This window comes from Channa argus, chromosome 6 (genome assembly GCF_033026475.1).
Source record: "Channa argus isolate prfri chromosome 6, Channa argus male v1.0, whole genome shotgun sequence".
Taxonomy (NCBI): Eukaryota; Metazoa; Chordata; class Actinopteri; order Anabantiformes; family Channidae; genus Channa; species Channa argus.
This window is the reverse complement of record NC_090202.1, coordinates 14361874-14506052: the sequence shown is the minus strand read 5'-3', so window position 1 is coordinate 14506052 and position 144179 is coordinate 14361874. Positions and strand designations below refer to the sequence as shown.

Genomic DNA, 144179 nt, shown 5'->3' with positions numbered 1-144179 from the left:
TGTTATTTGAATGGTAATTCATCTGATTGGTTGTATTTGTCACACTAACAAGGAGTTTGCCTTCTCAGCCAAAGGTTAATTCTACTGTACGTATGTAAAGGCATGAAGGATGTAAACAATGTTTATTCCTTTGTGCAGTTCATGAGGCCAAGCCACTGAAAATCCCTCCCTCTGTCTGATGAGCTCTTAACAGGATTAGTCCTTGAAACGGGGACCAGTAGAGCAGGACCTTGTCAAGGTGCCAAACACAACAAATGCTTTTAGAGATGCTGATATCATATATCATGATATCATGATAGTCTGTGATCAGAAAACTGGGAACACTAACAGGCAAGGCTCTCTGGTCTCTCATAATCAATCTGAAAATAAATTGTTTTCCTATTTTATATTTATATTTTATGTTTGTTTTGCATTTTTGCACAGTAGGAAATATTTATCAATAATATTTTCTAAGACAGAAAAGTCAACAGCAACAGACTGCAGTAGCATATACAGTGAATGAAAGAAGAGTAAACACACACAGACACACACACACAGCTAGGGGCTACCCACTATAATATCATTTGCTCAGCCTAGTGGCAACTGGATTTTCTGGGCATCACAGAAGGCCAGCTGCTGCCTTAATTTACTAGGTTTTACCAAAATAAATCAGTTCTTGTTCAATTTTACCTTGAGCCCCAATATATCAATATTTATTATGGTGTGCACAAAAATTTACTGCAGCTGAATGAGAGAGCAACTGGTATTGCTAATGTTAATTACAGGATCAATCAAGAAGAAGGTACTTTACAACTACAAACTGATCAAAAGTCATATTTTAAATAGTTACTCATTCTGTGTCTACTGCTTAGAGTATAGTTCTCATCATAAAAGTTGTAGATACATTGGCATATTTACACACACACACACACACACACCTACACACACACACACACACACAGCTGTGCGATATAATATTTATTGTGTGAAAATATTAAAAAATACACAAAACACATACAGAGGGGATTGAGGGTGGCACAATACAGAATAATTCAGAATAGCCCTATATAACAGTACTATTGCACTGACGTAGTACCTTGAAAATATTTTGAACTTTACAGTACTTATTGGACTAGAAATTTGCATGTGACATTGTACACTGTGCTGCATTCTGCTTGCAGTCTTCATTCAAGTTATAAAACATCCTCTTTGATTGACGGACAGACTTGTCAACCTATAACATTATTTTGTGTAAATGCAGAACTGGACTGTGGTATAGGCGGTGTGGGTGGAAACCCAGGGTGCAAAATGCCAGTGGGTGGATCGCAAGAACTTTATTCCCCCCCCTCTTCTATTTTTTTTTAATAAGCATGGTTTGGGCCTAGTACTGTCATTATAATAAAAAAGCATTTGTTGCCATTACTCCTGTAAGTGTGCATCAGTAGATGTAAATATTCCAACTCGTTCTCCTTCCCAAGTCATCAGGTTTGTGTATTGACACTAAAATTACCCCTTCGCATCAAAAGAAACCGAGGCATCTCAATATTTGAAGCCTAATGCACCGATGTAAGATTTTAAGCCAAAAGTTCGTAATCAGAGGTGGTCAGGGTGGTTGAATGTCACAACAAAGCACATGATTTTTCTACAGTAGACAGAGGTTCAAGTTCTGCGTGACAAATTGGGTGCTTATTATGTATGAATTTTTTTTGTAAGGAAATATGTATGTAACATTGATTGTTTATTATATTTTTTAGCTTTTAAACTGTGATTTTTCCACAGCCCTAACAGAGCATGTCATGACAAGTGTTCTAACATGCAGAATTTTCCCATGCGGTCAGACAGTGGCACATCCACTCTGCATCCAATGTGTTTCCAATATTGACAAGAAGGGTACCTGTAGCGTTCATATGAGACGCCAAAGCACGTAATAAAAGTCAATATTTGACACTGTGGGACGCGTCATTATCTGACGCCGTGGGATGAGAACTGTTATTCAATGCTCTCTTCAGTGCACTGCTTTCTCCTGACATCCACATGGCAGTCACTTTTGTTTTGAAGATTTTGGTTTCTAGGCACTGTCTCACTTTTTGAGAGACAAGAATGTAGCTTCTCCTCCTGAACTTACTATATCTTTGGCAGTCAGAAAGCAGAATGATGGACATGTTTGTCTTTAACTTGTGTGAGCAAGGGACAAGCTCCAATTACACATTCACAGAGCATCCTTAACATCCTTAATAAATCTACTATAGATTAATAAATCCCTTTAAATAATTTCGAGGATCTCCTAGATGTTTTCAGCATGAAAGGAATGGAAGATTGGACCTAGTGTTATAAGATACTTTCAATAAAGCTATATACTGTAAAGACAAAATTAATAAAAGGAGTTAATCTGTTGTTCTGTTTTTAAAATCCTATTATTGAATAATGCTGCAATGGACCAGCCCCAAAACATTCCTGGTCATTCCCTTGTACCATAGCATGAAGTATGGCAAATTGGCCTGACATGAAATTAAGGAACACAGGCAGTTTTTGTTTTAAAATATTTATTTATAACATGCCTAATTTCCTGCCTCTTGGCTCTGTGTTTTTTTTTTGTTTGTTTGTTTATAAATGCTGCTGTTTGCATATTCCACTTTTCCATATTTGTCAAAACTAAAATGTGAATTTTCCCACTGGGGGATCAATTCACATTGATCTTCTCTTATCTTAATTGACCTTGTTAAAATATGCTGCTTTAATACACAGCAGTACCATTTTGCAGTGACTGCAGTGACCCACAGGTGGTTCAAGGCTTTACTATTAAAGAGGTTGTAATTACAGACATTTAAAGTGCAACATTTTATTCATTTACATTTTAAGTTTGTACAAATACAACAATTACAGAAAACATACACCGATCAAGCTTAATAGTATGACCACCTGTGCAATTTATGCAACTCAATACAGTGGCTGTCCCATGAAAGGTTCTTATTTCTCAGTTTTTAGATTTAAATCACATCTATGTGAGTATCATACAAATCATTTTAAATGAATACATTTTCAAAAGTGTGGCCAAAACATAACTAATAATACACTTGTATATGGATTGACTTTGGATGGAACCAAATTATGTTTACTAACAGCGAATACTCAAGACGACCGATCATTCTTTCAAAATATGGCCTCTTCAAAAACTGTGTAGAGATTTGATCAGACAGCAGTGTTTCTCAAATATTAAAATTTAACTGATAATGTGTCAACACAAAGGACAGCTTCTGTTATTTCTATTATATTTCAACCTTTATCTAAGCAGACAGGTCTATCAGGATCTTTATTGATAAAGAATTGACCCATTCCGACTTTATGTCCTTTCTTTTCTCTGCAATAAACATGACTTCTGTCAGTCTGTAAAAAGAAAACTTCTGAAAAGAGCCACACTCAACCACAATACTCCTCAACACCATCATCCAATTCACCTGCTGCAGTCTTTGCCTGCAGTCTTAGAAGTACTATCAGAAATCTGTCTTCTTCTGCCTGAGGCTTAACACACACATACACACACACACACACAGACATAAAGGAAGAAAAGCTAGGAGAGTGACAAAAGGAAGGAGGAGACCAAGTTGACGGGGGCAGAAAGAAAGGCAACAGAATACTGAGGGAGGAGGTGAAGAGCGTCACCAGCACAACAGGGCAGCTAGACACGCACAAAAAACAGGATTATGCACAGTGCACATTCGCAAAGTTAGCAGAAGAAGCAAACATGAGAATTAGACAAACGTCTCAACAAGCAATGCTTGGACTGATTGGTTCAGATCCCGATGTGCGTGTGTTTTTTTTTAGAAATGTATTGCCCATTTGCCGGTCCAGTTAATTAGCAGCAACTGCCTCCATTTCTAATTCACATTCAGCATCAGCATGTAGGAGATGAAAGCGGTCCGCTACAGGTGAAGCTAATTGGACAGATAAATGGGATGGTGACTAGTGAATAGCTGCTGTGTGGGTAAATGAGAAGAACATTACCTTCAGGCTCAATTGTTTGAGGAATGAATCAGGACAGATGCAATTGCCAGGTTTAAAGCTGACAGCATAATAGAGGCTGGCTGGCATATTGATTTATAAAGGGAAACTATAGGAGAGAGTATGATCGCATTTTTGTTTTGTTTTGTTTCTCTGAGCAGCCAGTGGAAGTCACTATGTAACAACAAGGACATGAATACACATTTAGGGCTGAGCATCACTGAAAAATGTTCCATAGTAGTACAGAATATGCTGGCTTTAATACCAGTTCCTAACAATACTTTTGTCAACACTAATTTTATATTATAATTTATATGTATAATTTTATATTTAAGTAGTTTTATAACATACAAAATAAACCTACATTATTTACCACAACCTAAAGTTGTCTGCTAACATAATATTGATGCCCAGCTCTAAATACATAAGCTTGATTCAACACCCAGCCGAGCCCAAAACTGGGTCGTTGGGGTGGTGGGCAACTCTCTTTTTCCCTTCTGTTGCCACCCATGCACCAGTGGTTTTGTTCTCTCATGCACAATTGACACCAGATTTTATGGGCACCCAGGCAAAATATCTGATATACTGTTTCCTGGTTAATTTTCTATTACGTCCAAAGAATGATCAAAAACAGAATGGCAAAAGCAGTCTTGGTCATAGAAAAACTTGATTATTTGTCAAATTTGACAACACTGACAAAATCTTCAAAGGATGTGGCCACACTGAGAAGATAGCATTAAAAAAGAAATATTGAAAAATATCAATAGTGCATGAAAGAAATGGTGGAAAAAGAGAAAGGTCAAGGCCATAATTGAGGCAATTCAACATAGAACAGTTTTAGGATTAGGTGTTATGTGCCATCATCCACTGAGCCGCTGGCTCTCTGAGTGGCCGTTGATAAGACTGTCTGGAGTCAGGCCAGCCAGCTAACAGCTTTTGTTCATTTACTGCTGCGTTATGCTTCAAAGGCTGCTCATACATCCAGTAATCACAGCATGGACATGCTGGTATGTGCCATGTTAGTATGCAAGGTTGCTACTGGTAAGTGTATACCACTAAAATGGTAATCGAATTTTAAAAAACAGCTAAAACGAAACATCACAATGTTAAAAACACAGCTCAGGTGAATGTGCTAACACACACACAAAACTGGTCATTCTTCAGGACTCTGAAATGTATTAGCAATATTCTTTTTAATAGCTACAGTCATAACGACTGTTGACAATTTAACTTAAAATTATAACATGTTCTCTCCCTCTTAGAAGAACTGAAAGGCTACACTAACAGGGTTGTACAGTAACAGAATGTGTCCTGCAGGTGGTGCATGCTATTGGATGAAGCTCTAACAACCACCACAATAATCCTCCATTCCAGTTTGATTACACTACAGTGTACAATTATTTTCCACTGCAGTCATTACAAAAATTAAACAACAAAAAAAAAGGAGCATCTAAAAAAAACAAGCCAAAAGGAAAAAAAGGGGCCAGAGTGTTGCTATGGGGAGAGAACAAAAGAAGAAGAGAAAATAAAAGGAAACAGAAAAATAAGATCACATATAAGGGCATTAAAGTTGATAGACATTATTTAGTCTCTAAAACAAAAACCCAATTTAGAAGTTTAGTAACAGTGTGCTAGTAGTAGTCTAGCCATATGGTATTGAGATTATGCTTTGTAGTAAACATTTGGCATTTAGATTCTTACAGAAAGCTAAAAACCATATGGCACAGCCATCAGTGGTGCCATTAATGGTTTTAGTCACTGCAGACAAACATGACCCAAACACTGTCGAAGTCTACTTTATCACATCCATTACGTGCTTGCAAGGATGCTTGGAGCGACTGTGTGCTCCCTGCGCTCCATCAGTGTGCGGTCCCTATGGGTAATCCTCCCAAGCAGTGGACGTGATGAAGCAGTCTGGTTTCAGCTTCAGCCTGTCGTATGGATCCAAATGTTGTGGTATGTTGAGACCTTTATTGTAATAATGCCTGCTCCTCAAATTCTGCCATGTTCATAAACTGCTAAACTGACCTGAGCTCCACACTGTCAGGATCAAACAATTTGATCACACTCTTGACTGTGTCTTGTGATACAACATATCCTTTCTGTCCTGTTTACAATTTAGTTTGAATACCATAGGTTTTGATGTTTTATATTTGTTAGTTCAGCTAAATTAAATACCTCACAAACACCCTTGAAAGACTGTGACACCAAGAGCAAAAATCCATTTAAACACGCTGTATGATGCATGATTTGTATGCAAAGTTAGCCTACTCACATCGTTTAACTATAAAAATTATAAGTTCTAGAGGCCTACCTAATAATATATAATTATATTAATATATAATATATTATTCATAAAAATCAACACTGTGTAGGATAGAGACAGGGTTATGAGCAGGTAGCTATGATAATTTACCTTAGACTGAGGGCAGTACCAGTCTCTCCTGCAAAATGCTTGTTGCATCTGGAAAAACGTCATATGAATGTCTGCCATATGTATCATACGCTGTGAGTAGGCTTTCATGCCATTTCATTTACAGCTGATGTGTACCGCTTGGATGCAATAGAGACACAAAATATTTTTGGTTACAGAGACACTCACTCATAGCAGAGGACAACAAAAAAAGAAGAGTCCGTGTATGTATGTCAACTGAGATACGCTGGTGTTTGAACTTGGCAATGACCTTAGTGAGTTCATGCATGTCTAGCTGATTCCTCCACGGTGCAGTGATGTGTCACACCCCTGAGAAATGTGATACATGGTAATGGGATGGTTGTGAAGGTCATGTTAGACTTTTCTATTAACCAGAAAAAACATGGACAGTATGAGAGTTTGTGTTCTGTATGCAACTACGGCACTCAAACATGAAACTATCTGGATTGTTTTTGTTTTTTCTTTTTTGGATGGCAGTTCAGTGTTTTGTACCCAGTTTGAATTGCCCTGGGACCTTGTACCGCTCCTCTTAACCTTGCTGTTTGCATTTCTATGTGGGGCTGAAGTTCCAGAGGCTTACACACACACACACACAAACCAGCATACACACGCACACACACACACACACACACACACACACACACACACACACACACACACACACACACACACACACACACACACACACACACACAAAGGCTTACTGTGTCAACCCAATAAGTTTTATAACATAGGCTCAGAGAAACCACTGGTGTGCACAGCAGGTGGATAGGACTGGTGCTGCTATTTGGTCCTTTTAGTTCCTTTTTATATTAAAACTTGGGGTGGTCTTGTTAAAAGTGACTCACCAAGACAAGTTGTGGCCTTCTACACTTGAACGGGGTAAAGTGTGTAATCTGTCGTTTGATGAAGGCCAAACAAAATGTACCACAACAGCCAAGAAATGTAGCAACATCTAAGTTTCTTTACAAATTGGGATAGAATTCATAAAAGAACATGATCCTAGCATCAACACAGGACCATTTATTAATATTCAGCTGCTTAGGCAAGCTGGTCAAGAGACCAAAAGCAATCTGTTTATAATAACACTGAAACTCTTTGCAGTGCCTGCAGGAATTCATCATATATCCAGCACCAAAGGTCTTGACACCAGCCACAATCAGAAGAAGTTAGTTTAGTGCATCAGTGCTGCCATCCTGAACAAAACAAAGCATCAGTAATTGCTTGAATACTAGTTAATACTAATACTATTTCCAACATACTGTACATAGTCTGTTGTCCAAAATTAATTTTGAGCTAATAGTCCAAAGGGAACGTGGAGGAAGAAACAGTAAAGCATAAAGGGCATCATAACACAGATGACAAACAAGGAAAAGTGTAACAGTTTCTTAACAAAATTGAAAGAAAGGGTACAGTAGGTATAAGCACACAAACTGCCAGACGTTTTTCATATTAATCAATTTTTACCTATTACATTTATGAAACCTCAGGCCTTCTAGAGCCAGCTGCTGAGGGCATGCTTATAACATTTTATAAATGTTTTATATTTCCAAACTATCAACTCAAACATTCTGTGTATTCAACAACATCAACAACAACAAAAAATCTATTTTGACCGTAAGAAGTGGATAGCAGAGAATTAATCAATGATCCTACAAAAGCTCTCAGTTCAAGCTGTGGAAATGAGCCAGGGAAATTTTCCCCACTTTCAAACCAAAACAAGGCCAGGGCTCTTTGGGCTCCGCAAAAAATAGTGCATAACATGGTAAATGCTAAATAGTCTGCACTTATATAGCACTTTTCTACCTATTGGTACTCAAAGCACTTTACACGGCTTTTCATTCACCCATTCGCACTCACAGTCACACACACTCACACTCACACACCGATGGGAGAGCTTCTATGCAGCCTGCCAACACTCACCGGGAGCAACTATGTTTGGGTTAAGTGTCTTGCTCAAGGACACTTCAACATGTGACCGGAGGAGCCAGGGGTTGAACCAATAACTGTAAGGTTGGTGGACAACTGCTCTACCTCCTGCCCCACAGTTGCCCAACATAACTCCACTATTCAATTTTATTTGTTCACAATGGATTACAGATTACAAAACGCTTAGCGTGAAAAAATGTATGGACACAAACTTCAATGTTTCAGTGTTTCACAGAAAGGGTTTCGATTATAACACCAATTTCTCTCTCGCTGTGTCATGCACACACACAACTGCCTAAGGTACCTCTTTCAGAAAAAAAAAAAAAACTTTAAATACTTATAGGTTTTAGGTCAGGGACAAGATGGATTTTAGCATTTTTCTATGGTGTAGTAATATGATATTACAGTAAAAATCTGTAGTATGTTCAGAGTCTGCACTGTATAGTCAGCAGTAATAGGATCAAAGGAATAATCTTCATTTTACACTAAGAAACAGCTGTTTGTTGGTATAAATAAATAAAAGACATAAATATGCATGCATTCCTTTACTTTTTAGACCAACATTAAGAAAACATTTCACTTAACAGTCTGAACTAAAATGAAAGACAAGCCAGGTGTTTGCTAACCTATAGTATTGATGGTTGTCCTTTAGAGGAATATAACTTTTTTAAAAAGCCTTAAACTCACAATGAACATTTACAGTTTAGGCAACTGATTCATGTTCATGCAAAATACAGAAGCAAAACCATGTGCAAATCGTGCAAGTTATGTAGACAACCTCTTCTAAGTGAGTAAACTCTGATAAGCAGAGAGCAGATTTTTTTAATTTCTAATGTTTTATAGCATTATAACATTAGATTACCACTTCAATTGTTGATCAGTGTTTTCGTATGGGAGTGCATGTAATAGGTTTTCTTGTTTGAACCCCTTACTTAACGCAGCTTTTCCGTAAGCCACAGGGAACTCGTGTATTATTTAAATGCAGAATATGTAGAGAGATCCAATTTACTGTCTAGGCTCTGACCCTTCCAGAAAACACTGAGTTCAGCACACCAGAGTTTGGGGAATAGCGATAATTAACTTCCCACCTTAAAATCACATTAGATGCAGAGCATACAGAGCAGATTGTATGCGGATTTCAAGATGTCAGGCCTCCTGCCATCATGTGGCCATTTCTAAATAAACCTTCAACTTCTGTGAAGGAATATTTTACACGGTTTACTACACTGAGAGGGGGGAAATATCCAAATGTGTAGCATTCGGTTAATACTTCCCTGTCTAAGCATCTAAAAAAAACCCAGAGCACTTGATTTTCAGCACACAACCTCTTTTGATGAGATGTTAAGAGGCAGATGGCCATGAGTACAGGGGTCATTTTAAGGCTGGCGGTGACATTCTGGTGTAATTTGCAAAGCATCAGCCCCGGCCCAGATAATACACACACACACATGTGCACACACAAACACACAAAATGAAAAATTGTAATTTGACTACGTGTCCTATTAGTGTCAAAAGCCATATTGAGATTCAATTAAAGTCATTTGGACTTGTCATAGCAGAATCGGGTGTAATTATAAGAGTTCAACTTAATGAAAGTCCAGGTGATGTGCATGCTAGCTAACTGGAGTAAGTCAGTAGACTATGCCATCGTTAATATTATTAATCCCACATGTGGTTTTTCTTACATGACATGTCAAAATGTCCGCTGTGAAAAGGGCCAATTATGTGAATGGGCTGAGTACAAGATAATGGTCATGTCTAAAGGCCAATAACGTTCACTCCTACCAATACAATAAAAAAGGGAACAATGCAATGAGAATATCAATAAAGCCATTAATAATCAAACTATTGTTATAATTCAAAATAAGAGATAATGTTAGCGAACTATTTGAAATCATCATAATGGCAGAAACAAGCCTTAGCCACATTGCAATTAGGTAAACAGCAGCAGGACATACAGACTGACTACAGGGAGAACGATTTGCAGCCACATTGATCATGCTACAGGCCAGAGCTAACATATGTACAACATGCATGTCAGAAAGTTGCAGATAATGTTACTCACTTTAAGCTCAGCAGTGGTCTTCAGCATCTCATGGTGAGATTCCTCTGAGGACAGTAAATGCTTTGGGGAAAAGTATCCAAACAAAATAACTGTCAGAAAAAAACTGGGCAGGGCCCAGAAAGTTTAAATACCCCGCCTCACTGCAAAGGGAGGGTGTTAATAAAAGGTACAGCAACTTGAAGATGTCATGTGACTGAGGCATTACGGCTACTGACACTAAGACTATAACTTCTTGAAATAATAATACATTCAATAATTTTTAAAAATGCATTGTCATTGTGCTTCCAAAAGAGTAAAAAAATAAAATAAAAAACTGAAATAAGCAACACACTACAATATTTAAAACTGTATTACTGTAGTGTTATAGACATAAATCAAACAGATTCAGGGTTAAGGGCATCAAAGTAATAATCATAAACCTCTCCATCTACTTAAACGTTAAGCCAAGCCTCTGTTATACCTAAAGCTAATGTAGCCTTGCATGACTTCCTCACATCACAGTTATGTGTGCATCCTCACAACAGAGTTTGGTGCTTTCTCTGGCTCCTCATCAACAATGTCAATTTACATAAATTTCTCATGCATGTGAAGTTTGACAAAATGCAAAAAGACTGGGTACCCAGGAGGAGTAATCAGTTATGATTGGTCGCAGTGAGGGAGAGTCAACAGGACAGCGAGGCATAGTGATAGAGCGAGCTTGTTAAGAGATGAGTGATCTGCCCTGAAGGAGTGCTGGACATCATTAACCCTTCAGCTGAGGTCACTCCTGTCCTGCTTTTTCCTTCTCTCAGTTTTCGGTCCTTCTTCTTCTGGCGCTCTCCATGCTCTGCCTCAAAACATGTGGATGACTGACCTGTCAGAAGGCTAACTGCACCACTCAGCTGGAAAATGAATAGCTTTTCATTTGGTGTTTTCACTACAGTCAGTCAGACACTCTGGCTTTTACCACATCAGCAGCAGGCAGAACCCTGCAGACAGTCCACAGATGGGTTGTATGGTTGATTTTACATGTACAAAATGTCAGTCCAGACCCAGAAACACACACTTTGAAGGGTGAGGGACAGTGTTATGTATCATTACAGTTTTTGTATTTTTCTGTCAAAAGGTAGTCAGAACATTATATTGCATAATGATTAAAGGCTGAGCTTGCACTAAAGGGCGTTTAAATGCATACAGAGTTGATGTAAATATGGATAAACGTGAATTCAAAAGCAACATAAATTTACACAAAAATGCAGTCTTTTGGTTGACAAATGTTCAAGAGAAGGATTGTGTTATAATATATATACCAGGACTTTATGAATCTAATGCACAAAAACACATAGACATGAAAAACTTGAATTATTGCTTCACTGTTATATGTCCCAGCCAAGTTGTGCATGTGCATTTCTGTCCAACCTCATACTATATACTCAATTAAGGCTTTAAGAGAATTTTATTGAAAGATAATAAGTGTAGTTTTTAACTTTTAAACACTTTTAATGTTTGTTAAGCCTGTGAGACAAAGATATAGAAGTAGATATACACGGTACCAGTTATAGGGACAATAATATTAAAACTGGTGGCACTGTAACTTGTATGTGGTTGTGCTTGATGTGGTGACAGTTGGCATCAACATTTATACTTTTTGTGTGAGTAAGAGAACTGGATAGAGACAGAAAAAGAGAGAAAGGCTGTGAGTAAATACTGGAGGTTGGGTTTTTTCAACATGTTGTCATACCACAGTATCAGATATTGGCGCTTCCTAAGGTGTCAAATTGTGCTGCTTTGTACAGCCTTTGGCGTATCATACTGGCGCGTTACTATTGGATACTCCAGGAGAACCACTATTTAATACTATTTAGCTATTTAATTTTATATGCACAAAAGAAACTACATTATACTTGGGGAAAACATCTTCAGAGTTACATTACATTAACAAACAACAATGTTTAGGGTTAGGCAAAACTTCAGGGTAAGGTTAAGTTAGAAAAGAAATTAGATAAAAACAAAATGCCATAAACAGTGACAATGGCACACAGTACTTCCTTACTATAATGACCATGTGTGCCACGTTGTGAAACGATAACTTTTAAAGTGAACAACATCTCTCATTGGAGTCTAGTCGAGCCCCAGGCTCCCTTCCTATGAGACTTTTTCTCATATTATTTTACTTCATCAATTTTGGTGTCAAATATTGAAGGGTTTCAAATGAACTACACTCAAAGCTGCAAGCGTCAATCACCGACACAAATGGGCACCTTCAGCATCAGCATGTTACACAGAAGGTCTTGACAAAGCCGCGCTTTTTAACAGAATGAGAAACGATTGTTTTTTCTCTCCAGACATGCTTGTTATCCCTTTAGCTATTTCATTTCTTACTCTTTTCAGGATCTCATTGGGCATAAAACATAAGCCCTGCTTCCGGTACAGTAGCCTTAGTACCAGGTCTGAGCAAAGAAACATTAATAAACAGCCGGGTGTTTTCTCTACCACTGTTTCTAAGTAATGTGAGGACAGCAAAAGCCTGAAGACACTGAATTAAATATTTACCTGTTCATTTACATTTATAGCTGCACATTTAAGTCAAGTTATCTGTGGATTAATTAATTACCATTTAGTAAAAAAGAAAACATCAGCACAAACTAACAATTTCTTACACAAACATCCTTCTTTTCTTTTTTTTTAGCAATTTCTTGATTTGATTTCCCTTTATGAAATATAATTATAGATTTCCAAACAATTATATTATTTGAGGCTAAAGCACAGTATGAATTGTTCCTTCTAAGGTTACGAGGGATCCTACAGCAATGAAACAGAAGTTTAGCCTTTAAAATTATTTATTTCTTTATTTTCTTTAACTGTTGTAAAACAGAGGTTTTTTAGAGTAGGCCATAAAAACATGCCTCGGTCAGGCATTAAAGATGACAAAAAGCAGTTTTAGATGCTTAAAAAATTATTTTAAATTTATCAGAAAAAATACTCAGGAAAGAATGAGCATTAATAGAGATTTATACAAACAACTCATCAAGTGGATGTTTTGTCACTGCTTTTTTTCCAGTGCTTCCTCCTGGTCATGTTCAGCATCTTCATGCTGTATTTGGATGGCATATGCAATCTTCCAGTGTCTTCCATGCACCCATTATCTTTAAAAGGTATCTGTGATCCTTGTTGCCATCCTCTGTCCACAAAGGACTATCAGACAGTTTCTCAGGCAGCCAAACTGATGCTTCTCTTGCTTCTCTTGACACACGCCAGCCACCTGCTTTGGTCTTTGAATTCTGCGGCCTTGTTGTTTGCTCCCATGAGTCCTCTAATGAACCCAGAGGTTAAACAAGGAAATGTCACAGTACTGATGGGGAGTAGTGATGTAATCAAAATGAAAGGTCATAGGAGAGCAGAGAGTCAAGGAATTCAATATTTTTAAACAATAGTGGCGCTGAATAGTGGAGTCTGTCAACTAAAGTAAAACTAAAGAGAGAATCACACAGGTAGAGGTTTTGTGTCTATATACATTTTAACTTGAGCAATCACACATACTTTTACCACATTTATTTCGAAAGTCATGCCTTAAATTAATATACATTATCTAGACAGAAATCAGTCTAATTTGTATGTAGCTGACGCACATCTGAGAATTGTGCATTTGAATGACGTGAGAATAAACGTATAAAATTAAAATTTTGTGTCAGATATAAAGTAAAAAAAATATTCTAAATAATTGTAAATATATTATAATAGAAATTCAGTTTGACAGCTTGGGAAATTCATTAACTGTCAACAATATTGATCGATCAATACCACTGTACTCGACTGTCTGAAACTGGCCAACCAGCACCTCTACACATCTCTAATTAACACATAGTTGCTAGATTCAACATATTTATTGTCATGTGTTCAAGATGAACATAGAACACAGAAATAAAATAATAGAATAAAAAAGTAAAATTACAATTACAGTAAAAAAGACCAACAAGGCCGCAGAGTTCAAAGGCCAAAGCAGGTGGCTGGCGTGTGTTGAAACGGTCACAGCATTATTTTAAGGAATTCACTTCGAAGGAATTTGAAGCTTCAATTTGGCCGCCTGAAAAACTGTCTCATAGTCCATTGTGGACAAAGGGTGACAACAAGGAGTAAAAGATAAATGACAACTATATATATATATATATATATATATTCACAAAGGAGATGGCCTGTGGATAAAAGCTGTTGGTTAGTGTTTCACACTTCTGTGTCTCCTGACTGAGGGCAGAAGTGTGAAGAGGCCGTGCTGTGGGTGTGTGGAGTCTCTGTGCAGCATTCCAAATTTTCTCAGTCTTCATAGGAAGTGCAGCCGCTGTTGTGACTTGTTAATGATGTACTATGTGTTGTGACACCAGGTGAGATCCACGCTGATGTACATTTAAAGGTTTTGACTCTCTCCACCTGCCTCTCTGTAAAGTGGGGCGTGCATTTCAGTCCTTCTCCTCGGATCAATAATCATTTTGTTGGTCTTGTCCAGATTGAAGGAGAGATTGTTGTCACCGCACCAGGTCACCAGGGCTGCCACCTCTCTTCTGTATGCTGCCAGCAGCATATTTTGTCAGCATATTTAATGATGATGGTGTTGTTCAAGGAGGCCACACAGTCATATGTGAAGAGTGTGTACAGCAATGTGTGCAGTACAAAGCCCTGGGGGGTCCCTGTGCTTACAGTTCTGATGACACATCCAAGTTTGTGCAATTAAAGCAGTCTTGAAGCACTGATTCTGTATTTTCATTCCACATTTTGATAGTTTAAACACTGGGGGAGCTCGCTTGAGGAGTTGTCTGTATGCTGGGTGAAGGAACACGAAAATGTGATCCGACAGTCTGAGGTGCAGCTTCGGCACTGCCTTGTAGTCGCCCTATACATTGCTGGAGTCTTACAAGACTCCATGATGACAACGGGATGCAACAAATTTGAAACATATGTCAATTAGCGAGCTTCAATGATGCAGGTAGACATATTTTGTTACCTTTAAGCTGAGGCATGCTCTTTCCCCTAGTTTTCACTCTTTTTTATTCCAAGTTACACTAAGCTGGATGTAGTCTGAATTTTCTTAAATGTGAAATTGTTCTATTAATTTACCAGAATTATTGTATTTTAGAACTTATATTTCAAGCATTTATATTTCATTATTCTCATATTTGATGGAAAAATTAATTAGATCCTTTAAAAATGTATTAAGAGACTTTGACTGAATTACAAAAGGTGATTTGGTGGCTTATATCCTAACAGCTTTGCAGGTGATTGCAGGTTTAATGAGGGATCCTTGTCATATCATGCCACTTACTCTCAAAAACACCTTGCAAAAATATGCTTGTGCAAATTAAAGATTTTGTGAAGAATCTGTTTGTTTTTTAACTTGACAGCCTTTCTAGAAACAAAAAGACTAAAATTTGGGCTTCAGCATAAACAAAACTTCTGCTGCCAAAATTCCTAATGGGACTTGTGAATCTAGTGCTCTGCATCAGCTTCCCTTGAAGCAGTTGAAATGTCTCATTACCACTGAAGGTATGGAAGATTACAATGTGTGATGGGAGATTTGTCTTTCCCTGTACATCAAAATGATTCACAAAGACCTTCTGCAATATTATGAGAAAAGTCAATTTAGTTCTAGTGCTACCTCTATATTTTCCTGTCACTGACAACTACCCTGAAGCGCTTTCCATGCCCTATTTATTCAAATGTTAAGTGAGCTTTGACACATGGAGACAAGTCCAAGCATGATGTCTCATCAAATATTCAAATGTAAAGTCAAGGGGAAAATCTTCTCAAGGACTACTGCACTTTAAGTCCAACAATTGAATTTGTTTAAAATAATCAAAGACACCTTTCAAAGCCTGTCCAGCCCTGCATCACTGAGAGCTATGCTGAGATGTGACAAAAATAGCATCTTGACAAGCCAATGACCAAGAGGAGGATGTTCCAGGAACTACATAGACACAGATGTCCTTGAATAAAGCATGAAGACAGCTGACAGGATGCCTGTTTATAGACAACAGAAAGTCCTTTCTTGTGACGGTTAATAAAAGTATTTTTACTAATTTGTTAATTAAAAAAGACCTCTCTACAAAAATTAGAGGATTACAAGCAACTAAATACCAAGGTCAGTTTCACCTTTTAATAATTTTCTTGGTGACCTGGGTGTACTCTGCCTCTTGCACTGTGACAGCTGGGATTGACTCAAGCACTTTAACCCTTAATAAGATAAAAAAATATGCATAGATGGATGGACATGCCAGGACTTGCTAAGAATAGGAGAGTAAACCAAATAAAGTGGCTGGGAGACACTCCGGCAGTTAAGAAAAAGAAAAAGAAAGATGCTTTGTTAAAGAAATAATTAATGGAATAAGGGCAAAATCCCCTGATGATGGCACAAATCAAATCTCATGGTTGATGAAACTCAGAGTCTACTCGTTACATAAAATTTTTAGGTTCAATTTTATAAAACATTTAAACTTTAAAATAATGAAAATTGTAATTACAGACTCAACTTCTAAAAGCACATCACACACTCCCAAGATCCTCCAGGGAAACTACAGGCAAAGCTAATGAAACACCTAAATCAATGTGTTGGCAAGAAAACAAATTAATGAAATTAATCAGCTATCACAAAGTTGTGTTTGCTTCACACAGTAAAATAAGCTCTTATTTTTGCAAAATACTGCATAGTTATTAAAATCCATTAAAATTACAGACCTACTAGAAGATATATGATTCACAGTTTATAGGATAGAAAATATCATTTATGTGATAATTTCTTTATTAGTAAGTGAAGAAATAACATAAATGTAAATGTTAAAAAGGAGGATGTTCACAGCTCATCTGCGTGCAGCCTGACCACTCATCTCCTCTCATAATGAATTTATACTTCATCACAAAACACATAACAGGGTATTTCATTTACTGAGCATGGAGAGCCATTGTTTGTTTGAAAGAAGAATTGCTGATCATGCTGATATTGTAAGCTGCAGCTTCCTGAGGCACATGAATGGCAGTTATGTAAGCCTCAGTTAAATGCCCAGTATTTTCTGAAACTTATCAAACACTACAGCTCTTCAGTTTTAGTCTGTATTATTAACTGTGAATGTCCACAATATGCAGAGCTTTGACTTGATCACTGCAAAGAATTCCTGCCATCTTAAGACATGGCGCAGGAAGGACTAGACATATTATTTGAGGGTGCGCTGGTTAAGTAATGTGTTAATTAAAACCAGATAACAATTTCTTCATTTCAGAAGGTATTGGCTTAGGTAACCATAACAGAGAAGAAACTGGTTTATAAAACCCCTTCCTCAGGGAAAAACTAAGGTTGAGACTCATACCAGACAGTGAAAATGTAGACAGGTGTCTAATGACTAAAACAAGGAAGAATATCTTGTGATGTACTGGTGCCAACACATCAGTACTGGTGAAGTTGAACGCAAAGGTTAAAAATATTTGACTTTATTTCATTTACTCAAGTACTGTAGATACACTTTTCATGTTACTGTACATAATATTTAATTTTGAATTAATTTATATAACTTTTCGCTTTGTTACACAGAGAACATTAGACAGCTACAGGTAAAAGTTCTTTTGTACATACTGTAGGTACCTACTTTAGTTAATATTGTTCTCGTACAGCCATAAACGATGTAGCTTAAATTCTGACTTTTTGGGGTAAAATTAGCCATGGGTCAGGATCTCAAGCAGGATTGTGACCTGTTTGTTGATTGATAGCACACTGAACACTTGCGACATTTAACATCCTGCTATTGTAAGCGTCAGCTGAAGTCAGGTTTTTTCAACCGCAAACAAATGAAATAAATATAAAAACACTCAAACAGTATCAGTGTGATGTGAGACATAAAACAGATCTCATAAGACCTGTTATCAAGAGTTTGATTTGCCAGCAGTTGGAAATGGTTACAAAGTAATTTCAAAGGCTTTCGATATTGTCAATAAGTAACAGCTAAACACCTGAAGGATTAATTGGAGATGTTCAGTCAACCATATGTAAAAGTCTAGTTTCCGTAACAGGACATTACTTTAGCACACCTAAAGTTTGCTAAAGACCACTTTGATTCCCACAGGACTGCTTGGAAAGTGTCAGACAGATAAAATGAAAATAGAATTTTATGGAAGAACACACAGCACTACACCTGGTGTAAAAAGAGGACTGCATGTCAACATGAAAACATCATTCAAACAATGAAGTATAGTGGAATGAACATTTTGATTCTGATTGTGATCTGCTTATCTGCTTCTGGACCAGGACCACTTGCACTTTGTGGAGGGGAAAATAAATTCCTAAGTTTATCAAAGTATTCTACAGGTTAATATCAAGGTGACTGTCTGCAAGCTGAAGCTCAGAGGAAGCCAAGTGATGCAGCAGGATAATGACCCTTAACATCAAAGTAAATCTGCTACGGAATAGTTTTGGTGATTCAAAATCGACCTTTTGGAGTGTTCTAGTCCAAACAAATGTGCGTATCACACGCTTTGATGTGGTAGCACCCACCAGTATGAGCCAAAAAAAAATAAAAAAGACTTTGAGTCTAACTGCATTGATGGTTGTAAATCCAGACCTGAGCAGGTTGTTCCTGTCATCTACAAATAGTGACCTGTGGACTTTTCTGTCCCCCATAAGAGACAGGCTGATTATCGTACATGAGGCTTGCAGATACACCATGTTTAAAACTGTTATGTGCGACAGCGCTCTGATGCTCAGCGAACATCCTGTACCTGATTACAGAGGAGTCAGTGCACATTTAGTTCTCTGGTTCACTGTTAACTCACCCTGAACAGATGGCTGTAAAATGAATGGCTGTAGCACACTGATCTTTGTGTTTTAACCTGTGATATAGACAAGATTATGTCTATTTATCTGTTGTGGTTATTAGGATTTTTCCTTTAATATTTTTTGGAATGGTTTTACTTTACTTACTACTATTAATGTGTGTACATCAGTGGCGTGGTACTGTAATATTTCACAGTATGCATGCCACATCAAAATGTTTTTGTACATATTAAACAGAATTTTAGTGCACTACTTCTAGATTAGATTGTCTTTAATGCCTTTTCCCATACAAAGTGTTTTTATTGGCTGAATCGCAAAACTGTTCATATTTGATTTCTATCTTCTAGTGGAGTGGACACATTTCAGCATGTTCTCATTTTGGTCAAGATAAAAATAATGATTATTTATTTGGCATGCAAAAACTAAAATAAATGTTGAATTCCTAAAACATAAACATGTATAAATAAAATCTCCAACACTCATAGTAAGAAAAACTATTGGCAGCTGATACAGTACCAGAGTGGCAGTCATGTGTAAATCCCTCTTTTCTCCAGAGAATAATCACACAGTGATTCAGGTATATTACAGAATCCTTCCGGAATAACTGAGTTTACTTCTTTCTGATTTTGGCCAATTGGAAATTCATTTTGCCTTATATTTTGTGGGGTTGTTTTAAAAGCATGTGCATACGGATGTAGCATAAAGCTTCATTATTAAATGCCATTATAAAAGCAGAAAACTCACTTGATGTTTGGAATAATTTTATGTTTGGAATAATTTCTTTCAGTTCTGACATGGAAGATTAAGATATTTCAAAAACAGAAATATTTCCTTACTTATCTAGATTATTGTCTTCTCTCTGACTAATTGTCGTTAACTAAAAGCAGATTGTGTCCTCACATTAGCTTTACAAGTGTGCACGTGATTTGAAGTCATCATGCATCATACAGAAAACCTATTAAGCCTCAACCTTATCTCACGGTCAATGTGGTCAGCTCTGCACCAAAGTGCACAGTGTGTACTGTATGCATTAAATACTGTCTACTGATCCTATCTCTGATGATAAGAATAAAATCCATATCTCATCTTGGATTAAGGTTATGAATCCTTTACACACATAAAGTCAGGAGAACTGATAACGTGGACCTGTGACGTTCAGAGAGGTTTTGAAGTGCCTTCTCAACCACCTGCAGAGTTCAGGAGGCAGCGGTAATTCTTCGGGGTGGAAAACTGTTTCTTGTGTTTAGGAGCTAATGCAGCCACAATCACTGCAAAGACACATGCTGGGTGTTGTTTTAAAATAAATTTAATGCCTGTTCAAATAGGACACTGACAACAAACTGAATCAAATTCACATTTTTGCATGTAAGAGATAGTGGGTGTTGTCCCAATCAGTTCTGGCTCAATGCTGAATTCTGGATCAAAAACGGAATCATATGTTGTGTCCTGAGCCACCACCATGATATGTGTTCAGTGCTCAGACATGTGAGAAGGGAAGCATAGATCCAGAAATCATGACATTTTCAATATTAATAATAAAAAAACAGACTGAAGCTTGTCAGGTATCCTCTTACCACCTCTAACATTTAGATGAACTCCAAGGCCTGCTGTTCAAACAGGTTGTGTTTGTTTTACCTCCGTAATTTAAAATAGGTTTCATGAATATTATATTAAATAATTCAAATTTCATCATAAGAGGTCTAATTTTAATAAATGCAGCTGTAATGAATTGAGCCATCAATACAACTAAAAAGTGTGAAAAATGTATTGAGCACATGTACAGTTCCATTTCTGCTTCCTCACTGAAAAAAAAATCCATTCGGACCAGTATCTCTCCCACTAACTGCTAACCTATGATGACACCAGGTGGACACAGTAAGCAACAGACTTGTTTTTTGTAGTTGCAAAATAAAGTGCGTTTTTTTCTTTGTCATCAATCTGTCTGTGTCTGTGATCTCATTCACAGAAATGTAATTAGTTTGGTCAATTGTTTATTTTCTTTTGGCACAGCCAGTGGGACAATGTGACACACTTGGACTGTCCAAGTCTTCCCTCCACATCTGGGAGCAAGATGCCCGGCCATATGAGCCAAGGCACATACATTCCTTTCCTCTTTCTTCTCTCCACCATTGTCAGTTTTTGCTCACTCCTATTTTTCTTATCCTGTCGTCTTTTGGCAGTGAACCGTCTATCTACATACATACCAAACATAGTCCTGTGGAAAAAGCATAAGACAAAGTACCTGCTCCTCATCTTTACATGGGTAGGATAAATTACATAAAATCTTAAATAAGTGAAACAGATCAGTCCAGTATAGTAAAATACTGCATATACCCAAAACAAAAATGCAGGCCTTGGGAAATAATCTGGCTCAGCCAGATACAACCCTTATCGTCATCTCAGTTTATCTTAACCCCAGCTTTTGCCACATTCACACTAAAGTGACTGCAACTAGAGAAGAGATAGTCTGATATATATACAATACATAAGGTTTTACACTGCATTTTATGTGTGCATGAACAGCATACATTATCTTTGGAGGTCCTGGAAGGCATATTTTTGGTACATTTGGTGAGAGCCTTGTGACTTACATTCCCCTGCTTCTATTATTTTTGCTAAGGTAAGTCTGGAAGCTATGCTGGATGTGACTTCATATCAGTCTCTCATTTAAAATTCAGTATTAAAGCAGCTATGTTTAAGCCTAAACAAGCACATGATTTTTTTTTTCATGTCACAATATTAGTCTGAAATTATAAATATTACTGCAAACATGAAGGTGTTAATAGGTAAAGTAGCGCTTCAAAAGTTAGATTTATGAAAACACGCCATGGGAATCCTGCTTTGAATACTTTAAATAACATCAAAACACGACAGTTATTTTAGTGCCTGTTTAGCCTGCTGTCTCATCTTTTGTTCCCAACAAACCAGCTCCTCCTGGATCCCAGTCCAGACATTTCCTGTCCCTCGGGCGTTGGCAGCAACATCATCCCTGTATGCGGCTCTACTGTAGGTGCATTACAACTGTGGTCTACACTGAATCCTCAGGGCTCAGGATAACATTCGAGACAAGAGAGCTTGGACCAAAGAAAGTCTTTGGTCCTGATGGTCGGGTGCAGACCCACCCCCTCTTCATTCCAGTCCACATTTCATTATGACAGGAATCTTAAATCAAATGAAAGCTTTAGGGACCCGTCCAACAGAAGGGATGAAAGCAGATCTGGACATGGTCAGAGGAAATGCTCTGTATGAATGAAAGAAAGAGTCTGTCCTCTTAATCATTCATCTGGACGATTCATTAACCTCAGTACTTTTTTAGTTTTAAACTGTTTTCTTCCATACATGGTAAGGCTTTATTTTACAGGTCTGTTACTCTTTTCCAATAGTTTCTTCAGAAGTTTCCTCGGAAAGAATTGCATAACTTACTATTTATAGGCATATCTGTGACAAACAAAAAATAATACTTTTACTAAAAAAAATAATAATGAGTGAAACTCTTTTTTGGGTTCAGATAAATTGCAATTTTTGACACAGATAGGACAATACTTCTTTCGAGGTAATTGTGAGGGAATGAGAGATCCACATAACAAACCACAGTTCCTTTTTCTTAACTGTATGTCAGATCATTTACTTATTTCACTTAAGTTCAGACACTTTTAGTTTGGAGTATAAATCCACAAAATTGAATGTAATGCCTGCTGTGAATTAGCTGTGATTATATACAGTATACATGTAAATAACAATAACTGCTAATATAAAACATGTGCTTTGTCCCATAAACCATTTTTGAATCTGTGAAACAGTAAATATTGTTTCACCACGTTGAACCACAGTTATTTGCAATTTTTGCTAAGTAAAGTTTGCTTTATCAGTCACGCCAGAGGCAGAAAGAATGTGTACAGTTCCTGGTCCATTTCACTCATATGATACACACAGATGTTTACAGTACTCCACCACACTCTTTCCAAGAGGCCCAGGCCCCCTACTTGGGGACTGGCAGCTGAGAGACAAGGGGAGTAAAACTTGAGATAGCGAGCATGTAAGAAGGGTCTGATCAGAAGCCAGTTTTGGCACTGCTCCCTACCCCAACCAGACCTCAAGCGTGTGGGTCCTTGGCGGGTGAATAGACAGGCAGTTCTGGGACTTCAAGGAGGAAGAGCAGCCAGCTGGAATGGTAACAGAATAGTATTGTCAGCTGTCTGACCGATGCCTTAGTGGAGCAGAGATGCAGGCCGCTAAGGTGGCCTGTTTCTGGACGCCCAAAGGGCCCCTGTGTGCAGATGCACTCCTGGAAGTGGGTCACATAGACACAAGAGCACAGTGGAGAGCAATCAGAGACTGTACACTCAGCAGAGATCCAAGACAAAGAGGCATCTAACACTGGGGCCTGTGTACAGTGAGCTGGAAAAGATGGAAGCTTTGTTGATTTAATATTATGGAGCTTCCAGTGAAGAAACATTCATCTGTTATGTGTTCAGATTATTTCATGGGTGTGAGAATAGGAATAGGAAAGCGATGCATTTGTTTAACAAAAATTGCTTAATAAAGTCTGTGTATAGTATAGAAAAAGCATCGGAATGTAATGATTCATAAGTTGTAATAGCAAGACATGATGTAATAGCAAGACACAGTTTCCCTGCCAGCCACAAAGTAATGATTATCTTGTCGCGTTGAACTACTTACGACAACATGAAAAGGCCTCTTTGAAATTACTGTTCAAACCCGAAGTTGTTGCATCTTTTGCCAGAGGGAGGCAGTGTTCTCATGCAATGCACATTAACATTCTTCACAGCATCCATTTTGCCTCCAATTCTCTGCAGCTCTTAAGCTGCAAAATGATCGCCAGCCATAGCAGCAGAGAGCAGCTAGTTATCTTGTTATTGATGTGGGAACTTTAAAGGGAAAGGAGGTTGCCACATTCTGTCAGATGAGAGGATGGAGCACAACAACACAATAAAAAAAAAAAGATCTGAGGAATGTGAGAGTAAAAACCTCCTTCAAAAGCTGTGGTTGTTACATTTAAACCTGATACATGCTTGGAAATACCATAAAGTTATGTTTAAGGGAGTTTCAGGGCATTCTGACCACACAAAGTGCAATGATTTTTCTGGTAGTGTGGAAAACTCAAACCTAGTCACAATTCAGCCTGACGTTTCAAATATTTCAACGCCACCTAAACTTGGCATTTATGGTCCCATTAAAACAGAATGAATTGTTTCTGTGCTACATTGTGGCTTTAATTCACAACCACGCATTTCTTCAAGCACACACAACAAAGTAAACCTGCATTTATATCTCAAATAGTTTCCGAAAAAAAAATCACATTCCAGTGTGTGCCAACGTGCGTATGGCGAGCGTGGTTATGCTTTACATGTGTCCTGGCACCATATCAGAACGTCATCTGGTTACGCATTCTGTTTATTCTGAAACTGAACATGCTTTGAATTTATCCTACCACATTCAGCCACAGTAAGGGACCTAGTAAGTTCACATGAAGCGGAGTTTAAAGAATAAAAGCTCTTTTAGCCAGGATCTGATGACAGTGGGGAATTTATAGAGGAGATGTGAATTTGAGACAAAACAGACCACATCATCACATGCCTGATCTTGGTAAATACTTTATATGCAATTGTTTCTTGATCTTTGCAAACACTGTATAGAAAACACTTAACATTTTTTGAACATTTAAAGCGCATCTGAACCTTCAGACAGACATGACACAGTAATCTTAAGCTTCAAAAACATTTTCCCCTCTCTGGCTTGTCCATGCACACCCCTCACCACACTCTACATCACATACAATCCTTTCCAAAGACACACACAGACACACAGCCTCTGCTATCAGGCTCTCCACTTATTATTCACAGTAGGCTTCATAACACTGTTTCTGTATCATATGATGGTTCTTAACATTTTTTTGTTATTTAAAATAGCTATCAACATTTATGCTGTAATATCTTGAAAGTGATACATTTGTATTTACATAAGCTTATTGAGCAAGATTCAAATACAATGTGTGTGTACATACATATGTATAGTCAGATGTAGGTATGTATATGTGAGTGTGTGGTGATCAGAGCCATGTGATCTCTCTGTTTGAGTCACTGACTAAAGACCATTTCCCCCGATAGTGTCCAGTCTGTTCAGTACAGCTACACTAGGAAAGGAAAACAGTGGAGTGGAGCTCTGATGAGCTTCTGCCCCACAGTGGGGCCTCAGTAACTTGGAAAGGCGGCACAGGGCAGTAGACCAAACTAGTCACTGACTCACTCCTTTACAGCTTTTTGTGATAGCATGAGGAGATCATGGGAGACTGAAGTGACTGGAGATGCTGTAAGGTGCTCACTGCATGTTGGACTCATCATACATTCAGCAGAGGCCAGGAAGTGTCAGTTGTTATGTTAGATGGCTGTGAATGAGGAGTCCAACAACCTAATTTACTGGCACATTCAGACTCCTACTCAAGGTTTCATTTTATAAGAGATTAAAGTAGAGAACCGTGGCAAATGGTCACAGTACCATGTCTGATTTCAAAATGCCTCCTTAAGTGTCAAAAACGGATGCTTCCGAGGAGACGAGAAGTCTTCACTTGCAGCTAATTATGTAACCCCAATCTTCCTCCTTCCTCACCTTTTGTCTTTCACACACAGAGATGCAAGCACTCACATGTACATTCATATACACAAAATACAGAAGTAAGCAATTACATCTACACATAGAGAAAAAAAAGTCAGGCACACACACATGGCTATGCATACACACTGAGATCCGGGTAAGAGATGAAACTAATGTAAGAGAAAAGTGAGGCACATAATCTGAGAGGCAAAATCCGGCCTGAATTTTGGTATTCTCAAAACACTAGTCAGACTTGAATGATTTAGGTGTTGAAGACAGGCCCCTTCGTTTTCAGCTTAGTGAGAACTAATAAAATAACATCTATTTAGCACCTATATTCTCCAGGTGCTTTTAACATACTCTTGGTATTTAAGTACCTATTTAACTGAGACAGAGTTGGAAGCTCTGGCTCTATCGTCCACATCCATTGCTATGCTGGCAAATACTTTGGGAGTTGGACTAAGGTACCTCAGTGATGATATGAGTAGTGCTTAAAGGCTTAGCTTTACCTTCACATCTTCATTTGCCATTACCAAGATCAAAGACAATATAACAGATCCTCATAATCAGATCCACATAATTAAAAATGTAAAGAATTTACGCCAAAAGTTTATAAATTCTGGGTTGGGACCTGAAATAGGTCATAGGCCTGCTTCTTTTGGGTCCCTGCATGGCAAGAGTAGCAATAGGTTTTCATGAGCTGTGAGCTGAAGTGAGAGGAAGAGGGAGTATACTTTGTTTTGTCCATGATGAAAAAGCTTAAGAACCACAAGTAGTATCTCTGCGAAGTGCAGGAGTGACAGTGGTTAAAAATTAAAATGGGAATGTTGAGTCAATCTCTTGGGCATTTACAGGGGTGCCTGAAAGGCTCCTGTGGCTCTTTGGGGGCCATTTATTCAAAGTGGCAGCACTTTGCTATACCTGCATGTAAATGTAGGTCTTTTGTAACTCCTTTTCCCATCTACCCTCATTTATAGTATTTAGAAGCTATGTCATTATCCTGGGCATGTTGGTTTATGCGGTCAGTTAATTTAATTCCAAATTGATTACAGAAAAAGATAGTCAGAGAGAATGCGAGAGAGCAGGTAATCTGTCCATCCTTCTAGTCACCCCTTGTTCTGCTAGGATGGTGATCAGGAGTTTAGAGGAGTTTAAGTTCAACCGTCATCTGGAGTCGAGTCTTCAGGGGTGGAGGAGTCCTCTGCAAAGTCGTCTGACGAGCCACTCTTGTGGATGCGTCCATCGCTGCGCATGCTGTGGAAAGTCTTGCGAAAAGCCTCCATCATTGAGTGTGCCAGCTTCTTGGCCTCCAGCTTGCTTTCACACTCCACGGCGTGGCAGTCCATCTGGTAGGACAGGTCGTCATTGATCTCCCGGTAGATCCAGGCAAATACATTGGGTCTGATGCTGTGGTCGGCTGTGCAGTAGGCGATCCGTGCCACCTGGTAGGTGTCCATGGTTACTGAGGCCTCGCCGTGCTCATCCAGATGGTGAAGGCGCACTTGAAAGGGCCGAATCTCTAGCAAAGAATTGCCTGTAGAGCAGGTCCCCTGCTGCTGGGCTAGGGCACGACGCTCCACTAGACCAACTACTGCTGACTCTGTGCAGCCAGAGAGGAACTGGGTCCCAGAGATAGTCACCTTACCCAAGTAGGTCACCTGCAAGAAAGGAGACACACACCTAGTTTAACTATATAGACCTCTGTGCTTAAAACCTCAGTTTTTCACTATATACTGTTTACAGAATGCAAATGGATAAAAATGGAGACCAAAATATCAAAGTACATTTAAATGTGAAAAGCCTGTTTAAAAACACAGAGTCACTAGAAAAACAAAATCCCGCTGTTTCCTGTAAAGTTGGGCTTCATTGCTTCCTGAATTGCTGTTATCAGTATAATTTAAAAAAACTTCCCAAAGTTATAGGGGAAAAAGAAAAACAAGGAATAAAAGTAAAAACAAGCAAAACATTAGAAATGAAATCAAAAGAAACTGGGACGATACATACTCTAGTGGAAAGATCAAACATATTAAATAATGGAAGCAGGTTTCTTATAAGAGAACATTTAAAATATGTTACAGAAGCAGCCTGGACAGCGTTAATGAGTAAAGTCTCCAAAAATACCTGGGTATTAATTGCAAATGCACGGTCATCTTTTGTCACCATCGGGGAATTATCGGCAGAGCACAAGAATATAAGGAGTCAGCAAATTCAAGCCAAAAATCAAAGATATTTTGGCTCAAACTTACTTAATGTCTCAAAAGTCAGCATTTAAGTTTTAAACTCAATGTAGATCCTGACATGTCCTCAATATAAGTTGGCTCGGACTGGAGTAATATGTATATATAAATCTTTTAGGTGCCAGTTACAATTAAAGTATTGTACATCAACTGGAATTGGTGGACAGGAACTATGTACGAGTATCTTACAATATTAAATTTCATATTGCAGTAGCTAAAAGAATAACTGTAAATCATCTGCGTAAAAATGAAGCGGAAACATCATGGTTTTGTATCACCTGAATATAAGCAAATTTATCACTGGGCAGACAATTGACTGACGGGGAACACTGCTATTAAATGGATATGGCCTAAAGGACATTCAGGTTAAATATTGGTTTGAACCTGACAGAAATATTTTGGTGTACATAGAAAAAGGATTTCACCCATCAACCCTGAACTGTTCTACAGCAAGGTGAGGCCTGTATGGCCCAGTCTAACAACAGCATACAGATCCCTTGTTAATAGAGGCCAAACTAATCTGAAAATATGTTTTTCTGGGAAGTAGAGCAAGTGTCAACTTGAGATAAGAGAAATCAACAACACTGACTGTGAAAAACGAGTAAATTAATTTAATTCCGGATCACCTCAGGCAGTTTTCAATATTAATGACATTACTGTAGAAAAATTGGGAGAAAATGAGGTCAAATTAATTCCGTATTAAGCATATATTTTCAGGTTAATTTACCTCGACAACTGGGGTGATTTAAGTGGCTTTATGTAGAGAGAGATGTGTTTTAAGGGCTAACTGTTGCAACTTTTTGTAGTAACTATGCTAACATGCTTAAGGCTGTTTGTATGTTAATACCCAAAAATTTAAAAAACTAGCTGTGGTGCAACACATAATACCATAGTAATGGCAGTGCATTCCAGGAGAACAATAGCCTGAAGAGATAAGGAGGGACAGGCAGAAAGAGTGAGATAGACTTAAGAAGAGAACAAGTTTTCTATGGGTCATAGCCAATTGGAGAGCGGTCCAGGAATAATGGCTGACTTGTGCACTTTCTCTACATGGTATTCTTTATGGCTTTATAAAAATACACAGAGGAGGAGTCTGCTGTGAGTCAAACACTCCGACTTTTCACTCCTGTCTATGTTTATACTTGGGTAGGGGAATACTTTGTGCTCTCAAGAGTTCATTACAGCTGGCTTACATGCAGCACACACTTGATAAATAACATTAGTGCAATGTTGGAGCATTTAGCAAAGATGTGGCCTGCATTTATATCAGTGCAAATCAGGCCAATCTGTGATGTCAGCGTCAATAACAGAAATCTGAGTAAACTATTATATTTTATGCTTAATTATTTAAAAAAAAAAAAAAACTCCACTCAGAATGGGATCTAAAAAAAAGCATATAGATGAGTCAGCCAATCAATTAACCTCTGAGTCCACCAGTTAGTTGGATACACAGTAGGGGAGGGAGGGGAGTTGCGGCATTGACCACAAACGTAGACAAATAAAACAAACCTCAGTATTACCTAAATGCCCTGCTTTGTCAAACTTGTTTGTAAAATCATGCATTCCCTGTAAATCCTAAGCTGCTGGTGTCCACAACAGCTCTTTCCATCTAGCAATATAAAATATTTCATGTAAAATGGAGATTCCCTAGCTTATGTCAAAATGTCCAAGAATTATTTGTGGTGAACCCGAACCAAATACACATAAACACTAGTGTCCTACTACTCTGGCAAACTGGCCCCCGGAATACACCCAATTGCAGAACAACACAACATGGACACAGTTTTCCTATAGGCAACCGAGATTCAGACATTGGAAGCAGCTGCCTCCTCGTGCCTGGTTCTCATTAGTGGTGACTGTGGGGTGGGACATACGCCTATTCACCAAATCTATCATTCAGCTCTGTACCACAGGTCTGCAGAAGCAGCCTGCAGGCAGGGCGGTTTGCTATAGTTAACCACACTGACACCCTCTTACAGCCAAAAGGCGGTCAGTCACTCAGCCAGCCAACAAATCCAAAGAGTGTGCCAAGATACATCAAGCATCCTTACTGTATGTCAAGCAACAACACACTCATTATAAACTTCTATTCTCTCATGCTCCTATTTTGATATTGAGTTACTTGTTTAAACAGCGATCATTTTCACTGATTGCTTGCTTCCTCACAGAATAAAAGGCTGACTGCTTTGCCAAGTTTAATCCTTTAAAGCGGTTCTGATTAAGCCAGTGTTTTATTCAATCTATATATTTCTGCTCTACTGCCTGTTCCATTATTGTTGTTTTATAAAATGAGGAAATGTTGTAGTTAATGTGCCTGGTTAAATAATGTTCACAATTTAGGTTGAAGAGCCCAGAGGGCTTGGAGAAGGGTTGTAGCAGCCTGACAGTCAGACTGAATCCCGAAAATGAAGTACTTATTCTGGTCCTGCCATCACTTTTTCCAAGGTAAAGATACAGTCCTGTTCTAACTTCTCATTAGTAGCTGACAGACTTGCTGACAGTTAGGTTAGGTTAGGTTAGGTTACAGAGAGGTATAAAGCTGTATTTGGATGTCTGGAAGGAGAAAATGAGAAAGAGACTAACCTAGTAGACAGATGGAGAGAAAACAAAGGGACAGAAGACAGAAGGGTAGAACAGGTGACTAGGGACAAACAATCACGCTTTATTAGCAACTTCGGAGTCCAAAAACAAACCATTTGTTCTTAGATAAAGCACACTGGATTATCAGACCAGCAACAGCTCTTGAAAGAATGAGATAAACTACATAGTATAAGACAGGCGTGTCTGTGTCTGTGTGTGCATGTGTGCGTGTGTGTGTGTGTGTGTGTGTGTGTGTGTGTGTGTGTGTGTGTGTGTGTGTGTGTGTGTGTGTGATGTGGATAAAAGGATTAGTAAGGAGTGTGTGAGGTGAGAAGGTTACCGGACTTGCTCAGTCTCACTTACATGTGTAAGTGTTTGTTTCTTCAAAGTTCAAACCCAAGATGCATCTCAAGGAAATCGTTACATTGCTCGAGAAATAGAATGAAAAGATTACAGCTAATAAAGTCATGTCCATAATAAAGAAATACCCATTAAATCCCTTAGAGTTTCTTTTGATTTGTGAAGAATTAATCATGTGTTTGAACTGTGCTGACATTTTTTCCCTCAGGGCTGAGACAACACTGAATCCATTTACACCTCGTAGTAAAACATGCTCTGAAGGTCAATTTAGCATCTGTAGAAGAAAGGTGAATGTGTGTCTATTTACTGTATGAACACACTGATGCACAAAATGTCAAAGCGTATGTGCAGCTTACTAGGTTTGGCTGCTGGTTAAATATAAACAGGTTCTACCCTTCTGTAATCTGGATAAAAACTTAGTTTTTTATTATATTGTGTCGAACACATTTTAAACCAACCACAGACTCATGATTAATCCGTCATTTTTGCAGCAATGTGCTGCAAAGTATTTAGCAGCCAAACTTGGTCTTAAACATTTTAAGGATGCCTTGGGATAGAAACATCATCTCCCCAGGAAAAACTAGCTCTGTGAAAATAATGGACACAAACTAGGTGACTGTGCTCCCTGGAGTCAACACGGCAGGAGACACACAACTATAAACTATACACAGCAACTATAAATCTACTGTAGTTGCAATAAAGTTCATCCTCAACAGCATTCATTCAGTTACTGTAGACCACATATAAATACAGTCCTTATCACCCACTACAAAAAAAGTGGGTCTTGGGTGTGAATTGGGTAAGAAAAGACAATTTTTACCATGTTATTGAGTAAATGGATCATACAGCATGAGAGGAATGCTGCAGTATTAACAGAAAGCCTTTTTCCAGTCAGCCGCACTAAAGAGGAATGGATTAACAGTGTTTCACAATAGAAAAAGGGGCACATGAAGACAAATTAAATAAACTGGAGGGCACACGCAGCACTGCTTGTGCGTCTTTGTTACTGACACAGCTCAAAATTAGTCCGATTTTCTACCTACATCTCCTTTTTATTTTAAATATATCAAATCTTTGAAAATTTTTAAAATACACTGAAATTCTACAGAATACACATGGAAGTGGCAAAAAGTAAAAAAGGCACACAAAAACCCAAACCCCTAGCAACTATAAGAACGCGGTTCTGAAACTGAGAAGTTGATTTAATACTTCCTTCAAATGAAGGAAGTATAAAAATTAAAAATAAAAATCAGATGTGAAACCATCAGAATTCAAAAATGCACTGTTACAGTGTCAAACTGTATACTGTCATACGGGCTGCATCGTGTTTTGATCTGTGGGCAAACATTAAGGAAAATGATATAGGCAGAAAGAAGCCAAGGAGAAAGACGTATAATAACATTAAAATTGAAAGCAAACATTTTTATCTACCATCTGAGACCAGCTGAATGCCTGAATTAAATACAAGGCCTTGAAGCAACAACACGAGGTGGTTCTGTGCACAATCTGTGTGTCTGGAAGAAAGCAAATTGCTGAAATGGATCTAAGACAAGTTAGTGGGTGATTTAACAGATACAGAATGTGTGTGTGTATCTTGAGTGTGTGAGTGTTTCCAAATGTACAAATCATGGGGTAACAATTGGGACTATCAGGACCCACACTGACTCAGTCGTAAAATCTCCAGACAGGAGAAGAGACATGATTCAGTTTTGACACAGCAGAAATGAGCCATTTCAGGATCTCTAAGCCAAACTATTTATGCCTGCATGAGAACTCTGTCGCTGTTTGTGCAGTGCATAGGGCAACTACTTTCCCTGTAGCTTTCTGCAGATCAAAAGCTAGATCAAATTAACACACCAGTCTGTCCATCCGAGACCAGAGCACATCTGCTGTCCTCTGCTCTGGCAGCCTGTTCACCAGTCCTCCCAGTGCTGGCAAGTCAGGCAAGCGCCCTAAATTGTTCCAGAGTTTTACAGAGTTCTCCCCTTTGTTTCAACTTTCCACATGTTTCTCTTCTTTCTCTGAAACTTTGTCTGTTAATTAGCTGTTCCACTCTTCTCTTTCTATCTTCACTTCTATACTGTTAAAGTGAAAATTCTGATTATACTGTATGTGAGGCAACACACACAGAAATAAGCATCTGTTACAGGAAGGCCTTGGGGGCTGCATATGAATTATGCTACAGAGGATAAAGGGATCCGGGATTGACAGAAAAACAGACGACAGGAAGGAGGAGGAGGAAAAAAAGAAATATACATGGATGTCAAATTGAATTTAAACAATGCAATTGTTTACTGCTACAGACGAGAACGTAAATGAGAAGATCTTCGTAGGAGAGCGGCAAAACAAAGAAAAGGAGTGAGAGTGAGAGGGAGGGAGCATGGGTAAATATTTGCATGTGTGGGGAGACATGTGGACACCATTACTGACTCTTGCTTTGAGGAGCTTATTGTCCTTTTTTATTCTCTTGCTGTGTCCTACCTGTATATTGGGCGACTCTCGTGGACTGCAATGATCTGCAAGACACAGCTGATTTACTGTAATAAATAACCGGCTTATCTGCTCGTACTGCAAAACATTAAGGGTTTGGAGAGAAACACTTGTTCACGTTCTTGCTGAGTATTAGATGAAAAGATTAATAGCACTGTCAAGTTTGTGAGTCAATACAGCCAGCAACCAGTTGGTTTAGCACAAAAACAGCAGGAAATTGCTAGTCTGGCTCTGACCAAAGGTGAAGAAAAACCCGAAACCAAACAGCACAGCCTAAGTTCACCAATGAAAAACATCCATACAAACACATATAAAATATACAAAACAAAAAGTATTGCAGTTTTGCAAGTGGTGAGTTTATGTGTCTATTTCTTGGCTATAAAAATAAAAGGAAACATTTCTTATTACTTTCACACTTTGACTTGTCTAAGAGAAAGTGTGAGCTTTAAGAGTGCTAAAGTAGTTAGAGGAGCTACAATAGCAGTTTGCTGGTTGTAGCTTCTTGTTCACCATGCACATATGTGAGTGGCATGAATTTTCGTAATCTCTCATAAAGGCGGAAAAGCCTGATTCTGTTTGTGTTTACAACATTTTAAAAGACTGAACGTTATTGGAAACATACAGTGTAGCATAGAGTATATACCAGCACAGTCAAGACTGCTTTAAATACATGTCATTACCAATGTTTTCTGCGTGTCGTGATGAATGAGGAGAACAGGTTTTAACATTTAACTTTTTTTTTTGATGAGTCACTGGACACAAACCCAACAATTCTTGAAACTGTAAAATGGGAAAATGACAAATAAGAAACAGACTGACATGCAGCGAGGGAGAAAAAAACATTCCGTTATGGTGGTGAGAATACTCAGAAAACCTGATACAAAGTAAGTGAATGCAAGAAAGACAGGAGAAATGAGGGATACACAGAGGGAGACAGGAAAAACATCCGCAACCCAGCGAGTTGGTGGGAAGAGACATAGAAACATCCTGGTCCATGCACGCACAACACATACCGTCTGTGTGTCTGTCTGTAACAGTGAGTTTGTATTTGTGTGTGAACACACGCATCTGTGTTTGTGTGTGTGTGTATGCAGGGCAGCTGCTGTTGGATCCACAGCTGGTTCAGCTATCAGTGCTGAAAGGAAGAGAGACGATGAGAAGAAAGTAAGAGGAGGTTTGAGAAAGCAGGGAGGAGGAAAAGTAAGAGACACACAGGGGTTGATGATACCTGTCTCTACGGAGAGACTTTAAAAACGAGGCGAAAGAAGAAGACAAAAAGAGACGGGACTGAGAGTAGACGGCAGCTGTTGAGAGAAGCAGTTTGGTCCTTTTGGTACAAACAGTAAGCAACACCGCTTGAACTTGTTTCAGCATTGGGCTCTCTCCCAGACACTAGTCCAAGGACAAACAGGTGGTGCAGACAAAACACATATCACTCAATCTGTGCCTGTTTATTTTTTTGCCCCCCATGTGGCCACATTTTGTTCCATCCAAATTCATTTTGTGTTCTTTTCCAAATGGCATGAGATGAGATGTCAGCGTGAAAATACAATGTTTTTTCTCTCTTTTTCAAAAGCTGACTGTTTGGAAACATATCAGTTTGAATCTGGCAGTGAAGATCGTGATGCTTGGTTGCCAAATCTAATGAAAACACCAGACATATTCAGTAGTGGTTAGCGCTGCTGCCTCACAGCTAGAGGGTCATGGGTTCACCTCCCTGCCCAATTGCGGCCTTTGTGTGTGGATTTTGCATGTTTGTGTGCTTGTGTGGGTTACCTCTGGGTACTCTGATTTACTCCCAAAGTGCACAGACACGCATGTTAGGTCAACTGGTCTCTAAATTGGTGTGAATGTGAGTGCCCATGGTGTCCTGTCTGTGTGTGTCTCTCTGTGTTGGCCCTGAGACAGACTGGTGACTTGTCCATGGTGTACCCAGCCTCTCGCCCTTTGACAGCTGTGATTGGCTCCAGGCACCCCACAACCCCAAACAGGATAAGCGGTTACAGATAATGGATGGTTGGATAATCAGTACCCAAGAGAAGGCTTGAAACATTCAAAAAGTCAACCTTTTAAGTTATGAAATATGAGTTAACACTACGTTAAGGTCAATAGGAGCGACAATAGGAGAAGTTCATATTCAATGTAGAGCTCTTTTGACATACTGTATTAAGATTATTCAGGTATGGTATGGTTTGATATTTGAATGTAAGGTCATATACAAAAAAGTCACAGCACAATTAAACACAACAGTGCCACTGTCAGAGACAGGGGTTCTCCCACAGTCGGCCTGTCTGGATCCTCCGACATAACTGGGAACCCACTGCTTAGAAATGTAGCATTCCTGAGGAGGTTGTTAACATTCCTCTAAACTTACTGAATCAGCACAGTACAGCTGGCTCCGCTTGCCATGGCATGCAAAGATGGATGGGAGTGCTGTGGGTATTTGCTTGTTTGTTCCGGGGGGTGGGGGTGGGGTTAGAAGGATCTGTATGTGTGTGTGTGTGTGTGTGTGTGTGTGTGTGTGTGTGTGTGTGTGTGTGTGTGTGTGCGTGTGTGTGTGTGTGTGTGTGTTTGTGAGTGAGAGAGAGAGAGAGAGAGAGAGTAAAAAAAAAGTCTGAGTGTTTCGATGTAAGTCAAGTCAGAAGCTCTTCAGTGTATATGAAAGACACTTTCACATTCCCACCCTGCTATAGGGTAAGATCACATTTTTACATTGAACATATTCACTTTTCATTCTAGTGACACAAGTGTCAGTTACTTTTTTGACTCCTGGAGGCAAAATATGATCCCACCCACACATATTTGCAATGCAAATGCAAAGGGCTAATAATCTTTATTTTTCTTTAAGTGTACTATTCATGCCAGGCACATACCAATACTCTAACTGGTACACAAGAGCAGCTTAAAACTAGAAGCTAAAATAACATATATTTGACAAATAAATCGTTCAGGTCTTTGTAATTGGTGATAGTGATGGAGACAAAGAAGGAGATGATCCAAGCAAACTCGAGCTTTTGGTCTGTACTGTCTTTTATCTGAGAGGAGCCAAACAGCCTGGGTCAATCAGCTGATCTGACAGAAGCCCTGCACGGCAGCCCAGTCTGGCTCGTCCACTGATGAGCAGCAGTGCCAACTGAGACAACACACTAAGTAACCCGAACCAGAATCCAGACAGTTTTCCAACACCTCTTCATTCTAGCCATACAAACACACACATGCATTTTAATAATTACTTCAATTATGCCCACAGTCCAAAAAATAGTCAGCATAAAGTGTTCCTTTTTCTGTTTGGCCCTTATGAAGATTAGGTGTGGAAATTCCACATATGCATCTGCAGTAACTACAGACACAGAGGAGTACATTACTATGTCCCAACTTTACCCTTTCTAACATGAAAAGTAAGGATCCCTACAATCGGATTGTCTATCTGTCCATCTTCAAATTCCTCACTAACAAAACTATAGATATATTACTGTAACTAGACTGACAAAAAATGCTGTAACTAAACTTTAACACAGCAACACCAAGAAACCAAAGCTGTATCTAGACGCAGAGCATCATTCTCATACCAAAGTAATACAATGCCTACCTTTGCACATGCACATACCTGGTGCTCTCTAGTAGAACAACATGCGCTTCATTAGCTGTAAGCACTGCCGTTTTTAAGTAGTGAAGACATGACCCAGGAATGTCTATGCAACTTAAGAGATATGCAACAAAGTTATATAGTATAGTTAATAACAACCAAGAAATGTTTATCTTTAACACACACTCACACACACACACACACACACACACAGGAAAAAAATGCTGATACAAAGGCTACACTCGATAAGATCACAGACATACTGTACTCACATCCTGCAGGGTACTGGCAGGATATTTCATCTCATCCTGGAGGCTCCTAATCATCTAAATGCTGTCACTGTGATTTCTGTTCTCTGTTCATGGCAGGAGAAGTGGAACATCAGAAAACCAGTTACAGAGCAGAAAGCCTCTCTGTCTGACAGATTAGATAAAGACATGGTACAACTACCTTGTCCTGTGCGGCAGAATCGCATACCATCACTGGTTTGCTTCCACTCAACCTGACCCTGAGCTCTTAACTAGCACTATAACTGACAATACACCACATAGGCCAATAGGTCATCTCCTGTCAATGCTAATTAACCTAACAAGTTTGTGTTTCTGTGTTAACTTTCAACGTTTTTTCTTGGTATTATGAAACACTGTAAAAGCTGCTAATGCACAAACAGAAAATTTCAATTTGTATAAATGCAGAAGACTTAGTTTGACTAGCCAGGGATCTGCAGCATCTTATCAACTTCAAAGGGACGACTCAAGAGAAACAAGAGCAAAGAGTATATGGTTAGTGCAATTCCTATATAAACAAAAAAATCAGGTTTATTACACGCATTTGTAAAGTGGGAAACGAATTAAATTGAAAGACAACAACATTTGAGCACTCTCTAAAGTAATTCCACCATGACTGCATGATTTCAGAGGTGGCGTGCCTGTAAAGTGCTCTGAATGCATTTTCTCAATGGATGTGAAGTGGACCGTATTGACAGCAGCAGGCCAGGCAGGGCAATGAGAGGTGGCCTTTCATCCTTGCTAGCTGTTGGCTTTGGCAGGGAAGACAGCAGCCCTCAGCCAGCTATCCTGCCTGTCTGTAGACTAGGAGCACCCGTGGGGCTGGGAGAAAATGAAGTGAAGGAAGAAGGGGATGAGAAATACTGTAAGAGAGATGGAATATAAAACAGTCAGTGAGGATAATAATGCAATATCATATTGTAATGTAACATATAAAGGCCAAGCATGGAAAGAAGCATTACAGGACTGCAAAAAGAACCATCGTTGCCCGTTTGCTCCTTCAAAAACAAAATAATGTGAAAGCAGAGGTGTTGAGGCAGGTGGGCAGACAGATATGCAGACAGGCAGGTAGTGACTCAGACAGGAAGTTACACAAGCCAACAGATGCAAGCAGCAAGGCAGACATACTTGCAAATAAGGAGGTCGCAGACAGATGGGGGGAAAACGATTTATTTATTTTTTTTATGTGACTGAATAGCTGTAGTGGTATCCATGGCAACATGACTTTAGTGTTCTAAGTGGAAAGAGCAACGAGTGGCTGCTGGGATTCAGACTAGACAGAGAGGGATCCATAATCCAGTTGTGACCAACAGGTACCTACAGTAGGTGATACACCAATATTTATCTTCTAAGTCGAAGTTGACTGTCATTTTGAGTGTCAGTGCACACATGGTACTTAAAGTCACAAAGTCACTCAAATCTGTTGATGACCAAAACAAATCGCCTAACAGTTTTTCGAAGTCTAAAAAGTACTGTACACCACACTCACATCTCCAGTCTCACTTGTGTCCCATAATTCAGGTATTTTTATGTTTGACTGGGTCTTTAAGATCCTGCAACATTTATTATAGAGAAGTACTGTAAAGAGGAAGTGTGTTGGCTTTATTTCCATTAAGGACATTTAGTGTAGATGCTTACTCTTTAATTCTGGGAACTTTCAGAGACAAAATTAGACTGTTATGGAACAACTGTGGTAAGACACTGTTTCCTATTACATGAAATATACATGAAATACTTTCCATCAGTGTTGCATTTCATAGAAAAAGCTGATGAGAAAATTAACAAGTAAAATGTTATCTTGATGGTCTGACTGAACTGCACTACTTTGCTGCTTTCTAGGTTGATAAAATCTGGCACAATAAAATCAATCAATTAATTTAAGAAACAGAAGAAGGCAACAAGGTCACTTTTATGTAGACATAAAAAAAAACATCATCGTAATTGTTTTTGTCCCGTGTATGTGTGTGTGTGTGTGTGTGTGTGTGTGTGTGTGTGTGTGTGTGTGTGTGTGTGTGTGTACGCGTGTGTGCCCACACTTAAACACAAATCTCTCTGTGTGTGTCTGCAAGATCATCTTTCTGACTTTCCCTTCATGTTCACATTTGAACCTCAGGAGTTTTGAGGAAGTGCTCATGATTTAGCTTTTCAAGACAGTACATCGATAAACACAGCATTAACGTTTATACCTGATAATGTGTCTGTGTGAGTTTCTGTTAGCACGTCTGAACGATGATCTAGACACAAAATTGGTTTATTTGAGTTTGGTACAATTGCAAAAGTTGCACTCAACAGTTTTTTTCTGACACTGCTAATGGAGCAGCATGACTGACCAACATTTAAAAAAGGTACAAAAAGAAATCCTCAGAGCCACAAAACTAATTGAAGTTGCCACGAGTGCCCACAGTCATCTCAGTTTATTTGTTATGCTTACAGCACTGTGGCACCAGACAGGCAAATACACAAAGACTTGGTTGGAAGTGTTATGTGTAATAACAGAGCGTAGCTGCTATTTTAATCTGTAGCCCTGTTTGTTTTCTATTTTGAGGACAGAGAAAAGAGAATAGGCTGCAAGTCCAGCAGCTCATTGGATCTGACACAGAGAGAAAACAAACACACACAGACTTGGTGGCCACATACGAACATTTGAGACTCCAGAAAGATTGTAAAGGGTATTAAGGATCTGATTTGGACACAAAAACTTAAGAAAGTTTATTGGGCTTAGTCAGGCTGGAAATGAATGTAACTTGTGTGTGAAAAGAAAAGGAAAAGCAGTTGGATTATGGCTCTGCTAACACTATTATACGTAGGTTTACTAGAACAGAACTAGATTCATGGGATTATCAGAGTCGTGTGATCCTACCTTGTATCCGACATGGGTCCTGCTCTTTGTGAGCGGTGTGGTGGAGCAGAGCTCAATGGCCTCGGGCTCATGAAAAATCACTGTGGGCAATGGCTCCTTCTTCAGCGTCAGCACATTTAGCTTGGTCTTCAGCATGGTCTGAAAGTGCTGATGAAGAAAGAAAGAAAAAAAAAACTTACCCTCAGTATCAGATCGCTGTAAATCGAAAGTTTAACAATAGTAGTTTTTTTTTTCTAACACAGGTAGAAGCTGATAAAATGGAAAAAACCTGCATCACTGGCAATTAGTTTTTGGTCATTTATAAGTGTGAGAAACACAACAAAATATGTTCCTGCTCTCAACTACAGAAATATCTACATACACATCATGTTATGAAACATTAGGCCAGAGAATGTGTTCTGTTAAATTATCATGTACCCAAATAATGCAATACATTTAAAGTACATCAAGCTTGTGTTATGTTTTAAATGTTTGTTTCATACATATCCAAAAGATTAGTGTACACACGCAACTTTTAGGAAATTTAAGGTATTCCAGGTTTGTCCTGTCACAAGCACACACACATAAAAAAATGGTGGTGAGAACTGGAGATGAATCCAGGAAGAGAGGCCGTGTTTATTCTGTTCAGCTAGAATGTGAGAAGTAGATGAAGGGAGCTGTGAGCTGCCTGCTCTCGTACCACAGTCCAGCCAGTGTTTCATGAACCCGAGAAGAACCACATGGCCGGTCTGGCCATGTGCGCAAGCACCCTGTGGAATTTCTGGGCTTCCTCAAAATAGCCAAGACAAAACTGAGCAGCTAATGAAATTATCACTTCCACAACTGAGGCAGAAAAAACAGCTCTATGGTATGTCTGCTGGGCTAAGTGTGTGTAGCTTGACTTCATTTAAAATAAAGGATCTGAAAGGTCTGCCACATTTTCTGATATTTTAAATCTAATATTTTAAAATCATTTTTTGCATGTCTTGTGTGTTTCTTTGCATCTTCTCTAGATGACTGTTCTTGAGTGGATGACACAGTTTTTGTTTAATAGGTCGATGGAATACATTTGACTAGCTGTGCTTTTCTCAGGAAGAAACAAATAAACTTTACATGCATGCTTATATTCTCATTTGCATTAGTAATATAATTTTCATAATTTAACTTTATTCACTGTCTGCAATGCTTGACCAAGACCACATAAAAACAACACCAAATAAAATAATGCGAAGTTCCTCCTTAAGTACAGATTACTTTTGCAAATGTTCCCCATTCATTTTTTCCTTCACTCTTTGGCATTTCATTAGGTTTTCCTTGCTGGACCTGCACAATGTCAATTTTTTGTGCAACATTTTCAAGCGATGAAAACAGTCAATCCTGCCAATACAGGCTACCATCAATCTTCATTGTTCAGTTGCTTTGCTTAAGCCAAAAAGAACATCCATGTTCAACTTCAAAAAACAGATTTGGTGTCAGTGTTTAAAGCCCACATTAATGCATTAAATAATGGTACTTACATATATTACTCATATTGTTTAGTCCCCCTCATGCTGCCCAAACTGCTCTGAACCGATACCAAAATATCAGCAGCATTTTTTTTAAAGTCCTGTAAGGTATTGGGGTGGGGCGTCAGGGGTGCTCCATAGATTAGACTCCCATGACTCATTTTAGTACCCTCTCCTTCTCAGGTAAACCACATGAGACACGATCGGCCAATTCCACATAATGTCAAAGAAAATGCATCATTCATTCATCAGAAGAGGTCACCTTCTTCCATTGCTCCCTGGTCCAGTTCGGATGCACCATGTAGGCACTTATAGCAATGGACAAGAGTCAACATCAGCACTCTGACCGGTAGGAGTAGCCCTTCTGTGGGATGGGACCACATGGACTCTACCCTTCACTCCCCATGTGCATCTATGTGCTGTGGTTGGTTATTGACTTTAACTGTCAGGGGTTTTTATGTTGTTGATCAATGTGCTCTGCCTTATTCTTACTTTTCTTGGCAAATTCTTGACAAGTGGCTGTAAAACATTAGTATTTATACTGCATTATGTTAGTACAGCCCTGGTTTTCTAACTGATTTATTCTCTTTGTCCTCACCTATGAATTAAACAAATTAGATTTTGGGGTCTTATTTGCAAGCACTGTCTTCATAACATTTACCCTTAACTAATGGGTCTAATTCTGTGATGATGTCTCATAGTACAACACCCAAGCTGTTGAAGGACAAAGAGGACCACTGGGAGCCCAGGCACACTGACCAAAGTGGACCTTCTCATTATGAAAAGAATAATAAAGAGGGGGGGGGCTGTCAGGGATGAGAAGGATAAGAAAGAAATAGAGGCAGATGAAGGAGAAAATTAGAAAAAAAAAGGAAGATAGAGTTGTAAAAGTAAAGCCACATGTGTGTAAACGCTCGCTGACCTCCGCGTCAGCACTTTACAGCTTCCTGACAGCGGCTCACATTCCTGTGGTTGGCCCCGGTACAGAGCGAGACAGGGGAGAGGGGCCTGTGGCGAGCTCCCCGACTCCTCCATACCCCCACCAGGAGGAAAAGGCCTGAGCGGAGGGACATTTTTGGAATAACATTGGAATTCTACTGATAATATTTTCACTGCATTTTAATGATTTTTTTTATTTCTCAAGACCCAAACGTCTCCTCATAAAGATACTGTTGTTACTGATTCTATTTTGGATTCAGGTAAGTTTTCTGTCTCCACCATCAGAACAATGTGGGTCAGGTTGATTGCGAGCTGGTTATAAGACAAGAGTCTGTCTCCACTTCCGATCTAAACAATGGCTGCTGTTTCAGTAGACCTCAAATCTCCAAATAACGGTTCTTTTCAAGGATTATACAAAATGTCAATGACATTGATCAATGACATTGATCCTGAACAATCACTCAGGGGTCTGAGCTTCATACATACCTGTTTTTAATAAAATCTTCTCTTAACACCCAACACCTCGTTTGACATCAGGTCCTCGGCATCATTCCCTGCATTCTCAGGGTTCCATTTGGAATTTTTACTAACATCTTTAGACCAACTTAACAATTTGATTGTGGCCCACTTCTCACGTGTCATTGTAAAGGTAATGAGTCTATCCATCATGTTATTTTATTAGATCTGGTCTTTATTTAAAATGTATTACTTCCACAGTTGACATATTTAGACTTGCTGTATATCCAATGTAACTGTTATTGCTCAGCTGAGACATTTACCGTCAAAACACCAAAGTTCTACATGTGTCACTCTAACACTGAAAGCACCAACACTGACTCACTGTTGCCTGCACACGTCAAATTTGTGTATTTACAGGACAAAGAAGTTACAATAATTATAAACCATGTTACAATATACACTGCAAAACATTTACCGTGCCAATCAATTAATTCGATTTTATGGATACCAAAGACCCATAACACATCACATTTAACTTTCTCCAAGTCAGTTTATGATGAAAATCAAGTGTTATCAAGCGCACGCAAGACTCTCCCCAATAAATAATTGTGCATTAACAAATATGCAAGTCTGGAAGAATAAATGAACAACTATTTCTACAAGAAATCAAACAGACAGACTTTGGAGAGTGTCTTGTGGAATCTGCCTCCTGCAGTGATGAGCTTAACAGGTCACAGATGGAAAGTTAAACATTTGGACCCCTGGGGGACTAGTCATACAGGTCTCATGGTAAGACACCATGAGACCTGTGAAACAAGTTAAAAACAAGCCTCTGCCACACCCTCTGATATATAAAATAGGGGTTATACGGATGTGATCATGACAAAGCCGGCAAAAACAGCTGGAAGTAAGAAGCCAGCAGGAGCAAATAGGATATGTGCGCCGTGTCTAAAAAGCATGATAATCTGAAGAAGTGCACGCCTTGGATACACAAATAGCTACTGGTTTGTCCCAAAAACTCAAAATGTGGTTAGTGATATGACATAAAATATGGTTAGGAGCTTAACACAAACCTCAAGACCAAAAACAGTTTGTCAACAACATTAGTCTTACTCATGTGCACACACCACCCCAGACACACACATGCAGGATGCCCTAAGATGAAAGAGTGTGTAGAGCTCAGTAACAGATGCTGTAGGTCTGCTGGGTGCTGTCAAAGAGCACGACAGCAGGACATTAGTGTTATCAGGTCATCTGCTCCTCATCTTGTCTTTTCATTTTCATCAGAAACCAGAATTTGTGTGTAGAGTCAGACATGTTTTACTGTACAGGAGCAAATTAATTTTAACACTATACAAGAACAAAACAGCATCCAGTGTATAAATATTCTCTCAACAGGATGAGAATTAGATTTCCTTTCTTCAGCTTGAGTTGCAAATTCACTGGATTCATGAATTTTCTTCTCAGAATGGGGCCAGATTAACCAACACGTTGAGTCTTTCCAAACAAAGACTTTACTTTTAAGCTTAACAAACCTTGCGTTAGCTGGTACTGGCAGGCAGCTTTTTCTTGCCCTTGATGTTTTTTTTACTTTACACTCCTTTACACATGCACATACACACACGCACACACTGTTCTTTCTGTAATGATATTGGAGTATGGTGTGGTTGACAGGTACCATACTACAGAAATCTACTCGGCATGTGGTGGCAGTATCTTCTCAAAGCCAAAAGTAGGATGACCTCCTCCAGTTCCCTGCATGGTAACGACTGGGTAATGTAACGTTCTTATCTGTCCCTCTATGTGTTTACAGCCTCCCCCACTGATCTTTGGACAGTTTACAAGAGGAAATACATCTGAATAGGCTCAGCTTTGAGGAGTGTGGGAGGTCACTACACAGAGGTAAACCTGTTTTTCATAACTGTGATTGGAACGCCAGGGCGTGTGGGAGAAAGAAGCTCAATAATTGGATGTTGTTATTGGTAGGTTAGTTCTGTAGACAGGAAGTGGGTACTAAAGTACCCAGACCTCAAAAGCAGTGGGTGACAATCTGTGGTTTGCAGTGTAAAAAAAAAAAAAAATCAACAACTTTTCACCTAAACAATGAACCCACTGCAATATCTTAAATTGTCGTAGCTACACATTGAGCAATGGGAAGGATCAAACTTTCTGTCAAATGCAAATCCATGAAAGTCTTGAAAAATTGTAACTTCCACAATCAGGTGATTACGCCCATTCAGCAAACATGAGGAGTCAAACTAGTGCCGAACGCCATTTGTTTACAAGAAGGACCATGCACTGGCTTAAAATAGACTGCCAGAGGAACCATGGGAATTTTGTGCCAGTCTACTCGAGGATTCCTTTTGCCACCGAGGCCTCAGTCTCAACAACATAGCTGTGGCTACAAAACAACCTCAGACAGACAAAGAGACAGACAGATGGACAAACAAAGACATGGCCACAGCAACAAGATGCACAGACAGTGGTTTTTCTGACCACATTTGACATCAGTCAGCTAATCTACCCGTTTGGTCTACTACTTCATCATATACTCAGTCCTGTTTGTCAGTGTCACTGATAAAATGTCAAAAAGGGGAAACAATGGCTAAAGAGAAGGAACCGCTGACAGGAGGAAAACGTGTTAGCCCTGATGATACTTTTGTAGGCTTAACCTACTTGCTAATTTACCTTTCAAGTGTCTCACTGCATGTGTGCATTTGTGCCCAGACCAATGCATATTGTGCAATCTGTTGTTGAACTAACGTAGCCTCTGCCTGGAGAGAAAGGGGCTCGAAACTCATTGAGGGATGTGGTCAGCAAGAAGTAGGAGGGATGGGGAAATGGACATAGAGAAGGAGAAAAACAGACGCAAATATTTGTTTAAAAACATTTCTGACTTTTGATGTAAAAGCAGCTTTTTGTTGCTTATGAAACGACCCATATCTTCTCACCCCCACCACCTCCAACTATCTCTGTTTTTCTCCTCCTCTTCCTGCCTGAGCGTGAGACAAAACTGCAGCAAGACATCAGGTGTTGCTATGGCAACAGAGGACAGCACAAGTGAGAATCATATGGACGTATGCCATAGTATATTAAAACAACAACACAGATGATAATAAACACTAGCAATCTCAATCAGCAACCTCATGGACTCAGCTCCAGAAAACTCAACAATTACAGACTCAAAAGAGGTAAAGCATAACAAAGGACTGTTGTTGCCATGGTTACAGAGCAAGCAATGGCCAGGTATTGCAATTGTTCTATAATCACTTTTTTTTTAAACATAGGTTGTTCTCATTATACAGTTATAGTAGGGTTACTATATGCTACAACTTCATTTGACAAGTAAAGTGTTAAATCAGTATTCTGTCCATTTGAGGAATATCTTTGCTATGTGTTTTTATATACAAAAGCTCTAGAATCTAAATCTCAAATTTTCCACAATATAACAAAAGAAAATCCTATCTGTTGATTCACTGCCAACTGATCAACTGCCACATGGCACTGTAAAATATATCAGTTTACTGCTGATGTGTGATGTTGAGGGTTTTTGGTAAGATGCAGGAAAAGGGACACACTAAGTGACAATAAAATTGAACCATGCACAATCTCACAGTCCAGGCAAAACACCTGTGCTCACTTCTGCCAGTCACTTTGAATATTAAACATGTAAAAGTTGTGGGCTGAAGATAGTAGTAAGAATGTCAATGTCCACTGAAGATCTAAGTCTAAGCAGTGGTTCTCAATCCTAGTACTTAATGACCCGTGCTCTCCCTGTTTTCCAGTTAAGCGTAAACTACCCACTGCTGTAGCTCAGTTGGTCGAGCAGTCATCCACAAACCACAGGGTCAGTGGTCCGACTCCCAAGCCTCCTGGCTACAAGTCAAAGTATCCCTGGGCAAGACACTGAACCCCCAAGTTGTCCCTAGTGTTTGTCGCTTTGGATACAAATGTCTGCTAAATGACTAATTGTAATTGTATCTAGAAGAGAAGTGGGAAGACACCAATTCATTTTGATGTCACCAACTTCACCAACATCTAAAATGGTATATACCAGGTTCTGATTACCTGAACTAATCCTGCTGATCAGCAGTGGGTAGTGAAGGGTTATTTAGAAAACAAGCAGAGCAGGGGTCTTTGAGGACCAGGATTGAGAACCACTAATCTAGCGAATGTATTGGACAGGCACACTTCATTTGGAGCAGGCAGACTATTGCTACTCAGCACATAAATGGCTTGTTTTATATAATGTATCAGCTGATGCGATAGAAAAAGAACAAACTTAAATTATTTCAACCTTGCACAACATGTGGCTATTTTCCTTTGAGTGTGGCAAGTGCGTGACTGGAACGACTTACTCATACATACTACCTAAATGTGCTTAGAAGCAACACTCTCCGGAACGTGTCACGCACAGTGCTGACTTTATGGCACTTGTTGAGCCCGACACTCCAAGTTTATCCAAAATCTCAATGCAGAGTTCGACAACACGAACTCAGTAACAGGTCGTCACATATAAGTCATGGAATGTTACCCGTGGTTCTGGAACGCGGTTGCTAGGCGACGCGTAAAGTATCATCGGGGGTCGTTACCAGTTCCAGCTTGCTTCTTTTAATGGACTCAAGTGTCGCGAGGTCATGCAGATGTGTGTTTACCGGAGTTCATTTGCAGCTGCCTCTAACAAACAACACATCGGTTTTAATAATAATTCGTGATTCCATCTCCTTGACGCCTGGGCAAAAAAAGGGGATTGTGCAAGTCCACTTGGCAGACAGTCCAGAGGCCGACATCTGGAGAACATTACGTCTGCAGGCTCGGTGCACGGCTTGCCCCTGGATATCAAACTACGTGTCATTAACGGTGTTTTTTCCATTTCTTAACAGGTCACAGGCGGCAGGTTGCTGACCAGCGCCTGCGTTCTATCGATTTCACAAAGGCACCAAATGGAAAACAGAGATAAAGCATCCAGATGTAGCAAGATTAGAGAGAAACAGGGTGACAGGAGCAGCAGAAGGCCTGCAGTTGCACATACAGTAGTTTAGTGTGAAGGTAGTTACGTGCGGCATGAATCAGGCCTGTGGTCCACTTGCCATTTTACACACTACAGGAATAAGCTTCTCATTAGGCATTTTAGAAACAAATAAATCTCCAGTGGTGGATTAGCACAGGAATGCAGCTGGGGTACTAAGTGTTGCACGGTACTCCGGCTTGCGTAACGTGAATGAGTGCATTCGAACGCAGCACCAAAAGGGAGTCACAGGGACACAGGTTTTAGCAGAAAATGACTGTTTAAATTGATGGAACTGATTCCTAAGGTTTAAAGCATTAAAGCCAATGACTGTGCTCAAAAACATCTCCAAAAGCTTAGGAACCACTGAAAATCATTACAGGCTGGATCCATGCACAACACGGCTCCAAGGGTTTATTTGCCGCTGCCCTGTCGACAATAAGCGTTTCACACATGTACCCGTATCCTACCTGCAGTCGCTCCGACGCGGGTTGCCACATATTAGCAGAATCGAAGTCTCTCCGTCTTCACAGCGTGTTCTCCTTCCGTAGCCCGCTTCACATCTGTTCGCTTCCACGCCGTGCCTCGCTGTCCCCCTTCTATCTGGACTGGTCGGCAGTGAAAGATGTGTTGCTCCGCCTGGCTGTAGTTAGCAGAATGGCCAGGAGGTGGAGGTACCTGTGGGCTCCTGATGCCGCGTTCATGTGCTTTAAGGAAATCGTGCATTTAAATTGTTCTTCATATTTAATGCCTGGACAGGCTGGGGATATCGTTACGTATTATTTAAGCTGTGTTTTTGAAATAAGACCCAGATGCAATTTAATTTTATATGTTGAAGCTCTTTTATACTTTTTGAATAAAAAAAAACTCATCTTATAATACACTAATATTTCAATATAAATTGCTTGGCTACAGTAAAGTTAGCTGTTACAACAGAAACGTGTCCTAAATACAGAACCCAGTTTTTATATTTATTTATGTAAAATCTGTATAATGAACTAGATGCTGAAAGACATCCAACAGCAGCCTTTGAGGATTCAGCCCCTCAGAAGCTAGTCATCAAACCAGAGAAAGAACGCAGTTCAAGTGGAACTTATATAAAAAACTAATATAAACTGCTTGACATTATCTGTGGCTCATGGCAATAAAACTGTGGTTAGTTTCTATTTTCATAATTCCCAAATTTCACAAAGGTGGCAAAAGACAGAGACTAATGTGATTTGTTGCAGTCATGCCCACACATTTTGATCTTCTCAAGCTTCTCAAAAAAATGTGTGACTGTTCTGTAGTGACATTGGTTTTGTATGACTTTGTTAATTTCAATGTAAGATCTGGTATCTGTTTAACTGACAGTATTTTGGTGGGGGGGCCTGTCAAGCCAAACAGCCAATCCCCTGATCCTTCAGGCCTTACAGAGGACAAAGATCAAGCACACACTCTCAAGGCAAACCATAAGCTAAATATGTATGTGAACTATTTGGAGATGTTTACATGGGGAACATCTGGATAAAGCCTGAGGTCAGTGAGGGTGTTAACATTACCAACACTTCATAAAAAGCCTTTTCCACTGCTGATGGGATCAGTCTGGTGGGTGCAACCCTAAAATGCTGTAGAAGAGAAGACGCTAAGGAGAATATGCATTTTTTTGTTGTTTTTTTGTTTATACATTTTTTAAATCAGGAAATAGTTTTCAAAACAAATGCAATAATTTCAACCCAAAATGTCTTCTTATGCATCTACTGTTGAAGTACCGCTCAGCAGTGACTTATAGTTTTGATTATAGATGCTGTGGGTGTACAAATAGGTCTCTACATTTATTAGGCAAGTTATTATAAAACTGTTATTTAAATTTAAATTTAAAGTCTGCATTCTTTTGTTACACAAAAAATGGGTTTTGTACAAACAAACACCTTCATATACAGTGAAAAATGCTTTGATATTGGCAATATATGAAAACTATCAAACACTCTGCACCAAACATGAGGAGCGTGTAGCAAAAAAAGAGAGAAAAGTGACTGGAGCTCTAGAGTGTTGGTTGACCTTTACTAAGGCCTATAACAAGAACATCTTGTTTGCAACCCTGTTGATTAATCAACTGATTGATAGTAGTTCTACACTGGAGAAGAAAACTGTTTTAGCATCCATTTACAAAATGTAGTTGCTGTGACCGTTTAAGACACCATATGAGAACTGTGGGTCATGTTCACTTAAATCTTTATTGTTTTTATCATTCAACATAGATAATAGGTAATCATGTGGCTGCTGTATTTAAAATGAAGAAAACTAATCAGAGGATTAGCTGACCTTATAGGTAAAACATTGCTTGACCTTGAGAGAAACAACACAGCTGCACAGACAGAGTTTTCCATTGGCAGGACACAGAAGCATATATATACTGAAGTAGATGTCATCCTTTCCAGTCTTCTTTTCCTCTTCATCTCCCTCACTCCCACTCTAAAGCCAACAAGATCCCACTTCAGCATAGAAAACTCTCATCCCGAAACCATTAAACACTGTCAAGAGTAGTGGTGGGTTTGTACACTGAGATAAACAGGTACACCAAGTTAACCAAACTGTTGTTTCTGTGCACTGAGAAATGTAGTTACCTATTATCCTAAATATCAATGATATACATACAGTAGGATGGTAGGGTCACAGTACTCCAGTAAACCCACTTTCTTTACTATTCACACGGCACTGAGAAACTTGTATGTAAAGAACAGGACAATATGTATTTTTAAAGGTAAACTTCTGTGACTAGTATTTTGTACATGTATGTATTCGTCTACTAACCATAAATTACTGAAAGAAAATATTTGGCACAATCTTGACAGAGAGAAATACAACTGCAAAAAACAAACAAACAAAAAAAACAGAAACAACAAACAACCAAATACAAATGATTTTAAAATAATGCTAAGAAAACATCAAATCTAACCATGCACAAAGTAAGGCAGCCTACCGCAGTTTTTCTTTAAAGATATAGAAAAAGATACAGTGTATGCACCATAAGGAGTGTATCTATTTCTCAACACCTGTAAGGACTGTTTTCAGCACTGTCTGCTGAGCTTATACTTTAAAATTTGGGCTGGCCCCAACTACAGACAGACAGTCTGGTGCAGACTAAAGACATCACTCTATTGTACAGCAGAAGTTACAGGTAGTGTCACTCATCGCTCAACTTATGTAATGAAACGTATGGTCTTATGCTACAATAAAGCCTTATTGTGGACTTTGACAGGAAAATAGATGTATCAAACTCAGATCTCTTCTTTTCAAACTACAGAGTTTGTATTATACCTTTTTCTTAACTTTACATTCAATTTTATTTTGTTATTTTTTTCTAAGAAACCATTTAAGAACTACTTTTACTTTCAGTAGGTGTGTGTGTACGTGTGTGTGTAGGCTTACGCGCATGTGTAAATGTGCTGTCGTACATGTGCAGCTTGTGATGTGCTGGGTGTTTTACAGATCTTTTGTCTTGATAAGGGTAACCAACGGCTTATCATCAGGACTGTAGTCTTCATAGGCAATAGGAGTGGCATCATACATGGCAGGCCTGGACTTCTTGCCAAATCTAATAAGGAAGCATAAACATCAACGCTGCATTAATATTTATCACCAAATTATATAAACTTTTATTAAAGGGACACCGATTCATGAATCTTCTAAAGGTTAAAAGGACTCACAAAAGACAGGAGAAAACAATAAAAAGGCTAAAAATGTAGACAGCAGAGCCTGAGATACCCTGGCTTTTAAACTAAAACTTCTTGAGCAAATACTTCCCATAATGCTACTCAGTCTTTTAAATCTTTTCATTAGACCATCGTGGCTTGTCAAGTGCCGTTCTCTTTGAAACTCAGCATCCAAAGTTTGTCATTCAGGCTGTTAGATTGAAGCAGCTGACAAAAATAATCTCTGTTCAAGGTCAGTTTATTGGCTTCTTATGGTGCTTCTGACTACATCGTTGAGCTACAGTAACTGTACGCTGAGTTTAAGTGTTTTTGTCTAGCAAACTAGTGAAGTGAACTTTAAAATAACTGGAGATTTTACCATGTAAAACTGTGTGACAAGGGATACAAAACTGAACTGTAACCAGTAACCAGTTTCTGATCTAAATTTAACCACTGACCTAGCATGGCGGATGGACGCAATGGCATTGCTGAACTCGCTGTCAATGCTGCGGCAGTTATAAAACTCCTGGTAGGCATGACGTGATGAGCCCTGGTACTCGATCCGGCTGATGCGGCAGATGCCAACGATAAGGATGATGAGCATGAGGACGAAGGCCACACAAAGTGCTCCGATGATGATGTAGAGGGAGTGGCGGGGCATGTTGGTCAGTGTGTCGTCAGGGTGTGCTGGCTTCCACTGCAGGTCTGACACACACACACACACACACACACACACACACACACACAGGCATACCATTTTTCCAATGTCTCGGTTTAGATTAATAGCTCAACACAGTTTCTCTAACAATTTGACTTACGGATCTCACAGCTGGGGCCCACCCAACCAGGTGGACAGTGACATGTGAAGCCATTTGATTGGTCAATGCAGGTGCCTCCATGGTGACAAGGGTTGCTCTCACAATCATTTATGTCGACCTCACACTTCTCCCCTGAGCAGATGGGTACGGTAAAATTCAATGACAGCGACAGAAAGAATGCAAAGATCTGAAGCTGAGGCTGGGCTTTCAGTAATTCGCCTCCTTATTTTATTGTTATCAAACAGAGGAACATGTTGGGGATTCACATCAAAATGCAGAATTGTAACATTTTGCTGTTATTTCACTGAGCAAATATAATAATTAGAAGCAGTATGGCATGAGCCGCCCTAGATTCTTTAAATCCTCCATAATAAATCTGAGTATAGTTGTTATTTTAAGGCTCTTTACTAAATACATGATTAATAAATAAATAAATAATACCAAGAATAGGGTTTTATTAGGCATCTAGTTTACTGGTTTTCAGGCTGACTACAGGACCCCAGCTCACCTAGGTATCCAGGTGGGCAGGTACAGGACACATTGAGTCCTGCACTCTCACAGTGGCCTCCATTCTGACAGCGCATCTTCAGACATGGATCCTTGTAGATTTCACAGTGTCTTCCTGCACACACAAAAACAGGGTGTCGGCATTGTTTAGAACTGAGAATATATAATCTAACTGAAGCAGAGCTTATATGCAGATGCATGTAATACTAAAATAATCACACACCCGTTCAGATACGCATGCATACCTTCAAACTGTGGTGTGCAGACACACTCATATGCATTGATGAGATCTCTACAGGTGGCGTAGTTCTGGCACGGTGCAGACAGACACTCATTGTACTCCTCCTCACAGTACAAGCCATGGTAGCCTAATGGGGAAACAAATTCATACAGTATATGTCCAATGCATAAAACATGTCTCTGCATTTCTAGTGCATTTAGAATATGATTCAACTTTCATTTATTAAGCAAAGGTTGTGCTGAATGTGCCTGCCTTTTTAGCTGTGATCAGCACTTAGAATTATTCATTGTGATGTTCAAGGGGACCCAAGAAATATAAATTAGTTTGTTGTCAAGCAGTGCGAACTAAAGCTACAATGACCGTTTACTTTAGATAGAGAAATGCAGATTTGCCATGACAGAAATCTATGAATGAATGAAGTTTAAGCTACCTTTCTGTTTTCATGTTTCTGTGTGTTTTGTGTTTAACAACAATCTGAAGATGGTAATAACTGAACAGTGGTTTGTGGCTTTAAAATGTTGCTTCTCATTCACCCATTCACACACACATTCACACTCACACATCGATGGTGGTGGCTGCCATGCAAGGTGCTCACCTGAGCCATCGGGAGCGACTAGGGGTTAGGTGTCTTGCCCAAGGACACTTCAACACGTAGCCAGGAGAGACCAGTAATGGAACCACCTTACCAGCTGAGTTACAGCCACCCTTAGGGGCAATGTTATCACAGTAAACACCCTCATTGTTCATTGTGCTTTCTCATAGGGTCTGTAAAAGACTGAGGTTTTCTTGATATTTTATTTGTTTAACGTTCATTTTATTTTATCAAACTTTTATATGTTACCTCTAGCTGTGCAAGGTTTATTTTTGGATTAATGTAATTCATTTTTCCTTTGTACTGTATAGGAGCCACTATATCAGGGAGCGTTGGCTTGCTTTTCTGTAGGCAGCCTGAGACTGCTCGCTGCTCCCCCTCAAAGGGATGGGTTAAATGCAGAGGTCAAATTTAATTCCAACTTATATCTGCAACATGTATATATGTCAATCTCAATGACAACAATAAACCTTCTAATCTATAAAATAAGTCAGACAAATATGCACAATGACTAGGCTTAAATGATGTGCAGTGCACTGTGTTTTCCATAGGATGGCAGCTGTGTACTGAGGAGCCTCTATGCAACATCAGAAAACATGGCCACTGCAATCATATTAAGAAAATGCCAAGTAAAAGGAGTTTAAGGGACACTATTTAACAGAGAATATGACGAACGCAACTGACTGAAACTATTAAGTCTGTACTGCTACAAAGTTTGTGCCGGTATGTAGACACAGCTTCAGCAATACAGGTTAATACTGGAAGATAAAGTGAGTAAGAGGGAGAAGGGAGAGAAAAGTTGGTCAAAAGTAAATGTATGGTTGTCTGATCAGTTTTAATGCCCTCCTACAACAAAACTGCTCCCGATTAAATGAACGATAATACCTCCAACAAATACATGTATTGTCTAAGCACTGATCTAAAAATCGATCTGCCTTCACATACTTTACCTGCTCACACTCTCTCCTGAGCCACTTGATCTCAGTGGCATGATGCACTGAGGAACCAAAATCACCAGAGGACCAATGTCTCGTGAGCCTTTACATGACTAGTGAAGTGTTTTATTATCTCTGCTCTCAGGTTGAGCGACTAAAATTTCTTAATGGTGCCCCTGCACTGACTCAAGTTTCAACAAATCCTCCCTGGGCCTAACATGCGTTTTGGGATAAAGGGAGGAGGAATTAATGAGGAGCCCAGTTAGATCCTCTAGGGTCCTTTCTTTGAAATGCCAGAGAAATGTCAAGTGCCTTTCCAAGACTGCGTCTGTGTTCTTTGGGCTGGCAGCCTCTCATGTGAGCTGGATTACACAAAACTGGAGGATGGATCCTTCTACATACAGTATCAGCTCCCCAGCAGCTTTCATTCACACAGCTCTTACCCACATCCACAGACTTATACAAGGCAGGCAAGCACAGAGACTACAGTGTTTATCAACCCCCCCCACACACACACACACTAATGAAAAAAGGTCAAAAAAGGTCCAATCTGTGTGTGTATTCACCATAATATCTGGTGACTACAAATTACCAATTTAACCAATCCCATTAGCCATCTGAGCAGAGACATTTGATTGGACGACAGCATCCCCTCAACCAGCAGAGCAATAGGCTTAGGCAAACAACTGGGATCCACAGACAGACGCATACACACAAGACAATTGCTTTACCATGGCAACCAGATGACAGAGCATGCGAGGTAAATGAGATGAGGTAAAAGGCAGGAATAAAAACAAAGAAGGACAAAAGGACAAGCAGAGGGAAAAAATATGAAAGAGATGCAAATTACAAAAATAGTAAGGTCACGGCTGCGCTGAAGAAAATTGAAGATTTCCAAATAATTGTAAAGAAAATGACATCTGTTCTGGACACACCAAGAGGGAATAAACATGAAGAAGAAGTAGGAAGAGCTTATAAACTGAAGCAGTAAGTTATATTAGTGCAATTATTTAGAAAATAGTGAGGAAAAAAATTAAATGCTGAAAATTGTTCTAAATCTCAAATCAATACACAAAGATTAGTTGTGTATTAATATCATATCATTTACTAGATACAAAAATTATGAAGTTACACGTGTAGCATTGTTTCAGTATTTGAATATTTGGTTAAAGTTACACTGCAAAAGAAAAAACATGTAGAAGCTGCTGATACAAGAGAACGATTGTGAACATCAAATAAGAGATCAAGACAATGGTTGACTGATATATTCAACTGACAGAGAGCTGGAGGGGCGGAGGGTCCAATTAGGTTTAAGGCCCACTGGGAAAGTCATCTATTTCTCCATCCCAGCAAGGTAATTGCAAGACAATGGATAATGATAAATCATTATTCTGCTGAAATGATTTCATCACTGAGGCATTAGCACCAGTGCCACAATCATCCCATCTAAAAATAACTCACGAATCCGGCACGTGATATTGACTGCTACTCTGCAAAGCTACAGGTCAGTGAGGTTTGGAATGCTATTAGGGGAAAAGTGAAGAGTCAGAAACTGTCGAATGGACTTAGAATGATTGCAGAATGAACGTATCAGGCACAGGACTCACTTTTTATGTGATATTTTTAAATATTCTATTTAAATTACGGCTGCATACTGATCATTTAACCAAGTGTACTGTATAAACTTTGTACTTGGAAGACACCAAAGAGAAACAGTGACATGTACTTTCAAGACAAACACACACACGCTGTATTCTGGAATTGGACATTGGAACTAAAAATGTTTCTCTTAGAAAATATGAAAAGTTGCAAAGTTGTTTGGAAAGTTGCACTTAAGTTGCGAAGGTTTGTACGTTTTTTTACTGTAACACATTGTCTTTGTATTATTAACATTTTGTTCAACTGTAAACTAAATGGACATCAGAGGTCAGCAGCACCCTCTGCCTTTAAGTCACAGCTCACCTGGGACACACAGACACCTGTAGCTGTTCCCCACACTTCGGCAGACACCATGGGCGCAGGGGTTCAGGGCACAGAAATCCACCAGCTGAGCACAAGTAGGACCAGTAAAGCCAGCTGTGCAGCTGCAACCAAACCCCAGGGGGCTGGGACCCTGAGCGTAGCATGTACCATTATTGTGACAGGGACTGGAGGCACATGGGTCTACTTTCTGCTCACATGTAGCACCCTGGTAGCCTGTGGAAGAGATGATGCAGAGAGTGGTAAATGAGAACATGAGAAGAGAAGATGCCTACAAGAAAGTAAAAGATGAAAGCAGAAGCTCTGCAAAGATGAAAATACTGTGTTAAGTCCTCTTATCTACTACTGGGTAAGCACAAAATTGAGGTGGAAGTGACGGAGGATCACCAATTTTGCAGGCAAACGTTAGATGAAACTGAACTAAAATGTAGGCAACAAGGCCAAAGGGGCACAGCGGGGGTTGTGTTTATTAAAATCTTGTAGTGCAGTATGAAATGTGACTTCTAGTACAGCGTAAAATTGTGACCACTTTTCGGCCAACTAGGAGTTTCGTTGCACATAGCCACCTCAGTCTGATATTTCTTGAGTTTTAAAAGTGAATGAGCCTCTTCAACAAAATGTCAAAGTCTTGTGGCTGCAGAGGTTTGCATAAAAAGATGTTGAGAGATGAACACCAATGATCAAAGATAATAAGTACTTTGATTCTGTTGTCATTTAACCCCCAAAATCTCCACCTAGAGTATTTTTGATGCTCTTGCTTTTGTCCCTTCAACTTTGCTTAAAGAGACAAAGACAAACAGAAGATGGATTCTTGTTGTTGGCAGGAATGTCTAACTATTGTGTTACAGTAGTTTATCTGGCGAATGGTGGATCTGTTTCTGTCATGCTTCATTTTTAACAATGTCTGACCATGTTTGTTTGCCGACCCATGCGATGTGTGTCCTTTTGATGGTGACTGCTTGTGTGTTGAAGCCACTGCTTTCTTCTTCACATCCTCTGATAAGCCTGTGAGTATTTGCGACTTTCACCTATTCTCCTACTCTAAAAATAACCTCTTTTCTTCAACGCTTCTCCTCCTCTGTCTTCACCTCCGAGGAGAACTGCCACTGTGCAGCAGAGCGGAGAAAGACTGGGCTGCGTACATGATCATACTTTGCCGTGAGAAAGTGTGTGTGTGTGGATCTTTCTGATTTACAGTATCAGCATAGTAAAAACCCTATCCTGACTACAGCGGAGTACATACTCCATTGAGCTAATGAAGAGGTCTCTCCTGAACATCCATTGATCTGCAAGACTGTACTGAGGAGACGTTTTCACCGAGCAGCAGGGAGACAGGAGTAATCTGCAGTAGTCAGGGGAAAATCACACCTACTACTATAAAACTCCTTTATAAAACTGCCTTTTTTACTGTGTCCACTGCTTTGTTTCCTTCTTCCTCTGCGTCCTTCCAGGGTCCCTCATTGCTTCTCCCTGTTTTCTTTTTCTCCTATTATCTTGTAAAACACATATGCTTCTATAAATTACATTTTATGATTTGGATTTGTCATGTCATGGTTTAATCCCTTCCATTCTTTTGTATTTACCATCTTTGCTGTGAATGAGAACAGTTTTCACAGCACATTCACATCTTGACCTTATTTCTTCTCTATTTTCTGTTTATGTGTATACATGTAAATATGCACAAACACACACATATTGTGCAATAAGACCTGGCTGACATAGAAGAGGATGTTTGTTCGTGCTCCTGGCATTAAAAGTTGCCAACTTCAACAAGAGTTAACAGTTTAAATTTAGCTTGATCACTCACTCCCCCACCCTGCTAGTTCTGACTGGAGGCAGTCACACTTTGTCTTGTGTCAGTGTGTGTTTGTGTGTGCGTGTGTGCATGTGTGAAAGACAGAGAGACAGAGACAGAAAGAGAAGCGAGAAATATCTGTGTGAGTAAAACAAACTTTATATCAGTCTGATCAGTCTGTTAATGAATCGGGGGAGACATTTACTTGAACATGAAAATGAATTGTTATTATGACAGTTTGGACTCTGTCATCAATTTAATTTAATTTAAATACCACAAAGGGTATGAGAGTAAAAACTATAAGATGATCAGCAAATTACTAAATCTGTTTAACATAGAGATGACGACGACCTTAAAATTTAATTTAAACATTTTGTTAATCATTCCTATAAACACCAGCAGAACATTATAAGTTGTGGTTAAGATACATTATGTATAAAGTTGGGCTTTCATATTTTTTTGAAAACTAAATGTTTTATTAACAAATAGGGGTGATGAAGAGTAGTCATCACATGTGCAAAAAAAATGCATGAAGCAAAAGCTAACATTTTGGCTAATATCACACTATTAAATGGGAGATTATCAAGCACTTATCAGCTGATAGCTATAGTTCGGTAAGTAGCCTTCTGCCATCATAGTTATGTGATATGAAATGAAACACAATTATGGGCTGTTAGAGCTGTTAGTGGCCTGTTGGAGAATCAGTTCATTTCAGATTTGGTTCAACTTGACTTTTTGCAATGTTGAAAACATAGTCCAAAATAGAGAAAGTATGAATGGACTGTAATGAATTAAAGTCTCAAACTTTATAGCTTTCATTATCATTAGGGCTACTGCTTAAAGATATTTCAACTAAAACATTAGTCAATATGTTGTTTTTTTGCTGGCAACAGGAAAACAAACAGAAATGATGAATGTTACCTTCTTTTGACAGCTCCCTAAAAATGTAGCGAATAAAATCTTTTGCTGGCCAAGAGATCGCAGCTTTGATGTTTCTGATAGTATTAGCTGCAGGTGTCGTATCATCCATCATTGTTGTATTGCTTGTTGCCTTGCAGATCTTTAGGAGGTGCACAATGTGCACCTGTACATGCAAATGTGGTCAGTTGGCTGTGGTTTCTATTTTTCTACCTTTGGAGGACATTGTTGTGCAAATTAAGTTTTAATTATCATCTACAAGTGTTTTGAATATGACTACTCCTCTCTGTTCCTGAAAAAGATGAGCAAAAAAGAGGAAAAACAACCTCTGACTTCTGAACCAAGCAGGCAAGGACACTCATATGATCATCATCACTGTGATGATTTACGATGACATTTAAACCTGTACCTGTATTTAACCATAAACAGTTATTTTTTGATATTCTTTAAACAGACAAGCTCAACCTAACCTGTTATGTAAAGGGGGCTACTTGTTTATGCAGTGTGCTCTCTCCTGCAGGAGTGTGTAAGTGTTCAGCATTCTGACTCACTTATTGATTGATCACCTGTTAAACAGCCTGGCCTATTCTGAGACATCTCTATTGATTTTCCATTTTGAGTTTGAGGTGAATTTGAGTTTGTTTAGTTTTCTGCCAAAACATGAAATACATCAACTTGTAAGCATTCACTTTATTAACCCAAAGCATTCACAGTATGAGGGGTATTTGGATTATTTCCTCTGGTTTGTTATTTGTTCTTAGTCAGGCTTTTAAATACGATCCAAACAGCTCCAAAGCAGTTTTACAGACTGATTTACATTGCTGCTACCTGCAAATAAACACAAATAATATAAACGCAGAAGTTTCTAATAAGAAGTTTAAACAAAGTCCACACACACAAATGAATAGGTGCTGGCAAAGGTCTCGCCAAGCTTTTACTGCTCTTTCTTGCCTTTTATGAAAATAAATTCACAAGCAGTGGATTATGAATTCCCTTTTCTTTGTTGGAGATCTTGTTTTTTGCTGCTGATTAACAACACAAACAGTGTGACTGAAGCCATGTCGGCAATGAACTGGCCTCTGGGAGCTTTACCTAAAGACATTTTATAGCCAACTGCTGTTTCATTATTTATCTTCTATTGTTACTCAACATTTTCCCTGTGTGCGTGTGTGTGTGTGTGTGTATGTACACGTACACACTGTTGTCAGTACATTGTGTAAATGAATCAGAAACCAATATGCTTGCTGTTTCAGCAGAAGTTTTGCGGTCACAGATGTCTCTAGAGAGGCTGCTGCAGGTTACTGAGGCTACAAAGACTAATTGGAAACGAGGAGAAAGGTTTAAATTAAGCATCTCAGTGGCACAGATACTGTTAAACATGCACCAACGAGAGTGTATTATTACCGAATCAGACAGCTGAAAAATGCAGGCACAATGTTCCTCTCTTTTTCTTCTTTCATTTCCAGGCAGAGATGCTGGTTTATTCCAGATAGATTATGTTTTCATTTATATTTTTGTATAATGTTGAATGGATATTTGAATAGAAATTTATAAAACTAACATTATTTTGCCCCAACGACTATTATGCACATAAACCACATTGTTTTGACTCATTCTGACTGTAAAAGCAAATGAAAAAAGCAAAGGAGAAAAACACAGATTGGTTGTAGTGTGCAATGATTAGCTTCCTACCTTCAGGACAGTAGCACCTGGGCCCAGCCAGGCTGCTGAAGCACGTAGCTCCATTCTTACAGGGCTGAGAGAGGCAGTGGTCAACCAGCAACTGGCAGCGCTCACCTTCATAACCTAATAATAATACACTTTTTAGACTACATAATCATTTTATTTATTTAGTTAAACACTGCTAAACGTAGTCCCAAACATGACAGGCATTATTTTGTGTTGTGTTACAGCCACGTGGTCTCCTTTCAAATATAATTAAATTAATAATAATATAATAATAATTTAATTTTGGCAAATTCTAAAAAAACTGCTTCCTAAATTATGTATTAAAAGCCCGAGGAAAATTAACAAATAAAAAGTAATCATAACTGTCTTCCTTTTCCTTATTTATTTATTTTTTTCTTTAATTTTTTTTTTTCCTTTTGGCTTATCCCGTGAGTTCAGGGTCGCCACAGCAGATCATTGTTGATTTGGCACAGTTTTTTTTAACCCTCCCCAATTTCTACCAAGCTTGGGCCGACACTGCGCAGCTGGGGAGGGGAATGTTCTTTTTCTTAATTGTTTTGAAAATATTAATTAATATGGTTTACTAATCTAATGTATCAGTATTGGGAGTTAAATGCCTTTTTCATCGTAATCAGTGTTGTCTATAATATATAGTCTTTTTAAAGCCCAGTAAGAAAATCATTTTTAATAATAGTTATTGGTAATCCTAATAAAGAAATACACAAATACATATTTGAATAATTCAAAACACACTTATTTGAGCCACCCAGTTAATCTTAATTTGACTGTGCTGTGTACAGAGGGCTTGTTAGCACAATTTCCAGAAAGCAACAGGCAATCACTGGTCACCGCTGACATTTACCTTCCCTAACAGAGCCCCTCACTTCAAGCCCTGGTCTTCTAACAAATCTGACAAGATCAAAGGTTCAGTAAAAGCTTGGTTCTTTTGTTCTTGTTTAGAGATTTTCTCATGCAGAGCACAGCTCCAATCAAACCACAGTCTGGGACTCTTTTACACTGAAGTCTTATACACATTAGGTAACACACAGTCCTTCGATAAACACATGTATGGGCCTGACTCCATGTAAAATTGCATACACTTAACCACACAAACCTGGTGTGCAGCTGCATGTAAAGTTGCGACCCTCATCGCCCTGTCTAATGTCAGTGCAGGAGCCATTGTTGCGACATGGTCTGCGGTGGCAGGCGTCAAATTCCTCACAGAATATTCCAGTGTAGCCATCCTCACACTCGCAGAAGAAAGTGCTCTGCAAAGCACACACATAGACACACACACACCCACACACACACACAGACAAAGACACAAAATTCATGCAAAATCAATGAGCCTTAAAGGTGAGACAAATGAAAGATAAAGCTGGAAGCAAGAAAAACTCCTGAAACAGAAATAATGAGCCTGCAGATTGTAAAATAATTCAACAGGCAGCAGTGACACGGTTTGATTTTCTCAAATACCGAGGGGAATGATAATGAGAAACTGAGCTGAAGGAGAAAAACTATGTAAAGGTTTCGTAGATACCTTTGTATCTAAAGTCACTACAGCTGCATCGCTTTTACTTTAATGTGTGGATGAAGAGGAGACCAACATCATCACCTTCATTTCAAGCAGACCAGATGCACCCACACTTTCAGCTCCCAACAAATTAAGTACAAAATAGTACACGATCATGTTGTAGTGCTGTAATTTGTGGCATGCTCTGTATTGCTCAGGCAGTTCTTTTGTTCTTTGATTTGAGGTCAAACCCTCAGTGTTTCTTTGTGCTAAACATTTGGGAATAATGATCAAAAGTCAAAAACTTGCATCACTGACTGCAGTGGTGGAGCTGCTGTGATAATGATTAAATATGACAATATGAAAACTTGCAGAATCTTACTTATTTTGTAACTGCACTGTTATGGTAATGAGTTCTGACATCACATGGCATCAAAACGAAACATGTCTGAAAAAAGAATCACTGCATAATTCTGGATTCTTAGGTTTCCATCAGTACCAATTTTCTATTTGAGGGCTCTTTTTCCATTTAAGCACAAAATAACGCTGATTTTGCCCTGAACCCCGCAGATTCATTTATACTACAAAGGCTGTTTTGACAAGACATCCCTTACTTCTCACCTCAGAGGGCTGTGTGATACATTTTCCTTTCCCAGAGCATTGAGGGTCACTGAAGCTGCTGCCGGGCTCCACACAGCTGCTGGCCTTCACCGTTAGGTTGAGACGCAGGGTGACCTCCGGGGCTGTGGGGGTCCCCACACGCAACACACCTACCACAGAAGAGTTGAGAAGCTTAGGGTTAAAGGGAAGTTTTGTATAGACCTTGATGGTCCCCATAGGATGAATCATACTGACATTTGCTCTTTTTTGACTTTTTACCATGAGGAGGTGCTATAAACTTTGGGTAAATTATATTTCGTGCAGAATTTCAATAACATTCGTGAACACTAACATATGACAATATATTTGCTTAACATCATGTTACAATTCAATTACTAACATGTTATTATTGCAATATAATAAAATGTAGTGTAAGCATACAATACATAAATATAGTCAAAGAAACTCAGTGTTACTTACAAAGTGTTTAGGAAAATGCTTCCCTTCCTGAAAAGTACACCTTTCTAACAAAAAAGGCAATAAACTCCCATGTGGCTAAAGATGTTAACAAAAGAGCAGTTGCCCTTTATTGTAACAAATTAGAGTGTGTGCCCCTCCTTCCTCTCTCTCTCTGGGTCAATAAGTTCAGAACATCTCTTATTATATCTTCAATCAAAGCTGACAGCTGCATGGACACATAGGTAAAAATAGCCCCATAGTAAATATTAACTGCCATTTCTTAGAGTCCGATCCAAACCAATCAGCTTTTTCCACCTATGACGAGGCACAGCTGATGTAAGCCCCGCAGCCAATCAGAGGGCTGAAAAAAACAGCGCATGCTTTCTCTTACCCATGACCTAATAATTGTTAGCACAATGACATAGAGTTTTGGACCTGCATAGTCACTGCTCCTTCAAAATGTAAAAGCTAACAGGCACTTGTAAAGAAGGAAAACAAATAGCTTCTCCCTTTTCTACAGTTGCACAGATGTTCTTTGCCCAGGTGTTTACTGCATACACAGGGCCATCCATCTTTAGGCCTACATACCACACACTATAATTCAGGTGTAAATGCAATTTTTGCTTGTGAACATTCATTTACACATTTCATTTACTATTTTGCTTGACTGCTAACAAAAGAAGCAGCAGAAAAACAACAATGTTCCTGGATCTTGCAGTTTGACCTTCATTCTTGCCTTTCTCCTGCGTCCTTTCCTCTAATTCCTTTCCGTCATAGCACTTCCTATTTCCTGTGTTTCTCTCCTTATCTGAGTCATCCTCTTTCCCACCATTACCCTTGCTCCTCTCTGATTTAACTCCCCAGTGTCGTCTCCTCCATCTCTCTCAGGTGAAGCACAGGCTGTGTTGCAGCAGCAGATGTGTCAAGGTCAGCACACAGGCATCATGGTGAAACAGCATCAGGTATGTAGAGCACATACAGAGGTCAGCCAGCCCTCCAGTCAAAGAGTGAGACTCCAATTATCCCTCCTAGCACATGCTGCAGCTCAGTCCACTGTAGCTGGCAGACTCACAAAACGTGTGTGTGTGTATGTAAAGCTAAGTATCAAAATACAGATGGAATATTCAATGTAAATGTGTGTTTTTTACAATGCAAATTTAATATTCTGATTTATATATGCAAATTGTATGCGACTCTTTCCAATAACATATCAGAAAGGATACAAGTTATTTCAATTTAGTAATCTGTAAATGTTTTCATATCACCGTTATATTATCCATTTGAAGATATTTTAAAATGGTAAATTAGTTAAATGATAAACATAGAGATGTCCTCCCTTTGATTTGGAGTGCTCAGTGGATGCTTGACTCTTTAAAAATTTCAAAATCAAACCTATTGTTTTAGGTCAATTTATCGTCAGTTTGAGTCACTAAGATTGTTGTTCTTCAAATAAGTCATATATAAGCACATTACCAACAGGTTCACTGCAGTTTTAATCTAGCTCATAAACTGTTCCCATTGCTTCAAACTTATTCCAGTAAAGTGTGATGAAGTGGAATTAATACATCAGGGGATGCATCATACTCAGGAAGTAGTTCTGTCCCAGGGGCAGCAAGTGGTCTGGCACCACCAGTCCATCAGGGGCCTGCAGAAACCACATCATTGTCCCATTCAAAATGGAGGAACGGAGGAAACCCTCTTCGTTCACATGCCAAAGCACTGGTGCTCCACTGGCATTCACCACCACCCTGGTTAAAGGGAAAGAGACAAAGTGAAGAAAGAGACAAAATGAAGGGAGAAATAAGAGAGGCAGGAGTCTCAGAGAGAGACTTATACAACAGTCTGCAGTATGGCCCAAACCAAAAGTTTATACTAACCGTCATGATCTATTCACAGGCAATAATGATTCTCAGCTGCTTTCTCAGCTTGTGCTGCAAGTTTGCAGTATCTACTGAGTAAATAATGGATGTTACCAGACTTTGGCAAGAAATATAGTGAATATTAGAAACACAATGCCCATGGGACATCATTATTACCTTGTTAGCACATGATTTATCTTACCAGGCATCCTAAATAGTGCTATAATATCAACAACACAAGGTTGAAAGATAAACGAACTTATCGTCTAATGTGAAAATCTTTGCTTCTTTTATTCTTTTACTCTTTTTGGATTATTAGTGAAAACAAAAGTATAGTACATTTCCACACATGGTCATCTGCAGGAGCTGGATGAAACTGACACTTACGTTTGTTTTGATGGACACTTTGTCCTTGTTTGAACTAAAAACTGTTGATCGAAGCACAGTTTTCCTATTTGTTACTCTGACCTGGTATCATGGTCAGGTCTGGTGATGGCTGACAGTGGTCTGAGTAAAGGGAGTGGCATTGCTACTTGAGGACAAACTGTGACCTTCATGACTAGAGTCTGTGACGTCTGGGGCCATAATTCACCAGGACCACTGGAAAAACTGTACAAAATAGTAACAACCAAGACTTGATGAGCGTGTCATACTTAATAATCAAAGACACTCACCAACTCTCCAATTTTTTATTAACATTGCAAGGTAGAACTCCTTTTCTGTGTGCAGCGATGAAAGCAATCAGACAAATCAAATGGGGAGATAGCTATGAAATTTATTGATTACATTTTTACTCCTCACTGGATGAACCTTTCAATTCTGGGAAATGAATATGAATGTATAGAAAGTTCCCTCAGATAGACAAAGGCATGGTTGATGGTATTTTCCTTGGTAAATAGTTTGATTAATACCGATAATACTGAGTACATCTTTTCAAATGAGAAGACATTGCTGAAGCTAATAATAAACTGTGGAGGTAAAATGTATTGAGTTTAACAAGCATTAAAATTTAGCTATATATGTGACATCAAATCATTTCAACACCAAAGTTAACATTTCAACTCAGCAACTCAAATGATAAGTTTGGTGAGAATGAGGAGGATCACAGCTCATTCCATCTGCCAGCCCCCACCAAAACCCAGACACCATGGACCATGAGGTTAAATCCCCTATCTGGACGTGTGCTGTGGTTGAGGATTGTGGTGGGAGGATAATGGATGTCTGTTTATCCATATTTGGAGGATTTTTGACAAAGCTCGCAACTGTATCTGTAAACTTCTGTGCAGAGCTGCCAAACTCTGTGCAGAGCAAGAAACATTGCTCCAACAGCTGCCAGCCTGCTGGGGTGACAGCAAACACCAGAGATGAGTGGAGCTACCATACCGCATCCTCATGAAAGACAAAACATGTCAGAGAGGGTGGTAGGGGGGATGCTGAGCAGCTTCAGTGAGGCTTCTCACTAATCAAATGCTTCCAAGCACCTTTACAACTTCACTCCTACACCTGAAATAAACATTCCCAAAATCCAATTTTAAAAACCAGTGCAGAGACTAACAAGGACAATAATTGTTATTATTTCCTCCACAGCATAAAAAGAGATGCAGCTGAAGGTGGTTTACAGGGATGATGAAAAAGTGAAGTGGAAACACTTCAGAGTCAGTTAGCATTACACAAGTAGCAACACAGTGTTGAACCATTTGATTTGTTACTAGAAAATAATACTAGGCTTTTAAAATGACTGCTCCACAATTTACAGTTAGCAAAGAAAAACTGTGAGATTGTTCCTCACATGGATAACCTTCAGACCCCCAGTAAAGGTGCATCAGCAAGAGGACTGTCCAAAAATTGTGTGGTAAAAAAGGAGCTGAGCCCAGAGGGGAGTCTATGAGCATGGACCAAAATAATTTGATGGTGGAGAGGCTATTCGCTGCTGAAATTACTTTTCCTTTGCAAAGTGTGTGAGCTCAGCTGGAAGGGAAACATGAGGATCCCAGATAACTGGGGAACTACTACTACTTGAAGTTAAAGTTGAGCCATTTGCTGTATCGAGGATAGTTATTGAAAATGACACAAAATGGAAAAGTAAATTTTTTATTTGGTTTTAAGTTGGTATATAAGCCTGTCATTTGTTGTGAACTAAATTAATTATTATTCCCAACCAAGTACTATCATTAGTCAATCATTTAAATGAGTTAATATCCCCATATTCTCAAGAGTGATTCTCAGCCTTGTTGATATTGTTACATGAAACGCTTAAACCACACAAGGAGTGTGTGCAATGCTATCACAACCACTCATCCTCTCTATGAGGACTCTCTAAAGCCTCTTTTGGGACACAAGAGCTTTAGAATATCGTCAGCATCTCTAAATGGATGTCACTTGATTGATGTCAGATCAATTGCTAAAAATAACAATGTCGCTTTTGGATCATCGATTCTTGTCTGTGTGTCCATATTTGTTCTTCACTGCCCCTGTCTGGCTGTACATTCAGGTTCCATGCGTAATTATACAGTAAGGGAACAGAGCAGAAGGAGTTGATTAACTCTTAGCTCCAAGTGTTGATTGTGATCTGGGTCCTGAGTCATGCCTTCCATCTTTAATGAGGGTCAACCTTCTGCATAATTAATTAACCCTTAGTTAGAACATTTGTGATAAATAGCAGGTTCTATTTTATAGCAGGTTGTATTTTAAATTGCTTTTGAGCTCATTATGCCAGACCAGGCAGCCCGGTGGTGGATTGGTTAGAGCTGCCACCTTACAGGTAGAAAGGTACCCAGTTTGAATTCCTGTGTCCTTTCTGTGCTGAGTTGGCATGTTCTCCCCGTGCTTGCTTGAAAATGTATGACACTACAATGTCACATTAGTGGGGAATTTACACATTAATTATTAACATTCAATTACCCATAAAGTAGAAAGTTCTGGGATATTACATTTAAGAGGCTGGGATGGACATGAACACAGTGACCTTGACCTCTGAGTACCAAATCACCTATTCAGTTCATTCTTGACTGGATGTTTGTTCCAAATTCGGAGTTCAAAGTTCCCATTAGATGCTCTTTTTTTGATAACTTGAACTGAGAAAAGATACGGATATAATATTAAGAGCAATTACATCCAGTCAGCAACATCTTACTTTACAGCTGTTTCTTCTGGCACCTCCAGAGATAAAGTCAGAGTTCCTGATGTCAGCTCACACAGCTCAGGACTGGCACAGTGCAGGCCCTCTGTAACCTGAAACACACAACATATTTTTCTATATACAGACAATTTTAAACTTCCCACAAAACAAGGGCACATGCTATGGATTTCTATTTTTCGTATGAAAAAAAAGTTTTTGAAAGTTTTTGCAATTACTTTTTGGATGTAAACACTGAATTTGAACATCTACAAAGGTTTCAAATGTCTTTCTGGTATCATTTCAGAATGTCTTGTAAGCATCACAACGTATTTTGTCGTTGAGATGTTAAGACAACACATTTACATTAAGTATTACAAAAGTTTGGGGTTTTTTTTTTTTTAGATTATTTTCAACACAACTTAAAGTTAAGAAACACACATGCACCAGTTGTTCTTAAACCTGGTCCTGAAGGACCCCTGCTCTCAGCAGGTGTGGTAGATACCAATTCACTTTGTCCTTCCCCACTCCACCCTCATCTAAAATGGTCATTTCCAGCTTCAGATGAACTGAACACACGTAATCCAGGTAATGAGCAGTGGATAGTGCCGGGTTATTTTGAACTGATTTGAATCTGCATTGTATGACTTACAATTGTAGAAATAGGGACGTGTCAAATGTGTTTTTTTTCTACATCAGATGTTTGCTGAGTTAAGTGTAGAAGTTATCTTACCCTGTCTGCCTCCCACGGCACCATCAGCAGCCTCTGCCCAGATTTTGGTTGCCATGGTTGCAGGGTGGGAGGCGCCGGCGTTGTGGTGGAGGCGATGGTGGTTGGCTGCTGAGGCTGGGTAGCAGCAGCGGTGGTTGAGGCAACAGGGGTAGCCAGTTCAGGAGCGGAGGGGGTGGCAGGGTCCCAATCAGCAGCTGGCATGTCCAGTAGCATTTGATCACACCTTTCCCCCTCGTAGCCTTCGGTGCACTCGCAGGCGTAGGCTGGCTCCCCCTCCTCGCCTCCATCGCTCCGGCTGCAGTTTCCATGGAGACACGGGCTGCTAGCGCATGGGTCTGTGAAAAACTGAGATAGTGTAGAGAAAAATAAAAGCAGGAAAAGTTTGAGAAGGGGACAGAAGAAACACATTTTTATCTAACTGTGGTTTACAACTCTATCATCCTGCCTGCACCGACATTCTTTGCACTGTTCAAGCTGCTTTTTGTTTATCAGGAATTCAGCTTTAGTTCATGTGGTCCTTAAAACACTACTACTAGCCTTTCTTTATATTACAGTTTGATTCAACTGCCCTTTTACACTCTGTGCCATTTGTTTTATTAACACATTTTGAACCTGTTTGAAAATATATTGTTGATGGACTACATTTCTCTGTCACTGCACCTTACAGAATTAATGTACACATAGCTACACACACACACACACAGACAAATTTGGAACTTACAAGGGATGCCCTGTCATGCAGCAATGAGGAAAATGCACCCTGACAGGCTCCTTCATGCTGGTTTCCCCTCATCAATAATTGAACATGTTTGGAGGAACATATTTCTGAATGAATGCTGAAGGAGTAAGAGGACAAAGACAAACATGCAAAGCCTTCTGCCTGACACTGTGTTGCCTTTTTGCTTGGCTTTCAGAGCCTTCTTAGGCTTAAGGATGTCTTCAATCCAGCTTCCTCTTAGTTGTTTATTTTATTTATTTATTTTTGCAAATTCATTGAAACAACCTCAGGTATCAGCAGCTCCAGCTGCCAGTTCAAATGTGCCCATGACTATTTCAATAAAACTAGGAAAAACAAAAACCCAGGCTAAAGAGAGGTTGAATGCTCAACCTAATCCCTGAGTGCATATGTGTCCTGGTGTGTCCTGGTGTGTGTTTGTGTGTGTGTGTGTGTGTGTGTGTGTGTGTGTGTGTGTGTGTGTGTGTGTGTGTGTGTGTGTGTGTGTGTGTGTGTTTGTGTGTGTGTGTGTCTGTGCGTATATAAGAGAGAGAAACTGTGAGAAGCAGAACAATGGCAATAACAGGCTGCCCTTTCCAAAGCTGAGTCACAGCTCATTAGTGCTAATCTCTCAGGTTTTTCCTCCCTATGCCTCTTTCAAACTTTCTCTCCCTGCTCTAAAGCACAGCTGTCCCAACAGTACCAGCAGGACACTCTTCAGTTCTTACACAGTAAGGCGCTCTAATCTCTAACAGCATGGACTGAGATGGTCAACCTGTAGAGAAAAGAAACTCTGGTTTGCTGGGGTAAGAAGAAACATTAGAGTCTATCTTATGACCTTTTTCATCTATCATCCTGATTTCATACTCCTGGCTGCACAGTACTGTATTTGCACTAACAAAGCACAACTTTTAAATTTACTTTTGGCTTAAGATCAGTTTTTGTCAGGTATTAATTCTCTATGAACTATAAAAAAAACTATATTTATAACTAAGGTTATCCTTTGATGTTTTAGCTTACTGGGCTGCTTTAAACTCAAACTTTCACCTCTTAATGTGATCCATTCTACTTCAACACAAACTACAGTCTCATTAAAAGGCTAGTTAAAGTAGTGGCTTTTTGTTTGGGTTTGTTTTACAAATTGGTCTATTTAACTGTATTATAACCTAATGATTCAAGACTAAAACAACTGTTTATGAAAATCAATCAAAAATGTTTTTAATTAGCAAACCATTACTTCTGAGCAAATTGCCAAACATTTAGCTTTAAAACCTCACCTCATTAGCAAAGTTTGCTGCTTTTAAATTTCATTTTAAACTATTCAACCAGGTCTCTGAATTGCTTTGGTAGCCATTTTAACTTAGAATCCACATATTAATTGACAAAAATAATAGTTTGTCGCAGCCCTGTAGATTCTAAAATTTGGCCATTTGGTTTTTGTGGCTATTCAAATGTAGATGATCAATGTCTTTGTAATAAACATAAAATCATTTATTTATTATAAAAGTAATGTAAGTCAGTGAAATATTCACATTGTGCAGTTTTCTGAGTACATGACTCGTACTTTTTGCTTGGTGGTATTATATATCATACTGTATATATCAACAGAATTTTTAGGAGTTAAGGTTGTATATTTAGGTGTGTCATCCTGCATCATTTGGCTTCATTCTTTAGCACCAAGCAGCTAGAAAAAAATTATTTCACATGGCTAGTTGGCCCAGGATCATATGGTAATCCTGGGCCAACTAGCCATGTGAAATAATTTTTTTCTAAGCAGCTGATAATAACCCACATTAGTCTCTTAATCTATACTCCCACATGGGCCACCAAACAGAACAAAGAGATCCTCTGAGGCCAAATTAATAGTCTCAGTAGGTGCTGTGATCTATTTGCTAATTTAAGATGGCCACCCTGAAGAGGGAGGATCAATAAGGCTGGATGGAAGGAAACAGCAATGCTACTTCAGCTAATAGTGTCACAAATTTAACCTGGTGGAGTGGCTACATGAATCTGTTTCTGAGGACATGCCACACAGCAGGGCAGTATGTATGTGCACAAACTAAAGTGCAATTCTACATGTTGTGTTTTAATACACTGTGCATCTCAGTATTCACACCGACACACAAATGGCTGAATACCATAGCTGACAAAAGAAACTAAATGATGTTATTTTGGGAGGCTGTAAAAATCGGTTATAATCTGCTGTTGAGGATTTTACGGACGCCTTGACAGGAAATGCTAATTCAGTCAACAGTTATAATGGGCTGGGTCAATGGGCTGTAGCTTCAGTCATGAGGGAAATGAGAGAATGAGGGAAACATAATTTTGACCCAGCTATTGATCGCCTCAAAAATGGATGTAAAACAGCAAGAAACACTTCTGTCTGTCATTTCTTGAAAATTTAATATATTTATATGTAATTGTATTTGTAATTTGTAAATTTTGTTTGGGTAAAAAGAGACTGTTAAACTACACAGCTAAAGCGTTTAAAGCGTGATAGAGCACTTAGGGGATTAATGAGGCAAACCTTTAATAAGAAGCTTAGATAGAAAACCTGAATGAATTGTCCTTGAGCAAGCCATTATGGTAAATCCCAACCAAACTAAAAGATTTGAAGCTGCCCTCCGACCTCTAGGAGGTGTAAAAGGATCATTTCCCTCCACAGATTAATAAATGTTATTACAAATTGTCCGCAAGCCTTGTTATTTCACTTAATCCAGAGGGTGAGTGGAGTTGTATTTTAGTCTACTGAAGATTTAAGACATAAAATTAGCCTGATATTGCAAGGCAAGAGGGTGGTGATGATAAACAGGGGGCATGAAGAAAACAAAGTAGCAATGTATTGATTTCTCTACTGGTGCTTTTACAGACTGTTTGCTTAACAAGAAGAAAATGACTAAGCTAAATGTGTAATGCTTCTAATAAATCTAAAGAAAGATCAGTAGCTGGAGTTATGTTGGTTTTTTTATCCCAGAATAAGTGAAATACTGTACTGTATGTGCAATGACAATAACAAAATGTTTTGCTGATTGATGCTGAATGGGAACATTTTGCTCTTAAGAAGATAGATACTGTGCACATTCATCAACAAGCAGGTAGATGTGCAGGAGAAAAAAGGTAAAACCTACATCCAAGATTTTGTGGAAAGCTTTTATGCTGTCATAACAGCGTATTGAAGTGCATGGTTTTGGAATAAAATGTTAACGCACATGGCTTTAAAATGTGCGCTTATTCAGCAGTTTCACAGCAGTTAAATGAGTCGCGGGTGATAACACTGCAGATAATCACTTTAATGGCCATAATCACTCATCTTATTACACAGGTGAAATTAGTTTGATGAGTAAAGATGAGGAACGCTGCCAATGAAACTATAACTAAAACCAGATGTGAAAACACACCTGTTTCCATTCAGTGGCTTTTATCAGCTGCACCATAGACGTGGGTTAATAGGGCCCTAGTTTTCTCAGTAGACCGGTATCATCTGACCTTCATCATTAGGTTACAATAATAAATGTATAGAGTTCCAGGTTTAGGCATAACAACTATTTTTAGGGGATGCTTGTTAATTCATTTAAAAACTGAATGAAGAAGACTAACACTGGTCACATCTCCCATTTCATAGTCGTGTTTTGTTGCCTTTCCACAAGAGTTTGTTCCTCCTAAAGTGACATCACTAACCACCGTTGCTCACTCTAATAATCAGTGTGGCTGCTAGAAGGCAACTAACTCTAATTGATACTTATTGTATAATAATAATGTTCTGTTGTACTGATAGGTGTCCTTTGCCTCTCTTGAAGCAAAATGATAGGCATGATTTATCCATTTAATCGGAAGAAACAACATCAGCATAAACTGCTTTCAGACATGCTTTAATCTGAAGGCTACTGAACAAGGGTGGTGCAATACAGAATGTAAATTACCACCCTGGTCAATCAGTAAAAGGTACAAATCTTACTAGGTTGGACTTGTAACATTTGGAACATGTGGAAAACGTGTCACTTTCATCATGGCACTATAGGCATCCAATCATATTTACATATAGGTACAGGATTATTATCATAAACTAAAATGAAAACAGGAAAGCTAGTGATTTGTAAGCTAAAGTGAATTGAAGCTAAATTACAAGAGGAAAGTGTAAAGAGTAGGTCAGACTACAAAGTCAATTTGTTTCCAACCATAATCCCTTAAATTAGCAGTGTCTGTGGAGTATAAATCAAAGAGATGTCAGATGAATCATAGGGATAATTTATAAGGTCTCCATTGGAGATGGAAAATATGCAGAGACAAAGAGCAGTGAGGGAAACTTCTGCAGCAGCAGCCCACAATGCACTGAAAAGATCAGAGGAGCGGATGATCAGTTCCAATTGCTGATCAATAACACTAAAGTAAAATGCTCAAAAATCCATTGATTGAGACTATTTGCTAACCAGATTACAGTTAGACATTTAAATAATATAATGCTACCTTCAATCTCAAATGCAAAACCTATGGAAGTGCGCATTGATTTATTTATTGCACTGAAACGATCAGTCTGCTAAGATTTTTACCTAAATACACAGAGATTATGCAAAACAACTGAATGTGTTGTTGATGCTGGTGCATAACGTCTCTTTTGGTAAACAGTTTTGCTGAGCCTATTGTATATGTTAATGAAGTTTACTGTTGAAATATTGACTCTTCATGATTAGTTTATTATTTTTCACACTACGCTGCTCCTAATTTTTAACCTCAACTACAATGACTAAAACTAAAACATAATTTAAATTAGTGTTGCAATGGCAAATATTGTGCATGGACATTGTCTGTCTTCATCACAGTCTGAACAACAGAAAGTCATTGCTAACAGATTGATGAAGGCAGCAAAGTCAGGTATCTCATGTCTGAAAAGGGCTAAAGTAAGTATAAACAACTATAAATCCTGCAAACTGTATCAGCCTGTAGTCAGAATTGTGAAGGCAGTAAGGTAGCATAACAGAAAAGAAATGCAGGAAAAGGTGAATTTGTGTTTTTGTGTGTCACGAGGAGAAGCTGATATGGTCACTCAGCAGAAAGCCTGAAATTGTTCTAGAGCTCTTTTATAATGACATGTTGCCATAGCTACAGTGGCTAGATAATGGGAGAGCAATTAGCGCACAGAACAATTAATGATGTGTGTGTGTTGTCACGCCGCCACTGCACCTGTTCTCTGCACATACAGCCTCAGTGATTGGGTTAAGTGTTCCATCAGAAAGACAATCTATCTTATAATCCACTTACTTCTTTATCTATCATTATTTTGCCACTTTACCTCAGAATGACAACTTTCCCTGCTGTGGAGGAAGAACAGATGGTAAATGGTCTGCACTTAGCACATTTCTACCTTATTGGTGCCCACAGTGCTTTACAGATGCTCCTCATTCACCCACATAAACACCAATGCCTGCAGCTGCCATGCAATGTGCTGGCCTGACCCACCGGGAGCAACTTGGGGTTAGGTGTTTTGCCCAAGAACACTTCGACACAGCTGCCCGAGAAAAAGATAACATTTGCTTTCTCATAAAACTCATTTCACACAAATGAGGCAAATATCTCTGCAACCTTTTTGTGAGGGAAATTTTGTCTCAAGTTTCTCCAGAGAGGAAGAGACACAAACTAGTTTGAACAGTGTGAGGGGCCAAATTATTTCCAAGAGCAAAGGTGCCGTAACTAGATTTGGTGGTGCCTGGCTTACATTTTCAAACCACAGTAATACGCAACATTTGGCATTTAAGATAGCTGCAACACAAACTCCAAGTCAATCCACTCAGAGCATCAAATACTGATGCAGTGTCAAAGCCCAAGGTGTTTCATAGATGCTCTGCACAGTGCTCTTTTGCATCAGTATTTGATGCACATGCTTTGGTGTTCCATGTGATCCATGCTCAAAAACTTTCAGAAGGGAAAATATTTGCACTGCTTCCAGTGGTGTTCTGTAAGACTATATGTCATGCAAGATGACAGAACCTCTCCACATTATGATAAGTTATGGGATGTATCAATAATAAATACATTGTATTTATATATTTATTCAAAAAAAGATAAATACTGTAGGTTTTAGCTCTGGCTTAGAATATTCAACCCTGACCAAATAAAAACTAAATAAAAATGCCTCACACTCTTAGGGCTTAATGCTTTTTGGTCACTGTTTGAGCTTATGGTGGAATGAGTTAAAACAATTCACTGCCCACCAGGGTTTATTCTCTAACCATCTAAATAACTCCAACATTATATTTACTACATACTTACAACAGGGAATGACCCAATATTTTGACACAGTCAAGAGATTCCCTGAAAAAAGAAACTTTGAGTTCACTTCAAAGCATGATGGGAATAGTTACCAAACAGCAGTGTCATTGCAGAAATATTGCATCACCAACAGTGATAAGAAGTGACTTTTTGTGTGGATAGTCTGACATTTGGAGATGTAATTAGAGCTTTCTGAACTTCATTTCACATGCAGATATTTGCAGGCAGCAGTATCATCTGTCACTGATTCAAATTTGGAAACAAGACAAACAAAGAAGAATGTAAATTTAAGGATAAAGCTTTTAACCCTACATGCTCCGATTCAGCCTGTTCTTATTCCGTCTTACTCATTATTATCTACTGTACAGATATATTTGAAAATTCAGTTTTCAGAAAAAGTGGACATTTGTTCTTTTTTTTTTTTTGGTTCCTTGGTTGTAAAGTATTTGATATTTTGTGCACAACGTGATAAAGACAAAAGCTCAAAATGTCAGCCTTCATCTGATAGTATTTATTTATTTATTACAACATAGAAGATGGATTGTTTCAGAATACCCAAATTTTAAACGAGCAAAAGTACTGGAACATGACTGACAGATGTTTCTTCTTCTGCTGGTGTGAGATAGTAGTTCTGAAGGACGTGGTTTTAGCCTTGTGTTTTACCTGTGATGACTGTAAAGATAAATCAACATGATGTTGACTGCTATCCCTCGATGAAAAGCAAACCATTTTAAAGGAGGAGATCAAATCAAAGGTATAGCAGAAACACTGGGAAAAACGAACACAACAAGTTCAAATATTCTGAAAATAAAGAATCCACTGGTTTACTGAGCAACATACACAGAATGAGCTGGGGAGGAAGACAACAGCTAATGACAGGAGCATTGAGAGTCAGTAACATTACCAATGGACTCACAGATGGGGGCAAAAGGTAGCACAATTCACCATTTGAAGAAAACTTTATCACAAGATGCAAACACCTCATCACACATAAAGCTAGGTTGAAATTAACAATACAGAGATAAGCCAGAAAATATCAGATGAGATCAAGATCACCCTTTATCAATGCATTGGAAAGTTCAAAGGGTCTGCTCTTGATCCAAACAATACAAACTAATCAATGCAGCATATGAGCTAGTGTCATTATTCTTCTTCTATGCTGTTTACAGAATGTATGTAGGTGTAAATGCCTTCAAGTAAAAGTTGAAATTTTGACCATTCGTGTCATATCTAGCTTTTAGTCTGGAACCAAAATATCTTCAGTTGAATTGGCTTTGCCCTTCCAGACATTCTTGAATGGACTGTAAATGCATAATTTTCAGCTGAATTTCTGCGATGATAATAATTACTTTTCATTATCAGTCTTTCAGGCTATGATAGTGTACTGCCACGATTCCATTCGAACTTGATGGGATATCAACAGAAAGTTCATGTGATGTGTCGACGAAGTTCTTTTATTTCATATTTTACTTATGAGAACCGCAGTTAAAAATTGATGTGTCTGATCTAGATCTTTTTTTAACACTGAGCATTTGTCAAGCATTTGCTGTTCAGTGAATACGAGGCTACCAGGAGAAACTGGAGCATCTGTCTGCATTGAGTATAATGTTAAAGGAGCAGAACAAATATCAGGAAAAATAAGTTTGAAGAAAAACACGCATAACAGCATTATTTTCCCCAATGACAGAGTAACAACAAACCACACCATGGTTAGGGAACTCAAACAGGACTCTAAATCTATAACGGCAGAGGAACAATATTCTGTAATTATATAATCAATCACAATTACCTAGATGAACCAATTAAACTTTCATATAACCAGCAGTAATTTTTATCTCCAAGGTGCAGTGCAATCCAGCTAAAACAAAATATTTAATTCATGATAGTGACAAAAAAGTGAAAATCATAGTAATAATCATCCCTCAATGAGTCATTTTCTCCCTTAGTATTCTCTGTAGTTTTCTCTCATGAGATTTGAGCCTTTGGATGTGATCTGATTATAAAAAGACAAGTCACAAATTATCCAGAAATGTAATTAAATGAGAAAGTAAATACATTTAGAAAAGCATGAAAATTACTGTTCCACACAATTAGCTGTATAAATCATGTGAAAGACTAGTGTGAAAATTTCAGCTTTCATACAGATATAGAAATGTGTATAAATACATTATAATACACAACTTTTTTAATTTCTTTTTGTCCTGACAGTAAGATTGAGGAATCTTCCCCAAGAACATCTGGGATTTTTAAATAGAATGACTCATGGGGTTAAACATAACCAAGACGGAGAATTGGACTGGTGTAAAAAACTAATACATTGAAGTGTAAGAAATCAACAAAACAGAGAAGTGACTCAAACCGTAGGTGATGAAGATCCAACAGCTTTTGAGATATGAGACCAGCGTGAATATAGTTCTGTAACAAACCGTTGTAAATTGGACTTTTGCTTCAAATTAGAGACATATGAGCTTTTAAATTATGCAAGAAGGAAGACTATACCAAATGCACACATAAGGAGCAGAAACAATAAAATTAAAGAACAGTTTTATATGGATTTGGCCTTGTAGGCTGTCAAAATGTCTCCTACTTTAAAGTGAATAGATGTCTGTCAGAAGTACAAGCTGAGTTTCAGGCATTTTATATAATTCTCATGTTGTGACGCAAGACTCTGTCAAACATTTCTATCCTTAGCAGAAAAGGGACAGTTTTGTTCATGCCATGCTGGCAAGAGGTATTTTTTTAAACCAATTCAATGTCTGCTCCTTTACACAAAGGACTAAAGAAAAACCAGCTTCATACATAAACTAAAAGTAGAATGAGTTTGAAAAACTTGATGAGTCACAGCAACTGTGAATATTTTAAGATCTGGCTCGTGGCTGGTGTTAATTTTAAGCACTGTGAATAATGCTTTTGCTGTAAATAAAGTCTGCCCGGTAGAAAAAACTTTCAAGCGGTAAAAGCAAGAGAGCCAAATAGGGATACAGCCTATCAGCGAAAGGTTGCTAATTGCTAAAGGTAAATCTTACCCATAGCTGTATCCTGTATTTCACATATAATGGCCTACAGTGCATAAATGTTTTGTTTATCACATCTAAATAAGGAAGTCAAATCTGTTCACAAAGAATCAATAGTGATCCTGCTAAAAGTAACGCTTGTGTCCGAAATCAGTTCCTATTTGCTCTCTTTGTCTTCTCCCTCTATAATGTGCAGTAATAGTTCACTCAGTAGTGAGCAGTTCATTGAGATTTCAGACACATACTAACGTTGGCATATTGCGTCATCACTAAAAAGCTGTTTGAGCCCAGTAACAGTAATTTTCTCATCTGTAAAATGAGGAGCACTGAGTTGTGGGATTGTTGGCAAAAAGCAGTGTACATGCCCTGTAGGGAAACAACTTAACGCAGGGTCCAAAAAAAAAAAAAATGTTGATGTTTGATGTTTTTACACACATCAAGCAGCCTTTGCTTCCGACCAATAAAGTTGTTACACAGTGTTACATCTAAGCCATCTCTGGTGAACAATGGTAATAAGTTATATAAAATGAATATGTAAAGCTACTGGAGGTTGTGATGTTTTTTGTATCTGTTGTCCTACTGTATAGTGTGAGACAAAATACATTTTTCATGTTTGACACAGTATCATGTCAGTATTCATATATTATATGATGAGTTTATCTTTTATATGGGCTAAATGTGTCATGCATATTGTTTACTATGAAATTCTGAAGCTGGTTTGAGTACTGTGGTGTGGTGTAGTAAAATAAAAAGGTGATCACCAGCCTGACCTTGTCTTATCCTGTCACTGAGTAATATTCAAAGACCATGTAATGCAGTGTTTGGAGCTTTTGGTTTAGCATTTAAGCAATATCCCGTCAGTATTCCACGCAGACGTTATTATTGTTATGATTTATTGCACCCATCAGTCAGAAAATCACCCAGCATGAAACCCCTCATGAGCCAGCCTCATCACTTCTGCTGTCAGTAAAGACATAGCTTAAAGGCATAGATTTAGATACTCAGCTGCAGACTTTTTCCTGTTCCTGTCATGTCATGTCATGAACAAAGAAGTAGATTATTGTCTATAGCTACATGCATGTTCGCTTCTTGTATAATAGTTTAAGCCTTTTCCTATAACAGTTATGGAACCCGAGACTTTGTCTTTTGAAAAAGCGAAAGAAAACGAATGATTTTCCCATTTTGTGAAAGAATGCCTCCAAGTGAAACAAAATGATAATTATGTCTTGGGACTGTGACTCATTAAAATATATTAATGCTGTCATTTTGAAACACAACAGAAACAAATGAATGACCCATTTCGGGACCATGCCTTTGTTTAAGAAACCCAATAGTGTAAATAAGAAAACTGGTTTTAGGCCTTTGGCTGTTTAGTTTAGAACAGACATGAATCAAATAATCAGCTGGGAAGAGACTGACAGCTGTCGAGTGATATAAAAGATGAGGTGCAAACAAGGCTGTTCAGATAAAAGATTACAACCACATTAGAACACAAAGTACTACATACATATTGTCATAAAAACTTCTGTCTTCCTGTTTGCATGCAGCGAGTAACACATTATTAAAATAGCATCTGAAAAGCTTTTTTATTTTATTTGCACAATTTGTAACATTAAAAAGATTAAATAAAGTACAAAGGCAAACTATGCACTTGCCTTGACATTTTCTTACAGGCTTTGACACAGCCAGTGGAACAAATATTAGAATACTCTGGTCCTGTTTCTCCAGCAGGAGCAACAACACTTCCCATGAAAATCCCAGTCTTCAGCTTCAAGGCCACCAAGAGCTACATTGGTGTCGGTCCTGAGCCTGGATAAAAAAAATGGGGGGGGGGGTTGCGGTAGGAAGGGCACCTGGCTTAAAAACACATGCCAAATCAACGTGCGGAACACGTTCGGCTGTGGTGACCCCTGAAGGGAAAAGCCGAAATTCGTTGATCCTCCTCCTCAGTAAGAAAGGAAAGTCAGTTTCAACATTTACTTGTATGTGGTTCAAAAACGCTGCACTCTTTACTAACTTGTTTCTACTTGTATTTGATCATGTTTTATTACTTTAGCCATTGAGGGTATAAAGTTAAAGCGGATCAAAGACGTCAGATGTCAGTCCTGCTAACTGTGAGCTAATTGAAAAACCTCACACAGAGCTAATCCATAAATCCATCCTTTATTGTAAATACTGAAGATGTAATTACAAGTCATGTAAAATTAATAATTTGAGCCTTTTAGCACATTATTTGGTTTTCTGGTCCACAATTCTGCAACATGACTGAATTAAATTAGTTGATAATATGCCAAACTATAACCCAAGATTCAGCTTGAAATAAAGTGGCCAAAAATTCAATTCATATAGCTCCATCAACTTTCACCTTTTACTGTACGTAAGTAGCTATGGCTTCTAACATGTTAGCAAACAGCTACATCATTGCACAAATCTTCACAAATTTTGTCACTAATTTGTTTTCCCCATCTGCTGAAGACAAATGTCATGTCAGGGCTGCCAAACCCTCAATTATGTCCATGAGCAGGTAGCACAGAGTTGTAGGGGATTATATTTACTTAAACCAGACTCATTACATTTTTTTATTTAAATCGAGGCCTAAGGGAGGAGGAGAAGATGGATTACACTATTTTAGTCTCGATCAATGACACTTATAAGTCACATTACCTGCATCTGAGGGAAGTGTTCCCCATCCCCCCCACTAAGATCTTTCAATACTCATGTATCCACTGTACATCTTATAAGTCTGAGCCAGTACAATATTAATTTTGAAAAAATGCACATGTTCACTTCAGAAAATGTGGGTTCCCATTGATTGCTATTGTCCTCATCCACTCTAGGATTGCAATCTGCAGTCCCCTACTTCATATTCATCCAAGTTGTTGTACCTTTAGCTAACACAGGACGATGTTTGTGTTTTGGCGAAAGTGTTTTTTGTGTGTGTCAGCAAGCCTTTAATGTTATCTATTTCTGCACATCAAAGTGTCTGCCATCCCTCCCTGTCTCACAAACCTCCTCATCATTTCCTGCCCCATTGGCTTCAAAGACCAACTCCCCTTTCAAAATTTGAATCCATGAAGCCTACACAAATATGGCAGAGCACCTTGATAAATATCAATCTTACCTTGATGCATAAATAGATGTAAATGGAGAATCAGATGAAAGAGTGAAAAACATACTAATGAGGTGGAACTGTCATTCGTGCTATAATTTATCAACCAAGTAATTTATTTTACATTGGTGCTTTTCATTATTCTTATCAAACTTCAACTATTCCACTCTTCTAATTCTACACACTATTATTTATTTGTTATCAAGCTTTAGTGGAGCTTCATGGTTTTTTTTTTCATAAGAGCTGTCATTCAAAACCCAACACACAGCAGGACGACACACTTTGGGACTGCTCCACACGGTCCCATTGCTGCCATCAAACAAATGACATTAAATAATCGGCCATGATTGCCCGACATCCTCCCTGAAAAGACAATTACTCCTCAACTCTGCCAAATGCCAAAACAGACAAAGAGATAAAGGGGGACTTGCAGGAAAATGAGACCAAGAGTAGGAGGAGGAGGAGGAGATGAGTAAGGAGAATACTAAGTGAGAACAGAATGATGTAAGGGAGGAGGTGCTGCAAGGCTCTATTTATACCTATCCAAGTAGAGCCGTTGTTGCAAGGGACTCTTCTTGAGGGCTGGGACACAGTTGTCTGTCTCCTTATCCTATCAGACAGGGACTAAAATGGATCAGGAGCTCTCAGCCTCTTTGTGAATTTATCAGACGCTGCTCCTGCAGCAGATGCACTCACACTTTTTTTTTTTCTGTTTTACATCTCCCACATGCAGCTTTTCCATCTTACAATGACAGCTACCCTGCTTGATATAAAATTCTGTAGTGAGGACACTTCACAACACTACTGTTATTCTTGATTAGCTGTGAATTTAACATCAGATCTTTGTCAGTGTTGCGGCCGTATTAGTTGTCACAAGTACAACAATTGAGATAGAGGCACTTTATAACAGAGAGAAATATTTAACCTGTTTGTAGACAGTCCTTCCTCTAAGTTTTAGCTTGGACCAGCATTTCTGTACACAGGTCATCCACAACATTTAGTATGGAAACATTTGGTTTCTAATCCTTCAAATAGGACTTGAACAAGTTTAATGTTATGCAGCTGTGAGCCAGAGCTCACATCTGTAAAACATGAAAACAATTTGTGGATACTGTGGAGATAGTTTGAAGATGTTTAGGAAAAGAATTTAGGTTTGTCAGTGACTGTCATAAGTCACAGCACATACATTCCAATCCCTGTTAACCAAAGTACATATACCAGTAGACATAATGTCAAAATGCTACAACAGTCCCACAAAACTAAAGGATGAACTGAAAGGATTTTGGAGGTCAAGAGTCTCAGGTCAGAGTGTCTGTGACCTCACGTCTGTCAATTTTTGTGACCGCACAAAACTCACAGATTAAGTGAATTTCCCTAAATTTGGGCTTTAATTTAGGCTTTGATGGTCAAAGGTCACTGTGACCTCGTGTCCGTCTGTTCTGCCTGTGCCATTCAAATAAATTCAATATTTGCACAAGCACTGACTTTGACTCAAGGGTGAACTGATTAAATTTTGCTGATCAAAGATCAAAGTCACTGACCTCACATCTATCCTCTTCTTTTTCTTCTGAATGCCTTGATGTCATTTTCTAAAATTTGGCAAAAGCACCAGCAGGACTCAAGGGTAAACTGATCAGATTTTATAGCTCAAAGTCACTTTGACCTGGCACCCATCCCATTCTCATCAACGCTGAATTTTAGAAATGCTTGACTTGAATGTTTTTTTTTTTTTACTTCAAGCTCAAACATCAGCTTGGACTCATTCAAGAATGGATTAAAATATGAGTCTCGACAGAGATGCATGTGAACTGGAATTTGACTGGTTCACAAAGGCATACAATCACGTTATGGTAATTGTAGTTGAGAAATAGCTATAGGTTCTACCATTAGAGCAGTTCCACAAATTACCATCCATTATTAATGTGTGCATGTTTGTTATAGTCATGGTGATGGTTTATCACCCATAATTGTGTTTCCTCTTTATGAAAAATTAATACAATTATCTCTATCAGGCAGTTGAGGTCTGACAATGAACATTTGTCTATGTCATGCATATGTTACATAAATTGCATATTTCATAGATGTTGTTAGTTAGTTGCACTTAGTGAGCAGCTGCAGTATTTTGTCTTATTGCTGCCTTCTCCAAATCAATAAACCAGATGCAGGCTCTGCTGTGAAACACAGAAGACTTAATGATTTGGATGGTAGCCCTCCCTCTGGCTTTTAAGCTGTCTCTCTGTATGACATGCTGTTTCATCATTATTTTTTGCATAAAAGTATTATCCACTGTGATCTTTTTTGCAGAGGAGCAGGAACATTAGTTATAATACGTTATAGCAAATTTACTGTAACAGGATTGGATGTAGATAGCATTTGGTTTTTGAGTTGTGCATCCAAAGGGTGAATAGTGGCACAAAAAATCTTTGTTCAGGAAAAAAACACGATAAGCCAACATAGAACTCTGGTTGCTGTGAAAGATGGACGTTATTCTGTGTGGTGATCCAGGAGCTCAGCGCTCACTCTGACCTACATTCACAGAAGGTTCATTGCAAAACAACATATTCACTGTAAGAAAAAAGTGACACCTAGTGCTGACAAGATTACACAGATACTTACATAAAAGCAAACCACTTAATGAAACTATATTGAAGACATGACGTGTCCTTGGGCTATTGTCCTTTTTGAAAACAGAGCTGCTCATTATCACATCTTATTGTTTTGAATAAGTATGTTACAGATGTTAAAATAACCAAGATCATTCTTTGCTTCATGCCAGCATAAAAATAGGTCTGGAGCTGGTCCTGCTGCCACAGGGAATTAGTCACTGAAATGCTGGAAGTGGAACATCCTGTTCCCGTTGTCACCTATAAAAAAGTGATGTAAATCATCACCCCTCATTTTACCTGCCTCTCAGGAAGTAAGGTAACAGCAAGGATGCTGTTCTGCAGAGGAATAATTCAGTCAAAACCAGACTGTACAGACAAGAAAAAGTGTGCTCATACAAACCACCCTGCATGCTAAATGTGGGCCACATGGTTTTTCCTTCTGGAAAAAAAACCTCAACAACACACAAGAGGATATTTCTGACATTTTCTGCTCAATGTTATGTACTGTCCACCTGTTGATCTTTTGGCTCCCCTCATCATTGCTTCGTTGCCTTGGAAACACCCTAAGAGAAATGGGGGCACAGCGATGAAAACTGGGCCTCGTAGTAGGAGGTGACACTGGAAATGTATCATCCCTTTCCTCCCACAAGCTTCACCAAAGAGGATGAACATGTTTTAGAAGCTATGGCAATGAAGTCGCAGCTTTTCATTCTGTTTGAGCAGCTCTGGCCCATCTGACTGTGATTTGCAACACCACCCACTGAACATGCTCAATTGATGACAGAAAGAGAGAGAGAGGAGGATGACAGAAAGGATCATCTGAAACCACAAAAATATGATTTGAGGAACACTCATTCTTAGTTTAACCCCATTAACACATTTCATGAAACACTAAGACCAGCAATGTATTAGTTCCATCCCTCAAAATCTAAACAGGAACAAATACTGCCTATTTTCAGCTATAGATTAATAAACATTTGGTGCTCTGGTGAATATTTTCAGCAATAACATTAATTATTGAACTTACTTGCACAGGGAAATTTACACTTATTACATTACTGTCAGAATGTATTTTAATGCAGATCCCCAACAAATGCAATATTTTCTAGTGCTTAATGTTTGGAAATAGGGACTAACACAGTGTTAGTGCTTTACATTTTTTTACGAATAAAGTATGAAGGACCACATTCAGATTCAAAAATATTGTTTGATACTATTTGAATCTCGATATTATTAAGTATTGTACAGCTTTGGCAGAGACATACAATATCACTGCCTAACGTTTTGAATCTAAAAAACTGAATGTATTTTTGTATATCTGGTTGTTAGGTTGGGTCATAATTGAGCAGTGTAAATATAGAAATGAGAACGTATAAGACTTTTTTCCGAGTATGTCAAAATAGTTAGTTTGAATATGTAAATTTGTATATATATATTGTATATATGTATATTTTCTGAGATACCGTGTTTGCTAAAAAGTAACTTTAAGATTAAAGAACATTTATATGACAAAAGTAAAAGACAAGAATTTACTTTTGCATATGTGGGTGTATATTCATGTCATAATCATTTTGCTTGCTTAGACCACTTGAGTTATGATTGTTTAACAATTTCCGTTTAATATTTTTCAAGAAAACACCACAAGTAATGTTGAGGTACAGCTTAAAATGTCACTCTCTTAAATTTGAAAAACATATATTGTTTTTATTGGAATTAGGTTCAAAAGAGGGCAATCTTATAAACGTGAAATTGTAGAAAAAAAGAAATTAAAATTTGTGTTTCTTTCAGCTGTGTTTATTTTATTCCATTTCTTCCCTCACCCCTAATGAGTGACAGTGTGACACTACGGTCATATCAGGTGGTGACTTAAAGCTAAAGAGGTTTTTGAGCTAGGATTGAACTTCTAACCAATCAGATAATCTATTATTTCTACTTTAATTACAAGTTTTGTAGTTTATTATATATAGTTTATTATGTATATGTAGTTTATTATATATATATATATATATATATATATATATATATATATATATATATGTGTGTGTGTGTGTGTGTGTGTGTGTGTGTGTGTGTGTGTGTGTGTGTGTGTGTGTGTGTGTGTGTGTGTGTGTGTGTGTGTAAATTTATATGACAAAAGAAGACAACTATTTACTCTAGGGCCACGTGAGTTATCATTGTTCGATTCAACTGTTTGACTTTAATATTTTTCAAAGAAAAGGCACCACAAATATTGTTGATGTACAGCTTAAAATATCAGTCTCTTAAATTTGAAAAACATATATTGTTTTTATTGGAATTAGGTTCAAATGAGGGCAATCTTATAAACGTGTGGTACTCCCACTGATAAACAGTGATTGACGGCTGATCAATGATGTGATCAGAGTTGAGCTGCTGGAGGCAGAGGAATCAGCAGGAGACGAATCTCCTGACAGAGAGCTTGACTCTCTACTCCACAGCTTGAACTCAAGTTTTACACGCACTGCTGCTCACTGGATATAAGGATTAGAATCCCATCATAAACACTTAAAGTGTTTAAAAACTGTTTGTACAGAAACTGAACGACCATTTGGGTTTGTGCAGTTCTTTAAAATATTGTAACGGCCCAGCAAGTGGGTTAGTGTGGGGGCGGATGCAATCTGCCCCGAGGGAATTATGGGTAAATGTGTTCTGAATAGTTCTGTGCTTTAATTGCTTAAATGTTAAATGTTGTTAAATGATTACGTTACAGTTAGTGTTATTAGGTGTGTTCACATGTTTAGGTTGGTTATGTAAAGTGTATGTGGAAGGTGATGGGTGTATGAATGGCCCTCACGGTGATCGGCTACTTGTGGGTGTGTTCAAAATAAAGCTCAGCTATCTCTGTTGTGAGAGGTAGCTGTAAAAAGGCAAGAGTTGTGTTGTGATTGCTTATATCAAACAGCTTGAGGCACTTGGGGTCGTGCGGTGTATGGGGCGCAAGTGTTCTCCCTTCCGCCTGCCATTTTGAACTGTTTGTTGATGTTAGCTTGCTAGCACCCAAGCTAGCCGATTAGGTTAGTTAAGTCAGTTAGGGTTAGCTTTAGCTTCACCACCTCCCACAGTTAGCTCCCATAAACTGGGTTGCTACATTGGTTTCAGCAAGTGGGATTTATCGTCTAGTAGACGCCATAATGGAGCGAAGCATAGGCGAGTTAGAGCGTGCAGTCCTAGAGAGCAGCGTGCTGCTGGAGCACCTCAAGCTGGGGGCATGGCGAAAGGCTAGCGACGGCACCAGTGTGGGCCGGTCTACACACTGCAACCCTGACCACGGGAGACGCGGACCGTTACCCATAACGCCAGTAAAGCTACCACGTTACAGTGGGCTGACTCCACTGGAACCTTACCTCGCCCAGGTCGAGTTGGCTGCCCTCCATGGGGGATGGAGCGGTGAGGGAACGGCTACTCACCTGGCCCTGGCCCTGGAAGGTCCTGCCTTGCAGGTCCTTGCTGACCTACTCCCAGAGGATCGTCGGGAGCTACAAGCCATCACTGCCGCTCTCCAACGGCGTTTCAGGCAGAGAACCTCCATCGAGCAGAGCAGAGAGCAGCTAGCTGGCCGCTACAGACATGACGGGGAGAGCTTGGGGGCTTTCGCCGCTGATGTACAGCTCTACACCCAACGCGGCTACCCCACCTTTCCGTTTGCAGCCCGAGAGGAACTGAGCCTCCACTCCTTTCTGCGGGGGCTAGCACCAGAGCGACTTCGCCAACATGTCTGCCTGTCCACACCCCGCTCACTGGAAAAGGCCCTGAGAGAAGCCGAGCGTGCAGAGGAGGTGTTGGGGGCTGGTTCCGCACCGGGCCGATCCCCTTCCTGGCACAGGCCAGTCAGGGCAGCCAGCCGGGAGGCCGCCGGGGAGTGCCTAGAGGGAGAGGTAACCAGCTGGGCCCAGCCAGCTGTCACCCGACGATGACCGGGGGACGATCGCTGCCACCACTGTGGGGAGCCAGGGCATTTCGCCAGGGACTGCCTAGCTGCGAGCCCTCGCCCCAGAGCTGAGTCACTGACGGGAAACGGATATGGGATGAGGCAGTGAGGGACCCCTCATCCCGGTTCCAAGCACTCCTCCAAATAGATAGAAATAGACGCTGTGGAGCACCACCAGAGCCAGCGTACCCCAGCAGCCTCATCGAGACCATCGCTCTCCAGCCCAGGCCGGGCAGGAGGGGCAACGGAGACACCGTGGGAGCCGCACAGCCAGGGCCAGCGTACCCCAACAGCCACCCCCCCGTGCCTATGCTCCTCCCTCTGATGAGACTGCTGCCGCTGTTGCGGAGCTAGCGCAGCGGAGCGGTGGACACCTTGACGCAGCGCAGCGGCATCAGCTGAACAGGCTGCTTCAGGACTTCGTAGACATTTTTGCTGCCAGGGACGAGGACTGCACTAGGACGGGCCTGGTGCAGCACCACATTGACACTGGCAATGCGCCTCCCATTCGCTTGCGGCCCCATAGACTGCCGTTGGTGAAACGCCAAGCCGCACAGGAACTGATCAAGAGCATGGTGGCCAATGACATCATCGAGCCCTCGGACAGCCCGTGGGCTGCACCAATGGTGATGGTGCGGAAAAAAACTGGAAAAAAGCGCCACTGTGTGGATTATAGGCGTTTAAACGCACTAACTAAGAAAGACTCTTACCCGCTGCCCCGCATCGACGATGTCCTGGACTATGTTGCTGGATCCTGTTGGTTCAGCTCTTTGGACTTGCGTAGCGGGTACTGGCAAGTAGAGCTGGCACCAGAAGCCCGCTCAAAGACTGCTTTCACCATCGGGCAAGGACTGTGGCAGTTTAAAGTAATGCCTTTTGGACTTTGCAATGCCCCTGCCACCTTTGAACGGTTGATGGAGCGTGTTCTTAAGGACATTCCACGGAGCCGCTGTGTTGTCTACCTGGACGACCTGCTGGTGCACGCCAAGGGCTTTGAGGACGCCATCAATAACCTTGCAGGCATGTTCATGGCCATTCGTCAGGCTGGACTGCGGCTTAACCCAGCGAAATGCCCATGGCTGGCGAGAGTTACTCAGTTTCTGGGTCACGTGGTCAACGAGCATGGGGTGACCACGGACCGGGCCAAGGTGGCTGCAATTAAGGAGTGGCCCCAGCCAACCACCACCAGTGAGCTGAGGAGTTTCCTTGGCCTAGCCTCCTATTACCGGAGGTTTGTAAAAGACTTTGCCACCATTGCCAGTGCCCTCCACCGAGTGACTGAGAAGGGCCGGCAGTTCGAGTGGTCTGAGGCCTGCTCAAGGGCTTTCCAACGTTTGAAGGTGGACCTCTCGGAGGCTCCTGTCTTGGCGTACCCCGACCCCCAGCAGCCGTTCATTGTGGACACAGATGCCAGTGGAGTGGGAATTGGAGCGGTACTCTCTCAAGGGGGGGAGACAGGAGAACGAGTGGTGGCCTACTACAGCTGCAGTCTGAGCCGCCCTGAATGCAACTATTGTGTGACTAGGCGAGAACTGTTGGCGGTGGTCCTGGCTGTAAGACACTTTAGACCATATCTCCTTGGCACTAGGTTCACTTTGAGGACCGACCTCGCCTCTCTCACCTGGCTGCTCAACTTCAAGCAGCCCGAGGGCCAGGTGGCAAGGTGGCTGGAGATCCTCCAGCACCGGCCAGGGTGACAGCATGGCAATGCTGATGCCCTCTCACGACGCCCCTGTCTTCTGGACGAGTGCCGCTACTGTCGCCGCCATGAGGAACGAGAGCTGGGGCCATCAGCAGCTGCAGTCACCACTGGGGAGGGAGAGCCGTTCAGCAGAGAACAGCTGCAGCAGCATCAGGAGATGGATCCGACCAACGACCGGAATGGCCGGCCATTTCAGCCAGAGGGCCAGATATCAAGCTGCTTCACTCACAGTGGGGCAGCCTGGAGCTCTGTGACGGCATCCTCTACCGGCGGTGGTGGGCACCAAGTGGGGGGTGCTGACCGCCTGCAACTCTTGGTCCCCAGTGCTCTTCGGGCGGAGGTACTCCGGTGGGTCCATGGATCTGCTGGGGCTGGCCACTTTGGAAACTCCAAGACGGTGCACCGTTTGCGACAGCGTTTCTACTGGCCAGGCTGCCGTCAGGACGCGGAGCTTCACGTTCACTGTTGTGATGACTGTACAGCTCAAAAAGGACCCACCCAACGCTCCCGAGGGCCTCTGCAGCAGTACCTGGTAGGTGCGCCTATGGAGAGGGTCGGTGTGGATATCCTGGGCCCTTTTCCCACTACCGAGGCTGGCAATCGCTACATCCTGGTCGCAATGGACTACTTCACCAAGTGGCCTGAGGCATATGCAGTTCCGGACCAGACTGCCACCACAGCTGCCCAGCGACTGGTGGAGGACATGTTCTCCCGGTTTGGGGTACCGGAGGAACTACACAGCGACCAGGGGCGGAACTTTGAGAGCCGGCTGTTTGCTGAGGTGTGCCAGCGGCTCGGGGTGAGAAAGACTCGGACCACACCACTCCACCCTCAGAGCGATGGACTGGTGGAGCAGTTTAATCGCACCCTTGCAACTCAGCTTGCCATTCTAACCAGCCGGCATCAGAAGGACTGGGACCAGCACCTACCCCTGGTCCTGTGGGCTTACCGGACTGCTGTCCAGGAGTCCAGCCAATGTACCCCAGCCACACTGATGTTTGGGAGGGAGCTCCGGACACCAGTGGACTTGGTTTTTGGGCCACCCCCGGAGCCTGAAATTACGGGGGGCCCAGAGTTGGATTACCTCAGGCGGCTCAAGGAGTGCCTTAGTGTGGTCCATCAGCTGGCTCGGGAATCCCAAGGGGATGCTGGGGCCCGACAAAAGCGGGCATATGATGGACGGTGCCATGGACACCCTTTTTGAGTTGGGGACAATGTCTGGGTGTACTGCCCTGTGAGGAAGCGGGGGCTCTCGCCAAAACTCACCAGCCACTGGCAGGGGCCCGGAGAGATCCTGGACTGGATCTCTGAGGTGGTGTATCGGGTTTGCATGCCAGGAAGGGGGCGGAGGGTGGTGCTGCACAGGGATCGGCTGGCGCCATATCATCCTCTGGCTCCGAATCCGGTGACAGAACCGGAGGACAGTCTTTTGACGGCCATTCCCAGTGCCAGCATGAACAATGGTGGACTTGGGGCTGAGCCTGGTACGGTGAGTGGGCCGCTACAAAGACCGGCGCGTGCTCGACGTCTGCCGGGACAGTTAAGAGACTTTGTTGTGGGACTGAGTGACTGAGGGTTGTGGTGACACTGAACCCTCTTGGGGGGGGGCAGTGTAACGGCCCAGCAAGTGGGTTAGTGTGGGGGCGGATGCAATCTGCCCCGAGGGAATTATGGGTAAATGTGTTCTGAATAGTTCTGTGCTTAATTGCTTAAATGTTAAATGTTGTTAAATGATTACGTTACAGTTAGTGTTATTAGGTGTGTTCACATGTTTAGGTTGGTTATGTAAAGTGTATGTGGAAGGTGATGGGTGTATGAATGGCCCTCACGGTGATCGGCTACTTGTGGGTGTGTTCAAAATAAAGCTCAGCTATCTCTGTTGTGAGAGGTAGCTGTAAAAAGGCAAGAGTTGTGTTGTGATTGCTTATGTCAAACAGCTCGAGGCACTTGGGGTCGTGTGGTGTATGGGGCGCAAGTGTTCTCCCTTCCGCCTGCCATTTTGAACTGTTCGTTGACGTTAGCTTGCTAGCACCCAAGCTAGCCGATTAGGTTAGTTAAGTCAGTTAGGGTTAGCCTTAGCTTTAGCTTCCTCCGCCTCCCACAGTTAGCTCCCATAAACTGTGGGTTGCTACAATATTATGTTTCATTTTACGAGATAGGAAATGTTGGAAAAACCTTTTTTAATGCATATAAATTGAAAACATATGTAATAATACTATACATGGTCTAAATTGTGTGCATTTATAACAGCTGAACTTCTGAATTTCAGGCCTGATACGCCCACTTTAGGCATATATAAAATTTAAAAGAAATATGCAAAGTTCTGGCTATCATTTAAATTTAAAATTTGTTAACATTTTGGTAACTGAAACAGGCAAACAACTTACAATATACGTTTTATGTACATACCAGAGTTTAGATATACATTAAAAGTAAATATTTAATACCAATATTTGCGAATAATTAAATTTATTTCAACATTATAAGTTTGTCTATGTTTGCTATTCAATTGCTATTGTTTTTGTATGTTTTTGGGATTCATTCTAAACATACATCAATCTTCTAAACACAGTTTAATATAATTATTAACTAATAATGCCAATTAACAACTGTTTCATTTAAACCCGGGTTTAGGGCTACTTAAATTTTTCAGAATTAATGTTTACTTTATGATTAATACATTTCCAGCACAATCCACAACAGAGAGCCAAATTATCCACAGCACCTCTCCTATCAACTGGCTGACAGGTCCAGCTGTTAATACGAGCTAATCTTTGTGTCTAACGCTGCAGGGTGGTGACTGCACCTCTCTCCTCTCTCTGTCAGAGGTGCTCTAATGGTTCTGAAGGGATTTTTTTTAAATCTCTAAATTAAGCTGGCATTTATCGTCTGCAGCAGTGGAGATGCTCACGATACACCAGTAGACGGGCATACACCACAGCATGCTGGCTTGTCTCCCAGTTGGCTTCATTAAATAACATATTGTCAGATCAGCTTAACTGACAAGTTGTGTGTGTCTGAGGAGCGGACGGCAGGAGTCAGTTCTGCATCTGTCACTGAGTCACTGTCTCTGCTGGTGAAAAGAACAGAGTAGTGGATAATACACCCTGCTTCAGTCTGCCTCTAAACACCAAAACACACTTGTACAGATCAGAGTCTGTGTCAAAGTGTGTTTATTCTGTCCTTGAGGTTGACAGTTATCCCCAACGCCTCAGCGTGACCTAATGTCAACCATAGGGGACATCATTTACGGTCATACTGTGTATTGTAGTTGCACTATTTTACTAGCATTAATCCAATAATATACTTTTATAAAGTGCTGTAGGGATGAGGTTTTTTTGCAGGTCAACTCAGATGTAGCATCTTCTGGGTTCCCTCAACAAAAGGTCAATGGGATTTTTACATTAACATTTACAGTTTCTTGTGGAAAATCAACTGTGTGACAAACAGAAATGTATGATACTTACACTTTCTCAGCAAAATAATCTTCAGAGTTGAACAACTCTGAAGCCTATAAACAAACTTGTAATTTCAGCAAGCACTATTACTACAAATTACTACAATTATTACTACAAAAGCCTTCCGTCTTATAGTGACCTGTCAATCCAATTATAAAGTCACTGAGCCTGTAGAGTTGGATTAGTGAGTAGATGACTCTCCATTTCCGGCCCACAACAAGTGTAAAAAAACTGCTAAGTAATGTCAGGATTTTAGGACTCATGCCTACAGTTGTCTATTTGATTCTCATTATGAGGTCTGATTTAAATATTATACCTGTAGCACTGTACCCAAAGCTATATGTATTGTGTAAATTTTGTACTGTTGGTGATTTTGTAGAGAAAAGGAGATTAAAATGTTTCTTTCTTTCACCTGTGTTTATTTCATTCTATTTATGTTTGAAAAACTGTTCCCTTTAATCATTCATCACTAATGAGTGACAGTGTTACACTACGGTCATATCAGGTGGTGACTTAAAGCTACAAAGGATTTTGAGCTAGGATTGAACTAACTAATCAGGTAATCTATTATTTCTACTTTAATTGCAAGTTTTGTAGTTATATACTGGAATTGCATACTGTAAGACTAACCTGTAGACCTGGGCAGAGCATATGTTTCAATATTATTTTTTTTGAAAATGAATTACTCTGTGTAATAATCAGTTAAATGTTGAGAGTTTAATTTAATATGTTTGCACTGAAAGTTATTCTTTGAATCAACTTAATTAAATCTTGGAAAGAATTTCCACCTGATTAAATTGCTTTTATTCAACATTAAGCATTTGTGTTGGATTAACTTAATTTTGCTATGGAAAATAAGTTGGACTAACTGTTGTAAATTAATTTGGATGCAACCTTAACAATTATCTTGAATCAATCTAAACAAATAATGTTGTTGGGTGTTTAAGTTGTCGCTATGTTATTACTAATATTTGTTATGTAGGAGGATGTTTACAATGTTTATCTACAAATGTATCTCTGACTGGTCAGAGATAAATTGGTCAGTAGAGAGAACAGCAATGAGCAATGATCTTGGTCTGGAAAAGTATGGACATATTTGTAAATACTGTACTTTGCTGTGTTTCAATTAATTTAAATATGTTATTTTAGAATAAAATTCCTCAAAATTGAAGTAATAAATGTTTACAGCCCTACTCAATTTAACAGCTACTGAGAAAACCACTGTAGCATGAGCGGGAAATGGCTTTTTGGGAAACACAAACTCAGGCGTCATGGATGATCTTCTGCGCAAACGACACAATTCACCGAACGCTGAATTCAACAAAGTGCTTCAGTAAATAGAGCGATACAAAAGGGGTCCCTCTGGAGCTAGAGGATAAGAGAGTGCACTGATAAGCACACATATACAGTACATAATATAAATGTGTGTTGCAGTAAACAGAATATTGTGGTTTCTTCTCTCTGACTAACAAGCCAGAAGCCAAAGGCTGGTGATGAGCTTTGAGCTCTGCATAATTGGATGCAACTCAGGCTGAATCAGCAGCACATACACACACTAACACACACGCAAGCACGCTCCCACATACACACACACTAATGCAAGACTCACCTTTCTCACAATTACCATGAAAGAGCTTCAGGACTCAGCTTTGTTTGCTGTCCTGTCAGGATGGGATTGTTTTTTTAATGCAGTACCTTTAGTGTGGAAAGGTTGTCACAGCCAGATGCAACTTTTACTCCACTTAATAAAAATAAAGTGTAATGACCTATTTTGCAAACTCATTATAAATTAAAACTAAATCTCTCAATTAATAATTGATTCAACCCTAATTCAGTACTTTGTAAGAACATTTGGAGCTTTAGAGGTGCTAAGTTGCTTTAGTTACAGAGCCACCTGACCATGTTTCTAATCTTTATACTAACCTCGGCTAACTATGGATGTACACAGGAGAGCAATAGATGAAAATGACTTGATTAAACATATCACAAAATATCAAACTATGACTTTAATATCTTTTTGCAGAGAGTCACAGGTGGTACTGTACAAAAGGGGAAGCATCTGAAAACCCAATTCAAATCTGTAGACTGAACATTATGCTTATAAAACCACATAAAATGAAGAAGAGAGGAATAAAAAAGAAGTTTCTAGTGTTGAAAGGAGAAACAGTGATAAGAAAAACTCTCAAGTGAGATCTAAAAAAAAATCATCCTAAAAAATCATGTAGTCCATCCACTGGCGTGTTTTGTTTGCACTTATTAACTTATGGCAGTGTGTCTGCTTCAGAAACAGCTAAATTACTTCTGAGCTACCTCAGATATGTCTCCTCTTTCACCATCTTCAGTCCCCCATCCCCACTTCAAATAACAGTAAAATTAAAAAATGCACTCTGTGTTCAGATTGCCAGGCTTGTAAACTTAAACTCAGCCTCCAGATTCTGCTATGATCCACTGCTTTCATATAGCCGAATGGTTAAGCAACCCAGCAAGAGCTCCCTGGACTTGTTTCATGATGGATGGCTGCTTTTGTGCTGCCACAGCCCTATTGTGTTGTAGAGCAAGGTACCTAATCCATCAGGGCACACAACAGGCCTTTCAATAATGAATAAGGTAGAAGTTGAGAAGCTAATAATTCACAGAAAGGCCAATGGCAATGAATTCCAACAGGGCAGCTAACAGGCTGCCGTACAGAAAAGGTGTGGGCAGATATTAAAACTCAGCAAGGTTATCAAGTGGAGTGGGTTTGTTTCCCCCTGCTGCTGTGGTTTGCACTGAGCGACTTTTCATTCCTGCAGCACAAAACACAGCCAGTGGGGCAAAGTCACAAAGCAACTTGGCCAGATTCTGTTTTCGGAAAATGAGAAATATCCTGAAATCAACAGGCATGACAAAGTCCTAGAGCTACTATTCAAGTTCAGCTCTACAGATTCAGCTCAGCTGTTGCTCTAATCCCACTAATACAAATACGCCCGAGAGAACAGAGAGGGGACAAATAGGAGCAACACATGACACTCGTTTACACTAGCATTCAAGCTAAAACCAATACATTACCCTGGTCAAGAAGAAATCAATAGTTTTACCCCCCTTGCTCTCTTCCTGCCTTTTCCTCATCCTCTTTACTCCCTTCTCACCTTCCCTTCCCCTTTCACCAGCTAATTTCTTCATCTTTCTTCATTTCCTTCCTCTCACATCTGTAAATGAAAATACCTACATTCAGTATTTTTTCTGTGCTCAAATGTTTAAATATTCTTCACTGATCTGATGCTGTATCCACATCAGCAAATAATTGTCAATTGATTATTTGCTTCTGCATTTATTGTTATTTTGTTTGAAACGTAAATATTCAGTACAGTGTCCAATCACCAACAGGTTTGCATTAATAGGTTTGTTGCGATAAAATACCTGAAGGATGATCTTGTGTAACTTTAATTATCGCTCCTCGGACATCAGTCCCCGATCCCCAATATTCAGAACAATATAAGAGGATTTGACTGGACCAATGGGGGGCCTGAGGTTTGAGGAGTGAGGAACAATCATATATATATATATATATATACATGAGACGTACCCTGTATCTTACTTAATTCTCTCCTTCTCCTCCCTCACTAGACCATCTGTGTTGTGACGCATGCAGAGAACAGAGGATGCAAACCAGCGCTGTACTCAGCCAGTCACATCCTTTACCAAATCTTAATTGACCACTGCTCCAGTTTCCATGAAGAAGAAACAACAAGGGAAGGCAAAAATCAATTGGTCCCCTTATGTCTGGCTGGAGCACCATGCTGGTCTTAAGCTGTGGTGCACCAAGGGGATGAGGCTGATGTTGTGTTGTTGTTGGATTTCACAGCAGAAAAGACCTGTGGACACTGTGCTCTAGAGCAAATGGTGTTCTCCTCATTACCGCTTGAGCTCAGGCTGTGTCACAACATTGTCCTCCTCTAAGGTTTGTGTGGAGCAGAACAAACTGCAGCTGCTTTCTATTCTCAGATTTGAATCTAGGACAGCCAAGGAGACTGTGATCAGGTCCCTGGCCCAATGCTTTCACGGATGTCACCAGCAGACTCACCTGTCTATAGTTGCAACTGTACCATGGCATGCATAAACAACATAAACAAACATGCCTTATTCACATGTAAACACAAGGTGGGTGGTATGGCTGCCACCTGTAGGCGATTCAGCTAAGGATCACCGTGTCACCTTGCCGCTTGTCTCTGTGATGCCGCAGCAGACTCACTTATCCTCTCTGCTGCTGCGAGCGGGTGCTCTCCTTCACCCCAGCATGACTCAGAGCCCGGTTGCCTATTGAGCCTTTTGCTACCAAAGCTCAATGCTCTATTTATTGTAAAGCCCAAGTGAATTTCATGCAATCCAGCAGCAGAACAAGTTTATGTTGAGGTGAATAAAATGCTCAATTCAAAGAAAGAGAGCTGTTTGAGGACTTTTAGTGCCCTTGACAAAAGGTAAAAATAATGCAGCAGAAGAACAAAGATGTTAAAGTACAAAGTACAAGAAAACAATAATCCATGGAGGTGATTTATTATTAAACAGCATCCATGCTGAATGCTACAAACCCTGTTAACAATGTAATGCAGTTGAAAGAGTTCTGCGTTGTCTACTATATTAATTTAAGTCACATTCAGCCTACAGGAGCAGACTCAAATTTTTAAGTCAATTATACATTTCCCAAAAAAAGAAAAAAACAAAACAAAATGCGCAATAGATTCTTCAGTCATCCAAACCTAAACAGAGTAATGAGTGTGAGACGCAAATGAAATCTGAATGAAACTAGTCATCTTTGATCCTCATATCTTTAGTATTTTTAAGTGATATTTCATTCATGTTATCATGCACAACCATTGCAAAAGTGCTAGATTTATGTAGATTGACTTCGATAATTTCAAGATTTTGTGCGACATGTAACCGCTCTTATTATTCATGTCTGGCCAGGTCCTCGAGTTAAAAATGAACTATCCCCAGATGTTTGAGTTGACCTGGGCTATTATAACAATGGGGGGAGAAATACACTAACATTACAACAGGATCTATTGTTGCTTTGCACTTCTGCAAAACCACCAACACGTCTCAATAACTCACACTTGACTCACAAACATTCAGTACATCTATCTGACATATGCTCACACACGTCGGCAGTTTTCGCTCGCATCTTATCGCTGCCACTCTTCCTTCCTGTTGCCACAGCAACGCAGCACTTGTCTCAGTGTCTCATTGACAGCACATGACAACATCCACGAACAGCAGAGAACAGTAACACACTCTATCTACTGTATGGTACACATGCAAATCAAAGCATATTAATGTTGCATATTTACAGTACAGGCCACAGCAGAAGTTTCAGTAGTAGTGCTGATATAGACAATGTGTGATACAATTGATAATGGATACAAATGATTCCACAATACAGAAAACAAAAAAAATAAACTTAAACAATAAAATAATTAGCTGTTTGCTGCTTTGTCACATAATTAACACATGGACCAGAAGTTTTCTCTCTATGATGCCTAAATACCTAAACAATTCTACACACACAAACAACAACCCCATATTTCTCACTACTAGTTTTGACTATGTGCAATCTTTGACATAGAAACCTCAAAATAAATTCAAACACGCAACATAAAAAAACAAAAATTTTCATACCTCACAATTGCGTCCCGTGAAGCCCTGGCTGCATGTACAGGTGTATTCCCAGGTGTCCTCTGGCCTGCCAGCAGAGGGGGGGGCCAGGCACAAGCCCCCGTTGAGGCAGGGTCTGCCTTCACAGGGGTCTGGGCGAGGTGTGGCCTGGGTTGGGGTGGGCTCAGCTGGGGCTGGGGTGTCTGGGGCCAGCTGGAATGGGGATGGGATGGCCCCAATGCTGATGCTGCTGCTGCTCAGGAGCAGGAGGAGGAGAAGCTGTTGGGACGTGAAGCGCCGTACTGTCTGTGTGGGATGGCAGCAGGGAACTGCCAGCACATTGCACACACTCACCCTCATCCTGATCTTCTTAGTCTGGCTTCCTTCCCTTTTTTTTCCTTTGTTGTGTGTATGTGTCTCCTCTTTCCTCGGAAATGCTGTAAGTGCTGTTTGGGCTCAGTGAGTGGCTGAGTGTGTGAGAAAGAGTTTCAGCTCTGCACAGGGAGAATGACTGCGAGGAGACTGGTTGATGGTGAGGAGGCTGAGGGAGAGAAGGTAAGGATGCAGTAGAAGAAGGGGAGGGTCTCGTCTCTTTTCTGTCTCTGAGGCACAGTGACGATATAGCTGACGACACTGACATACTCCACCCCCAACACTAGCACCTTAATACACACACTGCCTCTCTCTATTTCCTGGCTTCTTGCACATACACACTGTGCAGAGTAGCGGAGGAGCTCTGCACCCTCCTCATTTACAGTCTCATCATCCATAACCTCTCCTTGGAACCAGGCTTCCAAGAATGTTGAACGGAAAAGGGAGGAGGAGAAAGAAGAGGAGGAGGGGGTGGTGTTAGAGGAGAAAATAGTCATCAGCTTTGCCACAAGATTACAGTAGCTTCTTTATAGTGATAACAGGCAGTCTTACTACGTGGGAGACAATGCAATCATGCTGACGGGCTCGGAAGGGCCAAGGTTGGCTTGTGTATTGAAGGTCAGTGGTGGAAGTACACCTTTTATTTAAAAGAACTAATGCAACACAGTGAAATTAGAGGGGGATTCTGTTAAAGTATTTGTAGTAATAGAAGTGAAAAAGTACTATGTTTAGCAAAAACTGGTCTTTCGTTCATATACACTCACTGGCCATTTTATTAGGTAAACATGTACAATCTACAATACAGCAGCTCTGCCATTAATTTTACTTTAACAAGGTTATAATTTCAGTTTTTTCAGTTTTAACTGTCAGAATAGTTATAATTCTACTATGTGTTTATTATTTAGGTCATAGTGAGAGGTGGAGTCATACTGTAGTGCATTATATTAAGAGGTGAATTTACTGTAATGTTTTGCTCCTCTTGGTTCTCCTTACCCAACTTCTCTTAATGTGGAGGGGTATTTCAATAGCCGAAGTGATACACTAACCAGCACTGACAGCAGTGCAGGGATATTCACTTGTAAAAGTCTTAAAGTGAACTGAGGTGAAGTATCTAAAAAGTATTTCCAGACAGTGATCAGTATTGTGGCTGAATGGAACTGAAAAAGAGAATAGTGGTAAAGCCGGATACAAAACAAGTATTACATTTGTGATTTCTGCACAAATCAGCTGAAAGAAGTAAAATTATTTTAATCTCAGAATTTCAAATTTACACCAGCTTTGGCCAAGAGTGGGGATGTAGGATTGGAATCTCCACATCAGACATCATGTAGATGGAAGATGATTCAGCTTTGGAACAGATTTGTGAGCATTCCTAAACAGAGATCCTTTGCTATGGCATCCAATGAGATGAATACTATTTGATTTTTCCTTCAAAAGGAATTAAAATTTAACAATACTCAGCACAAATCGTTTTTCTTTTTTTTTTTTTTACACAACACAATCCCTGATGAGATACATTTACAGCGTAGCCTTATGTGAAGCCAAATTTGAAGCCAAATCTTCCTCTTGAGACGGAACCTGAATCTGCTAGTTTTAAGTAGTTGGATGCTTCAGAGATGGGTTTTGTTGCAGCGTGCTCGGTGTGATCAATGCACTGTAAAACTCTGGAGTTGTTAATATCAGCCTTAAGCTCAGGCCTTGGCTTTACATTTCCATAATGAAACTGCCCATGATGCACAAGTACTTTCATGTTAATACAGCTCCTGTTTGCTCACTGAATACAAGCAACACACACCAGTTTAAAAAACGTCACGTGATCCTACCGCTGGTTTGGCTAATGGAGAACATGCAGCATGCAAACATTAGCAATTTCACTTTCAGGAGACAAGGGTTTTTTGTAATTTAGAGTGAAGAGGAAAATCAGTGCCCTGCCTGAAAAGTGCTAACATTTTTCATTAAAGCCAAAAAACAATGCTTCAGAAAAATTATCATGTCAAACATTCATACACACACATTACATGTTAGATCTTAGCCACACAGCGGTGGTCAAAGATCCAGCAGCAGTTAAACCCTGCAAATACTTAAAGAGCAACTTTCAATGTGTGTCAAATATTTAATCTTTGTCATCTTTACCATGGAAACTCACCAAAACCTGTCTACAAATGGGGTCCCATAGATGACCAGTGTGTCAAGCTTGATTAAAGAGAAAGTGCTCATTATTATTTAACAATGGCAATGTGAATGAAATGGTATGATTAAATAAAACAAACAAAGGTGAGTCAAACAGTTACTTTATTTATGTTCAGGTAAAAACATGAACCTGATGCGGTAAATTATTGCAGATCTTAGAAACCAGCACATGAACGATTGGGCCAGGAGAGCATACAGTGGCGCCCTCCCCTGGCCACAGACTGCAGGTGCACACCACGGTTTGTTCCAAGCCAGCAGTGCAAAGAAAAAACAAAAAAAATATAATCAACTACAGCAAGAAATAATGACAATATAGAAAATTAAAAAAAGTAAAGCAGACATTCCCACCTTAAACAGGGTGTGAAACTGCATATAAACTTTATTCCATAAATGAACTTGAAATGCTATCTGGCCATTAAACGATAAAATGAGACCAGCCAAATTTTGTGCCCAGCTACATTATGTGTTGAGGGTTGCTCAGAGCTTGGTCGACCAAGATAACCCTACATCTCCAGTAGGGTCCAACAGAAAGACGCCAACTCTATCAAAATAAGAGCAAAACAAAATTACCTGATCAACACACTGGTTACAACTCTTCATTTGAGCTGAAGCCCTCCATTATGAGGAGGCCAGAACATAATCTCAACCTGGGTGGGGGGAGGGGGAAAAAAAAAGAAAAAAAAAAAAGATAATACACACTTATCGCTACCCACATTCAACCAACTGCAACTCTCGCTTTCACAACTTGAAGCAAAGACACACTGGGGGGGAAGCCGAACCAAAATGCAACACACAAACCGGGGCCAATATAATACAGAACAAAATGCAAACAAACGAACCAAGGGGGAAGAGACATGAAAACAAAGAGCTATTCTATCAAATGTGTAGAATGAGCAAAGTCTGCAAATTTGTCTGTACAAATGATCTTTGGAGCTAAAGTAAACCTAGCTTGCTCAATGAACCCCCCCTCCCTGTCCTCCCCAACACCCAGTGACGTTGTCCACCACTGTCAGGAGGAGACATCCCTTTTTTTTTTTTTAAATATCACATAGCAATGCAATTTAAAATGTCACCCAGATGTTTTCATTTTTTTTAACATTACTCAACTACTGATATAAGTTTAACTCTTTTTTTTTTTATATTTTAAGTTCTGTGAGTCATGGAACAACATTCCATTTTTTTCTTTTTTATATTTTTTCAGAGACAGGGCAGCAAATATATATTTAAAGTCTTAATTTTTCTGCAAGCTGCTTTCTCTAACAAGAAGGCTGTACATGTAGCCTTAATGTATGTGATTACAAAAAAAACTAAGAAGGAAGTCATGTTTTCATCTGTCGCTGTAGAAGGCATTTGAATGTGAGATGTGGAGAGATCAGGAAAGGTGGAAAGACTGCTGGCCCTCGCGAGCCGCAATCAACAGTTTCTCTCGCATGATCTCTATGCTGGAATAGTCAGGCAGCTTCAGGTAGTTGACACAGGTCATGACTGAGGGGAGGAAGTCATCTGGGTTCTCCGTCGACTCAAATGTCTTTCTCACAATTGTCAGAGGGGGATTCAGGCTCCGGAAACCTGAGAGACAAGAAAACCAGAGGGATGAGTCTGCTGCAAAGGTGCAGTACAACATGTTTTAATTTACACTCACTGGTCACTTTATTAGGTACAACTGTTCAACTTACTGCAATCCAATACAGCAGCTCTGATGAAATCTACTTCTACTTACAAAGTTATAATTTCTCTTTTTTTTTTAAGTTGAAACTGCCAAAGGTGATAACTCTCTGTTTATTATTTAGGTCATAGTGGGTAGTGGAGTCATACTGGAGTGCATTATAAGAAGTTTTTACCACCCTAAGGACTAAGGAAACAAATGATGGTTGTCACTAATCTTTAGATTGTATTAGATTGTAAAGATCTGCCTAGTAAACACTTACTGGCCACTTTATTAATATTCTTCAGACAAGAACACAAAGGGGAGGTGTTACAGATAGAACAGCTCAAAAGCTTTATATCAGTAGCTACCTTCTCCTGTTGCCTGATAGGGGGTGTATACATTTACATATCCACTCCCATTAAGGCACCATTAATGCAATCCCAGGGGACCACCAAAAAGTGGTGTTTTGCTTACCAAGACACATTTACTGTACACATAAACCAGTGCTTGACCTGTAGGTGTAACTTCTGTAGACACGGCAAATTTTGGAGTCATTTGTATTAGTTTTTGTTTCATCAACTGATATTTATGGAACCATAGAGAAAAAGGAAATGTTCTCCTGTCTGGGATCTTTTTAATCTTATAATGCCAAATAAGGTAAATGTTTTCCTTTCCTGTTTCAACTTTTGCTCAGTTTTCATCAAAGTTAATTGTGTTAAAATTCCTTTCTGAAGGACTCCTCATTTAAATGCTTTTTTCAAATGAAATAACTTAACTTTATGTGTAAAATGTTAGGGGTTATATCTCAGCAGAGTGAGAGTGCAGCGAAAAGAGAGAGAGACAAACACAGCTGAACTTCTCATTCTTCTATGAAGCACTTTTTAGTTCAGTCTGTTCAACTTCAGACTAACTTTATTTTAACTTTCATTCATCAGCGATTTCCGTGACAAAATTGTCAGGTTTTCCTTATCCCCTTTCCCCATTTTGGAAACCTGCTCTCCCCTTTACATTCATGTAAAGCTCTGGTGTTACTGTTGCTTCATCGGTTAATGGCAAAATACCTTGGCAATATTAACTGCAATATTCTTATTTTTCACAGTAACTTCATACCAACTAGTGGACCACTGTACATCAACATACGTAATAAAATCTATAGGGTGGATGGCTGCATCCCAATGCTGCTGTCTGTGGCAGAGAAGGGGAGAGTGGTCAAGCGGTTTAAACTGAACGAAGACACAGAAAAACAATGAGCTACAGAGGATTTTTCAGATCATCATTCCGCAGCATCCTAATACTAATCACTGCCCCACCTGGTGGATTAAAACAACACTGCAACCTGATACTACAGAGGTGGTTTAGGGACGTAACAAGGTGGGTCTGAGTTGATTAGGTTATAGTGGAGGGTTGACATTGAGTGGAGAGTTTCTATGGGATATGTCCCCCATCCCACTCTAGCATAAATGATACGGCAATTTTAGGCTGATCAATCTGTATGAGTTCAGCAGCTTGTCCTGCTGGCTATATCCAGTGAAAGGTCCATTAATACAGAGTGTTGTCATTTTGCACCTCTAACACCTAAAATGACTGAAGAGCAAAGTGAATGTTGTTCCTTCTTGGCTTCCTTCCTATTTTGTTTGTAATCACATCCAAATGGATCCTAATTGTGATACTTTTTTTTTTAAATTCAGAAATTTCCTTAAATGAGTATGTATAAAGTGACTTACCTCCAACAGGCAGTCTTGGGCTTCCTGTGACAAACTGCAGGAAGAGCCTCTGCTGCTCTCCATCAAAGCTGCTCAACACCTCAAATAGGAACCGAACCGCACGACTACAGAGAAATGAAATAAAATACTCCTCAAACATATGCTGAGGCTAAGATTTACCATTAGTTTGTCATAAAAAGTAGTAAAAACATAATCATAGATTTATGGTTGCCCAGAATAAATTAAATTGTTAGTATGAGTTTTCAGAGGTTAAGTGAAGTGTACTGGTTCAGCCAACTATTAAAATTTAGCACTGTTGACTTTTAATAACAAAATGATAAGTGCTGGACATAAATGCCAAGTGAATTTGGTATTTCTGTTGTGGGTCAGCTAGGGCTACCTTAGATGTCAAAGTATTAAATGCTGAAATTCACATCAAATAAAATACAATTGAAATCTCAAAAGGTAAAAAAACAAACAAACAAACAAAAAAACTTTGTTAGTATTTTAAGGTTCTGGTGGTCTTACCTGTCATGTGTGTATCCGTGGTCCGGTCGACAGCACTCCATCAGCGTTTTGACATCCCAAGTCTCTGATTTACTGCCGCACAGCAACTGGTCAAGCTACAGCAGAAGAAAAGAGACCGTGAACAATTAAAGATAAAAAAACAGGGACCAAGAACAAGCAGAATTTGTGTTTTACTAGTACGTAAAAACAAAAACAAACAAGAAAATCACACAATCACTAGTATAAAGGACAGTTTTTTTTTGTCCTCTCGGCTTATCCCATGAGTTCAGGGTCACCACAGCGGATCGTTTTCCACATGTTGATTTGGCACAACTTTTTTTTTTTAATGCTGGATGCCCTTCCTGACGCAACCCTCCCCAATTTCTACAGGGCTTTGACCAGCACTGCACAGCTGGGGATAGGAACGGGCTGTTAGGGGTAAAGTGTCTTGCCCAGAGACACTTCGACTATAGCCGATCGAACCACTGACCCTGTGGTCCGTGGACGACTGCCTTACTAACTGAGCTACAACCGCCCCGACTTCAAACATGAGTGATGGCCTTATTATACAATGCCCTATGTATGAGCACGATAACCAGAAATATCCTAATTAAATGCTACTAACCTTTTTTTGTAGTAAATGACTTCAGAAAAAAACATTAAAAAGTAGAATAAAAAAAAAAAAAAAACAGAAAAACAGCAGAATAAACAACTTCTTACCTCTTCTGGATAGAAATACTGCAGATGATGCAAAGGGAAGACTGATTCAAACCCTTCCCTAAATGACTCAAATTGTCTGGACACTCCCTCATTTAGTGTCCAGTACACCACCAACTAAAAGAATATAAAATATTATTATTATTGTTACATTAGTTTTATTTTATTTATTATTAAGAGGAACGATAATAGCATTAAAAAAAAGGTTTTAAACTGTTTAGGGTATTGAATATTACACACCCTGAGGTACTCCTCTAAGTTGTAGATTGTGACTGGGACATCTTTGCCACCCTTTTTCAGCTCAATATTTGGGAATCCTGGGAGAGTGAAGTCCAAACCCAGATCCTCCACTGAGCAGCCGTTCATGTTGAGGCTCTCCAGTGCCTGCTGTAGGGTCTCCCTTGTCTAAGAGATAAAACACAAGACATATGAAGAGGGGGAAGAGGGGGGGAAAAAATAAAATAAATAAAAAAATTCACATTGTGGGACGTTTGTCTTGCTTGTCAGTGTACTGTGAATAGCAATGAAGGGTGACCGTGTGAGGACTAGTTAAAGTCTTTTGTGACATGAAGGGGGGCTACAACAGAATCTGACAATAGAAGTAGAGAGGTAGATGCCTTCACAAAACCTGGAACAGCACTAACAGACTCCAGGACCACACTGGTACCAAAGTATTACAACAGAAGTACTGCACGACATGAGGAAAATCTGCCATATGCAGTAAAATCCTATCTGATGTAATTATAAGCACAAAAATGTAAATGTGCATTTTTGATTTACAGTATAATTGTTTTCTACTTGTACATGAATATGAACATAGTGTACTGTATGTGCTCCTAAACCTGGAAACTTTAGGGGCAGTTACATGTGTCTGAATAATGAAGTACAATTCAACAGCAGTGTCTTCCACAAAATCATACACTTGGACACACACTTGCAACAAAACCAAAACATTTATCATCTTTATGAGGGGCTAGAGTGTGACAGCTGCTGTCTCAGAGTCCACCAGAACTTGCTCAATTTTAAGAAAGTGTGGCAGGTTAGACTGAACTGTCGAGCATACATACAGCCACCTTTTGTTTTAGCGTTTTAGCAGTGAGTGATTAGCCAACAACCTTGCTAACAAATATAAACTGAATGGCAGATTCCAGATAGAGGTGAAATTATAGTTTTTCTAAAAGTTTATGCTTGTTAAACAGGTGGCCTAATAAACTACTTGTACTGTCATTTACTCGCCAAACTTATTGTGCGTATAATAATGAGTATCGACATTGTCAACTAAAGCAATGTCTCACCTCAGCTGGGCTGCCTCTCTGTCTGCTGTCCGGAGGAGTTGAGCCCCGCCTCACCTTCACAGAGAGCAGATGCACAGAGGAGAGTGAGACTGCATTGAGCATGCTATTCAATCGCCAATAATGACAATGCTGAGCATCGCTTGGCACTCCTACTTTGAATAATTTGTACTTCACTGCACCTACACATGTTTACATTTGAACACCCCATTTTCAGTCACATATCAGACGATCTGTTAGCTCAAATGTTGGCATGCTGAGTGTAACCGCATGGCTCATGTAAATAAAACTATTTCATAGACATTGCAATTCAGGCACTTTTTGTGATGCGTTTATTGCACAGCTTCATTTAGTGATGATGAAAAAAAGTAAAATTTCTTGGTCAGCAGTAGTCTTCAGTGTTGACATTTACCTGTGATCGGTCCTGTTCCAACCTCTTCTTTTGGCGAATAATATCCTCCAGGTGCTGGATGGACTTGGCCACACCTGGGTCAATGTTGACCAAGTCGTGGGAGCTTATAGATGTCTCGTGCCGTAGCATCCATTTATAAAATGGAAGCCCCAGGGGTAGGTCCAGCTGGGGGAAAAAGCAAAAGGAAAGAGATTCAGAAATCAGTTATAACACAGTTTACAACAGTGGAGGTAAGGTTTGGGGATTTCTCTGGAAACAGACATCAGACCATGCTACTGTTGGAGGTTGAGGGGGCCGTCTTGTGTTCAATGAGGACTGTTTACTGTGTCTACTACAGTTGAGATATTTCCCACCTTTGTTGGAAAGTTGAGGTCTGTGTTTTGATTTATTATTAATTATTATGTTATTAAAACTCAAGGTAGGACTCCTTTGTCTCTTTTTCTTACTCTTCAGAAAGTAGAAAGAAAGAAGTAAAGTAAGTAGTAAAGAAAGTAAGTCATTGTAACTGCTGTAGCAGTTTAGGAAAATAACTAAATGTCATTAAATTGCACAGAATTTTTTTTTGATATAGAAATATATGACAAATGACAGATCTGTCTTTACGGTTTTGCTTTGACACTAGTGTGTTTTCTTGCGCGCCAACATCAGGGTTAGCTTGGCGTTTATTATTTAGTCTTACTGTACCCCTACAGTTACTATGGTACGCTACATAAGGTCTGAATCCGCCTTAACACATCTTGTCTATCATGAAACAAACCAAGGTGTGTTATTGAAATGTGGAAAATGTATCTTACTACCACTAAGCACACACCTTGAGTAGGTTAGGTTTTATTTCACACTGGCAGGAGAATACTTCCAAACATTGGTGAGTTAAAAATATGATTTTGAACAAAGGCGGAAGCCGTTACCAGTCTGAAGTCCATAATGGCTTTGGCCATTAGCTTTCCTAGGAAACGGAACTTCATTTTGATTTTAGCTATGTGGGCTGGTTTGGTCGTCCGCCCGAAGGGAACAGCAAACAGTCCTTTGGAGCTGAACATGTACTTAGTTCCCTCTTGGCTTCCTGTTGGACATAGACAAATATATAGTCAGAGGAATTAATAATAATTACATATACTGTATCATCACACACATATTTCATTTAAAGTGATACCTTTAGGATTGGCAAGAGTGACCTCTTCGCCCCTCCACAGGCCAAGGTCTGCCCGTTGAAGCTCCTGAGACACCAGAGCGTAGAACTCTTGAGTAGGGCCAAGACCTGTGCCAACCTAAAGGTAGACAAACATTTGTCTAGAATATACTTCACATAAAAACCTTTTTATTGCATCTAAATACATGTCATGACACAAATAAAATATTGAAGACTCAAAGTACCTCGTTCTCATACTGAATCTCCAACATTGCCCTGGAGCTACCAAGGTCCTGCATCACAGACTCAGCCTGTTTAAGTAGCTCATCTCGGTTTATCGTCCTCTGGAAACAAGAGAAGAAAGAAATTATGTTGAACTCAAGTCATGGTAAGGACAAAAGTACAACAATGCAAACTGTTCACAGATATATTGATCACAATATATCATTGGTGAAATCCTTAAATAGTTTCAGCTCAAAGCTTCAATGTAAAAATACAACACCTTTTTCCTGTCAAGACGAGGTGCAACTCTGCTGTCCTGAGAATCTGATTGGTTGATCTCAGGGTTTGTATCTAGTAGGCGCTGCATGGCTCTGTCACGATCAAAAGCAGTTACATAAAACAACATCTGCCGGGTATCAAATGGGAAGAAGAAAGGGCTATATAGGGGAAAAAAGAAAGATAATTGCATATGTGAGACCCAACTGAAACTAGCCAAACATATTCACATCACAGTATTAGTATTAGTATTAGTCCTTTTAGTCAACAGTATGAAACACTTGCCAGGTCTTTCCAAGCTCGATGAGCCATGTAGGGATGTTTCCCGTCATGATGACCAGTGGATCTTGTAGCTGACGGTTGGCTTTGGCTGTCAGTTTACTGTTAATGAATTCACTGGTGGGCATGATTTCCTTACACACAGCATTCTGCAAAAAAATAAATCACATACACTGATATAAAAAACAAAAAGGCTGCACGTAGGCCTGGGACAAAACATTCAGAGAAGGCCTTTAAAGGGGATTATACAACAGTCCAGAACTTTTTATAGCAGTAGAAGTATCATGTCAATTACTTATCATGTCATTATGTCAATATAGGACAGTGTTCCAAAAGCCATGAAACAATTTTAAAATTAAGATTTCAAGGGAACATAGAGCTACTTTGATAAAAACAAAGTGCCACACATTCACTCCTTTCTATTCGTAGTTATCAGAAAGCTGACTTACATCATACAAGTAGAACCAGTATCTACTGATGGAGTGCAGGACCCTCAGCAGCAGAATGACCTCTAAAGATGGGTCATCAAAGGTTATGGTCTCTGGTGGCTCCAAAGTGAGGTATGTCTCTAAGGGATTGATAACGCTGGGACACACACCATCTGAAAGATTTGAATCAATGGGTGTAATGAAGACAGCTGTACACATTCAAACACTCGCCACATGCTTAGAATATAACTTCCTCTAGCTGGTCACTCATCTGTTGTTTGGTTTGTAAACATCATTTCTCATTAATTCCCCAGTTTAGAAATAACTTTAACATGTTGATAATGTGAAACCTGGCATTGACATTTAAGTAAAGGAAACAGATGCAGACTCTAATATGCACTAAACCAGCAGCTGTAATTCACAGCTAGTTAACAATACTGGAAGCAGTCTGACAAATGCTTCACGAATTCTTACCATGCCACAGCTCATCCTGCTTCTTGGCGTTTCTTGGTGAGGTTTTGGTTGGAGCAGTCTGGGCTCGGCCCCTCTTTCCACCCACAGCATCTTTGCTGCCATCCTCGTCCTCCCTCACAGGCTTATACCTGTCAGGAAACAAAACATGGCTTTTTTGTCTGGTTGTTAAACACTAAATATAATTCTATACTGTTTGAGGACTTGTGAAACAGTTTTTCCCTTTCTTTGCCTTCAGGACAAGACTCATAACAACATTTTTAATGGAATAACTCAAAAACAATGAAATCTGTTGCAGTCCAAATTAGTGGTGAAAGCATGTGCCTATTACACTGTAATAAATACAGAAATACACTGTAGATTATATCTCAAAAACCTGTATAGCTTTACACTATAGGGGCAAATGAGGAAACATAGTTTTTTTATGACTGATTCTTCACGAGTAGAACAGCCACGTGCCCCAGTTGTGCATATTCTTGTAATAAGTAAATAGAAATGTTGCAAGATACAAAACAGGAAAAATTAGCGGCAGCTCTTACATAAGGAGAAAAAAAAACTTCTGCATATATAAGCACTTAAAATTTTAACCAAAGCTTTTCTACCATATTGTATGTGTCTTGGTCCAAATTCCAGCTCGCCCAAGTGGATTTGCCTCATCATCTGTCGACTCCCTTTCTTCTTCTGCCTGAAGACTGTACTGCCGTACAGCCTGGTATACTGTCATGTTGTACGGTAGCAGGTGGTCACCAATGTAGAACTGTAACCTGTGACGCACACTGCCAGAATTCAGGAACTGTGCCGCCTGGGTAACCAAAAAAAAAAAAGACATATTGTGTATTAATAGTTTTAAGATTTGTTAGAATAAGGTCAGCACATACATTTATATACAGGTTGTCGCATACCAGTGATTCATCTATTTCATCATCTGAACCATCATCATCACTGTCTTCATCCTCTTCTCTGATTCGACCGTACCCTGCAAAAGAAAATATTCAAATCAGCAACCGAATTGAGCAGCAAACTTTAACACAACTAAAAGCACAACTTTTAGGAAGGTGGACTATGTTAAAGAAAAACAGCTGCCTTCAGAAACTTAAACTTGCAGTGCCCTCTGGTGGGAAGCTGGCAGAGGATCATAAAGCTTCTCATTTCTAGCCTAACTTACCTGTTTGACCTTGGTAGCTACATATACATACAAGACTTGTGGTAGTGTACAAACTCTTAAACCTGTGCAATTAGCGCCTTACCTCTGACAACAAGATATCTCTCAATGGCTTGCACCAGGGCTAGGGGATCAATCTTTACTGGGCCACCTTTCCACTGTTTAACATTAGTGCAGTCTGGATGTCTCTGCAACTGACACTTGAGCTGATGTGTGTTGAAGAATTTAAGTGCCTGAGAGCCCCTGGAGAGAAATTTACATAAAAATCAAAAAATGTACACCAAGCTGTGTAACTTTTCAGATATAAAGTGTTATAAAATGTTATCAGATATAAAGTTACTTAAAGCCACAGACCTGCTGCCATTGCCATTTCCACTGGGGAAGTCATGTACTTTGACAGGGAACTGCTCCATTTGGCTCAGACAGCTGTTCATCTTGTGCACCAGTGCCAGGTAAGGCCCATTCTCTGCTGGGTCTAGACGACCTAAAAGCTCCATTTCCGGAATCTGCAAAAGAAAAAAAATTCTAGATAAAAACAGCACAGGCAGTTGTGGGAGCATGTCATTTTCCAATCTGGTGAATTAACAAAAAACACACAAACAAGATTTTACAAGTCTCGAAACTTATCAGAATGCAAACTATTTGACATTTAATTGTGGCAATCTTACAATCAACATCAGAAACACCACATTCATGTTGCAAAGTAACCCTAAAGGACTGCGCTTGCACTTTTGTGATGGGTTGACCACATGTCTCACTGGATAACGTTGTGTTGCCTACATTTTTTTGTCGTACAAAACAGCAACGTTTTCAACCTTTCAATACACACACACCAAATTTTAATAAATGAAAACATAGCTTTAAGCAGTTTAAACATTTTAATAATCCTAATCTCTCACCGGACAGCCAGCAAACACATTGAGGAATCTCTTGAGACGCATGTCACGACTCAGCAAGTCCCTGTCTGTGTTAGAGGTCAGGTAGATGAGAAGCTGCTTCACCAGCCCACTGTGCTGGATCTCAAAAGACGACACATCAGATTCTGATACAATACTAGAGATCTCCACCAGGCATTCCAAACCACCATCCACCTATAAAACAAAAAAACACAACAGACCAAGGGCTCCATGAATAAATACACTTTCTGTATCTTTAGCTCTCTTTGCATTACCAGGTCTGAAGAAATATACAATCAAGTTCTCTCTTTAACTATTTCTGAAACAATAGCAACTTTGATGATAGAATCTAAAACATCAGTATACTGCATAGCCTTAAATTAGTAATGGGTGCTGTTAAATACCAAGATGAATCTCGAGGTTTTACCTGCAGACTGAGCTGCTCAGTTGCCGTGCAAAGTCTCTGGAGTACATTCAGTGCAGGGTTGCTGCCGTCCACATTTTCGGAGTTGAAGTAGCGTTCCACAAACTTAGATGCCTGTTCTTTGATCCAAGCCTTTATTTTGTCTCTACAAAAATAATTAAAACATCCCACTGATTACACACAGCAGTCCAGAGGTCACCATAACAGGAACAGTCAGCATTAATGGCAATAATAACAACATCAATCTAAAGAAAAATTATTATTCTGTTAATATAGGAGGGGGAAACCAGTAACTTCTCAAATGACTCATTTTATTACCTATTATTTGAAATAGAGTCCTTGGGAGGTGCCCTTGCTAGGCCACTGACCCCTGCTGTCCGTGAGGGCTCTGAGTTGGCATTGTTGTTCTGGGTACCCAATTTTCCCCAGGTCTTGGGATTGAGACTAGCCAGGAAGGAAGATTTGGGTGACTGAGTACTGGTAGGGCTCTTTGCTGCAAAGTACCAAAAAGGAAGAAGAATTGACACATTAACAACCAAGCTGACAAAATACCACTTCAGTTCATCAGAAGTAGCGTAAGTGTTCATGGAGTCTTTGAAAAGAAAGTTAAAAGTAAAACAACAAAAATTATAAGTTTGCATCCCTCTTTATAAACAATCTAGTTATTTAACTTAGCTAATTAAATTGAGAGGGATACAAATTTTTATTATTAATTAATAGACCCTCTCTTCCAAGTAAAATAACTGAAAGAGGCACTAGGAAACTTGCTTGAGAGAAACATATTAAGTATAAATGTTTAGATTAGATGTGACAGTTACACTTTGACTTACCCTGATTGTCTACTTTATCATCGTCTCTTGGTGGAGAATATTTGGGTCGTCTGGGCCCTCTTTTAGGTAGTCGTTTTCTCTTAAGGACGTCACTTAAGCGCCTCAGAGGGGGAGAAAAGAATTACTATACTGCTTTTGGATGCAAGAAAGAAAATGGTTTTCCCCATTTAATACAGCTGCAATTGACTGAAATATGTAGCATATATCAGTGTACCTGTGTATTTCTGTTTCCAGCAGAATTTTTCAGCAATATATACCCAACACTTCTACACAGTTAAGTGCAATTTGTGTTTTTAAACCTCATTTTCCAGTATGAATAATAAATTGGGGCTGTGATATAAAATATTTTTAAGACAAACACTGTAAACAGCAAAACCCAAGCCACACATGGCTACAAACTCACCCCTGAGGGCTGAGGTCCAGTGAATCGTCCATGCTGTGTTGGAAGCTGGGTGAGTCAGGAGTTGTATTATTGGCAGATGTGGTGGATGCTGTGCTGATAGTGGTAGTGCACAGACTCGTAGTACCACTAGGACAGGCCTTAGGAGGACTTGTGACTAGAAAGCTCTCAGACTCAGCCAGGTTCTTCACCTGGTGCATTACACCTAAAACAGAAAAGAGAAAGACAGACATGAGAAATTGTCTGTGAAATCCCTCTAATTCCCTCTGGGAAAAAAAGGACAATAGTACAATTTAAGGCAGTTGCTTGCCAGTTAGGCAAGAGTAACCTGAACCATATATATTGTACCATACACACAATACTGCTGCTCTTCAAAGAATATTGTGTCATGCATTTTAGACAATGCTCACACATCTTTAAATCATGGTAGGCCATCTACTTTAATGGGCAGCAATGTCTATACATGGGTTTTAAAAGGGATTCTATACTACCTTCTCTTCTGAAATAGACACTGAAGACATCAGGCAGCTTCTGCATAAGGATCTCAGCCATCTGCAGAGAACCCACTACAATCTTCAGATCCTGGCTGGATAGCATGGAGGCAATATGACTGCAGAAATAAAACATACAAAAAGATAAATGGCGTGGTTTATATATGGTGTATATTTAGTCTAAGTGTGTATTCAGTCAATGTTAAAAGAAGCCTAGAGCAAATGAATTGTTACCTGGACACAGCATGGTTCCTCAGTACATCCTTCAGTAGCTCTGCATCTGCAAAGTAGATGATCCTGAGGATGGCTCTAAGGCACTTGTGTCTGACAGCAGGGCCAGCTGATGAACTGTACACCTCATACAAGACCCCAAAAAGAGTTTTGATAAAGCACTTTGCCAGCTCAGGATCCTCCTTCATCAACTGAGCTCGTGCATCCTCTCGACGAACCTCCTGGTGACTCCCTGTAAATACAAAGTGAACAGGCCAGGGTTATTTTCTTAATCTCATCATAACTGACTCAGTACAGCTTTTTATTTATATATTCATTTATTTATACAATTCACACATGTATACAACTGAAAAAGACAACATAGTGAACTGCAGCTTGATGCTCAGTGCTCTAGGAGAAAAGCTGCAGTGATCTCTGCCAAAAACACATTTAAAAGGCAGAGTTTACGAAATTATAAAAAATGTTTTTATGAAACAACATACAACAACATGTTATCGTCACAAATTCCTCTGTAATTTGACAACCTGTATTACCTGTATTGGGGTTGGCAAGAGGATTAGGTTTCCTCTGGATACCGCGTGCTGTTCCTGTGTCTTCATTGATCTGCTGCATAGAGTTGAAGTCAATTGTGTACACACGCCCCAGGGTTGACAAGCTAATCTCATCCTCGCCGTTCTGGTGAGCTGTCTGCAGGGCAAAATGATCACCAAATAAACCCACTGTCCCTAACACATACAGACAAGCCAAATAATGGGGTGTTCAGAGATTCTGCTGACATAATGTCAACAGACTGTTATAAGTTAATGCAACTCATTCCCTCCCCTTGCAAATAACTAATTCTAACTGTTGATTCCTGCACATATGTATTGTTCTTTGTTGATCAATTCATCAGAACAGGTTTAAAAGATCTATGGGTAAGATGAATTCAAATTTATTACCTCAATGATGCGGCTGTCAATACGGTTATAAGGATGCCACAGGCCCCGGTCATCCCTCCACTGCCAAATTGCTCCCTCAGTCGTCTGGGCACTGCCCTTCTTCAGCATTACATCAACTGCAAATATGCCCTCTCTTGGCAGACAGGGCATCAGCTCACTGTAAGAAAAATTGTGATTAAGAAAGCTACAAAATTCTCTCTAGTCCAACTTCAATTAAATGCTGCTCGAGTGAAATGGGTTTGATTTCTCATTAAACAACTTTATATTGATTGAGATAATTGACCATTCTATTTCAAGATTTTGACCCAATGCAACTTGGCAGGTATAACTGTTGACCAATATCTTGTTATGTGGATAAATGTTTTTCATTTAATGCCTCTTTATAAAGTTAGGACAATGACAGTGTCCTGGGTGCATTATCCTAAAATAATGTTGTCTGCAATTTAACGAATACATAATTGAGGTTATGTTCACGTAGCACTGCAAAACATACAAAGAGGAAATGCATGTTTATAAAAAATGGCAGTAGATAATGATTCACTATCAGTGTACACGACAATGTAAGGACACTGGTCTTGTCATGAGCCAATTTTGAGAAATTTTATATTCCATAAACATTTTTGGGTGGTGGCAACATAATTGACATGAATATTATCCTTCTAATCCAAAATGATTGTAAATATATTTGGCATACATTTCAGCATGATTTTAATCCATATAATATGTAACACAATTCAGGCAAACAGATACCATATGAGAGAGGTCAGTTCATAGAGCTCCTGGGGACTCCGGGGTACCAATTCAATCTGCTCCTGGCAGCTGCCATTTGATGCGCCACACAAGAGGAACCGCAGAGTTTCTGCTATGTCTGTTCATAAAAAGTAAAACAAAGACATTTATGTTGTTAGTGTCCCGGTTGCACATAATCTAACTACTAACAGTCTTACGACCAAAAAAACAAAAAACAAAAAAAAAACTACTTTTCAAGGCAGACAATGAGACTTGAGTTGATAATCAAAAACACCTGCTTGCTGTTAGCTAGCTACAAGCTACATCTGTTAGCTGTGAGGAAAATAAACTCAGTGTATAAACAAGTCACGAATAAAATGAAGGGCATGAAATAAGTGAATTGCAAGAGTGTGAGGGTTACTTACTCTGTTTCATAAGTTGGACTGCTAGACAGGGGCAGTTAGAGCACATTAGGGAAAACATGCGTACAACCATGATGAACATCCCCGAGCTGAGTACAGGAGGGGTAACTACCAGCAGCTGCTGAATGTTGGTCAACAGGTCCCGTGATGCCACCTCCTGCAGCAGGTTCTATTGAGGTAAACAAAGAAATTTATCTGCACATTAGTAAAGGAGCTGAATGTTAAATAGTAAGACTTGGAAAACAACACAGAAAGGCTAAGCATGGTGTTACGTCTTATAAAAGTTATATATACACAAACCTCTTCGTGTTGAAAGTTGTCCACCAGTCTGGCAAAACAGAGACAAGTGCTTTCGACAGATTTTTTATCCTGAAGATAAATAAAGCCATCAGTGAATCAGTGAAAGAACTTGCAGTAAAAATAAAGCAATCAATGTACTGCATGGAGGTGATAATACAAAGGGCTTTAAAATTTTAAACTACTGTAGGGCAGTGATTGCATTAACCGAGTATTTTCTTCATTGACAATAAACGTGCCATCCACATTCTGACAAATTAGACTGAGGACAATCTACCCCAAATACTCCCCCAAATCAAACCTCTGTTGAGTTAGTGACAAGTGTTTCTATCTGGGGGAAAAAAGGTTTACTTCAGCGCATGTGTCATAGCTCGTGTAAAGAGCTGAAGTGCTACAGAGTAAAAAAGTGAAATAACAAAGGGTCTGGTAACTAGACTGCATGTATTACCCTTGATCATCTTATACTGCTGTCTGATAAAACAAAGAGAAGAGAAGAATGATGTGTACTGTGTTATTAGCTCCAATGACACATAAATTAAGTTCATTGTCTGAAGTTGTGGAACACAATACAACTTCATGTGTGTAAAAGCGTTTAAGACATTTAAAGATGGACAAAAGTATACATAATCAACTGTGCACTGAACAATGCAATGTCTTACTCATCAGTTATAATGAGTTTAGAATTACCTGCTAATTTCTTGTTATGTATTAACAATGAGAAACTTCTTCCGAAAGGACACCACTAAGTGGTCCAGAATCTAGCTGTTATGGTGTTTCATTTTATAGTCCATATGGTCTCAACCGTACCTGGTGTGTGAGTCTCTGAGTCAACAGTGGGAGAGAATCAGCAACAAAGTGGAACTCATCTGGAGTAATGCTCTGGCAGCAGTTTGCTGCAATGGCTAAAGCATTCCTCTGAGCATTTATGCTAAAGAATTCAAGGTAGAGGAGGCAGTCAGCAAGCCCACCCTGTGAGGGATGAAAACATAGCATTGATGGGGTGTATAATTTTCAGGGATGATAATTTGATGATATGACAAAGGGACAGAATGCGACACTCACAGCCTGCAAAATGGCTTTGCTGTGTCTCCTTGACAACATCTCCAAGGCAGTGAGGGCCTGCTCAGCTACGTCAATAAACTGGATCACCTGAAGCTACAGACAATAATGTGGAACATTATTTGACATATTCAAAGGCAACAATTGCCAATTAACAATTGATTACAGATGGAGTGTAGTGACTTACCTTTTCCAGGAAGACAGGAATAGCATCTACCACCACGGCAGAGGATCGAGGCAGTGCCTCCATCATATATGTGAGTGCACGAGAAGCGTGATTCATCTGTGTGCGTAGATTAAAAGCATTTAAAAAAAAAAAAAAAAAAAGTTGTATTACAAAAAGGTAAAGCAATAGAAATGTATCATACTCACAATATCAAAGTTATGCTCCATTTGTAACAGCGTAATCTGTAAAAGAAAGTTGAGAATCAGATTAGTGAAAAATCAAATATTACACAGCGAATATTAAAATTTGATGTTTTTTCATTACACAAAACAAAATGGAAGCTTTGTTACAAATGGAATAGCTAAAAAAATGTACAGAAAGCCCGTTTTAAAATCTGTGCAGCGAGCAGAAAGTAATGGGGTAAGACTCACCAAAGCGGGCACTACACTTTTAACAGGAAATCCACCAAGCGTTTCCTCGTTGCCCATAACTAGCAGCTGGCACATCTCAATAGCAGCTTGGAGCTGCTGAGACTCGTCCCCTGTGGCCTGCAGGCCTTGCAGTAGCTGCTGAGCCTTGGAGCCTGGAAATAGGAGTGCAGAATTTACATAGGGGCTATTTACAGCTTAACCAAAATGTGAAGAACACCGATTTAAGTGTAAGAAAGTTGCTCTTACTGGCTCCACTGCCTATGGTCCTGTGAAACAGCTGCGACATACGAGGTCCCAGTGGCCCGAAAAGATGTGGGGGGAGACCCCTGGCCTCGAGCAGGGCTTTAGAGACAAAAACGGCAAAATTTAGAAAAGAAATTGAGAACTCTTTGTAAACCCAACATGGTGTACATATAAATCTATTTATTTTTTTAATTACAGCAGAAACCGTAAGTGTAGTTTTAACATACCTTGAAGCCTTCCCATTTCAGAGTCATCAGACTCACTCTCTCCAGAGGTGGTCATGCCCACTGCTCCAGCAACTGAGCTTGATGCTGGACACAAATAATTGTAATATTAAAAATCATAGTGAAAATTAAATGGTTAAGTGGATGGGAGTTGCTTTTACCAAGAAAAACCCTCTGAGCTTGAAGGTGTTAACCCTCATAAATGAATGGAAATTTATAATGTGGCAAAAACAAGTAAACTGAAAAAGTGGCATGATAGTTACCCGAAGCCCCTTGTGATGCCTCATCAGTGCGAGCAGCTGATGAGTTGGCCCCATCCTGATTGTTGTCGGAGTCGGCCATTTTCTCCTGTCGGCGAGCGTCGGCTGCCCCGCGCTTGCCCAGGCCTGAGCCCCGCCGACTGCAAAGTTAGAAAAAAAATTAACGATATGAGTGATAGTAAAGTAATTACAGTCAAGTAAATACACAATATTTAGTTCTATGGACATTTTTGTCTGACTGAATACTGACTGCTATTATAAATGTGGTCACACAAATATTGACTATGGATTAAGACTCCTGTGGCTTCATTGTTAGAATTTTAACAAATGTCCAGTCTTAGTAACCAAAACCTATTAGAGTTCAGGATGTTGGCATTTTGGAAGTGGTTGTAGCTCAGTTGTCAGCGGTTCGATTCCTGGTCCCCTTAGCTACAACTCCAAGTATACCTTGGCAAGACACTAAACCCCCAAGTTGTCAATAAGGATACCTAGGTTGAGTACTTTTAGGCATCAGTATTACACTACATTCTACACAAATGTATGACTGATTTATACCTAGTGCTGGCACAGGAGCCCGTGGTCTTCTGACGTGTGCTCCGCCGAAAGCTGGGGAGCTCTGCTGGAGGAGACTCGCTGCGCTTCTTAGTGGATTTCCTCAAACCTAAGATGACAAAACTTCAACACTAGTATCCATGCTCAAATCAAACCACGTGACACGTACTCCTGTCCGTTTATAGGTCAAATTATACATTAGTCATACGAGTAAAACGGTCACAGGACTCCAGATGAATCTTCACTGAATATTTAGGTTTTATGATAAAACCCAGTGGCACTTTTGAGTGTGTGTTTTTGTATGTGTATGTGGGGGGGGGGGGGGGGGGGGGGTGATAACAGAAAACTACACATTATAATTATTGCTTAGAAATCTTTGAAAAATCTCTAAATGTAACTGTTAGAGCAAAGAATGATGCTGTATGTTAGTTTATGTTACCGTCAAGGCTCCGGTGCTGCCTGTTTAGAGCTCTGTACCACTGACCAGATGGGTATAAATAGTAACTCAACCATGGCCCTATAACAGGACAACCTTCATGCTGGATCTATGACTCATAAATCAGTAGTACAAAAATAATCATTCAAAAAACGTGATCAAATGAATAGATATAAAACAAACTATTAAATTACCCCGCCATGTCAAGCATTAATCCTTCACACACATTTTCTTTTTCCCCAGGACTCCAAATAAAGCTCAAGTTGTGTAAAACAAGTCACACAATAACAATTTTTTCCTGTTGTAAAGGTTGCTGTACTGTCCCGTGTTTAAGTTTATCAAACTGGCATTCTACAATGGAAAGCCATACAGAATCACTAAAATACAAGCAACAGTATGGTATACTTACTCACCATTCCAGCTGAAAGTGATCTATGTGTGTTAAAAGTTATTACATGCATCATATGAACATATTAAGAAAAAATAAAGTTCTTTCCTCTTGACAGAAGCAGCTTGTGAGTCCTTTCCTGCCCTCAAACATACCCCTCGTGTGGTCACACATACCCTGTGTGGGCCAGCAAGCCAAAGCCAACTTAGGAGGGGTCTCTCTATTTGGGCCCAGGAGCCATGGCATAAAGCCCACCTCAGTTTCTATCCCTTCACCCACCTAGAACAGCCTGACCCAATAGTGACCTGAACAACTTACACTAACTATCTGGTCTAGCATCCTTGATTTTCTTTCCTTAAATATGGGTTTCACACCACAATGCTGACCAATTGGTAACTGTTGGATTTTCCTTTTACATAAACTATTATCGTTTTTGTCAAATGTATACTGTATTTTATTTATGCTCATTTATAATGGGTGTATAGCAGTGGGTGTATAGCGTTTTGTGTTAAAACAAATTAATACTGATGCATTTTATAACGTTCTTAAATACCAGATTATTTAAATTGTATAATGTTGCATTTTTACCTAGCAGACTATAGCCGTGGTCTCCCAATCCAGGTTCTCAGGGGCCAGTGCTCTGTTTGTTTCCAACAATTACAATCTTTCTGGCCAACTACCCACTGCTGATTACTTGGATCAGTTGTGTTCAGTCAATCAGAAGCTGGAAGATACTATCTGGAATGAGGGTGGATAGTGGGAAGACAAAGTGAATTGGTATCTTCCAGCTTCTGATTGACTAAACACAACTGATCCAGGTTATCAGCAGTGGGTAGTGAGTATTGGTATTTTTAACCTCATCATTAAAGCCACACATCACAATGAACACAATTTCTGACCAATATTATCCGATTAAAGAGGAACAATTTCCAATGCATCAACAATGAATGTCAGAATTCATACAGACAATAAAAACTGAATGCAATCCTAATCCAACAACAAGAGCATTTAACTAAATTTTCCACATTAACAATTTTAGTAAACATAATCTTGGATTAAAAAATATAAAAAAATAAAAAAAATGCTAATACAGAATACAACCATCAAGGCTATTTTACCTTGACCACCAGCATTCATGTATTTAGCTATTCTCCATTTTCTGGTACTAGTCTGAAATCTGAGACACTAAAAACTAACGTGTGAAATAGGTATGTTAGTTGGGATACACATACTACAGTTTTCAGAACGAGTGTTACAATTGCATTTCTGCATAATACATGTACATCATGGGTTCCACAGAAGTCTTTAAAGTGTTTTCCCTGTGTGTAAACACACTATGTGTACTCCATTGTATCTGAGGTTGAGCTTTTACCTGCATAGTTTACCTCTATAGTGTTGTGTGCTGAAATGTTTCTCATCCAGACAGCAGTTACACTCAACTCTGTCAAATATTTTTGAAACAGTACTAAGCAATGCTAAAAGAGTACCTTTACAAAAAGCTGTCAGAGATGTTTTAATTTCAGTGGATTAAAATTGACTAAACTGTACAATTTATATCGAGTATCCATACACAAGTAATGTAACTCACTTGCTAGTTTAGCTTGTAATCCTGATGGCCCAGGTTTGGAGGACTCAGTTTTGGAGGATCCGGGCAAGGACAGTTTCGGTTTTGGTAGGTTGACTTTGGGGTTGAAGCGAGCTGCCCACTCAAATTTTGAAGAGCTGGCAGATTTTCCCTGCTCCTTGTCACGAGTACTACGACGCGGGGAGGGACTTGAAGCTGAGCGAGAGCGACGTGCCTTAGACTGATCTTTTCCCTGTTTGACTCTGGCACCCTGGGTGATGGTACTGTTGGTTCCGGTGGTAGAGGAAGAAGAGGAGGTGGAGGCAGAGGAGGAGGAGTCTGTCACGTTGCTACACCCAGCTTTGGCTGAGGCGGCCGATTTAGACGCCAGCTTGGTGGGTTTTGCAGTTCTGCCCTCAGTACAATTGGGGAGGGACCCAGCGGTACTACTTAGACCGGGGAGAGAGTCCACTTTCCTCCGTTTCTGTACTGGTGAGGCCCAGGTGGCCCCGCTCTTCTTACTTGACCCTCGACCTGACGATGCAGGTGGTTCTGAAGTAACTGACCTCTTCTTGGATTTAGCTGGGCCTTTCTTTGTCTCTAAGGTATTGTCTCGGGTTGGTGGGAGTGATTTGGGTTTCTTCGCAGGGGTCGGTCCAAAGGTACTAATTTGGTCAGGAGCTTCACTTCGTTTTAGCCCTCTGGGGCCTTCACTCTTTGATTGGTGGCCTGGTCGCTCTTGTTCAGATGTCCCTGCAGCCTCTGGATCGTCTTGCAACACAAATGAAGCCACGGACAGAGTAAGACTGCTTCTGTGACAGGGCAAGAGGGACAATAAAACAAAATCTCAGAGACTGTGAACATCAATTACTATGCTACCAATACATATGACATTATTAGTTAGAGTACAATCCCTACATACACACACGCACACAAAATAAGCACCAAGTAGAGAGGAGTGGTACCTTCTTGAGCTGTGCCCTCTGGACTGGCCAGTGGCTGAGCTGGCTGTGGCTTTGGAAGCCTTAGAATTAGGTCTTCTATTTTCAGGTGGGGAATTTGCTTTATGTTTTACCTGCTCTGACTGCAACCTGTAAGGTTGGAAATTAAGAGCAAGTGACAATGTAGTCTATATTTAAGTGACATAAAGGAGACTCTTGATCAATCCCCAAACCATTTTACTAAAGTAAGCCTAAATGTTGAGTTATTCATCATCTGACTATGATGTAAAGATGAAGGAAAAGCTTTCCCTTGCATTAAAGAGGCCAATTTAATCTTCAACAATGTTAAAATTTTTTTTATCACAAATACAGAAGCACCTCTCTTCTAAACACCTCTTTATTATGGTTCCCTTCAAAAAAATCCCAAGTGTTTCTCAAAAGCACTACGATTACTGCCTCCTAATTTGCAAAAAACTAGATGATCAATGCGGTATATTTACCTTCCCGCGACTGTGTGGTCTTGTGGCTGGGCCGCGGCAGTGTTCCTCTGTGAACGGCGCAGTGACCCCCCTGGATTGGAATTAGGCCGGTTGGACATTGGCACCTCTCTCCTGAAGGGACATACCCTTTCTAGACACTACCATTCACTGCAATCAAAAGGAGAAAGAACCCATTTAAGAATACTGACCAAATGCAATGTACCTTGAAAATATGCCTTCCTATAAAGTTACTTGTTTTTGAGCTAATAATGGCCATCAAATACACCATCAAGCTCACTACTGGCTCCATCAAAATGAACAGGAGCACAATTCTCTTATGATGATCTTGTAATTTAAAGATACAGCACTTTATACAGACCTTGAACCATTTTGTCACAATGTAACCTTAACATGAGTGCAACCGGCGTTACATTATTTAGAACATGGTGGTTTTCATTTTGTGGTGGACAGGAGTCAATGCTGTCCATGATAAACACATAAAACATATACTGCACCACAGCATGCTGCATAACCTCAGACAGGAAGAAGTGCCCATGCTGACCCTTGACTACCATAACATTAAACCAACCAGGCACTTTTAATGTTGTGGCTGTGATGTGTACTGTAAAGCTATCGCAGGGCATCCTCTTAACCCCAAGTATACATTTTTTTAATACATTTCTACTCTTAGTCTTCACACCTTGTGAAGGAGGATAGCTGAAATGTATTCATCCAGTAACCATGAAATTAAGTATTTGCAATATAAAAAACACACCATGATTCACTTGGAAATGACAGGCAAGGTAAAAAACAATTCTAAATAAACTTAAAACATGTTGCAGGCTGTGAGTCAAACAAAGAAAAACCCAGTTATCTTTCCAGTGTCGAACTCATATATTGTTGATATTCTTTAAAAAAACAATAACATTGCATACCAATTTAAATATCTAATTAAATGAGCTTAAGTTGTAGTGATTATTTTTGTGAAAATGTGAAAAAATGTTCTTTAAATATGAAGAGGTATAATATGCATGTAGTCCTAAAAGTCAATGACATGGGGGTATTGATATCATTTGATTACTGCTATCAATACAGACGCACCAGGAGAGTTATCAATCAATACAGGAAATCACCTTTTGAAGCCTAAAAAAGACAGACTATTAATCAATCTATTTAGTTAAGCTTTATATCTTGATATCACTGATCATAAAAATACGCCATACTTGGCAAGCTCACAGAGCCATTTTAGGCCTTTACTGACAGTGCATCGTCTTTGTTTATTCGTCCACTCTGATGACGGGTCCAACAACAATGAAGTACTTGATTAGTTATCAAATGATCGGCAGCTTGGAACACTCGCCGTTTCAAACTTTCTCCTGCTACAACACCAAACAAGCAAGACGGTGTTCAATTTTATACTCATGATTTACAGAGGCCTGTAATTCTGACGTAGTTGTCTAGCACCACCAACCACCAACGTTAGCATGTTTAGCCACTCGTATCCTAGCTAACGTTAGTCCCATACATTTTGACAGTAGCTTTGTTCCATCTGTATAAACACAAAAATCCCTAAATCCCAAAGGAGAAGGTTGTAACCGCTGGATATTTAATATGATGTAAAGAACACGCCAAAGAACGGCAATTACATACCAGACTCCTTAAAGTTACGTTGGCTATCGTAGCAATGGTAACATGGAAATGCGTAGTTGACGTACCGGTGTGTCAGCCAATTTAGCTCCCTTACTAAGGCTAAACCCACAGGCTAATTCGAACAGCGACCCGATTGGTTGTATGAAACTGTGAAATATTTACTAAATGACCAGAAAAGATCAATTAAGTTCAAAAAACGATTTCGATATTCTGAGATTAGCTACAGATCAAAAATGGCAGCTTCGGCTAAAACAGTCTACCGAAAGCGGTTTAATGGGATATAGCTAGCAGGCTAAAGGCAAACCATCGTAAGCTAACTTCATATTCTCACTTCTATGGCATACCAGTCTCTGTCTGGTAGTGATCGAGTTTGTAAAAAAAAAATACGTGTCTCGAACGCAAGTTAGCTCACCTTCTATACAGTGGGATGGGATGATTTCATCAAAAATACACAAGTGTCAAGTAACTGTCAGGTAACGTTAACCAGGCGGACCCAACAGCACTCTCTGAACCTCTGTCAACGCGAATGATTATTATGTTATACAAGTACTGCTAACTAATGTTAGCCAAGTATGAGGATCACTAGTGTTTTGTTAAGCAGACTTAAGGCCAGTGCGTTGGCTAGCTTTAAAGCTAAACCAAAATAAGTTGGCTACTACCAAGCAACGTGTCAACAACGCACATACGTCCTACATATTAATGTTGTGTGTGAACGGGACTAGATAACAAACAAAGAATTTGGTTAATGTTAAACATCTTGACTTGAATGGCCAGTACCAAGGCTAATTTTTACCAATGTAGTGTTACCTTTGCTAGGTAGGATAGCGAATGACCGTTCACTCGCAAATAGGCTGACAAAAATAAACACTTATTGAATGTTACCTATTCAAGATGTTGTTACTGATGGTAACACAGTTATGACTGTTATCGGTTAACTTGGCTGCCCCACTGACAATAAACTACCGCCCTTGTCATTACCGCAATAACACCAACGTTAGCTAATGCAGGGCAGTCACGGAGCTGACGTTTAGCGTTGTCAAATCCACCAACAGCGTTATAGCCATTACCAGCTAACCTTGGCATGCAAGCTAACTAATTAATATTAGCGAACCTTGTTGTCAGGAGCTAACGCTTTGCCAGCTCGACGGGATGATATTGGGGTTTCTATTATATCCAACAGCCTGGTATTTCACGGATTCAGTCATTTGAAAACACATGTCAAATTGTGTTACAATTTACAAGTCGTCTACCCATCGGCTAGCACATTAGCGCTAGCTAGCAAAAAGAAATGGCCTGTGATACCCTTTTACACACAAAAAAACAGGAAAGCAATAAAGGGATTCAAGAGATTTTAGCAACACTGAATCATAATTCCTGCGATGTATTTCGATTTCGAAATATCTCGAGGATCCAAGACACCGTTGGCTAAGATGTCACTGAAAATATCTACCTTTTGTATAATGTTGTTACCTATTTGTTCCAGTATTGTAGTTGTAACAGACAGTGCATCAGCTCCTCTATTCTCTCTCTCGCTCACAACCCCTGCTAGTTTCACATCAGCTGAGGGGCCTACAACTGCAATGTACATCCGCGTGATTCATCCGCTTAGGGACTAGTTAGATGTGAGTTTAGCTTTGGGCATTGTTTTGACACAACAATATCAGAGCACTACATGTGTTTTACTTTGTAAATATACATTAATAAATATTTAGAAACATTTAGATACATTATCCTATATTTATAGAAGTCAAACATAATTACTGCAATTCCGAACCCATTGATACTCTAATATACCCCCCCCCCTTTTTTTTATAATATACATAGGCAGAGGCATTCACAATTAGGGAAAGAAGTCAATTGCCTGGGGCCCCCCATCTACAGGGGCCATAAAAAATAGAAATGTATTATGAAATTTTGATACAGTAGATACAAAAATGCTTTCTCACTCATGGACATTTATAACCTACTCTGGAATAACATACAAAATGTTGTCAAGGCACCTTATTTATGCCCTCCGCCATATATTAGAGGAAAATTGCAATTCTTTAGACAGATAGATTGAAAACCTTATCAGCTTTTTATATCAGCTCAGCTGACAGATCTGAACTCCTGTTGCATAGACACTATGTGCCATTTTTCACAACTTTACTGTGTGTTGTTTTTAACATTATTCCCTGTGATCCATAAAACTGATACACCTTCAAATGTTTCCGGGACTGTCATTCTCATTTTACATTACTGGAACTGGAAAGGTCAAGATTGTCTGCAGTTATTGATGGAAAATTTTGACCAATGCACTGTTAAAGTGGGCCTTACTGCAAGCTTACAGCCTCTGCGTGTAAAAAAGCAGACAGTACTGAGTCGGACCTGTAAGTTCGTTTTAGCTCAGTGAACACTGACATTGGTAAAAAGTGTGTTTTAACATTCTTGGACGCTTAAATTCTGAAATACAGTATGGTATGGAACATTATCGGCCTTAAATTTAATTCAGTGTTTTATCAATGTTTTGCAAAGAGTAAAAATACACCAATCATAGGTCAATACATATCAGGTTCTTTATGCTCTGATGATCTCAGTATGGCTTGGTACCTTTCAGTCAACTTGTTTGCATCTGCAAAGGTTGATGTTTTAATATGGACAGCAGAAATTAGTACAATAAAAACACTGCAACAGGTATGGCATCAACTACTTCAATTTGATTTATGTACACATCTATTCTGAACAGAATCTGACGATGGTTGGGTAATAGTTTAAATTTGTTTGTGTGTGTGTGTGTTTGGGGGGGGTATCTGGGTTTGCCTGGGGTCCCAGAATCTGACCCTGGTGCAGTGTTCCTAAAAATAGTTATCTACATCTTCTCACATCAGTGTAAAATAGCAACCATTAAACAGTTTCCTCTGCAGTTTAGTAAATACTGTTTTTTTGTTGTTATGGTAAAAGTTTTGTGTCTAAAATGTCATCCTTGCTTGGGGAGAAACTATTTCTAACTAGTGGTTAGGGTATATCTCCTCTAAAAGATTATTTCCAACTTGTCATATCAAAAATGAGGTTAAATATCTGTATGTGTGTGAAGGAATAAATCTGGAAAAAAATAATTGTTGATAACATTACGCAGCTTGATTTTCAAATTTAACATTAGGTAGCTAGCAAGTTAGCAAGCTTCAATCGCTTTTATACATTTTTTTTCAGATAGTATTAATCTGTGTGTTGATAAAAACTCTTGTTTTGAGTCGAGACTATGTTTTGTCACTTTTGGGTAGATTGACTTGGTGCTGTTTTTGTTGAGAGGATGCTGGAATACATGATATCACTTTGTCAAGATTGCCTGTAGTACTTACCTGATAGCATCATACTCTGAACCATGTCTTATACAACTGAAAGTTTCACAGAAATCACATTTGCAATTTCGCATAGATTTCCACATAGGTTACAACTATACAGCAATCTCTGATGGTAGTTTCTATATTGCTCTTACTTTAGAGTGTGGGTTTGCCCTTATATTCATTTGTACAATAAAAATCATATCTGTAAATCTGAACTGAGTTCTGCTCTGATTTTCCTGTACCAATTCTGCAATTCTGAGATGTTTTGGGAGCAGACTGTCAGGGATTGTGCTGGGTTTACCAGTTACATGGAGGGCATAGTCAATACCATGGGCTGGAGGGGGACCTTTATTAACTTTTTTTTATACCAGTAAATGTAAGCAGCTGTATAGCAGCTGAACAGTTTTGTTGCTGTTTTGAAACAACTGCGATACAAATGTCATCACAGTGTGAAATTAGTTTTGAGATGTTTGAAAATCTATGAAAATGTATGTCTTATAGATTTAAATCTTCCAAATATTCTTCAGAACAAAATTCTATTGGTATGTGTTGCTACTAACTAGTTAAGGTGTAGCAATGCCAAATTTGCTTCCAGTTCACGTGTGTGTGAAAAACACACACTTCTTTTAGTCACAAAATCTGCCTGGTTTAAGGAAAGGGTAACCTCTCATTCAGGAAATAATGTTTGTTAATATTGATTAAAAAAAAACAGTGAAGTTAGTAGGGAGTTTGAGGCTAGTGACAGAGATTGATGATGAAGATGATTTGATAAAATACTGTGTCACTGACAACTTTCTGAACTGCTGCTGTTAGTCTGCATGTTTTGCTAGGTCCTGCAATCTTAACGACAAAATTTCCTGTCTAGTTTTGCATATGGAATAACCCTACAAGATATTTATGAAGCAATCACTCCCTCATATAGGGTATAGGGAAAATTATTGACAGGAGATAAAGTAAGGCACACTCATCACAGTTGAGCCATACACATGCATTTAAAATGTTACATAACAAGACAATAGATTTTAGTTAAAAAATAATTTTTTATCATTTATTATAGCACCAGAAATGACAGTGGATATTTAGCACAAAAGTTGGGATATTGTCACTTCTGGGGATATCAGGTTGCTTTGCGCCCTCTCCTGAAGGCCTTAGACACATTATGCTGTTTCTGCTAACCTGTTTGTAATATGTGCTTTCTGTATTTTGTTTGCCCATGCAGCCAGCAGAGGGAGCAATGTGGCAATGAAAACTAGAGTCAGATGACGGGAGGAGAAGGAGGATCAAGTAAATAAACCCTTGGGTGACGTGTGCAAAACAAGTGCTGTAATTCTGAGTAATCATATGCAGGCCTAAGAATACAACACACATATTTTGGATTGAAATCTTGAATAAATGTATCCGTGAGGGGATCTGCAACGTCGGTCCTACCTCACCTGACACCTGTACATGCAAGCTACACTGATCTAGGATAAAGGTATGAGCTGTTTTTTTCTCTAACATAGGACAACATATGGTATAGTAGATCTTATTAAAATAACTACATACCACATTAATATAATTCTTTATAATTGTACATGTTAGTGTATAAGAATTTAGTGTTTGTGTCATTCTCAATAAACAACAAAGGATTCTTCAACATTTCATATTCTTCTGCCCAAATGTAAGGCATGACAACCCTGACTGGTGGCTACTATGGCCTATTATTAGCCTCTGAACACTGGATACCGCCTTCTCAGCTGTGTCTGGTCTAGGAGGAAAAATATTCATTACGTAACAATAAAGGATCTCTTTCCCAGACCCACTTCCTGAATACCACAGCAGCAACGAGGCCCCAAACTGAGACCGAGCGGAAGTCTCATCCTCAGTGTTGGCTGGAGCAGTGCAGAGCCGAGCTGGTTGTTTTCTGATTATCCCTTTCCTCCACACATTCACCATGCCACCCCTCCTTTTCAGCGCTTCTTTGTGGGTCAGTGATGCAGCAGGAGTGACGCAGCAGTGGCAGCAGCCTCTAAAAGGCAAATAAACAGAGGAGGATCAGGGACCTCAGCCAGAACCCTAGTCCACAAACAACTACCAGACAGCAGTGAAGAGGAAAGATGGTAAAGGCCTAATCTAGGCCAAGGGGAGAACGGGAGTCGGGTATTCACTCTGCTTTCCTTCTGCTAAATAAACACCAGAGAGACTTCTACAGCGACAAAGACAGGCCCAGCAAGACCTTCCACACAGAAACATCTTGGTAGGCAACTCAAAGTATGAGTGCTTGTTACGGGAGCAACATAAGTGCTACTAGGGATGAGTGTCAGTGTATGCTAAGAGTGTGAGTGCTTTGAGAATGGGGATGAGGCCTACTCAGCCTCAGCCTTGTACTACAGTTTGTGCCTCCCTGCTGATCAGTGTCCCTACAGGCCGCAGCTGAGTTTACTGAGCATCAGAGAAACAAAGGCCTGTATACTTTATTCAGTGGTTTTAAATACATCCAAGCCATGGTTTCTAGTGTCGATGACAAGGTTCTGCTTTTAAACACGTTATTATGCCAGTGGTAAGCCCGGTAGAAATTGGGGAGGGTTGCATCAAGAAGGGCATCCGCCGTAAAAAAAAAAAACGTTGCCAAATCAACATCTGGACTAATGGTCTGCTGTGGCGACCCTGAACATACGGGTTAAGCCGAAAGGACAAAAAAAATAAATATGTAAAATAAAAATTATACATATATATATATATATATATAGAGAGAGAGAGAGAAAGAGAGAGAGAGAGAGTACATAATATTGACCACTTTCAGTCATTTGTTATTCTGATTTGTCTTTAAATCTATATTAGATTTAAATAGGAAAAGATAGGAATAGGAACTATTTTTAAAATTGTTTTAATATATAACATATATAATAATCCCTACCCAGTCAACTAAAAAATGACTTTGCCCAGTCATAGTAAATATTAATGATGGTCAGTGGTACAATGTCCAAAACTGGACACTACTGTTCAGTTTTTAGAGCTGATAATTAAAAAAACATTAATTATATTGGCTTACGACAGATATGTCACCCTACATGCATTCATTAGGTAAACAGTGTGTACTGTACATATAGTACAAATAATTTATTTTATGTCAGAACAGTTAGAGAGTTAAATGATGGACTGGTTCCCACTACAGAGCTGATTGTTTGCCCACCATTCACACCTGCCCTTACTGTATTTCAAGTCTTTGAAGTAACTGAGGCCTGACTGACAGACAGGTTTCTCAACAAATCAGTACTATACTCACCTCCTCATTCCACTTTAGCGCCTGCCCCAAACCTACTATTTTTCTACCAAATTTAGATTTTCTGGCTCCAGTAACACAGGGTATACACTGAAGCCCCTTTTCACCCTGTACCACCACTAAGTGGCCAGCAAAACCAAGATGTAGCTTTTATGAATGGTCAGAGCTAAGATAACATGAAGAGAATAAATATTGTTAAAAGGTAAAGGCCGTTCAGGCTCATCAGTCTGATCAAAGTTGCGATGACTTCAAACTTGTTTATGGGCAAAAAAGGTTCTATTTCATTGTGCTCCATTCAGAAAAAGCCTGTTACATTTTATAAAAGTAATGCTATGTTGGCTTTTTGCTTCTAGTCTTAAGCATTCTGGACATATATGACTAAATAAGTTGTTGCATAACATTTGTTGCACAACGTTTTCTTCTTTTCCTACATGAAAAGTACATTGGCAGATGCTGAATGTTGCATGTCTGCCACTCTATAGGGAAGTGACTCCAGTGAAATCTGCAGACAGTGGCATCCCATGTAAACCCTCTATAAGATAGCAGCTACCAATAAACAAACATAAGATGAGATCTATTACAGCCCTGATCTTTTAAACATTCTTCATTCTTTCCATTAAAACAAAGTGTTTTATTTCCATTGTAACAATTTCTTATCTCCATGTGTGGAACATGAATCTTACTCACAATATAGGACTCATTTATGGTATTTTTTGCAATAAATAGATAGATGCTTTATTCATCCCAGTGGGAAATTCACAAAAAGACAAAGACACAAAAAAGCAAGGCACACATGGAGCTGCTGGAAAGGCTGCCACTTGTGGCGGCGCCGGAAGTTGACTTCATGGCACCTTTTACTACAGTGTTGACATGACACTACAATCACTGTAGTATTGACATTTGTAACCCCTGATGTTCGCTTAAGTGCACTGGTGGGAAATTCAATGAAATAAAGCTTTCTTAATAAAGATTTGGCAATCATTCTAGCGGTAGCTTGAGATTGAAATCAATGCCCAATTCTCCCTCTTTCTGCTTCGCTATGCCCCCTCTGCTGTCCTCAGCATCTAAAAATGAACAAAAACTCAAATAATACAATTGCTACAAAACTTAAAGCTAAAATAATCTGCTTTTTCTGTTTGGTTAGAAGGGTGAGCCTTCTTCAAAAAAATGTTAGAAGGGAATATCTGCACTGCTGCCAAATTTTGTTTTTTGTCCTTTTGACTTATCCTGTGTGTTCAGGGTCAATTCATGATGCTAAAATAATGAAAAACGTAATATGACTGGCAACACTCAAAAACAAAGGATTGGGACCTGCTATCATTCTTATATTGATTGACACTTATTGTAATGCAAGGTCTAACATCAACAACTAAAGAAAATGTCTTTTTTAAAAGTTTGTCCTTATTATTATATTTTATTTGGTTAGTTTAGGGATCATTAGTACGCATGTTGATCTGGCAAAGTTTGCCAAATTTGGATTGCCTTCCTGACGCAGCCCTCCTGAATTTCTACCGGGCTTGGGACCGGGACAAAATGGTGCAAATAATGGCACCCAAAAACTGTGGCTAGGGTCAGCATCTGGGTGGCAATCTTGTATATTTCGGTTTTCACACCAACATACGGCAGTAAGGCAGATTGCAGGAAAGGCTGAGAGCTTAATTACTCCATAAGTTTACACACTGCACAAGCTAATGCAGATATCTTCAAGGCAGCTGAACTGTCTCCAGACTGAGACTGAGGTTAATTGTGTATTCAACTAAAGCAGTGCTATGTACCAAACACAGAAAAGGAAACAGAGCAGTTTACTGAATACAAAAAAGTTGGTGTGATCATTAAATTTATTTTAGGAGATGAAAGCACTCTATAACACATTTCCTTTAAGCCAAAGAATAAACGCATGAATAAAAATATGGCACCTGCTACTTTGTCTTTTAAAGTCAACAGTGCATAAAATTAAATGGCTTCCACGGTGGTTTAGAGTGGATCTTAGCCAGCATGAGGAGAAGACTTACACCGTCATGACTCTACACTCAGTTGTGGAAATAAAAGCGAGGCTCACAGTGCCGTGTTAGGTTTAGTGTCCTCCCCTCCCCCTCGTCTGCAGTGCTGACGCATCTGCTGCCTTTGCATCAATCAGCAGCCTCTATATAGGTATACCCAGAGTCCCTGTTGAGAGAAGGACTCTCTTTATTCCCCTCAGCCTTGCATTCAGTTTGCATATTCACTGCAATAGAGAGAAATAGCAATGATGAACATCTGTCCCAATAATTCTGTGATACACATTAAGACAGCAGTCACTGCCATCTTCTCTCGGGTTCTGCATTACCTAACCACAGTGACTGCGTAAGTGAAGGCACTTTGGTGTGATGTACTGCTGCACAGGCAGAGACTGTGTGCACAAAAGTGAAACATATGGTGTAGCATTATGCCTTTAACATGCATGTTGTTTCAACAGGGCTACAGGTTACTTTGTTTCATGCAAAAGACATTTTTCCTTTTGGTCAACATTGATTTGCAACTGAAGCTAGCTAGTAGTGTGCTAGGGACATTAAAATGTTATTTGTTGTGCAGCAGAGGACTGTTCACTCTGTGCTACCAGCAATGCAGCTGAGCTTTTTCTCTGTCTGTGCTATCGAGTACAGAGCTGGTGTGATGTAGCACTGAGCATCTCTTCGCTCTCTGTACAGTACGCTGCCATGCTTAATAAAAGTTGCCGTTTCCTGCTGCAGTGTGAACAAATTAGTTGCTCAGCTAGCATAAAGGCAGACCTATACTCTGGTTTGGCTATATGCTGTAAAAACTGTGAGTTATTTCTATAGCCGTAGTAGGACAGAAGAGGGATAGTCGGAGGAGGGCAGGGCAGATCTAGCCCAGGACCTGGGCGGCTTGGATAGAGGCGAAGGACGTTGGAGCTGGAGTCATCTGCACACAGAGAGGGAGGGAGAGGAAGAAAGACGTCAGAAAAAGCTCTGCTTCTGACACCACTGTTCAACGATCATGATAGAAAAAAAAATGCTCTCGCCTTCCTCTCACGAAACAGTTTTTCATGTATAGTTGGTTATATTGGGGGCTGTAGAAAAGGGATACTACGTGGCACAGTTTCCTGTTCGCCCTGCATCATTTTCTCTGATTTACTAAGGTATGTTTTGCATGGTTTTCCCTTAGTTTATAACCTGTTTTGTGCGGAAGTACAGTTTGCAGAGGTACGTGAAGTAGCTTTTGCTTTGACATATCGCTCTTTGTTTGACATGACTATCTATATAATGTCATTTCTTGGTTTGTGGTTTGGTATGTGGGGGTTTTTATTTTACAGGTTAAAATGTAAAAAAAAATTGGCATGGTCTTTGAAGATAAAGTAAGGTTGGGTGTGGCAAATTCATAAGCTATGGTGACAAATTTCAAATTTCCGCTCAGTATGTGGTGGTAATAAACCACAACAATTGGCACAAATTGAGAATAATAAAAGTGAGAAAGTGAAATAGCAACCAAGAAGAAAAGATGAAACTCTATCTGTGAACAGCATAAACTGAAATATTTGTATAAATGCCGTGGCATCACTTGCTGCTATCAAATGAGAAAGTCCTTTGGGTAGCATTTCTGCTGCAGACAAAGACAGACAGACCAATACACAAAGTATAATCAAGCAGAGACAAAGGTTAACCTCGATAAATGAGTAGATTGCTGTGTGATGTAGATACTCGTGGAGGGCAGGATGTTAGTGGGAAAGAAGGGACCAAATACCCGGACAGCTAATAAACTCACTGCCATTCAGCTGAATCCCAATAAGTGCTGCGCCATAGCATGTTGCCATGACAACGGAGGCCTGTCTGAGGAAAAAGGAAGGTGGCTGGTTGTGTTTTCAGTTTGTGAGAAGGTTTAGAGAATGTCGGCCATATTGTATTTGTTGTATGAACGCAAAACTGAAAATGAATAAAATAACATAAAGTTACAATTAGTAAATAAAAAGTTCTGTGAATGAATTTCCTTAAAAATCCACAAAAATTCCAAATAGTGCGTAAGGCCAACATGACCAAAACAGGACACAAAATTAGATGCCAATAAATTTTATATAATAAAATTTTCACAAAGTGACTTGCATATCGAACATAAAGCGTCCTTCTCATGGCTTCCGTTATGTTAGCAGACCAAACAGAACACATTTACAACAGAGAGACACTAAAAATAGTAGCATTGCCTTTGGAGCAGCATTTAGCCAGTGCATCTCCAGGGAGAGAAAGTCATTAGTCTCATGCTGAATTACACAGTCACTGTGTGATATTTAACACTGTTATAAATAAACAACGGGATGTAGTAACTTCTCTCTGAACTTAAGTTGGACTTTAAAATAGCATCGATTTATTTGTGATGATTCATCACTTACAAGAGCTGAACATGTCCTAGCAGGTACAGTCAGCATGCTACATGAGACACGCTAAATGACTCAGTACAGACTCAAACCACACTGACGCTAATATGAGTAGGCCACAGTTAGAACCCCATACTGGGTGATACATCCTTTTTTGAAGTGAGAATGAATGAACTTTAACTTCCTCTATATGTTATAGATGTCAGATTATTCAGTTTATTACCTATGCCAGTCCCTGTTTGACATGTAATCTGTAAACAATACAGCATAGTGTGTAATAACTTAAAGACATTTCTAATACCTACGCTATTCTTAGCAAATTGGCTACTTATTAAATATAATATTAAATATAGCAAAAATATACAATGCTTCTTGTTTTCATAGCAATTATCACTGTACTTTATTACGTCAGAAGTCATTTCTCTCATTGGGAATTATTAACTGTTTTTTTTATTAACTGAACTTATAGTTGACAACATCTTTATGTTTCAAATGAAAAGATGCATCCAATGCCAAATCGCAGATAACTGAACAATGGAGCATATGACTCATCAGTGCGTAACTATCTGTGTATAATTTTCCTATTAACCCAGGCCTTAAGAAGAACAAGACTGTCATGGCAGCTGTACACCCAGACCTCGTGCAGAGCTATGGTAGCACACTGAATAGGTTTCTGCTCAAACTGACCCATCATTAGTAATATTGTTGTATTATTGACAAAGAAAGATAATTGAGTGACAGAGTATGAAAGACTTCCATTGGTTATCTCATCACTTTTTTCTAGCATTAGTGTTTAACCAAGTTACGTTATTCATGGCATGAAAATGTATGGAATACAAAGGTAATCCATGAAGGAAATCATGATTGTGCCAGTAGGAAATTATTGGGCAGAATAATACTGTAAAACAGTACCTCATACATTAAGTCATTACAGCTGGAATTTGAAATAGTATTCTCGATCATAAATGCACTCATCACAACAATCATTGTCCCACAGCTTAGCACTGACTAATATTTACAGCTTCCTGCAACTGAATTTTAAAAACAACTGTTATGTTGTTACATCAGTTAGGCCTGCCCCTCTATAAACATACTCATATGTCATTGAGCTTTGAATTTTTATCCCACTGAAATTAAGAGTCTCTTTTATATAAAGACATACAAGAATATGAAAGGGGACAACAAAGGCATACCGGTGACTTATGATTGTATCACAATCTTAACCCAATTACAAAATTGACAGTTTACAATTTACAGTAGATTGTTGTTTGGTATTCTTTAGTCTATCTCACTATGTGATTACAATGATATGAGTTACCAGAACTGCTGGCTTGAGTATAGTCACTAGACTTCTGCCATCTGTCAGGATATTGCTGCCATCTAGTGTTCAAATATCTGTAAAGCAAAATAATTTAGCAAAATTAACACATCTTAAGTTTTTTGTGTAAGTAGGTGTAACCAAATGCCAATCAATCAAACATCTGATTATTTCTTATTTCTTTTCTTCTTTTTTAAAGATGACTGTGGTATCCCAATGCACTCAGAACCTGATGGATAGGTTCTGTGTCCCTGTGATGGACCCTCACACTATTCTTAGCAAGCTCAATGAGCAGCGCTCACACGGCCTCTTCTGTGATGTTACAATTGTGGTGGAGGATGTGAAGTTTCGGGCCCACAAGAACATCCTGGCAGCCTGCAGTGGGTACTTCAGGAATGCCCTGACAACTCCTGAGAGCTCTGGCCAAGTCCTGGAGCTGATGGACCTGAAGTCTGAGATCTTTGCCAGTATCCTCAACTTTATCTACTGCTCCAAGGTGGCCTCATCTGTTGCAGAGGATACAGGGGGCATAGTGGCAGCTGGAAAAAGACTTGGCATTCCTTTTTTAGAGAAGCTTGCAGAACAAGAGAAACAGGATGAATGTGTTAAAGCCACTGACTCCAGCAGAGCGCCAGTGTCTAAAAAAACAAAACAAGAAGCTCCCAGGCTTGAGGAGATAGACACTGCCAGAGGGCCACGCATCACCAATGCCTTCTCTATCACTGAAGTGTGTCCTGGGAACAATCCTTTCACACCTATGGTTCAAACCAGTGAAGAGAGGCAGTCGCCAGATGTAGGGGAGCTTCCATCAAGTTGCCCTACAACGTCCTGTCTCAATGGAAACAGTGAGAACACCCACGCTCTCTCAGAACACTCATATGCAGTAAGCAAATCTACTGAATGCAAAGACAGCAGCCAATGGGACAACAAGAAGGTCAGCAATAAGCCAGCAATATCACAGCCAAAGCAACTTATTTACAGGAACACAGGCCCACTTAAGAAGCGCCACAGGCTGAGAGGCATTTTAGGCAAAAGTATGCTTCCAACACCAGTTGAACCACAAATAGATAAATCAAACACACCAATCCCTATATTAGGCGATGGTAGTAATGAGGCACCTGCTGCAGTCATGACACCACCTCCATTGTTTTCAGAAGAGGAAAAAGTTACAGACCCTGGGCCACCACTGTCCACTGACAATATCCAAGTCGAGTTAGGTCCACCGACACTTTCTCCTCACACAGAGGACAGCATTTCAATTTATGGATGTGAGCACTGTCCAGAGATTTTTACAAATAAAGCTCTTCTCACTATTCACTCGGAAGTTCATAAAAAGCGTTTTGTCAGTCATTTGTTTTGCAAGTTTTGTCACAGAAAGTTCATACATCTTAAAAGGCTGCGCAACCATGAGCAGGTCTGTCCTAAAGCTGTAGGAGGTCCACCTAAACTAGATGCTACTAACATATTAACCAAAGAGGTGGACCCCCATTCAGATGGAATGCAGATCACGACTGACATCATCACACACCTTCCCTCTGCTGATCTCTCCACCCCTTTTACCCCAGAGCCCCTTGAAGTGGACCAATTAGAGTCTTTACAGGATGAGAAGGCAGTGAGGCCAGAGGGCGGCCAGAGAAGATACAACTGCAGTGTGTGTAAACGCATCTATGTCACTCTGTCTAGTCTCAAGAGACATGAGAACGTACATTCCTGGCAGAGGGCCTATCCCTGTCATTATTGTAATAAAGTGTTTGCCTTGGCAGAGTACCGTACCAAGCATGAAATCTGGCACACAGGGGAACGGCGCTATCAGTGCATTTTCTGCCTTGAGACATTCATGACATACTATATTTTAAAGAACCATCAAAAGTCTTTCCATGGCATTGATCCCAATCTAGCGGTTAAGAAAAAATCAGCCAATGGTGGCCTGAAAGCCAGTGTTTATCCGATTAAGCTCTACAGGCTTCTGCCTATGAAGTTTCGAAAGAGACATTACAAGACGTACAGTCAAACATATGCAGACAGAGCTGAAAGAGGAGATAAAGACCCATTAGACAGCAACTGTCTTGTCCCACCATTTGAAGAAAATGGTCTAAACAGCCTCCCTGACACGGTTTCATTCCCTTTAACCTTCATGGCAACAACAAAGATGGTGGCCCCTGTCATGCCTCGCATCAGCTTTGAAAAGCCATGCGACAAAGATATTGACCAAGGTCTTAACAATGAATTAGAAATTCAACGAGGCACAAGAAAAGACTCTGAGAATACAGATTTGTCCTGCATGAAATACAACAGCACCTTCTCATTGAAACCCGATGCAGAGTCTCCTGCACTGGCATACAAAGATGATCCTCCAGTGCTAATTAATTCAGAGCAGATAAGTCATGATGTAAAGTTCCTTCACTCTTTGAACACTGTCAAAAAGTTAAGTGAGTTATCAACTTCTGCAAAGAGAGTTGAGGATATGACAAAGGAGATACTTCAGGCTACTTCACGCAAAGGGAATTTGGTGCGTGATAAAACGTTGGGGGAAAAGACAGAAACATATATTGCCAAGCCAGCTTGCCCGGGTCCATCTGTGAACGGTGATGCCATACCACTCTGTCAGATAACAGTGAAAATAGGCAATGAAGCCATTATACGCAGACAAATTAAAGGATCTAAGCTCTTCCCCAGAAAGAAGAGGAGAATTAGAGAAATGAGAGAGGACAATAGCCAGTGCCAGGAGAGCCAGTGCTCTCCAACAAGAGAAACCTCAGAGAGCCCCAGACTCCGCCTCAGACCAGAGGTCAGTGCCGGCAGACAGCCAGAAACATTTGATGATCCCAATGACTGTGACACGGCGGATAAACTGTGGCGTCCGTACTACTCTTACAAAGCTAAAAAGAAAAGGAAGAACTTGCGATTCAAACACAGAAAAACCTTGTTTCACCCTAACACTGAAACATCTGTAGATAGAACTGCTGCCGGTGAGGCCCTCCTTGACAGAAGTAGTTGGCAAACAGAAAAGATCAACTCCAGTGGTGGTGCAGAGGTGAAACGTAATCTCAGCAGGAACTGCAGCCCAAGGGCTACCTACAACTGTGACATCTGTGACAGCTCTTTTATCACAGAGACTGGTCTGAGAGCTCATGTTATTGGTTCTCACCCATGTTTCTGCAGGACCTGTGGTAAACAAGGTCCACCAGGTGAGGCACCCGCTGGTGGTGACTACATCTGCAATAGCTGTATGGAAAATGGTTCCTGCTTTGACAATACACCCCGGAGCCCCAACCTAGAGAAAAAGTATCGCTGCTCCTTCTGTCCCCAACGTTTTCTCTACCTTGCCACCAAAAGAAGCCATGAGAAAAAACATCAGGAGACAAAAGAGGAGGGATATAATTTTGACAACTTCACACCATGTTCTAAATACCTGAGTGAAGACAATCAACAAGACACCATTAAAACTGAGGAAAGTGACAATCAAGTGTGTACAGACATAAAAAGTGAAAAGGTGGAAGGAGGACAATTTTCCATTGATAAAATTAAACCTAAAATTGAGGATACAACTGACTACATGTCTGTGACTACATACCAGGACATGTCATATTCCAACATTAAAAATCCACTGTCACTCTGCATTGAGCCCCTGTTTTCTCTGACACCCTCAAAGATGAAACATAAAATGGCCAAAAAAAAGATTGATGCACAGCATTCTATGCATCTCATCTCAAAAAATCAACCGTGTGAAAGAGACAATGATAGCAACATGGACACTTTGATGGGGCCAAGAACAAACAGTCACAGTGATCGTAAGAAGTCTTGTAAACTGTTTAAGAGAAATGATTCGGAGCCTAAAAGTACCCACATTTCTATACACAAGCCAGAGAAATGAATGTGCAAAGAGGATCTATGGTTTCAATAATATTTGAGGGCCATGCCCAACTACAAACAGAGAGAAAGTGAATGATCTGATTTTAAGCCACTGCTTTGGTTAGAAAATGTAACATAAATCTTTGCAGCTGGGCTCAATAAAATGTTTTAAACATCAGCACCAAACATTATTGTGAATGGAAACAGGATCTAAAATCAGTGTTGGCTGTCAATTCTTCCTTCCAAAACTCAATGACTAAGTGATTTTTCTCACCTTTGTATAAGATATCTTTGGATAATATAGGACCTTTAGACACGTACTGTATCCCATCTATCATCTATGCATATAAGGCAGACTCATAGACATGACTGTAACCTCAAGAAAATAAATGAATGTTGGTAACGCCTTTTTAATGTGCAATTTCCAAACAGGGATGAATTGTGTTGAACAGAAATGAAGAGCTGCCTATTTTGATTACATCTTCACTTTTTAGAAAATATCTGAAGAAAATAGTATGAATTTTATGACTTTCATATTTCTGAAACTGATAAGTTGCACTTTATAGTTAGACTATGCTAATGTGTTGATTAAATACTTTGATAATTTCAATTCTAAGCACCATTGATACAAACCTAATTTCTAATTAATAAATGACACCATTGATAATAAAGTTCCTACTTTTATGTGTTTAATATGTATAAAATATGTAAAACTATTTAAATAAATGTTGATATTCTAAACTGTTACATTCTGTCCTTCTTTAGCCTAGTTAGAGATACAGTAAATGTGTCATTATTTGTTTACAATATTCAGTGATTTCTCACCAACACATCACACTGACTGATAAGCACACTTACCGATACTCTGATACTCATGGTAAGGGAAGGGTGACGCAAACCACGAAAGTTGTGCATTTTTAAAAAATCAAATTTACTATAGCAAGATGTAAATTCTTACCATTGCAAAACACAGCAAACCACTTTGTAAATATAAAGTAATAAAGTGGTAATTTGCTCACTTTTGTCATTTAGAGAACTGCAGCCCATCTGAAAAGTCAATTACCTTAATTTCCTCTCTGTAGAGTTTAGTTGAGTATTGAAACAACATGTAGAGTGGAATCAAAACACAATTTCCAGATGTATCTAACTCATTCCTTTTCTCTTAACCTAAGGCTGATGTAAGAGATGTATTGTACGTTTTACACACAGTATAAGATAACTTAGTGATTAGCC

General features: G+C 39.6%; 4 protein-coding genes across 18 annotated transcripts; 1 reads left to right on the top strand and 3 right to left on the bottom strand.

Moving 5' to 3' along the window:
- Window positions 1-24790: 24790 nt before the first annotated feature.
- Window positions 24791-48732, bottom strand: pid1 (phosphotyrosine interaction domain containing 1). Its single transcript, XM_067508523.1, has 3 exons — window positions 48564-48732; window positions 40204-40350; window positions 24791-27461 (listed from the first exon to the last, which is right to left on the bottom strand). The coding sequence occupies exons 1-3, from the start codon at window positions 48591-48593 to the stop codon at window positions 26961-26963; spliced, it is 678 nt and encodes a 225-aa protein (XP_067364624.1). The 5' UTR covers window positions 48594-48732; the 3' UTR covers window positions 24791-26960.
- Window positions 48733-50290: 1558 nt separating this feature from the next.
- On the bottom strand, window positions 50291-100572 carry dner (delta/notch-like EGF repeat containing). 2 transcript variants are annotated; one of them, XM_067508521.1, is made up of 13 exons: window positions 99991-100571; window positions 69522-69866; window positions 68807-68904; window positions 65399-65562; window positions 63377-63525; window positions 62357-62510; window positions 61246-61359; window positions 56823-57056; window positions 53338-53460; window positions 53094-53207; window positions 52586-52717; window positions 52226-52472; window positions 50291-51670 (listed from the first exon to the last, which is right to left on the bottom strand). In XM_067508521.1, exons 1-13 carry the CDS (start codon window positions 100324-100326, stop codon window positions 51559-51561), a joined length of 2322 nt encoding a protein of 773 aa, XP_067364622.1. In that variant the 5' UTR covers window positions 100327-100571; the 3' UTR covers window positions 50291-51558. The 2 variants fall into 2 exon arrangements, with proteins under 2 accessions (XP_067364622.1, XP_067364623.1); XM_067508522.1 differs by lacking the exon at window positions 61246-61359 and having other exon boundaries at window positions 99991-100572.
- Window positions 100573-102612: 2040 nt separating this feature from the next.
- Window positions 102613-128450, bottom strand: trip12 (thyroid hormone receptor interactor 12). 14 transcript variants are annotated; one of them, XM_067508506.1, is made up of 43 exons: window positions 128296-128450; window positions 125197-125343; window positions 124721-124846; window positions 123780-124567; window positions 121371-121476; window positions 120819-120955; window positions 120559-120642; window positions 120335-120430; window positions 120089-120240; window positions 119864-119899; window positions 119679-119774; window positions 119495-119587; window positions 119240-119401; window positions 118436-118504; window positions 118139-118304; window positions 117735-117852; window positions 116985-117141; window positions 116580-116733; window positions 116050-116278; window positions 115816-115934; window positions 115328-115529; window positions 114925-115025; window positions 114413-114587; window positions 114098-114239; window positions 113674-113865; window positions 113129-113280; window positions 112860-113017; window positions 112515-112588; window positions 112215-112414; window positions 111616-111743; window positions 111163-111314; window positions 110720-110862; window positions 110439-110595; window positions 110182-110280; window positions 109961-110075; window positions 109716-109870; window positions 108808-108972; window positions 108399-108452; window positions 107344-107508; window positions 107107-107220; window positions 106408-106502; window positions 105901-106004; window positions 102613-104097 (listed from the first exon to the last, which is right to left on the bottom strand). In XM_067508506.1, the coding sequence occupies exons 2-43, from the start codon at window positions 125292-125294 to the stop codon at window positions 103901-103903; spliced, it is 6225 nt and encodes a 2074-aa protein (XP_067364607.1). In that variant the 5' UTR covers window positions 125295-125343; window positions 128296-128450; the 3' UTR covers window positions 102613-103900. The 14 variants fall into 14 exon arrangements, with proteins under 14 accessions (XP_067364607.1, XP_067364613.1, XP_067364614.1 ...); XM_067508512.1 differs by having other exon boundaries at window positions 116580-116652; XM_067508513.1 differs by having other exon boundaries at window positions 116580-116649.
- A 6094-nt stretch (window positions 128451-134544) lies between these two features.
- On the top strand, window positions 134545-143693 carry zbtb38 (zinc finger and BTB domain containing 38). Its single transcript, XM_067507971.1, has 3 exons — window positions 134545-136549; window positions 138370-138429; window positions 139294-143693. Exons 2-3 carry the CDS (start codon window positions 138427-138429, stop codon window positions 142966-142968), a joined length of 3678 nt encoding a protein of 1225 aa, XP_067364072.1. The 5' UTR covers window positions 134545-136549; window positions 138370-138426; the 3' UTR covers window positions 142969-143693.
- The last annotated feature ends 486 nt before the right edge of the window (window positions 143694-144179 follow it).

Bases quoted from the DNA above. Each gene is read 5' to 3' on its own strand.
- pid1 (XM_067508523.1), bottom strand. From the start codon at position 48,593: ATGTGGCAACCCGCGTCGGAGCGACTGCAG. The intron at 40,351-48,563 runs GTAGGATACGGG...TTTCTTCATCAG, and splicing joins CCGCGTCGGAGCGACTGCAG to CACTTTCAGACCATGCTGAA. The intron at 27,462-40,203 runs GTAGGATCACAC...CCTTTCTTGCAG, and splicing joins GGACCCATGTCGGATACAAG to GTGACCTACTTGGGTAAGGT.
- dner (XM_067508521.1), bottom strand. From the start codon at position 100,326: ATGAGGGTGAGTGTGTGCAATGTGCTGGCAGTTCCCTGCTGCCATCCC. The intron at 57,057-61,245 runs GTAGGAAGCTAA...TCTCTTCCACAG, and splicing joins CAGGTGCTACTGTCCTGAAG to GCTACCAGGGTGCTACATGT. The intron at 52,718-53,093 runs GTGAGCTGGGGT...CCATCTGCTCAG, and splicing joins CTGCCCACCTGGATACCTAG to GGGAGAAGTGTGAGGTCGAC.
- trip12 (XM_067508506.1), bottom strand. From the start codon at position 125,294: ATGTCCAACCGGCCTAATTCCAATCCAGGGGGGTCACTGCGCCGTTCA. The intron at 112,415-112,514 runs GTATGCGACAAC...TTGGTTACCCAG, and splicing joins ATGAAATAGATGAATCACTG to GCGGCACAGTTCCTGAATTC. The intron at 110,596-110,719 runs GCAAGTGTTTCA...TCCCCTATATAG, and splicing joins ATCGAGCTTGGAAAGACCTG to CCCTTTCTTCTTCCCATTTG.